This window comes from Marmota flaviventris, chromosome 11 (assembly GCF_047511675.1).
Source record: "Marmota flaviventris isolate mMarFla1 chromosome 11, mMarFla1.hap1, whole genome shotgun sequence".
Lineage (NCBI taxonomy): Eukaryota > Metazoa > Chordata > Mammalia > Rodentia > Sciuridae > Marmota > Marmota flaviventris.
In genome coordinates, this window is record NC_092508.1 from 34,671,361 (window position 1) to 34,793,256 (window position 121,896).

At 42.0% G+C, this 121,896-nt stretch overlaps 1 protein-coding gene across 1 annotated transcript; it reads right to left on the minus strand.

Moving 5' to 3' along the window:
• Positions 1-64,547: 64,547 nt before the first annotated feature.
• Positions 64,548-121,533, minus strand: LOC114083740 (aldehyde oxidase 4-like). The gene is made up of 35 exons (XM_071619369.1): positions 121,480-121,533; positions 120,782-120,857; positions 116,022-116,118; positions 113,380-113,488; positions 111,291-111,417; positions 107,517-107,578; positions 104,650-104,733; positions 103,964-104,044; positions 102,464-102,608; positions 102,129-102,221; positions 100,260-100,411; positions 98,720-98,813; positions 97,568-97,677; positions 95,626-95,810; positions 93,974-94,136; positions 91,333-91,425; positions 90,459-90,628; positions 89,903-90,017; positions 89,000-89,122; positions 86,793-86,889; positions 82,525-82,649; positions 80,520-80,653; positions 79,272-79,359; positions 78,878-78,964; positions 78,507-78,698; positions 77,296-77,523; positions 76,001-76,096; positions 75,342-75,470; positions 71,584-71,658; positions 70,332-70,384; positions 69,838-69,952; positions 69,581-69,646; positions 67,390-67,575; positions 65,391-65,558; positions 64,548-64,601 (listed from the first exon to the last, which is right to left on the minus strand). Exons 1-35 carry the CDS (start codon positions 121,531-121,533, stop codon positions 64,548-64,550), a joined length of 4,026 nt encoding a protein of 1,341 aa, XP_071475470.1.
• Positions 121,534-121,896: the final 363 nt, after the last annotated feature.

A 121,896-nucleotide genomic window follows, 5' to 3' on the forward strand; every position in this document is an offset into this window, starting at 1 on the left:
TTAAATTTCTTTCAGGATTTTCCTCATTCATGTGAGCTACTTTCATCTTCACTAAAAGGAAAAATTACTATTAAAATATATATGATATTATTTTCCCTCAGTTTATAATTAGAGTCTAATGAAAGAACATTGACAGATACACTCTGACTTTGTGTAGGTGACCAGGATCCAAAGCCCCAAACACAAAAGTGGATCATTGAATGTTTTCTTTACTATGAAAAACATTTGCCTTCAGGATAATCTCATACATCCCCAGATCCATAGGGAGTAGAATAATACTGCTTTCTCCTTTTTTTCCCTCTTTCTGTCACTTTTCTTGCTTTTTTAATCCCTCTCACATCTCCTCCTTTTCTACTGACTAAAAATGCTCTTTCTCCTTTTTTGAAGGCAGTTCCTGATTATCATAGGTCTGGAGAATATGCCAACACATAACCCTTGACTTATTAGCAGATTGGGGAATGAGTATCTTTCCAGATATTACCTCTTTTGCCTTCTTTTCATGGTTCAACTCTTTGAAGGTTTATTCAGATAAGGTAAATTTCTCTCAGAAACTCAATTGTCCAAAATTTAGCTGATGATGACTAAGAATGAAATCCATACCTGAAGGAAAAAAAATGGAGTGATGCTATGTGTTCTCTAAATCTCTGTACTGAGCAGAGCCCAACAAAATAACAGGATTGTTATGAGATCACCTATCACTAAGGCCTCAACAATGTATTGTGACCTATTGATGACATCACACAGTCCAAGAACCCAGTCAGTATTCAGCATTGATAAAGCTCATCAGCTAATGTGATACATTTTATATAGTGGAAACCCTATCATTAACTTGAGTTTTCATACTTTGCACTTGATAACAAAAATAAAAGTGACATGAATTAAACAAGATAAGTACAATCTTTAGAAACCTAGGTGACAGGCATGCTGAAATGTGGGTGTGGGTCTAAGGATATCTCATCTGTCCATACACCCCCAGATCCATAGGAAATGGTTATTCTAATTGTATCAGTTTCCTACTGCTTTCATAGAAATTTATCAAAATTTTATCACTTAAAATATAAACATATCATCTTCTAGTCCTGAGGTCAAAGTCCAGTATGGCACTTGAGGTCTAAAATCAAGGTTTGAGGAGGGCTGCTCCTATCTGGTGTCTCAACTTGAAAAGCTTTCATCCCCCCTCCCACAACAGGTTTCAAAGCTGCTGCAATACTTAGCTGTTGTTCTTGTTCTTCAACAGGCATTAGTCTAATATCTGCTTCCATGGTTACAGGTCCACTCTGATTGTACCTCCTTAGCTGCCTTTCATAAAGGACATTGTGATGGCCTTGGCTGTACCCAGATGATCTAGGAAAATCTTCTCTTTTAAAATTCATGACTTCATCTCATCTGTAAAGTCTCTTTTACCATTCAAGGTCACATAGGTTTCATGGATTAGGAGGTGGAAATTTTTCAGGGGAACTGTTGAAAGAGAACATATACCAAAATATAAACCTGCTATACCAAAATATATACCTGCTATACCAAAATAAAAATCACAACGTTTCAGAGAGAATTTACCTACATTCAAAATATAGTAGTATGAAAATGGAAACTGGAAATTTAATAAAAGTTTGTAATGAGTGACACAGCAATGATATAAGCATGTTGAATAAAACAAAGCAGAATAAAAAGAAACAAAATGCATTTGAAAATTGAAAATTAACAAGAGGAATAAAATGACAATTACAAATTTTTTTTCATGCTATAAACTTAGGCAAACGTATTTAATAAAAAATTCCAAGACAGATGACAGGTCAATGTGAATAAAAGAATATAGAGAGTTTTGAGCTCTGGAAAATAGAGATGCTAAACAAGTCCCTAACTGAATATAAAACCTAATTAGAATCTGAAAGAAAGAAAGGAGCAAAAAATCTAATATTTGGTAAATAAACTTACATAAAGTAAGGTGAGAAAAAGAAACAAAAATATAATTAATTTAAAGAAAACTCTCTTTTTTTTGTATTAAGAATTGAACTCAAGGGAACTTAAACACGAGCCACATCCTCAACACTTTTTATATTTTATTTAGAGATAGAGTCTTGATAAATTGCTTAGGGCCTTGATAAATTGCTGAGTCTGGATTTGAACTTGTGATTCTCCTCCCTTTGCCTTCTGGACTCCTAGGATTACCGACATACACCATTTTGTCTGACCAAAAAAAAAAAAAAAAAAAAAAAAAATTAAAAACACAAGTCAAAAGATGGAATAAAGTAATAATTATTGTTTCTGAAAAACTTAACTGTTTAATATAACCAACTCAAAAATAAATGGAAATGTCAAGAAAGAACATGAGTTCAACTTTCAGTGCTAGAAGAGAACTTGCACTAAAATTATCAAGGAATGCAGACAGAAGTGGGACAGGGTGGGAATTGATGGATCCAATTATATTATACAGTTTTCTAGGAATAGTGTCCCAGCTTCAGGTCCTTTAAGCCCTGGTCAGAAATGACCCCTGCAGACTCTTCTTCCAGGTCCTTTAAGCCCTGGTTGCCTAGCATGTGTGAGGAACTGGGTTCGATCCTCAGCACCCCATAAAAATGAATAAATAAAATAAAGGTATTGTGTCCATCTACAACTAAAAAACAGTATTAAAAAAGAAATAAGTACATTGTTGTTGGTTCATGGATATAGATTCATTGAAGTAGATGCATTGATATTGATTCATCAATATTGATTGGTATTGATTTATCAAGATATATTCTTTGAGATCTATTATTCAATACAGTTTCATTGATATCAATTTATCATATAATATTTTATATAGATTCATCAGCATAATATAATTTCTTAATATTGATTCATCAATATAGACAAATCAATGTAGATTCAATGAGATCTATTCATTGATTTTGATTCATCAATAAGGATTCATCATATCAATTCATCAATGTAGATTGATATCAATTGGTCTATATAGATTCATTGATATAAATATATTTTAGAGATATAAATACACTGATATTGATGTATTGGTTTAGATTCATCAATATAGGTTTATTGTTATAGATACATTGATGTCGATTTATCAATACTCTTTTTTAAAAATATTTTTTGTTTAGTTGTTGATGAACCTTTATTTTATTTATTTGTATATGGTGCTGAGAATCGAACCCAGTGCTTGACACATGGTAGGCAAGTGCTCTTCCTCTGAGCTACAACCCCAGCCCAATACTCTTTGAGATCAATGAATTGATAATGATTCATTCATAACAATTCATCATATAATATTTTATATTGATATTTTAATATCAATATCATTGACACAGATTCATCAGTATTGATTCAGTGATATAGATTCCCTGATGGAGATTCATTGATATCATTTCATTGATATAGATTCATTCATGGATGTTGATAAATCAATATAAATTCATTAATATTGATTCATTGATATGATACATCATTACACATTCAGTGATATTGATTCATTGATATATATCATTCATGTAGATTAATTAATATCAATTCTTCAATATCTCATTTCATTGATATGGATTCATTGATAACCATGCATTGATATAAATTCATCAAAGTCAAATCTTCAACTTAGATTCATCAATATAGAATCATGGATGTAGATGCCACACGGTCTGCATGGTGACTGCTGTAAAGAGATGTTCCACCAATGGCAGCTCATCATAATCTTGGGAGTGCTGTATGAATGCAATGAATAAATCTTTGAAAAGCAACACAGAAGGGGGCCTGGCACTTAGGTGGCACTCTCCTGGTGGCTGTTATACCAGTATTGAGTTCCAACTTCTTTCTGTTAAACTCATTTGTTTAACCCTCTGCAGCCATGTTGATTCCATTTGATGGACTGTGGCCCTGCACCTCCATTTGGGTAAGTGACCCTGTGCTGAGCAGTGAGATGCTCTTTGGAAAGCAGACAGATGTCCTCTCTGACAAGGGTAGGCTCATGGAACCAGGCCCCTTACTTTCCTGGCTTTCATTCATGGCCAAGCACCACCTGCTCTCATGGAGCAGGCTTGGAGGTCAGATATTATGTCTCTTGGGTTAGACTGTATTTTCACTCATGATGTTCTTTTATGGTGCATTAGGATCAACACCTTGTGTGCCCACCTCACCCAGGCGTTACAGAGCCACTAGCATGTCCATTGCTGACTGGCATCAGGCTTTGAGCCCACCCAGTTTCCCCATGGTAACAGGTCTCTCAAGTAGCCCTGGCTCCATATAAGACTGTTTTGCCCCAGCGTTGAAAATGCTCCATTTGTGAGAATAAAGTTCCCCAGGATGTGGAGCTGGCTTCTGTTACATTTCCCCAAACCTAGGTTCCCACCCTAAGATTGACATACCCCACCGGTAAGCCTGCTAATCAATGAAGGCCAGATCCCCTGGAGCTCTTCCCAGGAAATGCTTCCTGCAGATTTTCATCCAACAAATAATTTGCTTGCTCTTGCTGAAAGCAAGGCTGGATGCTGGATGCTCATTTGGGGTATATTCATGTTTTCCTGTTGGGAATCAGTGTGGCCAGAAAAGGCCAGCTGTGAACATCCATAGTCCTTGGCACTTTCCATTCTGGGCATGTTTTTCAATTGCAGCTCCCCACCTCAGAGAAAAACCTTTATCTGAAAGATTTTCTGGCCACCAGGCCCCTTCTTCCCATCAGTGAGGCATGTTGGAAGTGTCAGGAAATCAGCATCTCCCTGGAGCATCCCTCAGCCCATGGCTGAAAGTGTTGGTGTATAAATACCCAGCTCCCTCGCACCTCAGGTGAGCAAGCTCTGAAATGTGCATGCTTTGCACAGCCCCTCAGGGGTCCCCAAGAAGATTAGGCACAGTTTCCCCTCATGGAAACATCTTGGTAATAGCCCTCTATTCTTGATCTTTACTACCCTATCTCACTTGACCTCCCTGATACCCATGCTTCTTAGGAGTACCTCCCAAATTATCAACTTACACTTGGGTCCTTATCTGAGGAAATCCTGAAGAAGCAGTGTCTTCTGCTTCTCCACCTTAGCATTGCTGCTGTGATGGCTGGAAGCATCTTTCATAGGATGGGGTTGTCCTGTGCATGGGAGGATGCCTGAGCAGTGTACCAGGGCTCTACCCGTTGTGGCAAGTAGCAAAGCTTTCATGTTCCTCCAAGTTGTGACAACAAGAAATGTCTTCAAACATTGCCATGAGTCCTTTTGGTGGGAAGAGGGTTTGCAAAATTCCACCTACTTGAGAACCAGTGGTTTAAACATAAAACCATCACTATATTCTGTTCTGCCACTGCAGGGCACCCCCATGATCCTTCCTGTTCAGGTCTCCTTATCTCATCTGGAGAACAGGGTAACAACACTCCCTACCCATGTCAAATTCTGAGGGGCCGAGCAATGATTTGTGAAACACCTTTCACCAGGTGTAGGCCCTATCTTTGGAAGATGCTCAGGTCACAGTCGCAGGTTTCCTGTATCAAGTACCACACGTGCCAGGCCCACTTCTGCATTCTCTGTCTTAATTCATTTAATCCTCACCACAGCCTCCAAGACAGGATGTCATCACCATCCCCTGTTATGCAGAGGAGAAAAGTGAGGCATGGAAATGTAAAGCAACTGATCCAAGGTCACACAGCTGGTTTTTGTCACGGCTGGGCTTTGAACACAAGTGGTCTGGCTCCTGAGCCTGTGCCTCTAACCACCAGTCCAATGCACAATGGTTTGATGGTGAGGGAGACAGCAAAGTGGTTTCACCCACTTCATCCTCAAGTCAGAAGCAGCCCTCAAAAATGGTGATTCCATCCCTATCCTTGTTTGAAATTTTCAGAGGCCTGAGCCACACAGGATTTGCCAATGATGATGATGATGATGATGATGATGATAATTTTAAAAAGGAGAAGAAAAGGAAAAAAAAAGAAAAAAAAGCCAGAAGTCAACAAACCCCTTCTCATGGGCCACATTTTGCAAATAAAAATTTATTGGATCCCAGCCACATCCATTCATTTATATATTGATTGTGGCTACTTTCATGCCTTAATAGCAGAATTCAATAACTGTGATAGTGATCATATGGCCCCCAAACCAAATAATATTTATTATCTAGTCCTTTGTCAAGAAAACATATAGATGCTTGCCTTAAATGAGAAGATGATTATTTCACTGTGAACCATGGCCCTGTAAAGTTACCCTTCAAGAAAATCAAGCCCCTTGTTATTCTACCCATAATATCACTTTAAATATTACTGCAATGATAATTTTAAAACAACAAACTCATGGATGGATTCCAGGTCATCTTACCTGTCCATAGCATAATGTCTTATCTATACTCAATGATGAATAATATTATATAGTCACAAATGTTTTCTTGCTACTCTCGTAGCCACTATTATTGCTATCACTATTGCAGCAGCAATTGTTCCTACAGCTGCCAGTGTGTTAGCCACTTCCTTGCAAGAGCTCATAAATTGAATACTTATATGCAACACAATACATCAATCACAATTATGAGAACAGATGCATATTGATCAAAAAATATTAAAAAGATTATTAGCAAGGCAAGTTAAGATAAAGAAAGCAAGGAAGGAAGGTAGGATGGAAGAAATAGTTTTATTTTGAAAAATATGGCAACAATATGAGGGAATAAAATCTTCAATATTTGTGGCAAATACTTGGTATCATTAATGTATAAAGAGTTCTTAAAGACCTTTAAAAAAGAAGACAAATACCACAATAAAAACTTGGGCAAAGAAAATAAACAGGCAATTCAAAAAGGGGGAAAATTCAAGTGACCGATTATCAGCTAACCCTGAGTCTTTGCGCTCCAGTCCCCAGGCCTGGCCGCTAGCCTGAGCCCCTGACTGGGTTCCTTGTGTAGCGGGGTGTGGTGTGGAGTCGCTTCCTGTCAGGTCTGACCTGGGGGCCCCTTGCTTGGGCCCCATAGTGCGCTCCCCTCAGTGCCCCTTGTGCCTCCCTCTATCTCCTGGTCCTCGCACAGCCCCTCTCTCCCCTTCCCCTCATGCTTTCCCCTGGTGCTCTCGGGTCTCCTGCTCCTTGGGTCCCTCATCCTCGGTCAGTCACAGAACAGTCCCTTACCTGGGCTCCTGGCTTGGGTCCTGGCTTTAGCCTCTCTCGACACCCACTGCGACCCCCAGCCGTGCTTTCCCCTGGCTCTCCTCCTGGCCCCCTCCCTTTCCAGGCCCCATTTGCCAGGTCCCTGGTTCTGGATTCTCATCTGGAAAAGGGCGCCTTATGGGAAACAGAGCCCTGCCCCTCACCTGGGCCCCTTGCTCTTCCTGGTCCCCTGTTGCTGCACCCGGAACCCTGACACCTGGCAGTGGCCCTGGGCCTGGAGCTTAGCTCCACACTGCCAAATCCTCTACCTTCCCTCCCCAGCCTTGTCCACTTTCCTGAGCCCCCTGCCCCAATCCTGGCCCTTGGCTCTTTATTCCCTGACCTGGCTCCTCAACTGAGACTCTGGTTGCCCTTATTGCTCAGTGAGTCCCTGGGCTTGACTGTGGGCCCCTCCACAGGGCTGCTTCCCTACTCTCCTTGGATTCCCTGTACTGCAGTACCCTGGTGCCGCCCCGCCTTCTCTGCCCTCCCTTACTCATTTAGGTCCCAGCCTGGGCTCCTTTCTGAGATCCTGGCCCCCACCCCACCCACACCCACTTTCCAGCCATATAGGCTGTGCTTTCCTTAGGCCCTCCTATTGTCCCTGTCCCTGCCAGGCCCCATTTCCCCATTCTCTTCCCAGGATGCTTACCGGGGCCAGGGGATTGGACCTGGTGTCTTGGCCCTGTGGGCTCCATTTGGGAAAATGAAGCCCTACCCCTTGCCTGGGTCCTTTGGCCTCCCTCAGCCCTGGACCTGCTCTGGAACCATGACACCCAGCAGTGGACCTGGGCCTTGAGGCTTCCTCCTCCTGCGCCACCTGCCCCCCTTTCTCTCCTCCCCCTTCTCCCCTGACCTGTCCCTTTACATGCACCATGCCCCCACACTCTCAGAAGGCTCTCCGTTCCTGGCCCTGGCTCCTGGCCGCCCTTCTCGGAGACCCTGATCCTGTCTCTTGATTTTAGGCTTCTTTTTCCAGCCCCCTCCTGTGCCTCCATTTTGTTCCCCTTGTGCTGTGATATTTGCCAGGACCCTCCACTTCCCCTGATTTTCTCGACCCTGTGCTCATCGAATGGGTCCTGGCTTTCCACCGACCACCCCTCCCCCAACTCCGCATGCCAGGTATCCCCTCACAGTGCCCTCTTTTGGCCCTCCTTTGGTTCAGGTCCCTCTCTGAGGATCTACTCACCTGGGACAGAGGAGTGGAATGGGCTGGCCTCTGCGCCCTGAATGGTCCCTATAGGAAACACAGCCCTACCCCTCCCCTGGGTCCCCATCTATGCCCGAACCTTGACACATGGCAGTGGGCTTGAAGCATGCGCCAACCTAGCCCTGAGCAATCCCATCCCTTGTCTCCCCTGCCCTCTCACCTTGCATGCTGTTGTAACCCCAATCCAGCCCTCCCTAACCCTGCGCCTTTGTGCTCCAGTCCCCAGGCCTGGCCACTAGCCTGAGTCCCAATCTGGGTTCCTTGTGTTGCTTGGCAAGGTGTGGAGTTTCTTCTTGTCAGGTCCTGGGGGCCCCTTGCCTGGGCACCCTAGTGTGCTCCCCTCAGTACCCCTTGCATCTCTCTTTGTCTCCTGGTCCTCGCGCAGCCCCTCCCTCCCATTCCCCTCGAGCTTTCCACTGGTGCTCTCAGGTCTCCTGCTCCTTGGGTCCCTCATCACAATCGGTCAGGTGGGTCCCTTGCCTGGGTGCCTGGCTTGGGTCCTGGCTCTCGCACACACACTGCGACCTCCCTACCTCCCACCATGCCCTCCCGTCGCCATCCTCCTGGACCCCTTACCTTGTCAGGCCTCCATTGCCAGGTCCCTGGCCCTGGATTCTCCTCTGAGCCAGTGTGCCTTATGGGAAACAGAAGTGTCAGGAAATCAGCATCTCCCTGGAGCATCCCTCAGCCCATGGCTGACAGTGTTGGTGTATAAATACCCAGCTCCCTCGCACCTCAGGTGAGCAAGCTCTGAAATGTGCATGCTTTGCACAGCCCCTCAGGGGTCCCCAAGAAGATTAGGCCCAGTTTCCCCTCATGGAAACATGCTTGGTAATAGCCCTCTACTCTTGATCTTTACTACCCTATCTCACTTGACCTCCCTAATACCCATGCTTCTTAGAAGCACTCCTAAATTATCAACTTACGCTGCGGCCCTTATCTGAGGAAATTCTGATGAAGGCAGTGTATTTAGGACAGGGCTTCTCCACCTTAGCATTGCTGCTGTGATGGCTGGAAGCATCTTTCATAGGATGAGGTTGTCCTGTGTATGGGAGGATGCCTGAGCAGTGTACCCGGGCTCTACCCTTTGTGGCCAAGTAGCAAAGCTTTCATGTTCCTCCAAGTTGTGACAACAAGAAATGTCTGCCACAGTCTGGCTGGGCACAATCAGGAGCCACTTGTCAAAAGAAACTAACTTTATTTTTAGAACCACACACCAAACCACACAGCTCCTCAGGAAAAACCCTCAGAGCCCAACTGCCACCACCGGCTTTCCACAAGCCTCTCTCTCCCACACAAGCTTCTCTCCACCTCCCCCAATCCTCCTGCTCTTGAGGCTGATTGGCTGGGTCACGTGGGCAGAGCCAAAAAAGTCCCCCAATGAGCAGCTCCGTGGTCTGAAAGGGCAGGGAAACAGCCCAATGAGCATCACCGCAGAGGAGCCAATCAGCTAGATGTTGCTGGGGCCGCTGTGAGCCAATCATCAGCCGGCAGCTGGAAGTTTGCTGGGGCCCCTTCGGCTGTGGCTCTCAACATCTCCCCCTCTCTGTTTAAACAACAAGCATGTGGCTTAGGGACCGTGCCTGCCTTAGGTTGTCCAATAGTACATATGGTCCTTTGGTACCATTGCAATTGGATCTTACCCGTCGCTGACTACCGGTCCAGTATACAGCCACACCTGTGGAGAGGTCTTTGTACCAGCGGGGGGGGGGGGTGAGGTTCTTTGCCTCACCTCTGTTGGCCCCCAAATTTTAGCTGGACAATTATGACAAGCAGAAGGGAGGAAGATACACCAAGCCAATTGACGGCTCCTTTTGGAAAAATTGTACCACCGATGACATCATCAGCAAAAATACCCCAACACTACCACAAGTCGCTGCACCAAGAGATAGTTCACAATGCATACAGGTGAGTTCACAATGTGTCTAGGCAAGTTCTGCAAGCAGTTCAGTGATGGCTATTGCAGAAGCTGTAGATTGGTTTTATCTTTGACTTCACCAGCACTGGGATGAAGATAGGAATTCTGGCAATAATGGCTAAAGAAAAAATTATGTAACATTCCAGAAGGCACTAAAAGAAAACAATTTTCTTAACAATTTACATTATCTTTAAGAGAATTATTAAATATAATGAAAAGGAAAGGTGAAAGTAAACAAACAGATCTGTTAACCTTCTTTTTTGTTTACATATTAAAACAATCCTCAACAGTTGTTTACCCAATTTAAATTAAACCATATAAATCACGTGAAAAAAAATATTTGGATCCATTTTATCATGAGCGCTCATCATATATGATATATGGACATACATACATTCAAACATGACACAAACACAAGTGTGCACACATAATATAATACATACAACACATAACATTATAGTAAAGGCCTTATAACTTTTTACAGGTGAAATCTCCATTGCAATGTTTAAAAACTCTATAGTCAAAAAATAGAACTGATCAGCAAAACATTAACCTAGGTCTGTATGAGCTGAAAAAACAAAATAGAACTTCATGATATGGCAAAGGGCAATAATAAAATAGATATTGAAAAAAGCATCCTGGTTCTGTTGCAGACGTAAGAATAGCCAAACTGGAGTTTTGGATATCAGTTGTTATGGATTTGAGCCAAATCATCTTCTTTTTGGTCTGTAGAAATCGCTTTAGTTAATCTTTCTGGAATCCAAATCGGCTGCTGTTCTCCCTGTGGAAACACATAAACAGACCCCCGACTCCAGACAATCACTGGGTCAGGACCTTGGTTAATCTCTCTGGAATCCAAATCGGCTGCTGTTCTCCCTGTGGAAACACACAAACAGACCCTCGACTCCAGACAATTACTGGGTCAGGACCTTTCCATTGTCCTGTTAGAATATCCTTCCAAAGTACCTTGGGCTTATGTACATTTTTTGGACACATATGCCTTTCCGCAGCACTAAGTCCTGATGAATCCAAATTTAAAAAGTTTAGAGTAAAAAGGGTTATTTTAAGTTTATCTTTGGGGAATATATACCCCTTCCCAATTCCTTCTTTTTGCTTTAATAAGTACATTTTAATAGTTTGATGAGCTCTTTCAACTATGCCTTGTCACTGTGGATTGTATGGGATTCCTGTTATATGAGTAATGCCAAATGTTGAGCAAAATTGTTTAAAAGAGGTAGAAGTATAACCAGGGGCATTATCTGTTTTTAACTGTTTTGGAACACCCACAGTGGCAAAATTTTGTAAGCAATGAGCTATAACATCTTTAGTTTTTTCTCCGGCATGAAGGGAGCCCATCAAAAATCCAGAAAAAGTATCAGCTGTAACATGCAAATATTTTAATTTTCCAAATTCTGGCAAGTGTGTGATGTCCATCTGCCAAATATGGTTAGGTATCAGTCCTCTAGGATTGACTCCAAGATTAACTTGTGGTAAAAAGGTCACACAATTTTGACATTGTTTTATTATTTGTCTAGCTTGTTCCTTAGTTATTTTAAAACGCTTTTGTAAAGTATTAGCATTGACATGGAACTTTTTATGAAAATTTATAGCTTCTTCTAGTGTAGAGAAAATATGTATGTCATGTGTAGTTTTATCTGCTAAATCATTGCCCAAACTAAGGGCTCCAGGCAATCCTGTATGTGCCCTGATATGTCCTATAAAGAATGGATCTTTTCTGTCCCAGATTAGACTTTGTATAGTGGAAAGCAAAGAGAAAACAGTAGAAGAAGGGGAAATCCTACCAGCATCTTCAAGAGATACTATAGCATTAACTACATACTGACTATCAGAAAATAAATTAAATACAGAATCTTTAAACATCACAAAAGCTTGTAAAACTGCATTAAGCTCTACCTTTTGAGCTGATTGTTTGGGTACTAAAAATGTAAAAGTTTGATCAGGGGTAATGACTGCTGCTGTACCATTATTTGACCCATCAGTGAATATATTTGGAGCATTCATTATAGGTGTTTTTCTTGTCATTTTTGGAAAAATTACAGGATGCAATGACCAAAAAGACAATAAAGGATTAGATGGTAAGTGGTTATCAAATGAAACATTAGATTTGCACATGATTATTGCCCAAGTATTTAATTCATTAGCTAACCCATCAATTTGATTCATAGTATATGGAGTAATAATTTTATTGGGAGAAATTCCAAACACTCCCTTTGCTGCTTTTATTCCTTTGAGTATTAATTGTCCTACAGCCTCAGGATACCTAGTAAGAATAGTGTTAGGAGAATAAGATAAATGTATCCATAATAATGGACCTTCTTGCCAAAATACTCCTGTAGGAATATTTTTTGTTGGTAGTACAATAAATAATAAAGGCAAACTTATATCAATTCTATCCAAATGCATATTTTCCATATATGTTTCAATGATTTTTAATGCCTTTCTTGCTTCAGGCGTTAACATTCGGGGTGAATTTGGATCTGATGGACCTTTTAGGATATCAAATAAAGGTCCCAACTCTCCTGTTGGTATCCCTAAATAAGGCCTTATTAACTTTTGAAAGTCATTAAGTGATTTGAGTTGATCTACTCGTATTTGAATTTTTGGTGGACGGACCATGGTTGAGGATAATAGAACTCCGAAATAATTAATTGGAAAATTTAATTGTACTTTATCTATTGCTATCTCTAGATTATAATTTTTTAATAAGTTTGTAAGTGTGGCATAACATTCTAGCAATGTGTTTTTATCTTTGTGTGCTAATAATACATCATCCATATAGTGAAATATTTGTAGTTCAGGATTTTGATTTCTACGTGGCTGGATTACTTTGTTAACATAAATTTGACACATAGTTGGGCTGTTAGCCATCCCTTGAGGGAGTACTTTCCATTCATATCTCTGATCAGGACCTTCATGATTCAGTGCAGGGATAGTAAATGCAAAACGTGGACTATCCTCAGGATGAATTGGAATTGAAAAAAAACAATCTTTAATATCTATAACTAAAACATACCAGGTTTTTGGCAAAGCAGACAACTGAGGAATCCCTGATTGAGCAGGTCCCATAATAACCATCTCATTATTAATGGCTCTTAAATCTTGCAATAATCTCCATTTACCAGATTTATTTTTGATGACAAAAATGGGAGTATTATGGGGAGATACAGAAGGTTGTATATGTCCTTCTGCTAATTGTTGTTTGACCAGGTCATGGGCTGCTTGTATCTTTTCTTTAGTCAGGGGCCACTGAGGAACCCATACTGGTCTTTCTGATTTCCAAGTAATTTTCATTGTCTCAGTGGCCCTTTCTGAAAATCCAACCCATGTCTGTCTGTTCCTTGATCTATTTGTATTGGTGCTGCTATACCTTGTTCTTGTTTTTCTAATCTTTTTCCTTTCCTAAAACCTTGTCTAGTCATAATAGTGGGTGCATTTTGGTTGATGTTATTTGTTAATGTCAAACCTAATTGATCTAGGACATCTCGTCCCCATAAATTTACGGGAAGATGATCCAATACGTATGGCTGTATAGTTCCTTCACATCCTTCAGGATCCTTCCAATCTAATACCATTGCACTTCTATGGGGATTAGTTGCCACTCCTAGGCCTCGAAGCGTTTGAGTGGCTTGTTGTAATGGCCAGTGTTTTGGCCATTCTTGACAAGAGATGATGCTAAGGTCTGCACCTGTATCCAGTAGCCCATTAAATTCATGTCCTTGAATATTTAGTTTTAGCATGGGGCGAGAATCTAAATTTAAAGAAAGCATAGCCCAATCTACACCTGTGGAGCCTAATCCCTTGGAACCTCTTTCTACAGTACGACTGGAAAATTTATCATGTAGGCTGGGTATTATTAGTAACTGTGCTATTCTATCTCCTGGTGAAATTACTGATATACCCTTTGGAGAACTGGCTATAATTTTTATTTCACCTTCATAATCGGGATCAATTACCCCAGGACTTATCATAAGTCCTTTTAGAGTAGAAGAGCTGCGTCCCAATAATAAGCCTACTGTTCCTTTGGGAAGAGGTCCTTTCACCCCTGTGGGAATGATTTGAACTCCCATCTCTGGAGTTAGTACTGCTCTGGCGGAGGCGCAGATGTCCAACCCTGCGCTCCCTCTGGTTTGTCTGATGAGGGATCTGATGGACAATGTGTCCTGGGCACTACCCTGATGGGGTTGCTGGGTTCCTCCAGTGCTCCGTATATTTGTGGTTTTGGGCCCCGGAGCATTGGGCCCCCCTGTCCATTTTTTGGCAATGGAGCCTGATGCCTTTCTCCACGATATCATGGATAAACACCTGGTCCTTGTTAGTTTTTTGATAATGGAGTACCCTCTATGGTGGTTTGAGAACGGCATTCATTAGCCCAATGTCTCCCTCTACGGCATCGTGGGCAAATACCTGGTATTCTACTCCTTTGATACCTAGTTTTGTTAAACCCTCCTCCAATGGGGCAATTCCTTTTAAAATGCCCTGTTTGTTCACAATTGTAGCATGTTCTTGGCCTGGCATCTAAAGCCTGTTTTACTGCAGCTGCCACAATTTGCCCTTGTTCATTAATGTCTCTGGCATCTAAAGCCTGTTTTACTGCAGCTGCCACGACTTGCTCGTGTTCGTTAATGTCTCTACATAATTTAATATATGTGTTTAAATCTTCATGTTTCCATGGTCTAATGATATCTCTGCACCAACGATTCGCTTGCTCATAAGCCAGGTGTTTTATTAATGGCATTGCTTGTTCTGTATTCCCAAAAACTCTGGTAGCTGTTTGAATAAGCCTATCTACAAATTCAGCATAAGGTTCATTAGCTCCTTGTATTACCTTAGATAATTGACCTTGTAAACCTCCATGTCCTTGTAAAGTCTTCCATGCCTTAATTGCATCTACAGCAATTTGTGCATATACACCAGGATCATATGCAATTTGTTGCTGCTGATCCTCATAAGGTCCCTTTCCTAACAACATATCTAGATTTCTCTGAGGATAACCAGCTGCTGCATTTCGCCTAGCTGTCTCCTTGCAAAATTCCTCATTGGCAACCTTCCATAACAGGTATTGTCCTCCATTTAGCACAGTTTTACACATATTAGCCCAATCTGCTGGCGTCATGTTCAAGTTGTTAATGGATTCGACCATGCTTACAGTGAAGGGTGCTTGAGGACCATAGGTTGTTACAGCCTCTTTTAGCTGCTTCACTGTTTTGAAATTTAAAACTTGGTAAAATCGCTGCCCTCCTGCCTCAAATACAGGGCATGTTAATATTTGAGATCTTGTCTCAGGATCCCAACTATCAACTGCGGGGGTTGGGGACCTCTCAGCATATGGAGGTGGCCTTGTTAGTTGGACACTTACGTCCTCTGGTGATAGAAAGGTGTTAGTAGCAGTCTCCTGTAGAGGTGGTGCTGTTGGTTGGACACTTACACCCTCTGGTGATAGAAAGGTGTTAGTAGCAGTCTCCTGTTGTAACTTTCCCCCTGATGGCTTTTTCTGTTTTACACTTTCTTTCTCTGTCTGACTAGCTTGAGAGGCCTTCTCTTTTACTTGAATCATTATGTCTTCTCCTTCCTCTACCATTGTCTGAACTGAAGGCTTTGGACTAAGCAAACAAGATACGAACGTCCACAATGGCAATGTGCCAACTGGCAGAGTCCCTGGGCTTTTCTTTTCTATTCTTTTTAAATCTTCACCATGATGGTTCCATTGTGATATATTTAACAACTCCTCCTTAAAAAGCCATGGGCTACATTTTTGTATTGTATCAACGTATGCCCTGACTGTTCTTGATTTTACTGAGATGCCTCCTTCCTCTAACAATTTACTTAACACTCTTTCAGTTTGTTTTTTGCTAATTTCTGATCCCGTATTTCTACTATAATACAACCCAACAAGATGACGCCAAACAAAACCGAGACAGAATGAAATAAAAAGGGAACAACAAAAAGTCATTATAGCCTTTCTATCCTCCTGACATGTGCATCCGTCCTTTCTCCCTATCTGTTCCTCAGACGTAAATAGTTTTTCCTCAGATGTGAGCGGTTTTTCTTCCGTCTCACTCATCTCCAGGGACAGGCAACTTAAAACAAAAGTGAAGCACAGCCCCTCAGGGGTCCCCAAGAAGATTAGGCACAGTTTCCCCTCATGGAAACATGCTTGGTAATAGCCCTCTACTCTTGATCTTTACTACCCTATCTCACTTGACCTCCCTAATACCCATGCTTCTTAGAAGCACTCCTAAATTATCAACTTACGCTGCGGCCCTTATCTGAGGAAATTCTGATGAAGGCAGTGTATTTAGGACAGGGCTTCTCCACCTTAGCATTGCTGCTGTGATGGCTGGAAGCATCTTTCATAGGATGAGGTTGTCCTGTGTATGGGAGGATGCCTGAGCAGTGTACCCGGGCTCTACCCTTTGTGGCCAAGTAGCAAAGCTTTCATGTTCCTCCAAGTTATGACAACAAGAAATGTCTTCAAACATTTCCATGAGTTCTTTTGGTGGGCAGAGGGTTTGCAAAATTCCACCTACTTGAGGACCAGTGGTTTAAAAATAAAACCATCACTAATTATGTTCTGCCACTGCAGGGCACCCCCATGATCCTTCCTGTTCAGGTCTCCTTATCTTATCTGGAGAACAGGGTAACAACACTCCCTACCCATGTCAAATTCTGAGGGGCCGAGCGATGATTTGTGAAACACCTTTCACCAGGTGTAGGCCCTATCTTTGGAAGATGCTCAGGTCACAGTCGCAGGTTTCCTGTACCAAGTACTACATGTGCCAGGCCCACTTCTGCATTCTCTGTCTTAATTCATTTAATCACCACCACAGCCTCCAAGGCAGGATGTCATCACCATCCCCTGTTGTGCACAGGAGAAAAGTGAGGCATGGAAATGTAAAGCAACTGATCCAAGGTCACACAGCTGGTTTTTGTCATGGCTGGGCTTTGAACACAGGTGGTCTCCTTTCTCCTGTGCCTCTAACCACCAATTCAATGCACAATGGTTTGATGGTGAGGGAGATGACAAAGTGGTTTCACCCACTTCATCCTCAAGTCAGAGGCAGCCCTCAAAAATGGCGACCCCATCGCCATCCTTGTTTGAAATTTTCAGGGGCCTGAGCCATACAGGATTTCCCAATAATGATGATGATGATGATGATAATAATAATAATAATAATAATTTAAAAAGGAGAAGAAGAAAAAGAAAAAAAAGCTAGAAGTCAACAGACCTCTTCTCATGGGCCATATTTTGCAAATAAAAATTTATTGGATTCCAGCCACATCCATTCATTTACATATTGACTGTGGCTACTTTCATGCCTTAATAGCAGAATTCAATAATTGTGACAGAGATCATATGGCCCACAAAGCTAACAATATTTATTATCTGGCTCTCTGTTGAGAAAACATGTAGATGCTTGCCTTAAATGAGAAGATGATTATTTCTCTGTGAACCACGGCCCTGTAAAGTTACCCTTCAAGGAAATCAAGCCCCTTGTTATTCTACCCATAATATCATTTTAAATATTACTGCAACCATAATTTTAAAACAACTCATGGATGGATTCCAGGTCATCTTACCTGTCCTTAGCATAATGTTGTATCTATACCCAATGATGAAGAATATTACATAGTCACAAATGTTTTCTTGCTACTGTCATAGCCACTGTTATTGCTATCACTATTGCAGAAGCAATTGCTCCTACAGCTGCCAGTGTGTTAGCCACTTCCTTGCAAGAGCTTATAAATTGAATACTAATTTGCAATACAATACATCAATCACAATTACGAGAACAGATGCATACTGATCAAAAAATATTAAAAAGATTATTAGCAAGGCAAGTTAAGATAAAGAAAGCAAGGAAGGAAGGTAGGATGGAAGAAATAGTTTTATTTTGAAAAATATGGCAACAATATGAAGGAATAAAATCTTCAATATTTGTGGCAAATACTTGGTATCATTAATGTATAAAGAGTTCTTAAAGACCTTTAAAAAAGAAGACAAATACCACAATAAAAACTTGGGCAAAGAAAATAAACAGGCAATTCAAAAAGGGGGAAAATTCAAGTGACTGATTATCAGCTAACCCTGAGCCTTTGGGCTCCAGTCCCCAGGCCTGGCTGCTAGCCTGAGCCCCTGACTGGGTTCCTTGTGTCTCGTGGCAAGGTGTGGAGTCGCTTCCTGTCGGGTCTGACCTGGGGACCCCTTGCTTGGGCCCCCTAGTGCGCTCCCCTCGGTGCCCCTTGCGCCTCTGTCTCCTGGTCCTCCCGAAGCCCCTTTCTCCCCTTCCCCTCGCCCTTTCCCCTGGTGCTCTCAGGTCTCCTGCTCCTTGGGTCCCTCATCCTTGGTCGGTCATAGGATGGTCTCTTGCCGGGGGCTCCTGGCTTGGGTCCTGGCTCGCGCCCCTCTCAACGCCCACTGTGACCCCCAGCCGTGCTTTCCCATGGCCCTCCTCCTGGTTCCCTTCCCTTTCCAGGCCCCATTTGCCAGGTCCCTGGTTCTGAATTCTCACTGGGCCAGGGCGTCTTATAGGAAACAGAGTCCTGCCCCTCACCTGGGTCGCTTGCTCTCCCTGATCCCTTGTTGCTGCACCTGGAACCCTGACAACTGGCAGTGGCCCTGGGACTGAAGCCTAGCTCCACCCTACCAGATCCCCTACCTTTCCTCCCCAGCCTTGTCCACCTTCATGAGCCTCCTGCCCCAATCCTGGCTCTTGGCTCTTTATTCCCTGGCCTGGCTCCTCAATTGAGCCTCTGGTAGCCCTTATTACTCAGTGAGTCCCTGGGCTTGACTTTGGGCCCCTCATCAGGGCTGCTTCCTTACTCCCCTTTGATTCCCTGTACTGCAGTACCCTGGTGCCGCCCTGCCTTCCCTGCTCCGCACTTCCCTGCTCTCCCCTGGCCTGGGCCCTCCTCTAGGTCCCTAACCTGGACTCTTTACTGAGATCCTGCCCCCACCACACACCCCCACACCCATTTTCCTGCCCTTCAGGCTGTGCCTTCCTTAGGCCCTACTATTGTTTCTGTCCCTGCCAGGCCCATTTTCCCATCTCCTTCCCAGGATGCTCACTGGGGCCAGGAAATTGGATCTATTCTTTTGGCCCTGTGGGCTCCCCTGGGAAAACGTAGCCCTACCCCTTGCCTGGGCCCTTTGGCCTCCCTCAGCCCGGAACATGCTCCCGAACCCTGACATCCCACAGTGGACCTGGGCCTTGAGCCCTCCTTCCCCTGTGCCACCCACTCCCCTTTCTCTCCTCCCTCTTCTCCCAAGACCTGTCCCTTTACAAGCACCATGCCCCAGCACTTGCAGATGGCTCTCCATTCCTGGCCCTGGCTCCTTGCTAGAGCCCCTGACAGCACTTCTCATGGACCCTGTCTCTGTCTCTTGATTCCAACCTTTTTTTTCCGGCCCCCTCCTTTGCCTCCCCTTTGGTCCCCTTGTGCTGTGGTATTCTGGCACCACTGGGACCCTCCGCTTCCCCTGCTTCTCTCTAGCCTAGGCTCATCGAATGGGTCCTGGCTTTCCACCGAGCACCCCTCCCCCAACTCCTCACGCCAGGTATCACCTCACAGTGCCCTCTTTTGGCCCTCCTTTGGTTCAGGTCCCTTTCTGAGGATCTACTCACCTGAGACAGAGGAGTGGAATGGGCTGGCCTCTGTGCCCTGAATGCTCCCTATAGGAAACAGCCTGCCCCTCCTCTGGGTCCCCATCTATGCCCGAACCTTGACACATGGCAGTGGGCTTGAAATATGTGCTGACCTACCCCTGAGCAATCCCCTCCCTTGCCTCCCCTGCCCTCTCGCCTTGCATGCTGTTGTAACCCCAATCCAGCCCTCCCTAACCCTGCGCCTTTGTGCTCCAGTCCCCAGGCCTGGCCTCTAGCCTGAGCCCCTGACTGAGTACCTCGTGAGGCTTGGCGTGGTGTGGAGTCGCTTTGTGTTGGATCTGACCAGGGGGGCCTCTTGCTTGGGCCTCCTAGTGAGCTCCCCTCAGGGTCCCTTGTGTCTCCCTCTGTCTCCTGGTCCTTGTGCAGCCCCTCTCTCCTTTCCCCTCGCGCTTTCCACTGGCGCTCTTGGATCTCTGCTCCTTGGGTCCCTCATCACAATGGGTCAAGTGGGTCTCTTGCCTGGGCACTTAGCTTGGGTCCTGGCTCTTGCCCCTCTGCGCACCCACCCCGAGCCCCCTCCGTGCCCTCCCGTTGCCCTCCTCCTGGCCCCATTACCTTGCCAGGCCTCCTTTGCCAGGTCCCTGGCCCTGGATTCTCAATCTGAGCCAGAGCGCCTTATGGGAAACGGAGCCCTGCCCCTCGCTTGGGCCCCTTGCTCTCCCTGGGTGCTTCCTCCTGTACCAGGAACACAGAAACCTGGAGATGGCTCTGGGCCTGGAGCCTGACTGCCCCCTGCTGGATCCCCTGCCTTCCCTCTCAAGTCTTGTCCACTGTCCTGAGCCCCCTGTCCAAGCCCTGGCCTTTGGCTCTCCGTTCCCTGGCCTGGCTCCTTGCTTGAGCCTCTGGTGACCCTTCTTGCTCCATGCTTTTATGGGCTGTGTCTGAGGGCCTCTCGCTAGGGTCTCATCCATGCTCCCCTTGGTTTCCCTGTAGTGCAGTACCCTAGTGCAGCCTAACCTTCCCGGCCTCGCCCTTCCCTGCTCTCCCTGGCTTTGGGCCCTCCTCTAGGTCCGTTGCCTGGTCTCCTTGCTGGGGTCCTGGCCCCCACCCCACACACCCTCCCTGCAGCCCTTTAGGCTATGCCCTCCTTTGGCCCACCTGTCCTTTCTGTCTCTGCCAGGCCCGCTTTCCTGATCCCCTTCCCAGGATGCTCACTAGGGCCAGGGGAGTGGACCTGGCCTCTTGGCCCTGTGGGCTCCCTTTGGGAAAACATAGCCCTGTCCCTTACCTGGGCCCTTTGGCCTGCCTTAGCCCAGGCCCTGCTCCGGAACCCTGACACCCTGCAATGGACCTGGGCCTTGAGGTCTCCTCCCACTGGGCCACCTGCTTCCCTTTCTCCCCTCACTCCCCCCATCCATATCCCTTTTCATTCACCCAGGCCCAGGTACTAGCACTTGTCTCTCCATTACTGGGCCCTGCTCCTTGCTTGAGCCCCTGGCCGCCCTTCTCAAGAACCCAGTCCCTTTCCCTTGGTTTCAGTCACATTTTGCCGGCCCCCTCCTGTGCCTCCCCTCTGTCCCCCTCAAGCTGTGGTATCCTGGCACTGCCGGGACCCTCCGCTCCCCCTGCTTCTCCCTACCCTGTGCTGCTGGAATGGGTCCTACAGCCCACCCATCCCTACATCTGCACACCAGGTATCCCCTCACAGTACCCTCTTTGGCCCCTCCTTTGCTCCATTTCCCTCTCTGAGGATCTACTCACCTCACGCAAAAGAGTGGAATTGGCTGGCCTGTGCGCACTAAAGCCTCCTTATGGGAAACACAGCCCTGCCACTCACCTGAGTCCCCTTCACAGCCTGAACTTTGAGGCCTGGCATTTAACATGGGACTTGCTCCAAACCAGCCCTGAGCAATGCCCTCCCTTCCCTCCCCTGACCTCTTGTCTTGCATGCTGCCCCTACCCCAACCCAGCTATCCCTAACCCTAACCCTTTGCGCTCCATTCCCTGTGCCTGGGTGTTTGCCTGAGCCCCTGACTGCGTTCTTCATGTCCCTTGGCATAGCATGGAGTCTCTTCATGTTGGGTCTGACCTGGGGATCCTTGCTTGGTCCTGCCAGTGGGCTGCCCTACATGCCCCTTGTGCTTCCCTCTGTCTCCTGGTCCTCATGCAGCCCCTTCCTCCCCTTCCTTTTGTCTTTCCCCTGGTGTTCACAGGTCTCCTGCTCCTTGGTCCCTAATCATCATTGGTTGGGTGAGTCCCTTGACTGGATGCCTGGCTTGGGTCCTGGCTCTCACCCCTCTGCGCACCCACCCGGACCCTCTGGCGTGCCTTCCCGTCGCTCTCCTCCTGGCCCCCTTCCCTTGCCAGGCCTTTTTTGCCAGGTCCCTGGCCCTGGATTCTCATCTGAGCCAGGTCACCTTATGGGAAACAGAGCCCTGCCCCTCGCCTGGGCCCCTTGCTTTCCTTGGGTGCTTCATCCTGCACCAGGAACCCTGAAACCTGGAGGTGGCCTGGGCCTGGAGCCTGACTGCCCCCTGATGGATCCCCTGCCTTCCCTGCCAAGTCTTGAACACTGTCCTGAGCCCCCTTCCCAAGCCCTTGCCCTTGGCTCTTCATTCCCTGGCCTGGCTCCTCGCTTGAGCCTCTGGTGGCCCTTGTTGCTCCGCTTGTCCTTCGCCTTGACTGTGGGCCCCTTGCTAGGACCGCTTCCCTGCTCCCCTTGGTTTTCTGCACTGCAGTCCACTGGTGCCTCCTGCCTGCCCAACCCTGCCCTTCCCTGCTCTCCCTTGGCATGGACCCTCCTCCTGGGCTCCTTTCTGGGTTCCTGGCCCCCACGCCACCAGCACCATTCTCCGGCCCTTCACACTGTGCCCTCCTTTTGCCCTCCTTTTGTCCCTGCCCCTGCCAGGCCCCCTTTCCTGATCTCTTTCCCAGGATGCTCACCTGGACCAGGGGAGTGGACCTGGCCTCTTGGCCCTGTGGGCTCCCTTTGGGAAAACATAGCCCTGCCCTTTGCCTGGGCCCTTTGTCCTCCTTCAGCGCAGGCCCTGCTCCCAAACTCTGACACCCTGCAGTGGACCTGGGCCTTGAGCCTTCCTCCCCCTGAGCCACTTGCTCCCCTCTCTCCACTCCCTCCCCTCCGAAGCCCTGCAGGGTCCCTGGCACTTGGCTCTGCATTCCTGGGCCTGGCTCCTTGCTTGAGCCCCTGGCCGCCCTTCTCGAGGACGCTGTCCCTGTCTATGTCCCTTGATTTCAGGTCCCTTGCTCAGGCCCCCTCCTATGCCTTTCCTCAGTTCCCCTTGTGCTGTGGTATCTGGCACTGCCCGGACCCTCCACTCACCCTGCTTCTCCCTAGCCTGGGCTCCTCTAATGGGTCTTAGCTCCCCACCCACATAGCCATCCCTGCCCCTGCTCCAGGACACAGGTATCCCCTCACAGTGCCCTCCTTTGCCCCTCCTTTGGTCCCTGTTCCTCTCTAAGGATCTACTCACTGGGGCAGAGGAGTGGAATTGGCTGGATTCTGTGTCTTGAAGGCTCCCTATGGGAAACACAGCCCTGCCCCTCACCTGGGCCCCCTTTGATGCCAAAACCCTGATACCTGGCAGTGGAGTGGGTGCTGGACTTGGCCTTGGAGATCCCCTCCCCTGCCCTCTGGCTCTGCATGCTGCACCTACCCCAACCCAGCCTTCCCCAACCCTGACCCTTTGGGCTCCAGTCCTCATGCCTGAATCCTCACCTGGGTCCCTGACCATGTTTGTCTTGTCCCTGCTCCTTGGGTCCCTCATCGTCCTAGATCGGTGGGTCCCCTTGCCTGGGCTCCTTACTTGAGTCCTGGCTCTCACCCCTCTCTGCACCCACCGCAACCCCGAGCCGAGCCCACCCGTCCCCTCCTCCTGGCCGCCTTTGCCAGGTCCCTGGCCCTGGATTCTCATCTGGGCCAAAGCACCTTATAGGAAACAGAGCCCTGCCCCTCACCTGGGCCCCTTGCTCTCCCTGGGTCCTTGGTCCTGCACCTGGAACCCTGATACCTGGCAGTGGTCCTCAGCCTGGAGCCTGCCACCCCCCTACCGGATCACCTGCCTTCCCTCCCAAGTTCTTGTCCATTGTCCTAAGCCCCCTTCCCTAGCTCCTCACTTGAGCCTCTGGTGGCCTTTTTATTCCCTGCATCCCTGGGCTTTGATTGTGGGCCCCTTCCTGGGGCAGCTTCCCTGCTCCCCTTGGCTTCCCTGTACTACAGTACCCTAGTGCAGCCCCGCCTTCCTGGCCCTGCCCTTCCCTGCTCTCCCCTGGACTGGGCCCTCCTCTAGATCCTTAATCTGGGCTTCTTGCTGGGGTCCTGGCCCCCACCCCACCCACACCCATCCACAGTCCCCTCAGGCTGTGCCCTCATCCCTGACCCTGCCAGACCTGCTTTCCTGATCCCCTTCCCAGGATGGTCACCCAGGCCAGGGGACAGGACTGGCCTCTTGGCCCTGTGGGCTTCCTTCAGGAAAACATGGCCCTGCCCCTTGCCTGGGCCCTTTGGCCTCCCTCAGCCTGGGCCCTGCTCCTGAACCCTGACACCCTGCAGTGGACCTGGGCTTTAAGCCTTCCTCCCCCTGCGCCACCAGCTCCCCTTTCTCCCTTCCCTCCCCTCCCCATCCCTGTCCCTTTTTATGCACCCAGGCCCAAGTGCTCACACTCACTTGAGCCTGGCTCCTTGCTTGAGCCCCTGATCACCCTTCTCGAAGACCCTGTTCCTTTCCCTTGGTTTCAGGCCCCTTTTTCTGGCCCCCAGCTGTGCCTCCCCTCTGTTCCCCTTGTGCTCTGGTATCCTGGCACTGCCTGGACCCTCTGATCCCCCTGCTTCTCCCTACTCTGGGCTCCTCGAATGGGTCCTCGCTCCTCACTGCCCCCCTCCTCTGCAGGCCAGGTATCCCCTTACAGTGCCCTCTTTTGCCCCTCCTTTGGTTCGGGTCCCCCTCTGAGGATCTACTCACCTGGAGAAGAGGAGCAGAATTGGCTGGCCTCTGCGCCCTGAAGGCTCCCTGTGGGAAACACAGCCCTGCCCCTTGCTTGGGTCCCCTTTGCCGCCTGAACCTTGCGGCCTGGCAGTGGACGTGGGACTTGTGCCCACCTAGCTCTGAGCTATTCCCTCCCTTCCCTTTGGCCTTGCATGCTGCCGCTACCCCAATCCAGCCCTCTGTACCCCTGACCCTGTGGGCTCTGATCCCTGGGCTTGGCCACTTGCCTGAGCCCCTGACAGTGTTCCTTGTGTCCCTTGGCATAGCGTGGTGTCTCTTAGTGTCAGGTCTGACCTGGGGACCCCTTGCTTGGGTCCCCAAGTTCTCTCCCATCAGTGCCCCTTGTGCCTCCCTCTGTCTCCTGGTTCTCGCACAGCTCCTTCCTCCCTTTCCCCTTGTGTTTTCCCCTGGCACTTGAGAGTCTCCTCTTCCTTGTTCAGTAGGATCAGTCCCTTGCCTGGGCTCCTGGCTTGCGTCCTGGCTCTTGCCCCTCTCTGCACCCACTGCAACCCCCCACCGTGCCCTCCCTTCACCCTCCTCCTGGTCCCCCCATCCCTTGCCAGGCCTCCTTTGCCAGGTCCTTAGCCCTGGATTCTCATGTGGTCCAGGATGCTTTATGGGAAACAGAGCCCTGCCGCTTGCCTGGGCCCCTTGCTCTCCCTGAACTCTGCACCCAATACCCTGACACCTGGCAGTGGCCCTCAGCCTGGATCCTGCTGGCCCCCTGCAGGAACCCCTGCCTTCCTTCCCAAGTCTTGTCCACTGTCTTGAGCCCCCTGCCCCAGCCCTGGCTCTCCATTCCCTAGCCTGGCTTCTAGCTCAAGCCTCTGGTGTCCCTTCTTGCTCTGTGCTTCCCAGGGCTTTGCCTGCGGGCCCCTCCCTGGAGCTGCTTTCCTGCTCCCCTTGGCTTCCCTGTACTGCAGTACCCTAGTGCAGCCCCGCCTCCCCCCGCCCCGCACTTCCCTGCTCTCCCCTGGCTTGGGCCCTCCTCTAGGTCCCTAACCTGGGCTCCTTACTTGGGTCCAGGCCCTCACCCCACCCACACCCATCCTGCAGCCCTTCAGGCTGTGCCCTCTTTTGGCCCTCCTGCCATTTCTGTCTCTGCCAGGCCCTCTTTCCTGATCCCCTTCCCAGGATGCTTACCCAGGCCAGGGGACAGGACCTGGCTTCTTGGCCCTGAGGGCTCCCTTTGGGAAAACGTAGCCCTGCCCCTTGCCTGGGCCCTTTGTTCTCCCTCAGCTGGGCCCTGCTCCTGAACCCTGACACCCTGCAGTGGACCTGGGCCTTGAGCCTTCCTCCCCCTGTGCCACCTGCTCCCCATTCCCCCTCCCTCCCCTCGCCATCCCTGTCCCTTTTCATGCACCCAGGCCCAGGTGTTTGCACTTGGCTCTCCATTCCTGGGCCTGGCTTCTTGCTTGAGCCCCAGGCCACCCTTCTCGAGGACCATATCCAGGTCCCTTGATTTCAGGCCCCTTTTTCTGGCCCCCTCTTATGCCTCCCCTCTGTTTCCCTTGTGCTGTGGTGCTGGGAGCCATTAGCCAAGTAGGTATGACAATTTCCTTGACAGCGTACCCCATGTTGCAGTGACATTGCATGTAGGTGACCTTGCTCAAGGACCAGGGCGGATTAGGGTGTTCCCGGTTTAGGATAATTGGGTTTAGGGCTTTCCAGTTTAGGGCGTTCCAGGTTTAAGATTATTCCTGCTGGGAATAGGGCGTATCCTGCTGCCTGAGTTCCCCTTGAGTTCTCACGGGATTCAGACAGTATTTTTTGGGAGATAGAAGCCCAGTGGAGGTGGATTTGGGCAGAGAATGTGGATTTCCCCAGAACGTGTTTGTAGACGGCTGGTGTGAGTTTGGGAATAAAGAATTGCTGTTTGAATCTACAAGCTGTGTGGTGGCTCATGATTGTGTGCCCAGCCAGACTGCGGCACTGTGGTATCCTGGCACTTCCCAGACCCCCCACCCCCTTTATTCTTCCTAGCCTGGGCTTCTCGAATGGGTCCTGGTTCACCACTGACCCTCCCCCACCTCTGGATGCCAGGTATCCCCTCGCAGTGCCCTCCTTTGTCCCTTGTTTGGTCCAGGTCCTTCAGTCTGCTTTTGTTGAAAGCACAAAAGCTTCACATGGGTCTGTGTAGGTGCCCAGTGAGTGACCTGTTGATCTCAGAAGGCTGGAAGCTCCACCCTCAGATCATGCTAATGCTGCCATTTTCTGAACACACAGCTCATGAGGAACCATGAGGTTTGACTATGCATGTGGGGACCACTGATCACTTCACCTCCAATCACCTCTCGCCACACCTTAAATCACCCTGCTTCTTTATCTCGTTATATCCTTAAACCTATCCTCAGGGAGGTGAATTGGAAACTTCAGAAACCTTCGTGCTTGTTCGCCTTGTGAGTAAGCTCTAAGTCTTTTGAAAAACTCATTATATAGTGATTGGCATTGTGTGTGTGGGGGGGGGGGCGGTGGCAGGCAAAATGGGCCTGGCTCGATGACATTCAATTCATAAGGTCATTGTCTAAAATCAGTGATGCTTTGACTTCAGATTTTGTCCCTCTACAGGTATCTGATGCTCAAAATCTTTGATAATGAGCTCTGTGAGGGGCATCAGCCAGGTCCCATGAACACAGCTTAAGCAAACAGCTGCCCTAGGTTTTAGGTTGGGTGGTGTTGGGTGTGGAGAAGGTGGGGCTCCCTGGGGAGGGGACAGGGAAGCAATGGGACAGCATCCAAGAGAACTGAATGCGCTACTTGCTAACTGTCCAGGAAGTAATTCAACATTTGATAACTGTTGCCACAGTACTTATGAGGATTGGTAGGATATTAGTTCCAAACTGCAGGGTTTCTCTTCATTTGGGATAAGGGGCTCAAATCAAGGCTCATTATATGCATATACGAATATTCAACAAAAAAATCTCCTACTATATATAACGATAGCATACCAATAATAAGGAAATAAGGAAAATCTGGTATATATAATGACAACAACAAAAAGTGAAGTGGTCACTTCAGGAGATGACTTATCCAATCTTTTTAAAATGAATCCTTCACTCCCCTGGGATTTGCAGCATGAAACACTCACATCTAGACATCACTTGTAGGGTTGACATCACTGGTGGGCTTGACATCACTGGCAGGATTGGGAAGTATTAATCTGTTTTTGTCAGATTTCAGGTTGGGCTTAGATTTTTTTTCTTGGTTAATTTTTGAGTACATCTTAACCTTCCACATAGCTCTGTTTTATCAATATTAAAAATGTTCTGGGCATGATCCTTCCTCCACCTCTGCCAACATCTACCCACAACACCCCCATTGCCTCACTAATCGGAGCTAATTCAATCAATTAGGGAGACCACCAGCTGCTCCTTAATATCCTTATTCTAAGTGATTCTTGCTTAAAAGTAACTAAATTATCCCTCCTCCCTGGAATGTCTCAGCCTGGAGTCTCTGCCCTCTTCCTGTTTCTGCATCTCATGAAAGGCAGTCTCATGGATCTGTTCCCACCCAGACCCATCAGTGATGGTCTGTGCCTCCTTGTCACCACAGGTTCTGTGGGGGTTGATTTTTAACTTCTGCAAAAACCCTGGCCTTATCTTTGCAGGATCTCAGGAAAACTGTGTTTGCTCCCAGTCATATAATTCCTTCTCCCCAAAGAGAAGACTTGAGCTTTACTAGTAAGGAAAAAACATGCAAAAAGTTTTGTTAGTGTTATTAAGGTCCGAGGCTTCATGCAGACCAGCATCACCACCTCTATTTTGACATAAGTAAAAATTGGCAGTCCAGCCTCAAGAGGAAGTGAAAGGCCAGCTGTCTGTCCTATCTTCAGAGTCCTCAAAAGATTCCAAGCTCAGTTTGAGGCCAGATCATCCATTTTGGGGCTTTTGCTTGGCTGTGTCCACTGCCGACATGGCCGCCTCACTGTGGGAGAGGCTCTCCTGTTCTCTATAATTGTGTTTATAGTTGACTTCCTCTCCAGTCACAGAACCTAGCTTGCATTCCAATGTAGTTGAAAATGGCTTAGACTTTGATTCTCAGAAAGGGGGCTTCACTTGAACTCCACCCATCTCAGAGTCCATGGGCCTGTGCAGTGGTTTCTTGGAGCACTTACTAGATGAAAGATTTTCAGGGTGAAGGAAAGGACACTGAGCCAGAGGTGTCTTGTATATAGATAAAAATAAAAAAATTTGAATAAATATTTAAGTTAAAATAACTACAGTAACATAAATTTATTTCCTGAGGGGTGCTGGTGGGAGCACATCCGACTCCAGTTTACTCCAGAATATCTTTCATTCTTCCTGGGTCATAAGAAAAGTTTGAGAAGCAGGGAAATGTTCCTAGACGCCACTAGAGGACACTCATGCTCTTTGTTGTCTTAGATTTCAGACTGGCTCAACTTCAACCTGAGACCAAACTGAGCAGTCAAAATAGATGGCCATTGAATAGGTTGTGGGGTAGGATTGGGAGACAAAATCTGGGGACCACAGACAATCTGGAGACCTTGGGCAAGTCCACTTTCTTTTTTGCATCTCTTTCTCCATCTATAAAATTAAGGATTTGGATTATACTGAGGATTTTGAGTTGTTACTTGAGAGGCCCTCTTGGAACAGATTTGAGGGACTTTGGATAGGAAGGGATGGGGGAAAGTCTTCCCCTTTCTTTAAGCAGAGTGGCCTATTTAATTTACTTATATTATTTAAGACTTGAGTATAGAGTCACAGTGTTAAAGAGAAGTTTGAAAGCAGGAGAGCTAAATAATTCCTAAATGATCCAGGGCCTCCTGCCTTAACCTTCTGTTTGAACTTACTGTCTATACCCCCAGTTCACTCACTCTTTCATTCCTTTCCTTCTGCTCACACCAGCAATGTTACCTGAATTGTCCAAAGACTGAAGCTGGGCAAAACCCAAGAAGGGGTCCTTTCTTTTGGAAATGGATGGGGTCAGGCCAAGGAAGAACAGGCTTGCTGGTCCAGAGACAAGAGAGTCCAGAGAGAGCGGATTCCTGGACAGCAGTGATTCAGGTGTGGTGGCCCCCTCCCCTGCTCATGACTGGTCCCACCAACACAGGACGAGCTAGAATCATTCCTAATTAAAGCTTCCAGCTCTGTCAACCTTCCTGTTGTCCAAGTTAAGAAGGTCATCATTCTACTGCATTCCATTTACATTCAAGTTCCTGACCCACTCATGGGTTTATATTTTCCATTAATTCATTTGTCAGCTATTGACTGAGCATTTATATACATGCACAGGACTAGGAGTTCCGGAGGATGAAGAAAAGTGTAAAATAATGTTTTTTGTGCTAAAGGCTTTGTTGTGCATCTTGAATGTGAATCTTGTATGCTTTCTTCCTACTTCCTCCCCTAATAGAGCGTGCCACACTAGTGTGCCCTTAGGGGTGTAGTAAGTGACTAGGGGTGCTTGCCTATAGAATTTTCTTTGTCCCACTTGGTCTTTTGCCACTGTTCTCTCAAAATGGGTAGCATGAGAGTGCCGGACAATTTTCCCCCTGCATTCACTCCCTTTCCATCTGTTTGTTCTTACTACCTCCATCAAAGTGACCTGTAAATTTTGTCTCTGAGACACCATGGAATTTTGTAGGTAATACTCCTGTAGTGAGCACAAGGTCTTGAATGACATTCAGATACCTCATATTCCCTGCAAAGCTTTTGACAGTGAAGATGCCAAATGGAGATGTACTATCACAGCAGAGAAACAAAGAGGTAGAAATAGGCCAGACAATACAACCGGATGAGGAGGCTCTGAATTACTTGGCAGTTGTAAGCTTAGGAACTGTTTCATTGACATCTACTAAGAACAACGTGACTTGTTTTCGTCACTACACTCAGCTCAGAAATTCTAGCAGGAGAAAGGAGAATCGGGTGGAAGTGGCCTTGAGATTTCATTGCAGGTCCTGAGGGGTGAATGTATTTTAGAGGCAGGAAAGAAAAACTATCTCTTTCTTTGCATTGAAATAGTCTCACAAAAAATATGAATTTTAAAAATTGACAATAAATGTGCATAGAAGTGAAGGCAATGACCATGCTTCCTTACCAAGTAAATTTATAGATGCCCTCCCAATATATACATTTATTTATTTAGATACTCACTACATTTATATCAAAATAGGAAATAACACTCTTGTACATAGGTATCAGGAGACATAAATTAGAATATTTGTAATAGCACAAATTGGAAAACAGCTGGAACTATTTCAACAGATGTCCTTCAGTAATAGAATGGAGGGGCAATTGTTCCATGTTCATACAATAGAATACAGCACAGTTACATGCAACAATAGGGGTGAATTTTAGGTCAAGAACATTGAATGAATAAAGCAAATTGCAAAAGAATAAGAGTGTTGGGCTATTAGTGTGAAGTTTGGAAATATGCAAAACTAAATGACATTGTTTACAGATTCAAATATGCATGGTAAAATCATAAAAACAAGGAAAATATTGACCAAAATGCCATGTAGACAAAGGATTGTCTTCAAGAAGGGAAGGAAAGGAAGGGAATGTGGTTTGGCACATGGGAGCCTTCAAGTTTCTGGTAAATTCAAAATCTTAAAGATGGGTGTGGGTGGTCCCTGGGTGTGCATTGTATTGTTAATATATTCATGAATATTTTTATAAAATTGTATGATGTCTACTCAATATTTTAAAAAAACAAAGCAAGATTGGATAAAGAAGAGGTGGTATATATACACAATGGAGCTTTACTCAGGCATAAAGAAGAATGAGATTATGTCATTGGCTGGTCAACGGATGGAACTGGAGAACATCATGCTGAGTGAAATAAACCAGACACAGAAAGTCAAGGGTTGAATGTTTTCTTTTCCATGCAGAAGGTAGAGAGAAGTAAGGAACAAAAAAGGGGGGATCTGGGGCTGGGTGGTGGCTCCATGGTAGAGCACTTGCCCAGCATGTGTGAAGCACTGGGTTCCATTCTTAGCACCACATATAAATAAATAAAATAAAGGTCCATTGACAACTAAAAAAATTTGTTTTTAAAAAGGGGGGATCTGAAAACAGAAGGGAGAACAGTGGAATGGAGGAAGGGAGATGAGGGGGAGGGAGAAGGGATGGGAGAGGGGAGGAACCTCAGAATGGAAATTAACCAAACTATGTCATGTGCAGGTAAGAACATATCACACCGGATTTCAATTTTATGTATAACTATATTGCACCCATTAAAAATAGATTAAAATTAAAAACTAAAAATATAATGCAATAATAGCACAAAGGCTGATGGGGGGAGGAATTGAAAATATATTGCTGTAAGGTTCTTACATTATAAATGAAATGATATAATATTATTTGAAGGTAGGCTTAATAAAAGGTGTTACAAAAAAGGATAGATAAATTAAATGATTTTTTTAAAACCCTGCTAATTCTTACACCCTCCCTCATGGAGTAACCTTGCATACTATCAGGGTATGTGTACCTCCAACTTTGGAGACCACTGGGTTTTTTTATACAGAATGAGATTTTTTTATTCCTAAAACATGGAGTAAGAACAGAGTAATAGACAGCAGGTTCAGTTCAGTCCTGATGGTGGGATGAGACCCACTGCAGTTACTCACCCAGTGAGGTATTGCCCAGGACCAGAGGGGCTTCTGGGTGTTTCGCTTTCAGCTCCAGGAGATCCTGGAGGGTCCCAGGGGAGATCCAGGTAACTTGCTCTCCATAGAAGGTCAGGGTTCCCTTTTCTGGGTTCTCGGCCATCCTCTAAGGGCAAATGCAACTGTGTGTGTTTGTGTGCACACCAGTCCTCCTGGGTTATAACAAGGATCCAGGTGGACTAGAAAGATTTTGGGGGTTCTGGGCTCCACTTGCCCAGAAAGATGCTCACTACACCTATTGGCTAATATCCAAATTCCTGAAATTAGATTTTTTTTGGGGGGGGGGGGGAGACAAGTGACAAAATAAGCTGGTACCTGTCATCCATTCAGAGTGGATTAATTTAGCATAATTTAGTCTCATGCTCTTAAAAATCACAACAACACTAATGCTCCTAAATTAACATCTTCATCCTGGACTTATCCTCTGAAATACAAACTCACATCTGAATGGGCACTAATGTTGCCTCTTAGGTATGTAACAGACCTCTCAAATTTAACCTGTCTGAAACAGAGCTCCTGCCAGCCAATCCTTTTCCAAGCCCCTGATAAGGAACCCCAAAAGGAAAAATGACCCCTTTCTTTAAAGTTTTTTCCCTTTGCTCTAAATTGCTGTACTCTCTCAATAAATTGCTGTATTCTCTCAGCTGTCCAAAGCTCTTGGCCTTGCCACCTCTGTCTCCCACACCCACATCACATCCATCAATAAGCTGGTTAGCTTTTCTTGCAAAATGATCCCGAATCCACTCATTTTTAACTGTCTACTCTGCCAGCCTGTCCCAGCCACCACCCCTCAAGAAGACATTCGGGGTGGGCCCTTTGCAGACTACTCTCAGCACAGCAGCTGGGATGATCCCATTGCAACATCTGCAGGGGCATGTCCCTCCTCTGTCAGGCCTTCCTAATAGCTCCTTGTCTTTTGCAGAGTAAAAGTTGAGTGGCATTCAGTCCAGTAGAGGCTGCCTCTTACTTGGCTCAGCCCTGCCAGCTTCCACTCTGTCCCTTGACCAGCTGTTCTCTCACCCTTGGGGACTTTGCACTTGGTGTTCCCACAGCCTGGATGGCTCTTGTCCCGCACATCTTTGTACATCTTTGCACATCTTTGGCTCCCTCACTTCCTCCCAGACTTTGTTCCTATGGTACCTTCTCAGACAAGTCTTCTCTGGCAACTACCTGCATCCTATTCTTCTCTTCTGTTTTATTTAATTTTTCTCCTTCACACTTCTCACTGGTTGACACATTGTATTTCTTATCTATTGTTTTTCTTATTTCTTACCAGACTGCAAGCTCTCTTGGGCAGGGCTTTTTGTTAGCTTGGTTTCCTGCTTCATGTCAGTACCTAGAACAGTGCTGGCTTGTTGGACAAACATTTTTGAATGAATGAATGAACACCTTCAGAAAAAGGTGTTTTACAGAATGAGACACAAAATACTTGGGAATGAAGACTGTGATTCTGACAAAGGGGAGGGTAAGGAATAGGGGTGCTTTTGGGGGCCAATACACTGGAATGGCCAGAAAAACCAAGCAGGATCTTACAATGCTTTATCACCTGGACGTTTGACAGGGGCAAATTCCAGATAACAATGATGAAAGCAATGGTGTAATCTTTTTTTAACAAAACCTCAGATGGGGCTTCAGGGTGCATTTGGGGGGTGGCTCAGGAGTGGTGAGCTGGGGAGGGAACAGACATCTCCATCCTATCAACCACTTCCACAATTTGCCAGTGTCACAGGAAGGAAATGGGTGGATTTATAAAACTGAGTTCATAACCGGTTATATTTAAATAAGCACATAAAATACCCAACTCATTTTACCAAGAGTTCTGGGGAAAATATGAGCTCCTGGGTTGGATCCAATGGCTGGAACTCCTCTTTAGCAAATAACTCTGTGCAAATCTTTTTAGAAAGAAGAAGCAGATGGCCCTGTCAGCCCCACTCAATTGGCAACAATGCTGTAGTTCTTTACAGGAATTAGGCAAGATTAACTAATACTAATTCACCTACTCTCCTTATACAGGGAAATGGTTCAAACTAAATAACTTAAATAAGAACCTTGTAAGAGAGATACAGATTTTCCAGTAGCATGATATTAGAGGAAAGAGTAGTCTATGATCTGCTCCAAAAAGTACTCTGGGAAATGCTAAGACATTGTATGAAAAATTATTAGACATTAAATAAGTCCTCTACGTTGTGCTAACCACTGTCTTTCCCCCGGCCAAGTCAGGATTCAAAATGTTACAAGCTCTGAGAAGTCCTGTATTTAGCATGCTCACACACACACACTTAATCACGGAGCCTGACTTTCATAATAATAGTTAATATTTATTGAGTGCTTTTTTTCCTCCCTGTACTGGGTATTGAACCCAGGGCCTCATACATGCTGGGCAAGTGCTTTACCACTGAGCTACACCCCCAACCCAAGTGTTTTTACATCTATTAATAATTTATTCAATTCTCATGATAATTGTATAAAGGAAGCCAATGATCATCTCGATTTTACACTTAAGGAAACCAAAGCATAGTGAACCATCTCCTGAACTGTCATCCTGCCTGACTCAGAGCTGCTTTAGCTTTGGAAAACACTTGTTGCCAGAAAACATTCCTAAAGAAGTAAGGAAAATTGGGAGAGAACCTTGGGATGCAGGGGTGGCAGCAGGTGCCATGGGGAGGGTACTTAGATGTGGGATGCATACAGGTCTAGTTGACTCTCAGCTCCGCTCTCTGACCTTTCCATTGGAAGGTACTTAACCTTTCTAAAGATTAAGGGGGAAGTAATGCTTATTTTGAAGGGTAATTGTGATGATTAGGTGAAATGGTCTGACATTTGTCCAACCCCCGTGCCCTTTTTTTTTATGTCTCTGAGGTCTTCCCAGCTTCCAGGAGGAAAATTTTCCTTATAAAGTTTCTTTGTAGGGCCACAGATTGAGGCATTATGGGCCAACATCAGAATGACTAGTTTTTATGTTAGATTAAATATGGGCAGTACTTGGAAGGTGATGATGGGGTGTATCTCTAAAACTTAGAAATGAGAGTATGCCTGAGAATGAAAATGTCAGATAAGCATAATGATTCAAGGCTGAGAAATGAAGAGTTCCTCTAAACAGGTTCTAGGCCAAGACTTGCCCAAACAGAAGATGTTAACAGAGCTTAAAGATGAGTCAGAGTTGCAGGGCAGACACCTGGCCAGGTAGAATGGCCACCTCCATGGAACAGGGGTCTTTCAGAACAGTACCTGTTAAGATGGTGCAACTGCTCTGTGTCCTTGCTTGGCACACAGCCTTTGCAATATAATTTGGTTTCCTATACAAGATTTCCTGTAGAAAAAGGACTTGTGGTTCACTGATCCCAAGACCCACTTAATAATCGTGTGTTTCTTTATGAACATATTGGAGCACATTCCAGATTAAATATCATATTCTTTTAAGTTTGGTTAATGTAAATCATGTGGCCCCTAGAGACCAATCATTGCCCAAATTGAATTCTCAAGAAATTGAGATTGACTTTAGAAGTATTAACTGCACCAAGGTATTGATCCTCTGGATAGTAATCATGGGGGATGTAGCCCACATCCATTGGGAAACATCCTCTGTTCCATTGCACACTTTCTTTAGACCAATAAGTGACAGGGGCAAACATAGAGAAAAGGTAGGTTTGAAGAGCAGAGATGGAGGAGGGGATAATAGGCACAGTGTTGGCTAAGACTTGCTCTGGACTCAGGTTTTCTTGTATAACAGGAGCCAGTTCTCTATTTTATCCTGCATTTTAACTTCTCCAAGTAATTTCTTTGAGAACTTGGCAGTGGCTCCTTTTTGGAAATGAGTATCTCTTGATACTCAGAGGCTGGACTGTTTAGGGCTGGATGTCCTAGGGATGGGGGCCATGAACTTGCCATGTGACTTTGGAGGGCTCTCAGACTTCCTGAGGTTACTGTGCCCTCTTTGAAGAGGAGGAGGTGCAGTGACAAGTACGGGCTCTGTGTGAGCAGGGGCAGCTTCTGAAATCCATTCCCACCTGATGATCACCCTCAGGAGGGGTGGATGTTTTTTCTATTGTGGAAGTAGTTTTTGTTCTAGCCCTTTAGGCTTTGAGGGGAAAATCGGAGTCTTTGCTTCAGATGGCCATTTTACCCACTTCCAAATGCCAAGTGCCATGTTTGAGCATACACTTAGGACGGTTCTAAGTAAAGCAGAGAGTGACCATTGAAACTAGCAAGTCCAGTTTCAAAACTGGGCCAGGCAATACTCACAGCCAGAGACCTAAACTAACAAAGACATTCACATCACTTTTCCTGTCCAGTGAGGAGGAATGGTTTTCTCTCTGATTCACACAGCATTTTTCTGTTCCTTTCTGCTGACAGTCAGCTGACCCCTAAGAAGGAGGAATGCCTTATATTAAACACTTTTTAAAAAATAGGTAAGTATATATGTGTCCTGAAGGATTTGGCGATTTTCACTTTTTAACACTGTTGGTAGTTTCTGTTGGAACATGGATAATCATAAGGCCTTTCTTCTTTTGCTGTATTTCTCTATTTATATAAGATGATATATATAGAACATATATATATATATATATATATATATATATATATATATAAAATATATAAAAGATATATACTAATATAAAATGACACAGAATATACCAAAGTATAAAAGAGACTATCATCACCCTATTCTATGTCATTAATGATATTTGACATAAAATATATTTGGGATCATACTACATTTATATATTACATATTTACACACTACATAGTACATGAACATTTTTGTATAGCTTGTGTATATCTGTGAATTTTTAAGATTAATTCTTAGCAGTAAAATTAATTTATAAAATGTTTTTTGGGACAATAGCAATATACTCTATACAAGATTCAACAACATTGTTCATTATAATCATATTTCATATAAGGTACTTGAGAAAAATTTGAAAGAAGCAAAAGAAGAAATCAGATCTCCCAGACATTTGGGCTATACATGGGTTGACTGGGAATGAGTTGATAATGAATTTTAAAGCAGGTTTTCATTTGAATCTCTTTCATTTCTGTTTCCTCCAAACTTACCTCTACTATATTCTTCCTCAGATAATTTCTCCTAAGTGTCTATTAAAATACCTTTTCCCAGACACTTCAGCAGTTCTCTAACTCTGCCCAAGTGTCTGAAGCTGCATCTTACTAATTGTGTTCAAGAAACTGAAATAGCTGGGCCAAGAAAGTAGAAAGCTTCCTTTTCTACTGAAGTCTCTGAGAGCTGCCAGGATGGACCTTGAGTCAACAATAATGGAAAGAAGCCCGGGTTCCCTTGGCCTAGGAGATATCAATCTTTTACAACCCTTCTGGGGCTGGGTTGCTGTCATCCATTAAAGTCCCATGGGACCTGCTGGCTGTAGGATGCAGTGTCTGACCACATTTCACCTTATCCCCAGAATCTGTTTGTCTGGAAAGGTGAATAACACCACATCCATAGGGAAAGGGCTTTCCTCTAACTTTCTTTCTTTGTATTTCACAAGAGCTTTTCCATTTACACCAGCAATTGGTTGAGTTCATGGCTATTCATTTTACTTCTTGGCTTGTTCACTTTGGCTTCCCCAATGTGGCAATAGAAGTCTGGAACACATGGACATGGAACATCTGTGGTTAGTTGGACATACTTGCTTGTCCACCTCTAGGCTCACCTCTATTATTTGTGGAGTTGAGGAAAGAATACAAATGGTGGCCTCAGCCTATAGCCTGCTCCCTTGCTCTTTCAGCCCTGGCTCTGTTCTCCACTATGAGGGGCCTCACCCATGTGAACACTCCTACCAGAGACTCCAAGTTCTGTCCATTCCCCCAGCTCCCACTCCTGCTGTATCAATGTACACAAGTTGTTCGTCACACCCCGGTTATTTTGCCCAGCCAGCCAGACTGCGGCACTTTCCCTTTGACCTAGGGTGCAGGGTGTAGATGAGCATATCAGGAAAGAGGCTTATATTGGTCTAAAAGTGGAGTCAAAAACCATACATGGAGAATGACCTAGAAAAGGGGTGAAGACTCCAGGTAGGCAAGTCAGTTGGCCCCATTGACTCCTGAGAATAGCTGGAGAAAGGTCAGAGGGGGGCCTTCTAAACTGTGGGGTCCCCTTTGCTTTGGATCTAAGGATTTTGTTGCCCATATCCATCTTACCCTCAGTAGAGGGTCATCAGATGTGTCTGTCTCCTATCCCTGTCAAATGCTAATTCAGAGTGTCAACAACATTATCAACAACAGTAGTAACTATTTCTTAAACTCTTACTCATTGCCAAGCAAGACTCACGAGATTTTCAGAATAGCCCATTGAAGTTCCCCCATTTTGTAGAGGAAGCTCCATGTGCTGTTGCACTTGGAGTGAATTTTGGATTCCACTCTACTTATTCAACTTTTTTTTTTTAAATCTGTTCATATCTTCCCAGCTGGTTAGATTCTGGAATAAACTTTACCTCACCACAGCAAACTTTATCCCCTTGTGTGTCTACTTGGGTTTCCCTTAGCCCTCTTGCTTGTCCTATCTAGATACTTCACTTAACTGATAAAAAATATCTGGATGTCTGGTTAGATCATTTGACTTCTGTCTGTGATTTTGGACAACATCAAAGGTGGTACAGAACTTACCCAATCCCCAGGAAATAGCTTAAACTTCAGAGAGTCAGTTGGAGCTAACTTACTTTATCTCCCTTATTGACTTTTGAGATGGTCTGGGAAAACTTATTCCTGCATCCCTGTCATTCTTGCTCTGTATGGTGTCCCTATAGTCACCTACTCACCATGCAGAAGGTCTTGCCACTCTCAAGAATTGACCGATACCCAGTGCAGGGCAGAGATTACCTAATTGGAGGAGAAGCATGACTGTCAGGAGGACTTATATTTACTGGCTTCTTGTGAAATTTTAAATAGCTCTAGATACTTATTTATTTATTTTTACCTTTTTTTTTTGCTGATGCTGAGGATTGAACCCAGGGCCCAGGCGAGCACTCTACCACTGAGCTCCATCTCCATCTCCATTGTGTATTTATTGACAACAACTATATTTCAGATTGTAAGATATTGGTGATCCTATAGCAGAAAGTATAAATAATTCCCAAGGTGAGAAAAGTATCATGCTTCGGGCAGTTTGTCATTGGTCTCCTCAAGGGCTTTAAGGTCATGCAGCAGAATTTCCTGAAGGCAATTGTTAAAAATACAGATCCCTGGCTCTGCTCAGATTCTCTAGAATCAGAATGTCTTGGGGTGGGCCTAGGAATATGCATTTAAGAGGTTTGCAGTTCATTCTATTGCAAGGTAAAGCTTACAAACCTCAGGTTTCCAAGGATATAGGGAGTGGGAGGGTCAGTGTGGACTAGAGCTCATCTGGGGATACCTTGCTAAGAAGCTCAGGCTTGAAAGATGACCAAGCTATGGACTGGTGTGGAGCAGTCTGAGTTCTCAGAGCAACACGAGCAAGGTGCAGAAGAGGAAATGTGCAGAGGCAGAGAGGAGAAAGGCCTAAAGGGAGTCACATGGAGGAGGAGGAAGCCTTAGGTAATGGGACCAGTTGCCAGTCTTCTCTGAATGCCTGGTGAGGGAGATTGGGCTTGGCCATGCTTTAAACTGAGAATCTGCTGAAGGGACCCAAAGAAGGTAGGGATTCTACATGACTTAAACTGATATTCTGCACTGGAGCAGAGAGAAAAGAGAGGACAGGAGAGAGGAGGCATTTCATCAGCAGCTGGCTGAATACGGCATGTGCTTGCTTGAGGGTCCTCAATTTAAGAATCTGTGTGTCTAGGGGCTGTGGCTGTGGCTCAGTGGTGCATGAGAACCTGAGTTCAATCCTCAGCACTACATAAAAATAAAGATATTATGTCTACCTAAAAGTAAAAAAAATAAATATTAAAAAAAATCTCAATTAAAAAAAAGAATCTGTGTGTCTAACAGATGACTTGTTTAGGGAGTGTTGACACCTGAAAATGAAGTTTATTGATCCAATAAAAAGGATATATTGATGAACTCCTTTTTATTAAGTTACACCCATTAAAAATTTTAAAGGATTCTCTCAATTTGTAAGAGTTCTGTTGAGGGTTGAATTGCATCTTTAAAAAGATGTGTTAAAGATATAACCCCTAAAATCTGTGGCTAAGACCTCATTTTGAATAGGATCTCTGTAGATGTAATTGAGTTAAGATGAGGTTATACTTGATTATGGTAGGCCCTATGGACTGGTGTTCTTGTAAAAAAAAGCAGGGGAGGGGTGGTGGTACGGATTTGGATGTACCGGCACAGGAAAAGGCCATGTGAAGATGGAGTCACAGATTGAAGTGATTCATCTATAAGCCAAAAAAATGCCAGGGACTATTGTCAAAGACAAGAAGCTAGGAAGAGGCAAGGAATGGTCCTCCTTACAGCCAACCTGTTTGTGGTGCTTTGTTAGGGCAGCCCAGTACTAACACAGTCCCCTAATGAAGGCAGCCACAAAAATCACTGGACAGGTAAGTGGTGTGGTCCATATGCTGTGCATTAGTTCTTTGCAGAACATACCATGTTTGTACCATATAAGCAGGGAACTGCTTAACATCTTTCTCTGCTCTTGGGTAAATTGTAGCTATTTTAGAAATGACCTATGTGGAGATATCAGTAGGGCAGGAATAATGTGGAGTGTGACATATAATAGCCTGAAGAAAACTTCCCACCTGGCTGTGGGTAGCTGGTGGTTTTCCCTGTGTTAGACCTACCTCCCAGGGCCTCCATGAGCTGCTCCTCTGAGGGATGCAGGTGATTCCTGAGCAGTGCATACATAGACATCACCATCCCAGGAGTGCAGAATCCACACTGGGTGCCATGGCTCTTGGCAGTTCTTTCCTAGAAGGACATAGCATGGGTACAGTCATACTTTCCTGCTGCAATTAAATCAATTAATTAAGGTAAGAGAGGTGGAATCCTCCCTCTGAGCAAATGTACCCTAGCCCCTTTGTCAGGGTCTGTGTGTCCCTTTTCCTAGGATGCTCTAGGAGGAAGTCACTCAGAAGCCGTAGACTATCATTATAGGCACTTCTCAAGGTCAAGTGCTCAATCCTTCAAGTTGAGATACTGTGCACCTTCAACTCCCAGAGAAGAACTCTTCAGCATCAATAATTATAATGAGTGTGCATAAATTTCAAAAATAGTTTTCTTGAACACCCCATCAAGGGAGGATGATCAGGAGGCTACCTCTTCTTGATTAATTTGAATACTATCTACTGTCAATCTCATTTTGCTTTCTTTCTTTTTTTTTTTTATTTTTTATTGTGGGTTGTTCAAAACATTACAAATTTCTTGACATATCATATTCCACACTTTGATTCAAGTGGGTTATGAACTCCCACCTTCACCCCATACACAGATTGCAGAATCACGTCAGTTACACATCCATTGATTTACATATTGCCATACTAGTGTCTGTTGTGCTCCGCTGCCTTTCCCATCCTCCACCCTCCCCCCTCCCCACCTCTCCCCTCCCCTCCCCTCCTCTCTCTCTACCCCCTCCACTGTATAACCCTGAGGGTCTCCTTCCATTACCATGCAATTTCCCTTCTCTATCCCTTTCCCTCCCACCTCTCATCCCTGTTAAATGTTAATCTTCTTCTCCTGCTCTTCGTCTCTACTCTGATCTTAGTTACTCTCCTTATATCAAGGAAGACATTTGGCATTTGTTTTTTAGGGATTGGCTAGCTTCACTTAGCATAATCTGCTCTAATGCCATCCATTTCCCTGTAAATTCTATGATTTTGTCATTTTTTAATGCAGAGTAATACTCCATTGTGTATAAATGCCACATTTTTTTTATCCATTCGTCTATTGAAGGGCATCTAGGTTGGTTCCACAGTCTTGCTATTGTGAACTGTGCTGCTATGAACATCGATGTAGCAGTGTCCCTGTAGCATGCTCTTTTTAGGTCTTTAGGGAATAGACCAAGAAGGGGAATAGCTGGGTCAAATGGTGGCTCCATTCCCAGCTTTCCAAGAAATCTCCATACTGCTTTCCAAATAGGCTGCACCAATCTGCAGTCCCACCAGCAATGTACAAGTGTACCCTTTTCCCCACATCCTCGCCAGCACTTGTTGTTGTTTGACTTCCTAATGGCTGCCAATCTTACTGGAGTGAGATGGTATCTTAGGGTGGTTTTGATTTGCATTTCTCTGACAGCTAGAGATGTTGAGCATTTTTTCATGTACTTGTTGATTGACTGTATGTCCTCCTCTGAGAAGTGTCTGTTCAGGTCCTTGGCCCATTTGTTGATTGGGTTGTTTGTTCTCTTATTGTCTAATTTTTTGAGTTCTTTGTATACTCTGGATATTAGGGCTCTATCTGAAGTGTGAGGAGTAAAGATTTGTTCCCAGGGTGTAGGCTCCCTATTTACCTCTCTTATTGTTTCTTTTGCTGAGAAAAAACTTTTTAGTTTGAGTAAGTCCCATTTGTTGATTCTAGTTATTAACTTTTGTGCTATGGGTGTCCTATTGAGGAATTTGGAGCCCGACCCCACAGTATGTAGATCGTAGCCAACTTTTTCTTCTATCAGACGGCGTGTCTCTGATTTGATATCAAGCTCCTTGATCCACTTTGAATTCACTTTTGTGCATGGCGAGAGAAAGGGATTCAGTTTCATTTTGTTGCATATGGATTTCCAGTTTTCCCAGCACCATTTGTTGAAGATGCTATCCTTCCTCCATTGCATGCTTTTAGCCCCTTTATCAAATATAAGATAGTTGTAGTTTTGTGGATTGGTTTCTGTGTCCTCTATTCTGTACCATTGGTCCACCCGCCTGTTTTGGTACCAGTACCATGCTGTTTTTGTTACTATTGCTCTGTAGTATAGTTTGAAGTCTGGTATCGCTATACCGCCTGATTCACACTTCCTGCTTAGCATTGTTTTTGCTATTCTGGGTCTTTTATTTTTCCATATGAATTTCATGATTGCTTTCTCTATTTCTACAAGAAATGCCGTTGGGATTTTGATTGGCATTGCATTAAACCTATAGAGAACTTTTGGTAATATCACCATTTTGATGATGTTAGTTCTGCCTATCCATGAACAGGGTATATTTTTCCATCTTCTAAGATCTTCTTCTATTTCTCTCTTTAGGGTTCTGTAGTTTTCATTGTATAAGTCTTTCACCTCTTTTGTTAGGTTGATTCCCAAGTATTTTATTTTTTTTGAAGATATTTTGAATGGAGTGGTTGTCCTCATTTCCATTTCAGAGGATTTGTCGCTGATATACAGGAATGCCTTTGATTTATGCGTGTTGATTTTATATCCTGCCACTTTGCTGAATTCATTTATTAGCTCTAATAGTTTCTTTGTAGAGCCTGTTGGGTCTGCTAGGTATAGAATCATATCATCTGCAAATAGTGATAATTTAAGTTCTTCTTTTCCTATTTTTATGCCTTTAATTTCTTTCGTCTGTCTAATTGCTCTGGCCAGTGTTTCGAGAACTATGTTGAACAGAAGTGGAGAGAGAGGGCATCCCTGTCTTGTTCCAGATTTTAGAGGGAATGCCATCAGTTTTTCTCCATTCAGAATGATGCTAGCCTGAGGCTTAGCATAGATTGCTTTTACAATATTGAGGTATGTTCCTGTTATCCCTAGTTTCTCTAGAGTTTTGAACATAAAGGGATGCTGTACTTTGTCGAATGCTTTTTCCGCATCTATCGAGATGATCATATGGTTCTTATTTTTAAGTCTATTGATGTGGTGAATAACGTTTATTGATTTCCGTATATTGAACCAGCCTTGCATCCCAGGGATGAATCCTACTTGATCATGGTGTACAATTTTTTTGATATGTTTTTGTATCCGATTCGCCAGAATTTTATTGAGGATTTTTGCATCTAGGTTCATTAGAGATATTGGTCTGTAGTTTTCTTTCTTTGAAGTGTCTTTGTCTGGTTTAGGTATCAGGGTGATGTTGGCCTCATAGAATGAATTTGGAAGTTCTCCCTCCTTTTCTATTTCCTGAAGTAGCTTGAAAAGTATTGGTATTAGTTCTTCTTTAAAGGTTTTGTAAAATTCTGCTGTATACCCATCTGGTCCTGGGCTTTTCTTAGTTGGTAGTCTTTTTATGGTTTCTTCTATTTCCTCAATTGATATTGGTCTGTTTAGGTTTTCTATATCCTCCTGACTCAATCTGGGCAGATCATATGACTTAAGAAATTTATCTATGCCTTCACTATCTTCTAATTTATTGGAGTATAAGGATTCAAAATAGTTTTTGATTATCTTCTGTATTTCTGAAGTGTCTGTTGTGATATTGCCTTTTTCATCCCGTATGCTAGTAATTTGAGTTCTCTCTCTTCTTCTCTTTGCTAGCATCGCTAAGGGTCTGTCGATTTTGTTTATTTTTTCAAAGAACCAACTTTTAGTTTTGTCAATTTTTTCAATTGTTTCTTTTGTTTCGATTTCATTAATTTCAGCTCTGATTTTCATTATTTCTTGCCTTCTACTTCTTTTGCTGTTGTTTTGCTCTTCTTTTTCAAGGATTTTGAGATGAAGTATGAGATCATTTATTTGTTGGTTTTTTCTTTTTTTAAGGAATGAACTCCAAGCAATGAATTTTCCTCTTAGAACTGCTTTCAATGTGTCCCATAGATTCCGATATGTTGTGTCTGTGTTTTCATTAATCTCTAAGAATTTTTTAATTTCCTCCTTGATGTCTTCTATAACCCATTGATCATTCAGTAACCTATTGGTCATTCTCCAAGTGATGTATGCTTTTTCCTTCCTTCTTTTATCGTTGATTTTCAGTTTCATTCCATTATGATCAGATAAGATGCATGGTATTATCTCTACTCCTTTATATTGTCTAAGAGTTTCCCTGTGACATAATATATGATCTATTTTTGAGAAGGATCCATGTGCTGCTGAGAAAAAAGTGTAACTGCTTGATGTTGGGTGGTATACTCTATATATGTCAATTAGGTCTAGGTTATTAATAGTGTTATTGAGTTCTATAGTTTCCTTATTCAACTTTTGTTTGGAAGATCTGTCCAGTGGCGAGAGAGGTGTGTTGAAGTCTCCCATGATTGTGGTATGGTGGTCTATTAGACTCTTGAACTTGAGAAGAGTTTGTTTGACGAACATAGCTGAACCATTGTTTGGGGCATAAATATTTATGATTGTTATGTCTTGTTGGTGTATGATTCCCTTAAGCAGTATGTAGTGTCCCTCTTTATCCCTTTTGATTAACTTTGGCTTGAAATCTATTTTATTTGATATGAGTATGGACACTCCTGCTTGTTTCCGAAGTCCATGTGAGTGATATGATTTTTCCCAACCTTTCACCTTCAGCCTATGTATGTCTTTTCCTATCAAATGCATCTCCTGTAGGCAGCATATTGTTGGGTCTTGTTTTGTGATCCATTCTACTAGCCTGTGTCTCTTAATTGGTGAGTTTAAGCCATTAATATTTAGGGTTATTATTGAGATATGGGTTGTTCTTCCAGCCATATTTGTTTATTTCTGTTACTAAACATGGTTTGTTTTCCTCTTTGATTATTTTCCCCCCCTTTACTGTCCTACCTCCCACTGTTGGTTTTCATTGTTATTTTCCATTTCCTCTTCCTGTGATGCTTTGGCGAGGATGTTTTGAAGAGATGGTTTTCTAGCTGCGAATTCTTTAAACTTTTGTTTATCGTGGAAGGTTTTAATTTCATCTTCCATCCTGAAGCTTAATTTCGCTGGATACACAATTCTTGGTTGGAACCCATTTTCTTTCAGTGTTTGAAATATGTTATTCCAGGATCTTCTAGCTTTCAGAGTCTGTGTTGAAAGATCAGCTGTTATCCTGATTGGCTTACCCCTAAATGTAATCTGCTTCCTTTCTCTTGTAGCTTTTAAAATTCTCTCCTTATTCTGTATGTTGGGCATCTTCATTATAATGTGTCTAGGTGTGGATCTCTTATGATTTTGCACATTCGGCGTCCTGTAGGCTTCTAGGATTTGGGATTCTGTCTCATTCTTCAAGTCTGGGAAGTTTTCTCGTATTATTTCATTGAATAGACTGCTCATTCCTTTGGTTTGGAGCTCTGTACCTTCCTGTATCCCAATGACTCTTAAGTTTGGTCTCTTAATGTTATCCCATATTTCTTGGATGTTCTGCTCATGGTTTCTTAACAGTCTTGCTGAGCTGTCTATGTTCTTTTCCAGTTGAAATACTTTGTCTTCATTGTCTGATGTTCTATCTTCTAAGTGTTCTACTCTGCTGGTAGTATTCTCCATTGAGTTTTTAAGTTGGTTTATTGCTTCCTGCATTTCTAGGATTTCTGTTTGTTTGTTTTTTATAACCTCTATCTCCCTGTATAGTTGATCCTTTGCTTCCTGGATTTGTTTGCATAATTCATTGTCGAAGTGATCTTTCATTGTCTGATTTTGCTGTTTAATGTCTTCCTTGATACTCCAGATCATCTGAAGCATGTATATCCTGAATTCTTTATCTGACATTCCATCTGCTGCAGCTGTTACCTCTTCTAAAGTTGCGTTGACCTGCATTGCTTGTGGTCCTTTCTTTCCTTGTCTTTTCATACTGCTTGCGTATCTTTCCTGCAGGCGCGGGCGGCGGCTCTGCTCTCTCCTTATTCCAATTGGGGTGTCGTGGCTACCACGCCGGCAGGTCACTGGGCCTGTTCTGGGCGCTGGCGGCGGCTCTGTTCTGCCCCTACTCCAATTGGGGTGACGAGTGTACCACGCCAGCAGGCCACCGGGCCTGATCCGCCGGTCGGTTGCAGGTTTGCCTACCCTGCAGGCGCGGGCGGCGGCTCTACTCTGCCCCTACTCCAAATGGGGTGACGTGTCTGTCGTACCGGCAGGCCACTGGGCCTGTCCCGCTGGTCGGTCGCAGATCTGCCCACCTTTCGGGCACGGGTGGAGGCTCTGCTCTGCCCCTACTCCAATTGGGGTGTCGTGACTGCCCCGCCTGCAGGACGCTGGGCCTGTTCCTGGCACGGGCGGCGACTCTGCTCTGCCCCTACTCCAATTAGGGTGGTGTGTGTACCACGCCGGCAGGCTCCTGGGCCTGATCTGCCGGTCTGTTGCAGGTCTGCCTACCTTGGAGGCGCGGGCGGCGGATCTGCCCTGCCCCTCCTACCATGCCTGCGGACCCCTGGGCCTGATCTGCAGGTTGGTCACAGGTCTGCTCACCCTGCGGGCACTTGTGGCGGTTCCGCTCCGCCCCCACTCCAATTGGGGTCACGTGACCACCACACCGGCCGGGCCTGATCCGGGCATGGGAGAAGGATCTCCTCTGCCCCTACTCCAGTTGGGGTGACGTGTGTACCACACTGGCAGGCCACTGGGCCTGACCCGCCAGGCTGTCACAGGTCTGTTTACCTTGCAAGCGCGAACGGCGGCTCTGCCCTGCCCCTCCTACCACGCCCATGTACCACTGGGTCGCGGGTCTGCCCACCTTGCGGGTGCGGGTGGCGGCTCCGCTCCGCCCCCTCTCCAATTGGGGTCACGCGGTCACCACGCTGGCGAGCCGCTGGGCCTGCTCTGGGCGCTGGCGGCGGCCCGGCTCCTCCCCTCTGGCTCGACGACAAATTGAGGAGACTCGGGTGTCTGTGCCTCACCCCCCCTACCAGGAGACCAACTGTTTATGTCGCCGCTGGTATTGATGAAGTTCTCTCCTCTGCCGCTTTCTGATGACATCAGATCTCTGCCATGTTGGTATCCTATGCGAATGGCAGCATTTCGTTCCCCTTGCCGGGCAACCAAAGCAACGGGTGAGTCCTGACCAGCCCTCAGCAGGACCCGGACCGAGAAGCAGTTTCCGCGGGCTCCTAGCCCCGGGCCAGGGAAGTTCCGGGAGCCGGAACTCGGCCGCTCCGTGCTCGGTGTAAGCTCCTATAAGTGTAGGCTCCAAGAAGCAGTCCCCGTGGGCTCAGTTCCTGGAGCCGGAATTCGGCCGCTTAGTGCTTGGTGTATGCTCTGATAGGAGCAGGGTCCAAGAAGCAGCCTCCGCAGGCTCCGCAGCCCTGGGCCAGGGCGGTTCCGGGACGGTTCCGGGAGCCGGATCTCGGCCGCCCCACGCTCGGTGTTCGCTCCGATAAGATCAGGTTCTAAGAAGCACCCAGGCACTGAACCCTAGCAATCTGTCTGCAAGCCACAGGCGAATTGCAGCCTGAAATTACCTGTTCTATGGCTGAATGAGCTGCGGTCAGTCGAAAACAGGGATGGTGACGTCAGCTTTCCAACATGGTGGCTGCTGGCCTCCTCTGTGTTCTGACCGGTGTGGAGAACCGAGATGGACCGCTTCCTTCCCCCGTCTCAAACCCAGAATTCAGCCCTGAGTACGGTGCTTGCACGGCTGGCAGAAACTGCAGCGCTGTATCCCTGCGTCTCTATCTCCTCGTTTCCCAGCGCGCGCTGCAGACTCTAGCCGCGGGGCGATTTGCTGAATAAGCAGTGTTACCCTCCGTGCGACAAACCTCTCGCGTTTGAGTCCCCGTAGCCGATCCTCGTGCGATGGAAATCCTTCCTCCAGGTTCCGGAGCACCCCACTATTGCTGGAAATTCCTAACAAGATATCCTTTAGCCGTCCTGACTTGTCATACTCCCACACAGTGAAGCAGCACACGGGGGCAATGCACTCCCCTCGCCGCCATCTTCTCTCATTTTGCTTTCTTCTTTGAATTCTTCTGGGTTGGCCCAGACGAAATTACACTTTTAAGGATTTTGGTCTGTGGCTAAGATCCTTGTTAATTAAAGGATGGTTTGTGGTCCAATAGTATTGGTTTCCCCTGGGAGCTGGTAGGAAGTGCAGAACTTGGGGTCCCTGCTCCCAACCTCTTGACCCAGGATCTGCATCTTGAACAACCATCCAGGTGATTTTTAGGAACAGTAAACTTGGGAAGCCCTATTCTAGATCTCAGGATATAGTGTAATCCTAGGATTGGGGTTTATGGACCTGATGTGAGCATCTTGCCTAATCTAGTAGACTCTAACAGACTCTTTGGATCCTTTACCTTTGCTGATTTTGTAAATGATTCTCATGTGGTTAAACTCAGAGATCCTTGTGGCTCCTTCTGCCTCAAAGGACTCAGTTGATTTGGTCCTGTGATCCCCCAAACCTCTAGGACACTGACAGAGGAACTGATGTGTTCTCTGCCAATGCATGTCATTACTCTTGGATCCAAACTCTTTTTCTGGTTTCAGGTTAGGATTTGGAAAAATGATTGTACTCCTAATCTAGCAAAGCTATTTTTAGACCCTACTCATCCTCAATTCTGATTGTACTCCTGAGACCTCTGTGTCACATGGAACAATATTGAGTTTTATCCTCTTATCTACAGAGGTATTTATTCTACAAATAAAAGCCAGTGTGTAGTATCTATTCTAGATCATAGTCCAATAGTCATTAATTGGTATTTTGATGATCCTGCTTATCATTCAGGTAGAAAAAGTAACAAGAAGGATAACCATCTAATAGAACATGGATGTATTTCCAGTTTTCTTTTAAATCAAGGGACAGATGTTGTTACCCTGATCAACGCACATCCCAACCTTCTACTTACTTGATCATAATCTAGAATCAGTACAGTCAAGAAACATTTGGTAAAGCAATAAAGATAAAAAGTGAGAAAATTGAGATGCATATTTACCTGCACGGGGTGAAGCCTGGTTTTGATGCTTCCAATGCCTTCCACGGTGGTGACAGCGGTTCCATACAGAGAGCAGATGGGCACCAGACATGCAGTGATGGAGAAGTGTCTTTGTATGAGAAACACAAGAAAAAAACCAGGAGGAGAAACACAGTCCTGCCTCATGGGGAACACTGGAGCCAGAAGGGAAGCAGAAAACCTCCAAAGCCCATCAATCAGCTCTGACAGGCTGGGGAACTGGAGAGGTGACAGCAAGGAGAAGTTAGAGTCAGTCCTCTCTTTGCCTCTGTGCTATCTGCAAGGATTGAGGATCCTTAAGGTGGAGATGGGCATTCTGAACTTCAGAAAAACTTCCTAGGCCTAGAATGGACTCACCTGGGAACAACAGGAATGGACTAAGGTCTCTAGGAGAGTGATTGAACTTCAACAGATATCCATTGAGACACTGACCTCATAAAAAGCAAAGGCAAGCAAAAGATATGGGTCTTTTACCCACAGCTACACATTTGGGTATTTTTTTGCTTGTTAATTTAAATGATATTGAATGACCTATGTTCTAAACCATCTCTTAATTTCTTGGGCCAATGGGATTTGGAAAAACTCAAGTTCTATAATGTGGCCCAGATGCCTATTCTACAGGGTTGGGGCATCCCAAAAGTAGAGAGAATTAGCTTTAGACTTCCTGGGCTCAAGTTCTTGTTCTACAGGCTACTATTTGTTCTACCCTGAACAAGTCACTTCATTTTTTTGAGTCTCAATTTCCTCATCTGTTAAATATGTTATTGGCCTAAGTTGGGATTTCTTAACCTAGGGCATGTAGATGAGCCTTGGGAGGTTTATGATCTTCCTGAAATTATATGTAAAATTAATCATCTTTGCATTATCTGAGTGGATGCCTCCCAGCATTTATGGGATTTCTCAGAGGGGTCTGAGACAAGAATCCAAAAATCTTTCTTAGTTGTGAGATTAGAACACAAGCCAGGCAGATAAACAAGGCCCTCCTCTGGCTTCTGAGTGTCTGGTGGGTACCTTATCTTCTTGCATACTGGATCATGCTTAGACACAATCATGGTGCAGGCTCCACAGCTTCCTGTCCCACAGGCATATTTGCTTCCTGTGAGGCCTACTGGAGGTCGGGGTGATCAAGGAAAAGTTGCCAAGGCAAACATTTTGCATCTAGCCATAGCTAACTGCTTCCCTAGGGTCTTTGTGGGGTGAGCTGCAGGTCTGTGAAGTCATCCTCTTACTTCCAGATCTTATTAAAGGCCACTCCATACCTTATTAGCTATGTGACATGGGAATACTTAATTTTTCCTTGCCTATTTTCTAATTTTACACAGAAGGAGGCATAATATTTACTTTATTGTCACAGGTTTATCACAAGCATCTCATGGTATAATGATGTAAAAACTTTGAAAAATCCTATTTCATTATAGGGTATTCTTATATGTCTTCCTCTGGGCTCCAATCATGTAATTGGAGGAGAAGAACTTTATTTTTAGTAAATGTATTATGAGTTTTGCTCAGTAGCTTGTATTTAAAAACAAGGAATCTTCAGAGGAAACTCCTATCTTTACTTTTTTATTTTTTCCTTGAGCATCCCTGGATTGGTCCAGGTCTGATCCTGAATCTAGGCCCAGCCTCATTCATCCTTTTCCCTGTGGTCTGTTTCACACACTTAATGGAACTGGATGTAATCGACTAGACTGGTTAAAAACACTTCAGAATCATTGACTCTTTATTGTTATTATCTATTTTTTCCTAATGATAGGGTTTATTAATCTGAATTAAAACATAGCCTCAAATGCTTAACCAGAGATGTCACACAAATAAATACAGTGGCAAGGGTGTGACTGGAGAGCCTGAACTCAAAGGGAACTAGGCACAGTCCCTACTGAGCTCTAAGCAATACTATTGCCACACAGGACTGGCCAGTTTCCCAGTCACAATGAGAAGCTGAAAAATCTTGATTTTGTTTTAAAACATGGAATTCCCTAATTTTCAAATATTGACAACTAATTATAAACCATGTGAGCTTGTGAGCTTATAAACAAAATTGTAGAGGCCAATTTCATCAATTTGAAATTTCTCTCAATTATTTTTATTTTTCTGGCAACTCCAAGAGATCAATTAGATTTGCCAATTAAAATATGTTGGCCATTGTGAAGATGTAGATTCCAGAATATAAAATGGGGCTGGAGGAGTCTGGTGTCAGAAAGCAGGTATAGGGAAAGAAAATCTTTTCCTCTGACACTGTCTCACTGATTCTGGAGAATTTGGTTTCATGAAGGGGCAGGTAACAGGAGCTCTTATTACATGACACTCTGCTGGGGACCTGCAAAGCCCTCTAGGGACTACTTCGTGAGGAAATGAAGAGCTTAGTTTCTATTTCATGCTATTAAATCAAATATAAGCACCTCTGGGAAAATTCTTCCTCTCCAAACTAGCCTCCTTCACCTGAGATCCAACTTAAAACCATGGCCAAAAACAAATAGCAAGGGCCAAGGGCCAACTGAATGGAGGAAGTGATCAGTTCCCATGGTCACATGGCTAAATTTTTAAGGAACAGACACAGCCAGGACTTAGCTAAAAAGGGTTCAGTTCTGGGCTGGGGATGTGGCTCAAGTGGTAGCGCACTCACCTGGCATGCGTGTGGCCCGGGTTTGATCCTCAGCACCACATACAAACAAAGATGTTGTGTCCGCCGATAACTAAAAATAAATAAATAAATAAATATTAAAATTCTCTCTCTCTCTCTCTCTCTCTCTCTCTCTCTCTCTCTCTCTCTCTCTCTCTCTCTCCCCCTCCCTGTCTCACTCTCTTTAAAAAAAAAAAAGGGTTCAGTTCTTTCATACGAAGGTCAGCAGAGTCACTTCTAGGTCTGCATTCCTTTCTGTCACCTGTGTTAAAACAGAAGAGATATTATTATGGGGTTGAATCAGTGACCCAGTGGAATGTCTGTTACAGTCTGTTTGATTTAGGGCTTCGGCTATAATATTAGACATGCACTTTTTTTTTTTTTTTTTTTGATGGTCTGAAGGCAGACACCTTTCATGCACATTTTCTTATCTTCATGATAAAAACTGAGACCCACTTCTGTCTACAAATGTCCCTGGACTTGTATTCTTCACATTTGCTCCACTGTCTACCTTAGTGGAATCTTCAATTCAACCTACTGTACTCAACAGCAGGGTGGCCCCACAGTGAGCCTTGACACCTTGCTCAGGGCCCAGGGTGTTTCTGGTGGGACACTAGACTTCCTCTATCCCTCCCCTTGGGAAGTGGAAGTGTTGGCACTCAGAAGTCATGAGGGTCCTTTTTGGTGCCTCTTTCCCACTTGTGTATCTTGGGATATTCCTTTTGACTTTGTCTTGGGGTGTCCAGAAAACGGCCATTCTGTTGTATAGAGAAAGAGAAGATCCAGTGGGTGTCAGTGTTAGATTCTTCCTTTTTCCCCAAAAGGAAGACATATACTTTTTTAGACCTCAAAGAATAAGGAACTATAGAAAGGTGCTTCCAAGTTGAGGTATTAAAATTCAGCTGCTTTCTGGATTCCAGGGGCACCTATCCAAGGGAAGAAGTCCCCCTCTGCCTGCCCCTATACCACCCTAAGTCCTTTAAAACACTTATTGAGAATGTGGTGGGATCCTATTTTTTATCACCTAACACTCTCACCCCCACCACCTCTAACCCTGGACTTATTCTGTTCTGACTGCAGCTATTTTACTCTGAAAGGACACAGAGCAGCATGAGGAGGAAGGAGCTGCCTCTGGCTTTTGAGTCTCCAAAGCCAAGGCCAGTGGCAGAGCAGGTAGGGCTCAGCTTGTGGATTGTTTTGGAAGTACACGGTGGTTGCTGATTGGGAAGATTTGATACAGGAGAGAGAGTTCTTAGGCAAACGATGAGACGTTAGGGGCTCCATATTCTATTTCCTTTCTTGGGCCAAGCCCAGAGGTGTGTGTGTAGGTGGGGGAGACACACCAATCCCCAGTGAAGAATGTGGGATTGGAGGTCAGAGAGGCCCTGGAGGAGAGGGGACAAGGCCCGAGAGAAGCTGTGGGCCCTCGAGAGATACAGACTCATGACAGGGCCTGGCAGAGGGCGCTGAGGGCAGGTAGTGGTCTGTGTGGATGGATTGTGAGGACAGGAGGGGAGGATGTTAGGGAAAAGTGGCAACCAGGAGACCCTGCCTTTGTCACATAGGTTCCCTCTGGAACTCGGCTACACCCAGGGAGAGAGGGGGACACTAAACTGATGGAGATTACACTTTGACCGATTCTGTTTAAAGGGGACTCAACTGAAAAATGAAGTTGGTAAATAGAAAGATAAAGCAAGCTCCATTTCTTATCCTCCTGAGTCTGAAGATGAAGATGTGTTATTGGAGAAAGTCCTTCGTGTCTCAGACTCAGTTATATAAGCACTTTGTGGGATCCTAAGCAATGAAGGAGTGGCTCTCTTTTCATCTTTACAAAAGCCCCAAGAAACAGATTCCACAAGTGAGGACTCAGGGAGGCAAAGCTCCTTGGGTAAGGTCATGCAGTAAATGGCAGAGCCCACGGAACTGCTAGAGCCAAGCCCTGACTGAGAGGGGAACAGGCGGTTTCAGGCCCTGTAGCAGGCTTACCTCTGCAAGCCAGGGAGTAACACCCAACACTCACCTTCCTCCCGTTCACAAAGAAAACCAACGCATCCGATCTCGATGGGTAAGGCATGGCACCTGCTGATGCTCCGCTCACAGTTCTATGGGGAGTGCTCTCTGGCACCAGCCACAGAAGTGAGTGGAAAGGATTTAGGACCAGCAACTGGCATCTCTCCCTGCATGGAAGCAGGCTGGCTGGAGCCTCAGAGGGGAGGGCAGGAGGTGGAGACTTCCTTGCTTTGGGGTTTTTATGTTGAGGGCTTGGCCTCTAATCCTGTGCCTCACTCCTACTAACCCTGGCTTCGAAGCTGGCTCGGCACACAGCCCACACCTTTTCTAGCTTTTCCTGAAGTTTGAGGGCATTAGTTTGAAAACCATCAATGTGAAAAACAATATTCTAGGCCCAACCTCCCTCTGCAATGTCACCTCTAGCCTAGGAACATATCCTGGATGGATTTCATTCTTCTCGGAGTGTGGGGTGCGCTTCCTGAGACCTCACACTTGCTCAACTTGTTCCTTATTCTACCCTGGGAAATGTCCCCTCAGAGGAAAACATATGAACAAGTACAGCCTGTGCCCTAGTGGAAGGGGAGGGGTGGGGTGCTGCATCCACCCAGCCCCTCTGCACTCCTTCTCCCCACCCCTGTGATCATTCTGCTGGAAAACAGTGGTCTAGTCAGCCACTGTACATGAATAAACTAAGGCCCATGGGCCAGAGTGGTCACCTCAGGGTCATGCAGGAGTAAGAGGTAAAGCAGGAACCAAAACCAAGATCTCCTGGGTTGAAATACCTCTAAGTATACATAGAGACCCTTTATCAGAAGAACATACCAGGCTAACCTCTCTGAACATCTCCAATGAGCTGTCTACAGATAAAATCCAGCAGTCCTTGTTCTTTTAGCTGAAGTCATGCCCAAGACTTGGCATTGCAGGTTATGAAGCAAGTAGATGCTCAGGAGAGGTGGCAAGACCTCTCTTCCCCACACTTCCTTCATGAGGTCATGGAACCCTCATTGGAGCAATCCCTTTATGCTAAGAACACTCATTACATGATAGCGTGTCAGGCTAGAAACCACAGGCATCTGGCATCCCTCTGCCCTGGCTAATGGGGAAGATCTCTTTCTCAGATGGCCCGGGTAGGGTTTTAGCATCTTTCTCACCACAGAGGTGTTCCAGAAAACACTCCTAATCAAATGAGCTGAAGCTTTCAAATTTCTTTATAATTCTAATGCCAGGTCCTCAGGCATACCACGCCTAGTGTACCTATTGTACAAGTGTGTATTTCACATGTATTAAGTGTTTCACATGTATTAACAAGTGGCTGAATAAATTAACAATAGGTTTATGAGAAGTTGTAGATCATGTTGTGAGTGAGTCAAGACCTTTGAGTTAGCCTTTTTGATCATTTTCCTCCTGCTCAAAAAACCCCCAGTAGCTCTCTGTGGCTTGGAACATAAGGTCCAAACTCAGACCTAAGTCCTCTACAGTTTGTCCCTGTTTCTGGCCTCAGAATGCTCTTGCTCTGCAAAGCAAAGCAAAAACCAAAACAACTACACATACACACATAAAAACCAAATAAATCAAAGCAAAACACAACAACAAAAATCACAATCTAGCCAAACTATTTTTCTAATTGTCTTTCCACTTTAACTTGGTATTTCTCTACTTAGAACCTTAGTGTATACAATAGCTACTTGTATCCCCCACAGTGGCCAGGGTGAATGATAACATATTCATTGCAGGGGTGAATAAGTACTTGACTGATGACCCAAGATACTTTGAAAGAAGGAGAAATTAGTGATGAACTAATTTGCTAGACATTGTGTATCTGCCTTGCACCAGACTTTGCTAAGTGGCAGAGGTACAGAGGACAGCAGATCCACCCATTTCCTTTCTCTGAAGGGTTTCACAAGACCATAGCAGATAATTCAACATTTAAGCCTTTGACAAACACAAAATAGAGAAACTAGCCTTGTTTTGGGGATAAGGACCAGGGAATCCATCTGAGAAAGGCACATTTAGGCCTGAAAGATGAACAGGAGTTAATTCCCTGTGAATTGAGCCCAGAAGGGAAGCAGGATGAGGAGAGAGAGAAAGGAGCACGTGGTGACACAGTATGCGGTCACTTCGATTTAAGGGCATTAGTTTGAGGGCATTAGTCTGAATGCCCTCAACCCCACAGTGGCTGTTTTTAAGGGTTCACAATCTGTTCACCACTTCATGCTTCCCTCTAAAAGAGAGCAGCTTTTACACACAAAGGGCCCATAGTCACCATTGATGGGAGCTGAATGCTGACAGAGACCAGAAAGCATGAACCATGGTGTTCCCAAAGCAGCCACAGGAAAATATCTCTCATCATCGACATAAAATACAAGCATTTAGAGTAGAAAAACAGTTTTGGAGTACTAACGTTGGCTAATGGTATTAGATTTAGGTTATATAAAAGTACTTTGGATTAGGGAACCAATTGCATTAATTGCTGTGAAACTGAAAACTGATCCTGCATTGCCTTTGAAAAAATGTTTTTCAAACTTATTTGGTCCAGGAAACCTTTGTTTGAGTGAAATCTTGTGAAGTGTAAACAGATGAAACAAAAAGGTGGCTGTTCTAGCTGAGGAGATGGGGAGTGAGGTCTCAAGCCTCTGGCTTTCTTTCCCTTAAGAAACCCCCAGGGCTCTGGGGAGCTTAGCTTGGAAAACATCCACTTCAGAGTGAACAAAGGCTGTGGGAAGTAAAGCAGGAGGGTGAGCTGCAGTTTCTGCCATGACCTCTGACTCTCAGATCTTACTCAAGACAATGGCAAAAAGCAATCACTTTTGTTTTCTTTCTTTTCTTTTTTTCCTTTAATGAAGAAGGAAGAACAAGTTTCTTCACTTTTAAATGGATTATTCCAGTGGGCAAGAGAAACTCCACATGTTAACAGGTGCTCAGATGTTTGTTATAAAAGAGGACTTATGATTTACATCCAAGATCCCTGTTAGCTAATAAAAGAATTAATATTGGAAATGACACTTACCCTCCCCTCCAATTCAAACAGGCCTTCTTCCTGGGGTGTGGGGGAAGAAGTAACACATTCTGCTCACTGATATAAATGGAAAAGTACTGGTAGTAGTCTTTGGTGTCACTGGGTATGGCCTTCTGTGTTGAGTTATTTGAAATCCAAAGATGGAACAAAGGCAAGCAGACAGTGAGCACTTTTTAGGACCTTGAGGGTTTGGGTTGATCATTAAATACCCATATTCCAGGCCTTTCCCTCTCCACTCTTCTGACCATGAGATCCCTTCTCTGCCCTTCCAGGCTCTAACCTTTCTACCTCTACTGAGTCTATGTGAAGCTGGGTGCCAGTGAGGCTCTAGGCTTTGTGGGAGAGGATTCTTCTCCATAGGCTGAGGGAGTACCTGGAGATCAGCAGCCTGAGAACAGTGAATCTGGAGAGAGCTTGGTCCTTGGATGGGGGTGAAACATGGAGAGAAATCTTGACATTGGTGTAAGTAGGTCAGTAGTGCCAAAAGCGGTGCCTGAGCCCTTCTTGACCCTGAGACTTGTTGAGTGTGAGGAGTGGGAGAGTCCCAAGGCTAGGGGGATTCCTCTATTTGCCTCACAGGGCCCTGGCAGCCTTCCAGCTTCTACTCTGCTGAGGATGAGGATGGATTAGGAGCATTTTTTATTCTACAGCCTGTGGTTGTGGTTCTTAGGGTACTCTAATCTAAGCTGAAGCCCAGTGAGCTGACAGATGAAAACAAATTTAATGGGCCTTTTAGGGAGCCTTGTGTTCTCCATGCAATCTTATTTGGTAATTGGGTCTTTATTGATGTCATCAAGTTAAGATGAAGTTATACTGGATTGGGGCGACCCCTGAATCCAATGATGGGTATCATACAAGAGAGATGGAAATTTGGAGACAGATGGATACACAGGAAGGAAGATGGTGAGATAGAGGCAGAGATGGAGTGATGTGTCTGCAGGCCATAATGTGGCAAGGATTGCTGGCAACTACCACAAGCCAGGAAGATGCACAAAGGTTCTTTCCTAGAGCCTTTTAAAGAAGCTTGATACCTTGATTCCAGGCTTCTAAGCCTGGGAGAGAATACATTTCTGTGGTGTTAAGTTATACTAGCTGCTAGGGCAGCCCTGGGAAAATAATACAGGTCCAAGAGCAGAGGGAGGATCAGTCAAAATAGGTGGGACACACACCTAGCACAAGAGAACTGTGGGAGGAGACAACTGTCAATCTGAATTTTAAAAAGAATATTAAACTGCAGTTCCTGGAGTAAAATATTTCTGGAGTAAAATAGACCAGCCAAAGAACAATTCAGTAGATGAGATGATCATGTTTGAAATCCCAATTAGTGACCTGGAAAACAAAGTGCAGGAAATATATCTCTGTACAGAGCAAGACAGCAGAATAAGAAATCATGAAGGGCAGGATGAAAGATTTAAATCCTATTGTTCAACAAAGAAGCAGGAACAAATGATTTATAGATGAATTTTGTATAATCAATCATTAAGTTAATGACAAGGGTATTTAAACTCTCCCTGGCATATATAAAGGGAAATTCTGCCTAATTCATTTTATAAACTTAATAATTTTAATACAACTCAAGATATTAGAAAACACTGTAGAAGAATCCCACTTATATTTTAAGTAAAATACTAGAAAATCAGGTCCAGTAATATATCAAGGGATAATATATTCAGTAAAAAATTATTTCTGGGACACAAGAGTGATTCAATATCAGTGATTCAATATCAAGTTAAATATCAGAATTATTAAATCTGGCTTGGTATATTACATTAAAAACAGAGAAGAAGAACTGTGGTCAAATAAATAGATTATGTTAAATTACTGGATAAGATTTAGAAGCTATTCTCAAGAAAAACTCCAAATCACAGAGAAGAGGAAGAAATTAATGAAATCAGATTACTTAGAAAAACCAATAAATAATACTATCCTTAAAGGCAAAGCAAAAAACCAATTCTGTTCTGATTAAAATTTGAGATTAGACAGAAAAAGTGAGGAGAAGAGGAAGTCTAAACAGATAAGAGCAGGTTAATTGGGAAGGTACAATATAAATTGTAGAAAGTCAAGTGGGAATGATAAAGTTCCTTTTCTCTCGTATTGTGTAACATATCCTTGGAGGTTGCAATGGATAAAACAAAATAATGAAAAAGTGAAATAACATATAAATTCATATAAACATCAGTGGAGAAAGAAACAATCTAGTGAATGGTTATAACATAAATATTGGAAAATTTATAGCTCCAAAACATAGATCATGTAAAAACAAATTTAGTTCTCCTCTTCCAAAAAATTAATAGGATCTACTCACGAGACAAAATCTACATAAATGGAAAGACAAAATTTTCTTTAATGAAAAGTTAATATAAAAAGGCAATTTTTGGGCTGGGAATATAGCTCAGTTTGTTGAGTGCTTGCCTCACATGCACAAGGCCCTGGGTTCAATTCCTAGCACCACACACACACACACACACACACACACACACACACACGGCTATTCTCTTAAAGTTAATATTTAAATTCAATACAATTCTAATTAGAATTCTACCTACCTAAGTTTTTAGAGGTAATTGGATAAAATGATTTTTGGGCGGGGGGTATGAGACCAAATAATGAAGATGAATTTGAAAAACAAGAAGATCAAGGGAGCACTTACTATGGTATTCACTAATATAGTATTAGTATAAGGACAGATAACTAGATCAATTAAACTAAAGAAGGACCTAAAAATATAGTCTACTGTGTATATGAATTTAATATATGGCAAGCAGTAAGTGTCATAGAATATTCCTTAGCAAGTGAATCAAATGATTGGCCTGATGACCAAAGTTCTTTGACTATATATTTTTTATTTTTTTTTGAGAGAGAGAGAGAGAGAGAGAGAATTTTAATATTTATTTAGTTAGTTAGTTATTGGCGGACACAACATCTTTATTTGTATGTGGTGCTGAGAATCGAACCCAGGTCGCATGCATGCCAGGTGAGCGCGCTACCGCTTGAGCCACATCCCCAGCCCCGACTATAATTTTTGAGAAATATTTGATATTAAACATCTATTAACATTGGAAGTACCCTTGGGTATTCCTGTGATCTTTTAGAATAAATTTTTGCTTTCTTACAATGCTGATTTCAGGCCATCTTTGTTAACTCAGGGCTTGGGTGTGTAGAGCTCTGCAGATAGTCATCATCTTTAACATTTCCACTTGGTCACTTTTTTATACGGACAGAGTCAATTTTTTAATTAGTGTCAATTTCAGATAATGAATCTCAAGAAGAACTACTTGCTCTGTAGTTTTATTTGTAATAAATAACAGCACCCTACACAGTGTGCTGTAATGAATTTAATAGAATACTTTTGAATGAGTAAGGAAAGAATATAGTAAATTTAGGACATAGAATTTCTGGGGCAAGTACTGACTTAAGGTAGAAAAATATATTCAATAGAAAAACATATTCAAAAAACAATACATATTCATATGTATTGTGCATTTCTTTGAATGTAAAATTAATCTTTTCTATAAAAGTAATTCATCCAAAGTATAACTGCGATTTGATACTTATATGCATGTAAATAATAAACTGGCAAATCAGGAAGAATAACTGATAGGTCTGGGTGGTAGATGTGGAGGTGAGCCAACCAGATCCCTGAAGGAACACTTGGGCCCAGCTGGGGAGTGGGGTCAGCATGGGCCTCCAGCTCCTGAAGGTGGAGAGCCTCCTTCCTCAAGGTTGTGCCCTTCCTGAGGGAGCCCTGCCAGTGAGTGATGTGGAGGTACATTGCAGTCTGTAACTCAGTGGAGCACTACTTGCTCCAGCGCTCCCTGCTGGGTTCATGGTATTTTGGGGGACTGCACTGCAATTCAATCTCTTTCTCTGCCCAATTCTGCATTTTCAACTTTTCTTTACTGGGTATCAATTTCTAGGAAAAGTCCTGCTTCCCAAACTCTTTCTCAGTGTCTGGAGAACTCAACCTGCAATACTGTGTGTCCTGGTAGTGTAAAGAATATTGGCCAATTTACATCACTGAACATATCAAGTGCAGAGGATTTAAGATTTTTCCTTAAAGGAAACAACAGAGATCTCTGTGGAGCCATGCTCCAGCCTTCTTCTTGACCATTCCCCAAATCTGAGCATCTGCAGGTTCGCGGTGCTAAACTGAAATCAAATCCATCCTTACCAGTATTCACTCAACTCCATTTTCCTTGTTTCCATAAGGTGATACAAAACTGTTTAATTGTGAACTTTTGTCCAGGAGAAGTAAGACATCCTTGGGCCCACGAATATGAAAAGAGAAGCACTGTACATGTAGCAAGTGCCATGTAGAATTTCTCTTTTGACAAAATTTTACTGGCTCCAAAATGAAGCAGTAGGAATGATAATTTTCTACAAGTAATAAGCATTAAGAGTTTGCCCAGAGTTAGGATTATATGCTTTTATCTCTGGGAGTCCTTGATCATTTGCTGAGTCCACTGGTTAAAAAATTACATCTTAAATTTAAAGTCAACTATCAATGCAATAACTTTAAAATTAGACAATGACATATATTTATGTCAATCAATAATATGGATTAATTATGTAACATAATAGATATTATTAATTAGTAATTTAATTTTAAGGCATAAGAATATTAATCCTGTGTTTGAAACTTGTTATTGTTTAAAAACATACCAGTATTGTAACTACTTCTCATCTCAATTCTTCCAGTTAATTCTATACTGTTGGAATGATCAGACTTATTTTATAAAAACTCAATTTCTGAGTTACCAGGGTCCTAGCCCCTTTAGTCTATGAAATATAATAGTTTTATAGTTAATTTTTTTGTGACAAACATGTCTTCCAATTTTATTACAGAAAATATATTTCCAGTGAACTTTTATTTTTTATTATTTTCTCATGTGTTTTTGTGTATTAAGTTCTAGGCAATCTAGATTATTGCATGAATTCAAGTACACACTTAAGTTTGTACAAGGGTGCATATGAGCATGCACATACACACTTCTCTTGGAAGAAGAGACACTTGCCTTTGTTCCTTTTTTTTTTGGAAAAAAACTTTATTTCTGGGCTGGGGATGTGGCTTAAGCGGTAGTGTGCTCGCCTGGCATGCGTGCGGCCCGGGTTTGATCCTCAGCACCACATACAAACAAAGATGTTGTGTCCACCAATAACTAAAAAATAAATATTAAAATTCTTTCTCTCTCTCTCTCCTCTCTCTCTCTCTTTAAAAAAAAAACAAACCTTTATTTCTACTATCAGCCCTTTCTTCTTCTGATTTGATCTCATGCACATATAAGCAATTGCTACTCATTTACCCTCCCACTGCAAAATTACATTAATAAGTTAATGTATACAGAGCTTGAATAAATGCAGAGCTTTAATACTTATTGCACAGATCCCTCAGAAGTGATTTAGTTTGTTTATTTGTGTTTTCAAACCTCACAGTAAACTAAAAATCCATAACTGGCATGAGACTGCGTTTCTGCAGGAAAATGCAATGTAAAATAGCTAGGGAATAACCAAAAAAGACTCTTGAGGACTTTGTGCCCCTTTGATGGCAAAAGGAAAGTGGTTCTGATTTCACCTTTCAGACACTAATCTAAAACAAGGGACTCAAGAGTGATTTGAGATCATTTTCTTTTACTCAGTGTGACCTTCCAGGTAGGAAGATACAGTACCATGTACATGGCTCATGGTGGGTACACACCAGTTGGAGGCTTTGAATAGTGCCTTAGTCTTAGTATTTTGTTGCAATAAAAAATACCCAAGGCTGGGTTCTTTATAAAGAAAAGAGGTTTTTATTTTGGCTCACGGTTCTGGATGATTGCATCTTGTAAGGGTCTCTGCTATGTCACAACATGGCAGATGGCATCACATATTGGTAGCTTGTGCAAAGGATCACATGGCCAGAGAGGAATCAAGAAGTGAGGAGGGGCAAAGCTCACTGTTTCTTAGGAAACTGCTCTTGTGGAAACTCGTCCACTTCTATGAGACCCAATCCATTCCTTGAGGTCAGCATTAATCCCTTCACACTAGTGGTCTTGACCCAATAACCTTCTGCTAGGCCTTTTCTTTTAAAGGTTCTACTACCTCAACACCACCACACTGGGGACTAAATTTCCAGCACATGAACTGGTGACAAACTTCATCCAAACCAGGGTAGCTTCTTCTTCCTAAAGCCCCTTCTAAATAGATCACATGGGACTGACAGGAGCCTTGGGACTGTGGTGGACATGCAGTGTTGGAAACAGCCTTTAGCTACTCACAAGAGCTGATTATGAGCATTTCTTTCCAACTCCACATTTAGATTCCTAAAGTGGTGGCTTGGAATTTGCCATTGTGGGAATATTTATACCATGGGAAGTGGCAAGCACTGCAAACCAGGGTTTTTTTAACATGTGAGCTGGCTATTTTTAGGAGACATTGGGGGAATCCAGTCCTGATAGTTTTTGGTGTGAATGATTTTACAGATTTTAATCTGCTTTGAGCAGATTTCTGAAGAATAAAGCATGAGTAGTCTCTCTTGGGTTGTTCCAGGTTAATGAAAACTCTACCATGTTTTAAAATCATGGTGATATAGATATTTAGGATAATAAAAACTAAAATTAGAATTTATATTTCTGAGTTTCATTATACTTTTGGTGAAAATTCGCATCCTAAAACATAATCATGCAGGTACCTAAGCCACAGATAATATTTTTAAAATGCTAAAATTATCTTTGACAGTCAGAAGTGAAGGTATATTTTGCTTTGATTTGAGACTTTTTAAAAAAGATTAATCACATATTATTTCATTTTCTTGAAAACACAAGATTAAGACACATGGATGGACCAAGGTGTAAATGTTGAAGGGTCATCTCTGGGAATCTAAAAAAGATCAAAAGAAGGAAGATAGTTTTTAATACAGTTTTATTACATGGAAAATGTTATAATTTAAAAGTAATATATTTTTTTAAAAGGGAAAAATCAATGTATATTTTATCATTATCAAAATTATGTAATTTTCCTATTTGTTTCAATTCTTGAATCATAAACCTCCTTATCCTCCTAGACTTATGTTTGGGACAAGATGCATCTTATTCAAAGCCCCTGTAATTTCCAAAGCATGACGTGCAATCTAATTTTATATGATAGACTCATGCTGCAGTAAGCAGTTCAATAGAGAAATGCTTTCTGATGATAATTTGAGATATATTTTTAGCAAATGGCAAATGAAATTGTGTTTTATTACTGTGTGATTATAAGGCAAATCAAGTTGTGTCCAGGGACCTGATATTTTTCATTTAAATTATTTTTCTTAGTTTACTTAACAAATACATTCTGTGTAATAGACCAGATCTGATATCTAGTAAATATGATTTGGTTACTGAATTAATCAAAATGCTACTCCAACTGCATTTTGATAAAGTGTTTAAAGATGCAACCTACCACATCCATCTTCTATTAGCACTGGCTCAGTGTGTTTATCTTTTGGGTCTGAAATAATTCAATCGTTATTTGAAGAGATTTGCTCACTTTGCAATTGCTTTGAAGCATATTGGAAGTGGTACGTGGAAGTAAAAATTTTTTTTCATTTAATTTTGTCGTTGTTATCAAATCCAAACCAAGGACCTGAAAACCCTTGTAAGGAGCAATTCCTACAGGAACCTCCCTTACCGTGTCAGTAAACTGATCCACACAAGTCATCCGAATCAATTCAGGAGTTGCTGGGCTATTTATGGCAAAGGTCTTGCTCAGCCCCCTCTCTCCACGGGCAGCAGTCACTGCATCATATATGGCAAACAATACAGAGGATCCCAAGAACATTCCGGCCTCACCCAATCCCTGAGAGAGGTACAACTGGCAGTTAGAAATGTACAGTTCTTTTAGGACTAATTTGTGTAGACACACACACACACACACACACACACACACAGGCCATGCACGCATGTTCTCCCTTTCTGGCTTTAATGCCCCCTATAGTGGAGTGCATCTGGATTATTGGGTTGAACTCCCCCACAGCAATTCTTTGTGTGTAGGTGCTCCTGAGAGTAGCTGATAAAAATGTTCCAGGACACCAGGATATCTAGCAGTTAAAATCTCCTGTTCTCCTTCTCAGGTAAAGTCCTGAAGACCAAAGTCCCTGGTTGCCCTCTAGGATTCTCTAATCCTGCCTCTGGGTCATCTTGTTTTAACTCAAAGCCAAAACAAAATGACCAAAATCTTTGTAGATGGGCTTGGGGACAGTGACACGGTTGCTCCTTTTCACTTGGGCTTTCTTGGTGTGTTTTAGATGGATGTGAATTAACATTATATTTTGAATGATTCACCAAAGCTTTTTGTACTGATATTTCTTCTTTCTTCCCTTAGGGTAGTCTGGTCTGTGGTTTCTTGGCCAGGACCTTGGTGGAGGAATGGGACAAAGGCTGGGAGCAGACAAGAGTGTTTCCTTGCTTTGGTTTTCAAAAACCAGGTTACTCTCAGAAAATATGGAGGGAGAAGTGGGGCCAGTGAGAGAGGGTCCTCTGAGATGATGAGGAGGTCTGGTAGCAAGGTGGCTAGACCTTGAGCAGCAGAAAAGCCCATATTACATCTGGGCTGATGTAATTTGCCTGCAAGGTCAGTTTGTCTTCTGGTGGCACTTAGCCTAAGGAGCCAAGACGTTCTGCTCTCCTTGACCTTTCTTATTTGATTTAGATTTCTTTCATATCTCAAGAATGAAGAGGACTCAGGATTCTGAAGATGTTGAGCATTACTCTGAGAGAGCTTGTTTTCTTTTTGGGGGATTTGCAATTCAAAGGAACAAACAAATTCAAAATAGTTCTGGGAATCCTTTCAAAAGTTCTTCTAAGAGGAGGTTTTTCAAGGGGTTGAATTTATCTTTCCTCAAATTCATATGTTGAAGTCCTTCTTATAATTTGGATGTGAGGTGTCTTCCAAAAGCTCACACAATGCAAGAATGAAGGCTCAGAGGAAAAATGATTGGGTTGTAAGACTCTTAACTCAATCAGTGAGTTAATCCCCTGACTGAGTGGTACCTGAAGTGGTAGGATGTGGCTTCAGGAGGAATTGGGCCATGGCTCGGGGCTATATATTTGTATCTGGCTAGTGGAGTTTCTCTTTGCTTCCTGATCATCATGTGAGCTGTTTCCCTCCGTCACACTCTTCCACCATGATGTTCTGTCTCACCTTGAGCCCCGTGGAATGGAGTTGCCTTCTATGGACTAAGACCTCTGAAACTGTGAGCCCTAAATAAACTTTCTACCTTTAAAATTGTTCTGGTCAGATCTCCTAGTTACAGCAATGAAAAAGCTGACTAAAACAGTTCTCATCCCCAGTTGGTAAGAATGTGACTGTTTTTTGCAGATAGGGTCTTTAAAGAGATGATTAAATGAGGTCATTTGGGGTGGCTCTAGTCCAAAGGTGTCCCTATAAGATAGGAAAACTAGGACCCATAGGGGCATAGAGGGAACGCAATGTGAAGAAATAGGAAGGAGGAGAAAAGCTATTTACAAGCTGAGTAGAGAGGATTCAGAAGAAACCAACCCTGCCAACATCCCAATCTCAACTGTCCAGATTCCAGAAGCGTGAGAAAGTCAATTTGTTGTTTTAGCCACCCAGCCTGTGGCATTTGGTTATGGTGGACCTGGCCAACACAGAGGTCTCAAGTTCTTACCTTGGATGAATAGATGGCAATGGGATTTTGGGAATGCACAAAAGTGACATAAAATTCTTCTGGTATCTCAGTGACAGTAGGGATTTTGTAGTCATCTGGACCCCGAGAATGAAGCACACCTTCTGGGGAGTATTTCAGCTCCTCTGTGGTATAAAATCCCATGCCCTGGATAAATGCTCCCTCAACCTACAGTCAGAAATTTCATATGTGAGATTTGGATGATATTGGTTGAAAAAATATCCCAGTATGAAAGGAAGTCGAGTTCCTCACCACAGTGAGCCTTTCTTGAACATATTGCAATGGACTTTACAAAGGGTCCTCAGAAAGGTGCCTCCACCTTGCCTGGCCTCATCCTCAGGTACCCCATGTAACCTGATGCTTGCCCAAGTTCCAGGTAGTTTCTCAAACCCACCCAGTTCTTTCCCACGTCCAAGTCTTTGTAAATGCAGCTTCTCCTGATTCTCTTCACACCTGTCCACCTCAACTTGTCTACCTGGCAAACCCCTATTCACTCCTCCTCACCCTTTAAGTTCCAGGTGAAAATGACCACTCTCAGGATATTCCTCCTCCTCTGGGTGTATCTCCCAGGCTCACTGCACCTTGAATACTTGTTATCCACCTCCCCCTCACTTTTAAGCAATCTGAGGCCGGGTCTACTTCTATTCTATTCTCAGCACAGTGCCTGGTACATAGAGTTCTCAATAAATGTCTGTGGATTAGATAGAAAAGAAGCTACCATGAAAGGAGCATGAACTAGAATAAATGGAGCCAGGACACTGTAGTAGATATTAATATCTGGATTCTTTGCTTCCCTTTATAAACTACTATGGTGAGATCAATGTTAAACATGGTGGGTTGGAAGTCATGTTGCTTTCTTTGTAAGTTATTATGCTCTGAGATAAAGGTTTTTTTCAAAGGAAGTACCTGTCTAGAGGTTATAAAACTTGAAGGAGAATTATGGCTTGAGTTTTTACCGAAACTTCAAATTTTGGAATGAGGTAAGCACATTTAAATGTTACTTTAGGAAATGACAGAGTCTCTAAAGGAAAAGATAAAAGCCCAAAGGATTCAGTCTAGCACTTCTGTTTTTCTTTCCTTTTCTGATGGGGCAAATGTAGAATTTTTACTAATTACAGTATCTCCCATTTTCTTTTACAAAAGCAATAAAGAGGCAGGAATTAGCTGGGAGTAGGAAGAAAAAAAAGGAGAGGTGGACCAGGGTCTGGGACTAGCTGTAGTTCTCAAACTTTACAAATTTAAGATCCACATTGTGCGCAAATTTCAATTCCTAGTCTACCAAAGTTATGATGAGCACGACTGAACCTGAAGTGGGCCAGAAACACTATAGTTGCTTTGGGTATAGAGAGACTGAGGACCACAGTTTGAGAAGCACTGATGAGTCAACAAAATTATTCCTTATAAAGTCCATTGGTCATGCTAGGCAAACTAGTTCCTTAGGATTTAGGATGGTAGAATGAGACTGGCAGATGAAAGCTCCACAAAATTCTCGGGGTTGGATGCCAAGATATTCAGTCTCCAAATTGTTACTAAGGTGCACACTAGGGACCAGTCACCTTGGCCTCACCTGGGAGCTGGTGAGCAGGTTTGATGTGGGCTGATGCTTTGGTCTGTTGGCCCCACTTTGAGAAACAAACTTGGAAAAAACAGAGCTTCCCCAACAACTGGAAAGGTTTTTAACTCCAAGTTTAAAAGATTTGGGTGAGTTAATTTTATTTATTTGTGAGATATGAATCAGAATTAAATTCAGCAAAGGGGAAAAACTGTGTTTAAACATTTTTCTATTTTATTTCCCCAAATCGTGCAATGTTTAAATTCAATATTAATATAAGCCCTAACGTAACTTAATTACTATGGACCTGTATAATGTTTTAATTATAAACTTAATATTCCTTGGAGAAAAATTAGAAAGCATGGAGACTTACAAAGCAAAACAAATCATATATATTCCTGAAATGAAGACATCTATTGTTAACTTTTTCTTGAATTTTCTTACAGTATTTTATCTATCTGTATGTGTATGCAAGTGTGTATGATGTGTGTAATAATAATATATGTTGCAGGATATTTGCATGAGGTATGAACAAGGTTTGGATGATTCTGGAGAATTGTATTCTGTATGAATTCCTCTTAAATAGGATTGACTAAAAGTCTCTGTGGGGAAGGTACATACCTGTCCAATATCCAGGGCTGGGTTTATGCTGAAAGCAGCATCCATGAAGATGTCAGTTCTAAGGAGCTACACCAAGAGAAAAGATATAATGGACAGTATAACTTATTTAAAGTAGATTTTTTAAAAAACTAAAGTTATATATCTGTCCCTATTTCTTCCACCTGGAGGATCAAGTTAGTTATTATTTACAGTATAGGAAACATATTACTTTCTGTGTTGACCCTATAAAGATGGCACATATAAATGTTGCTTTTTACCTTATGAGCTCCAGTCAGACAGTCAATTTCAACCTCAGAACAGGATGCTCCATAAACAAAATATGGAAATGCATCACCTTCCTCCTTCTCCCAGTCCATATTTGTCTGGAAGCCTCTGAGAAAAGAAATCAGGAATAGAATTTAAAAAGAAAAGGTACTTTCTTGATTAGTGATCTGGTCACCTGGCTGTGTGGGGTCCTATACTACAGGGCAGAAGGCTGCAGACCCTGTGCCCCATTCTGTGGCTGGAGGTCTGCTTCTCCTTCTCTTGTGAGGGGACTGTGATCAGGGCTATAAGAGAATTGCTGCAGATTCAGGAGGAGATGGACTGGTGTCTGCCCTTCCCCAAGGAGGCTCTGGATTATTCCCCTGCTCCTGGTCCAAACACTCATCTCCTTCCCCATCTCCAGAGATCCCTTGACTATAGGATTAACACCCACACCACATCACCCCTGCCCAAGTATAATATTAGCCAAAGTAATAATGTCCTTTACTTGAAATATCCAGTTGCTGAGAGACTGATGGATTCTTCAAAAGCTTGTGTAATCTGAAAGAGATGATTAGTTAAAAAGAAAGTATAAGTTTAGGGAAAGTAATTTACAACACCCATCCATTCTGGGCTTGTCTCTTGTTTACATGGGGCTCTGTACCTACATTTATCTGTAGTGAGACTCAAGACTGAGTGTGAGCTATGGGTCACAATTTGCTAGGGAAAAATAGCAGACAGCTGTGTTCTGGTATTATCCAAATTGTGTTGCACAGTGTAAAAATTTAATATTTTTCACAGATTAGGGAGAGGGGTAGACTACATTTTTATGTAGTTATGTATTTAGGTATGCACATAGGATATATATATATATATATATATATTTGGATTTTCACCTTGCACTAATTTGACCAACTGACTTACTATAAGATTATGTCATCTTCCCTGCAACTGGATAGGGGTAGGCAACAATATTAATAATGGTAATTGTAGTAACAACTATTAAAAATAGAGCAATTCTTTGATCTTAGCATTGCTGTTTTCTCCATTGCACAGGTGAGAACACCAAAGCCTGAGACCCTGGCCCTGCTGCCATAGCTACGGCACATGGGCAACACCCCTGGGGTTTGACTTCTGAGCTCATGCTGCTATTGTGTTCTATAAGATATTAAGCTCTGAAATAGAACCAGGTGGCAATGAACATGGGTATCTCTTTTACCTGCTCTGTAAGGTAGAAGTAAATGCTAATACATCAGTGCCGCAGTCTGGCTGGGCACAAAATCACGAGTCACCACACAGCTTGTAGATTCAAACAGCAACTCTTTATTCCCGAACTCACACCAGCCGTCTACAATCACGTTCTGGGGAAATCCACGTTCTCTGCCCAAAATCCACATCCACTGGGCTTCTGTCTCCCAAAAAATACTGTCTGAATCCCGTGAGAACTCAAGGGGAACTCAGGCAGCAGGATACACCCTATTCCCAGCAGGAATAATCTTAAACCTGGAACGCCCTAAACCCGATTATCCTAAACCAGGAACACCCTAATCTGCCCTGGTCCTTGAGCAAGGTCACCTACATGCAATGTCACTGCAACATGGGGTACGCTGGCAAGGAAATTGTCATACCTACTTGGCTAATGGCTCCCAGCACATCAGTATTCTTGAATGGTTGCCACCTGTCAGCCCACACATCTATGACTCATTCCCATGTGGATGTCCTTGCCTCTTCCTGGCTGGGATAATAAAAGAAACACTCACCCATTCTTCCCATTTTCCTTTAGGGTTTTTTCTGATGATGGGCTGAAGACGGGCCATGAGAATCTGGCAGGCATTCTAGAAATAAATGTTTGAAATGGTATCAGAAATAAAAGGCAGAGGGAATAGCAAAATGTTGGTTATTTAAATCACTTTTGATGGAGCCTGCCATTTTTTTAAGTATCTTCCTTACTCCTATAGGAGGATTTCTTAAACTTGAGAAAGAAATGTGTTGAATCTTTTCAAGGGAAAAAGATCTTCTTGTAGCTTCTACAGTGTTGACTTATTTTTATTACAATGTTTATATATATGTTAACACAAAGCTAAGCAGAGTCTCCTTAGAGTTAGATTTTTTTATGTAACTATAAAGCAAAACCAAAATGACAGATCATGCACACCAATACATATACTAATAAAGTTCAAAATAACAACATTAATTCAATTGAGAGATGATGCTGTGTTTTGGAAGTTAAAATGCTGCTTGGAGTGTGGAAGTATTGTCTGCTAAGGTGCAGGTGCTTTTAAGTCCAACATGCCTACTCTGCTAGTGTAAAGAATCAGTTTTCTCTCCACTCTTCTTACTCAAATGGCAATGAGATTTTCCCTTGCATTTTATTCCCTGTCATCATCTACTTTATACTGGGCAGGAAAACATCGTTCATTTATGAAGTCCATCTCTGCTGGTTTTTTTGTTTGCTTGTTTGTTTTTGTTGTTGTTGTTGTTGTTGCCTTGACCCAAAGTAGTTTTGCTCCCAAATGTGGGCAAATACAATCATCAATACAAGTATTCCACTCATACTTGAAATGTTTATTTTAATTTTTAAAAGATTTTTATTGAAATGAAAACAGAAATTATTGAGGTAATTTCTTGGACTTCTAAGATTATACTAGATCCCTGGGAGTTAGTGGATCCCAGCTTGGCTTCCACCTTTAATTCAAATGTGAGTCCATTTGTATCTCTACTCTTACTAATCTCAGCCTCAGAACACCCTCCTCTTGGCTTCTGTTCCTACTTTTCTATAATCCTCTCTTTGGAAAATGTTCTATAGCTTCTCATGCATTGGGGAGATTACTGTTTTCATAGATTTGTCTTTGTTGATCCATTCAATTTTCAATCATTGACCTCATTACAAATGGATGCCTTCTAAGAGACAGCCACATACAAGGCAACCTAAGTCCTAGAGTCCCCACATCTTTCCAAATATCAGATCTCCTTCCCATTATGTCACTCTTGTTAGGTGGGTAGTTTAGTTATGAGCAGGTGGGTAGAGGGGGGACACTAAAGGGCAGTAACTTACAGGATGAACATCAGACATAGTCATCAAGGAAAGTCCACAAGTCACGGGACTGAGGATAACATAAAACTTTATCAAAGCAGATAAGCATCAGGAAAATGGGTACTGGCTCATCAAAACTCCTTCAGACATAGTTAATTATAACCCATTAAGGGAACTATTGCTTCAAGACCTTATCTCTTGTGACCAGGTCTTCATGACTCTCCCCTGTGACCAGGTCATTGCTATCCTCACAAAGAAAAATTGCTGAGGGTTATGCAAAGGGGTAATAAACCATGTGGGGGGGGGGGAGGTATGAGAAATTGAGTCAAGAACAAAGGGACCCAAATCCTTTAAAAACTTAGACTCTATAAGAGCTATATTGTTCTCTCTGGAAGTGCCTATATGGTGTGTCCTTACCTCACTCTCTCTAGAAACCTCTGCCTGTTAAAACTTGCCTGAAATCTTCCCTGCTGCTATAGAGCCACATGGTGGCTTCAGCTCAGCAGGTCTCCTCGGCAACACCCTGACCACTAAACTCCTCTGAGTGACTTCAGAGTTCACGCATCTCCTAAGGTAAGTTCACCCTTTAATTTAGTGAGATATTGCAGTGAACCTTTGCCATTCTTTTGTGACTCTGAACTTCTTTTTTTATTATTTCATGAACAATTATTAATTTAATGAAATTAGCATTGTTATGAACACATAAGGTGCAAGCTCTCTCTTTCCAATAGACATTTAAGGTTGAGAGCCATCCTGGATTTTGAAAAGGCATTTCTGTGTGCCTATGTGCTTTCTTTGCCATTTTCTCAGTTATTGATGTAGCTAGATTTTGTGAACCCAGCATAGGTCGCCATCCCAGCTAGCTCTTGATAACTTTCCCCTAAATCATCTCAAGCCTATCAAGAGGGACTCCAAAGTCACTCATAGAGCTTGATAAGGATTCCTAGTGCTTGGGGGCCTGAAGACTAGTACTTACTTTTGAAGACAAGTCTTCTGGTGAGAGGCCAATTCAGCAGAGATGCTTGCTGGGCTAGGTTTGTTTGTTTGTTTTCTAATTAATGCACTTTCTGTATTTAACCACTTTATTTTAAGGATAACTAGAAATTAATGGAAATTTAAAATAGAATTACTTTTCTCCACTTGTTGCATTCTTTGCTTTGCAGTGTTTAATAGTTAGTCATTCTCTATTTCTATAAACATAAGTATACAAATGCTTATTCATTTACCTAAACTGTCTACTGTTGCTCTTACATTAAAATTATTCAGGATTTTTCTATAAGCATTTTTTAATGGCCATTTCCTAGACTCCCATATAAAAGACTTTGGATTTTTAGAGTTTTGGGATTATGAAATGAATGACTTCATCTTCTTGAGTCCTACCTAGCCAAGTGACATTCTCTGTGTATAAAGTGTGGAACCATCAATGCCTTTACAGTTAGCAGAACCTCAGCTTTTGTTACATTTCCTTTGAAAGTCTCATGTGGTTATTAGTTGGTGAAGAATCTAGAACTATTGAAAGCAGTGGGTCTTCATGGGCTTTGAAAGCTCTGCACAGTCAGCCCACCATGGAAGTCCAAGGAAGAAATGCAGAAAGTCTGAAGGGCAAGCAAATGGCTTTCCTACCAAAGAGCACCCTCTGAATATACTGGACAGGTTGCTGACCAAGTCAGATGGTGGTGGCCAGTGTGTGGTGGGACTTCTGCTCTATATAGTTTTCCTACATTTTTGAACTACAGAGGAAGAACTTAAAAATTGTCTCAAAGGTGGTCTGACAATATTTACATGGAGTGGGACGTGGAGTGCAACATCTCTCAAACTCTGTGATTGAAGAGCTTTTATATTTTCACTGAGCATTTCATAGGACCACTATCCAAGGAGTTGGCTTTGGGAAGACCTGGTCCACATGATATAGGGGCACATTTGTCAAGCAGAAAGTTTCCCTTTTCAACCAGGTGTTTGTCATGTTGTGTAGATGGTCTCTGTTGGTGACTAGTGACCAATTGATAGTTTTTTGAGGTTAGGGGTGGGAAGGAAGGTGATGTGGTGGATTTTTATAAGATTTCTTTCCACCCACTTTTATGAGATGGGTGATATCTGAATCTCTAGTGATGCACAAAAGGAAATGGATTCTTAGGGAGGTTAATTTCCAGGCCCAAGCTCTCCAAGGGAGCAAGGCAGGACTGCACCACATTGCTCTGGTGTGCTGGGGTGAGAGAAGGGGGAGATTGTTTTATCTGAGACAGAGGGAGGCTGCTAAAGGGGCAGGTTTGCACATGAAGAAGAATGTGAATTATAAAAGATAGCCTAGTGCAGCTGAAGCACCAAATCGAGCTTTAGAAAACTTGGCTGGGAATCTCTGCTTCACCACAATTAGCTCAGTGACCTAGAACTTGAACTCTCTTGACCTCAGTTTCATCTTCCATAAAGAAAGACAAGGTATCCCAATGCAGACCTTGGGTGACTGAGAGATGAAAGAAGAATCACCTGTACGGCCTTTCCGTTGATGTCTGTCCCCATGGACCCAGCTGTGAAGACAGCATTGGGCACTGTGATGGTGCTGGTTTCAGACAGGTGTATGTATGATGGGGGGATGTTCAGTTCTCGACTAGCCACCTGCCAGGGACAAAAGAGAAATTATTTCATTGGCTTTATGCCCACTTCTAAGTGAGAAAACTTTGCATTCTTTTTAGAACTGAGTATAAAACCCTGGCTGGCTGTCCTGCTAAGATGACAATAGTTAAGCTGGGTATTAAATGGCACCACCAATGATACACTCCTTTTTGGAGATATGTGGCCAACCAACCAGTCTTGCTGTGCTTCTTTTTATACCAGTTTTATGGAAGCCACATGGCAGAGTGATCATTCTGGGACACACATTATTGTTCTGAGCAGTTGCCATGAAGCCTTACAGTATTTTATCTTTGAAACTGGAGCTACAGTTTTCAGAAGATTCATAGTTCTCTCATATGCAGGAGGAATATTATATTTTTCTCAATTCCAACATCTACTTCCCTCACTCTACTGCATTTTTATGTTCCTGAAGTTAGGATGAGTATTAAAATTGACTTGTGCATTTAATGCTTGATCTTAGTCTGTAAGGTGATAAGCTCTCCTACAAGAGAGAACATGAGCACTTGTCTCACCTGGATCATTTTGGTGTTCAGACCTTGTCCTAGTTCACAGCCACCATGAATCAGCAGGACAGAGCCATCTAGATAGATGTGGACCAAAGCAGCTGCCTGGTGGAGATCATTGTAATACAGTTTGGAAACGGATATTGACAAATTTCACAGTCAGTTTAGCTGAGGACATAAAAAGCTGGTTATTCCAAATGAAGAATTCACAGAATTTGCACATGTTCCAGGGCCAGACCATAGGAGGGAGGAGGCTGGGCCACGTAGAGTGGTTCTGCAAATCATAGAATTTTTCTTGAGCTCAATCTCCATTGCACTCTAGCATATGGCCCAGGATCCTGCACTTACCTCATTGGGAACCTACCTTTATATGGATGCCTATGTCCCTGCCACAAAGCATTAAAATACCAACTAATTCATCTCTTCCATCTCCTGGATATGATCCAGACTTTTTGGATCATTAAGTTATCTACAGGAATGTTTAAACTGTGTTTTATATTCCTGACACTCTAACAAGAGTAATGGATGACCACGCATAAGTATTATCATGTGCCTCCAGAAAGTGTGTTATATTTAGTGATGATGACTATGTAAGCATCAAGTAGGATTACTTTAATTGATGGAGCATATTAGAGACAAGAGGTGGGACCGTGAGTCAGCACACCATCTGCAGACATTTAGGATAACACTTCAACATAATTTGTATAATTCACTCACACATGAAGGGGGCCTGTATGCTTTTCTTTGCAAAAGTTTGGTTATGGGGCATTTCAGCAATTAATGGGAATATACACAAAAATAAAAGAACAGAATCAGAAATTGAACCCCATGAAAAATTGATTATGGTTAAACTTAAAAAGAAAGCCCAATAGTCCCTGAGCCTCACAATAGAAAACTTCAAGTTTCTGTGTGACTTGGGCAGCTGTCTATTCTTATACTTTTGGAAGCTCTGCCTTCAAATGACCCTACTGCTCTCCAAGAAACTAGGAAGGTTTCTTTCTCTCACAGACTTGAAATTTGACTCCCTACTCAATACTCATGTTTGGGACCCTGCTACTAAAACCAGGAGCCCCTGAGCTAGACTGTATTGTTGATTGAGGTCCTCATGCCATGTCCTGCTAGGTCAGCCCTAATACCTATAGTCCCCATCCTTGCTTAAGCCTACTCTATCTCCTGCTAAAGGAAACTGCCCCAGTTTCTTCTCTGACCCCAGCAGGGACAACCCCTTGTTGCATATGATTGCCTTTTCCAGAGGCCAGTCATTTGGAACAGGGCTTTCAGGAGGACATCTCTCCTCACCTCACCTGAGTGTGGTAAGCTACGGGGATTCCAATGGTATATTTCATGGGAACAACGGAAAGCCCTCTCTTCTTCCAGTAATTTTTTTGGTTAAATTCCTCTGCAGCTTGTTTCCTAGCATAGAATGAAGATTTCTCCAGACATTCTTTCCAGCATTTTCGCAAGGGTTCAGGGTTAAATGTCTGCTTGTAGGCTGTTTTGCTAGTTCTCTTATACATGTTTATTTCTTTAACCTGAAAGACGATAAAGTAAAATGGATTTTAAGGATGAATGCTTGTTCCATATATAACAGCATTTTTGTTATATGTCTGATAGAGAGAAAATATTTCTAAAAAAGAAACAACTAAATACGTGGATATAAATATGCAAATGCAAATGTCTGGGTATAAAATTGAAATTAACGCAAAACAGAAACTACTATTGAACACTTTATATGCTCCAGGCATGAGTGTTTGTCTAAGTGTGTTTATCTCAATTAACTTCATGATGATCCTGAGAAACAGTAGACATTATTATTAGTCTTGTCACAAGTTTGTTAGTGATAAGTTCAAATTCTGGCTCAAGTCCTTTTACTCCTATATAACATTGCCTTGTGTCCTAATTATTTTCAAATTAGCTTCTCAAAGTCTTGACTGTGGTTAAACGTTTGCACAAATGGCTATAATCTTTCTACTCTATTTCTGCCCTGGGGTAGTTTCACACTGACTCTAGGATTGGTTTTGTGACTTGCTTTGGTTTTGTGACTTGCTTTTGGTTTTGAGACTTGAAAAGTATTGGCACATTGGGGCATGCCACGTTCTTGCTGCTCTTGGGAACTCTGGGAAAACTACCATGAGAATTAATATGGGCTAGCCTACCACAGCCTACTACTATAGAGCACTTTCCAGCCTTCCCAGGTGAGGCATTCCCAGATAAACCCACCAGATAGCTACCAGACAAGTTAATGAAGCCATCTGAGATCAATAGAGCTCCAGTTGAGCTGGCCCATACCAGAAGTTCTCCCCAGTTGACCTACAGATTCATGAAAAAATGCTAATTATTTTAAACCACTTGGTTTTGTGGTTGACTTACTACAAGAGCAAAAGCTAACTGATACATAGATATGCTTCAGTTTTGAGAAACCACACAGAGGCTGACATAATGCTATGTGTAGGTGCACAAGATACATTTGACCCAATGAAGCCAGCGTTTTATTAGGGGGGTTCTGACCGTTTACCTCTTCTGGAAGTAAGTTACATTGAGATGCTACAGCATTTATGTAAGCTTCTACTACCACCGTGGCCTGAGGGAAGCCAAATCCTCGAAAGGCAGTGTTGGATGGCAAATTTGTTTTGCAAACTGTGCCCCGGCATCGGAAATTTGGAATGTCATATGCATTTTCAGATTTCAGCACAATGAACTCCTGAACCTGGATTAAAGGGAAAAAAAAAACTTTACTTCTATCCAATATTCAAAACCATTTCTCTAAATTTTATTTTTAACACAAACCATTTAAGAATTTATCTAATTCATAAAATGAATATTCATGCAAATAAAGCATGGCACATATAGCCCCACTGAAAAGCTATGGAAAAGCTTGTTTCTCACCATCTCAGACTCATCAGGAGTGCATCCACCATTGATGTAATATTTGACATCAACAGCTTTGATCACACCATTGTTCATGAATCCGATCTGCAAAGTGATAGCAAGACAATTTTCTCAATTACACTTCTTTGCAACCTAACTGTGCTGTACACAAACACATCTGATCACAGTCATCCACCCTTACCTAGCTTATACGCATGGTTAGATATGACAGACACAGGAGGAACACTCAGGGAGAGCTCAAGTTGAATTTGATCCAGACAGAAAGTTCTGACTAGCTTTAGGCAGCATCCAAATATCCTATTTAAGAGGTAGGAATTGAGCAACTGTCTTTACTATTGATTGGTTAACACAATGTCTTAGTGGCTTGTTAAACCTGAAGGCTCTCACTCACTTTGTATTTTCCAAGCAGTGGGTGGCGGCCAGCGGTTATCAGCATGTCATCACCTCGCTCTAGGATGAATCTGATTGGGCAGCCAGTCCTATGGGAAATGACTCTGTTAATATGCAGGGGGCTTCACAAAGTTGTATAAGTATAGAGATGGGAAAGGAGACTTGAAGTAATTTAGCTTAGTGGGGTTTTATTTTTCTTCCTGTTATGGTATTGAACCCAGGTGCTTGCACGTGCTCAGCAACTGCTCTACCACAGACGTACATGCCCATCCCTTTTTAAATTTTATCTTGACACAGGATCTAAGTTGCTCAGGATGGCTTCAAATTGTGATCCTCCTGCCTTAATCTCCCAAGTAACTGGGCTTACAGATGTGTGCCATAGTACCTGGCAGCTTAATGGTTTTCAATGGGGGTAGTAATATGCCTTTAACAACATTTTGCAAACTGTAGGAACATTAAAATATATATATATATATATATATATATATATATATATATATATATATATATATATATATATATATATATGTAAAATTCTGGTTTAGTCATTTCTGAATATTTACATCTTGCAGTGATATATTATTTGGTTATAAATGATTCCCCCTTTATTTCTTGTTAATATTTACATTAAAGAGTTGTATGATCATTTTGAAATTATATGTTTAAATAGGTTTTATTATTATGCATTTCACTTGTGATATTAAGAGGGCATTAACACATTGCTGTAGGTGGGCTTTTAAGGCTGAAAGTTTGAGATTCAGCACTCTGTAGAGCTCAACCTCCCTTGCAGACTTCCTTTTCATAAAGTATGTATCAAGGACTCTGGTTTCTTATGGAATGTTTCCAACTCCTATAAACCTGCTACTTAAAGGACAGCCTTTTCTATTGTTGGAAAGTTCCAAGAACTCTTTTTTTTTTTTTTTTGTAGTGGTAGACTGGGATAAGACAAGTTTGTCCTGAGTGTATCTTGGTGAACTCTTGTAGTTACAAGGTTAACAAGTCGTGGCTACTCCAGTGTCTGGTTATTCCAACAGGAAGAGGCAGAGGCTGCGTGAACATCTGCAGGCAGCAGCAGAGCCCGTGGTTTATTCCATGACAAGATGTGTCTCTTGTAGGACTGAGGTTTTGACCTTCCTTCCACACAGCCAATTTCAGTTGAGTTGAAGGCTGAGATGAAAGGTTGGAAGGAATCACGTGCCATCCATGCCACTCAGACTGCTGACATGACACAGTGATCACTGTCACTTACTTATTGGCAGCCACAGCACTAATGGCTCCCAGAAGAGCGGGCTTGGTCACTTTCCCTCCAAATGCTCCTCCAGCTCTTTTCATGTGGCAGGCGATTCTACTTCTTGGGACATTGAGTGCTGCAGCCACATATTCCTATAAGAGGTAAGTCCCCAAGGCCTCATAAGTGCAATTTAATAGTTTACTTTCTTATCCATATGTTTCCTCTCTGTCCAGTAAAAAAAAAATCAGTACTTTCACATATATTTATATTTACAAAGTTGTTAACCATCATCATAGTCTGATTTGAGAACATTTTCAGCATCTCCAAAGAAACCTTGTATTCACTAAGGTGGGTGGCAATGGTGATCTGGACACATGCACCTTATCCCTGGAAGCCCAGAACCCAAACCTCTGGCAAAAAGGGAATTCATCTCTTGCCAACCTCCCAGCCTAGGCAACCACAAATCTATATTCCATCTCTATAGATTTGCCTATTTTGGACATTCCATATAAACAGAATTGTACAATGTGTGGCCTTTTGTGACTGTCTTCCTTCACTTTGCACAATGTTTTTTCAAGGGTCACCCATGTTGTGTCATGTAGGAGTTTTTCATTGCTTTTTATGGTTAAATATTATTCCATTGTATGGATATATCAGATTTTATCTATTTATGAGTTGATAGATATTGGGTTGTTTCTAATTTTGGCTCTTATGAGTAATGCTGCTATGAACATCTATGTTTAAACCTTTGTGTGGACAAAGGTAGATAGTTGGGTAGATAGTTGTGGAGTTGCTGGTTTATATGGTCATTTCATCTTTAACATCCAAAGAAACTGCCTAAGTGTTTTTCACAGTGGCTACACCATTTTTCATGCTCATTAGCAATTTATGGAGGTTCCAGTTTCTCTACATCTTTGTCAACACTTGTTATTATCTCTCTTTTAGATTATAGCCATGTTAGTGGGTGTGGAGTGGTATCTCATTGTGGCTTTGATTTGCCTTTCTCTCGTGGCTGATGATTCAAAGTATCTTATCATGTGATCATTAGTCATTCATATTTCTTCTTTGCAGAAATGTCCACTCAAATGCTTTGCTTTTGATGCTGCCCTAAGTTTTTTAGTAACCCTTGGAAGATGCCTGCTGTGTGGAACTGATGGTGTTGGTGGTGGGTGGCAATGGTGATCTGGACACATGCACCTTATCCCTGGAAGCCCAGAACCCAAACCTCTGGCAAAAAGAGACCTCAGGGATCTTATTACCTCCGTCAATTTACAGAAAAGAATATTGATGCCCAGCAACTTTCAAGAGATCACAAGGCTGCTTAGAGGTAAAACTCATATCCCTCACCCCTCCTCCATCCACTTCAAAACTTGCAACTGTGGAGGTCACAGCCATATCCCTGCTCAGAGCCAGTGACTTCAGCCTTTCATTTTGCCTGAATAGCAACTGGTAACTTCTTCTTCCCATGGAGCCACTACTTCAGGTCCTCAAGGTGTCAGGATTCCCTCCCAGTGACACTTGTCACTATTTTTAAAGTATCCCCTTGTACCTGACAGTGTTATGGAGCAACTCCATTTTTGAAACATGGGAATATCAGGACTGTTTTTTTCACTTCTCTGGGTACAACACTGCTTTATATCTCAAGCCACAGCACAGGACTGGAATTTACTTGCTACTGTGTCAGGCTGAAAATGTCTTGGAAATGCAATTGCTTTACCCACATACCACCGATATATTAGAACATTTATATAGAATAGCAATACCAGTGACATATAAAGGAAAATTAACATACAGTACTAAGGATTTGACCTCCCTGAGATTAAGTTTTACACTGTCAATTCTTAAGAGGGAAAGATGAACCTTGTCCTATGTTTTGGAAGGTAGCAAAATTTCCAAATCATGTTGAAAGTTATTTATTCCATTTTATTCTCACTGGATTTCAGCCAATGTCAGGGATGCACATAGTTCAAGGCACAAGAATGAGAGGTTATTTGGAGTCTCATTTCCAAAAACAGCCTATTACCTGCACATGTGTTGGGAACTGTGTTCCAAGGTGTAACACCATCTCTTTGTCTTCTGCTTTTGGTATAGCCAGGATCGTTTGTGTTTCCATGTAAAAATGTTCCTGTCCTTCCACATGGACCTCACCTGTAAAGCATGAACACAGGACAATGTTAAGTCACAGGTACCAACATGGGCACTATTGGTGGCATTTTGTTTATAAAGACCAAGTTGCTTTATCTTATGGAGAGCTGGACTTATATCATTTGGTTAAAACACTTTTTGTGATACTGTTGTACTCCTTGTCCCTGATGCCAATTCCAGTAAGTAGGACACAGTTTTGAGAAAAAGGAAAAAGAAGTTTTATTATTTTGCTAGCAAAGGAGAATCACAGGGAACTCCTTTTCCAAAGGCTATGATTCTGCCCATCAGCAGGAGCACGGGGCTTTTAAAGAGGTGATACACTTGTTCTCTATTGGAGTTGTAATTCACTTGTTAATTTGGGAGTCATTTCTGAGATCATCTTATGCCATCCCCAAAGTCTGGATTACTTTGTTCCTATGGTGGGTGTGTGCTCAAGGACAGATAAATCTGCTTAAAATGGGGGAAGAAAGGTAATCCTGTTTCCCCTGAGATTAGGGAGGAGCAAGGAGAAAGGAAGAGAAAGAAACATGTTCATTTAAAAAATAAGTTGCAGTGGCAGAGCAGCAAGGGCTATATTCAAAGCATAAAGCAGCCCACTGTCGCAATTTGTTTTGCCCTTCCCGGTGTGAGAGGGGAGGGGAACACCTTCTCAAAAGGAAACACATACCCTGCTTTTGGAGTTAATAGGAAAAAAGTGGCTTTTTTTTTTTTTTTTTTTCTGTTCCGGCTATTTCTCAATTGCCCTCAGCTCAAAATAATCCTAATGCTATCAGGGTATTATTTTAAACTCCAATGTATTTACTTAATATTACATAGTATTGTAGTATGCCAGGTATTTTTCTAAGGCTTAGCACTTCATAGATGATTAATTCATTTAATTCATTTAATCCTCAAATCCATGAAACATGTATTATTATCTACATCTTGCAGATTGAGAAGCCGGGACATAGAAAGGTTAAGGAAATCATCCAAAGTCACAAGAACTGGGATTCACACCTGGGTCACCCAACTCCAGCCAGGGTGCATGCTCTTAGCTACTACACTTCTTCATGTTGGCACGCTCTGTGACTCTTAGTCATTTCTTCTCTTCATGTTTCAAATTTCCCACCTTGTGCCAACATTTTGAAATCCCACAATTGCCCAAATCCCAAATGGCAGCAATTCCAAATGGCACCTTGTCAATCATCTGCCCTTTGAGTGAGAATAAAAATGAAAGACAATCTAGCATGGTGCCCAACAAGCAAGGCCTTTGGGCCAGCCAGAACCAGGCTCTATTCCTGGTCCTACAGCTAACTGGATAGGAGACCTGAGCTAGTGATTTAACTTTTATAAGCCTCAGTTTCTTTCTTAACCTTTAAAATGAAGCTATGGCTATGTTCCTTCTCAAAATTATTTCACTCACATTTCAAATAGTAAGTAGTAAATGCTTAGTTACTTAAGACAGGTTTAGTAAAAATACTGATTTCTTAGGGTTATAAGGATTAAATAATGTTGTACATATAAAATGCTTAGCATGGTATTGACACAGTAAGTACCTGAGGAATGTTAGTTGATGTGACTATTGGGAGGGGGTGGTGAATAACTTTCACATCAAACTTATAGCCTTTGTGAAAATTTCATTTTATTTTAAAAATCAGAATCCTTGAGGAGTATTGGACCTTTGGCATAGTTAGTGGATACTGTCAGATTCCTGAGCATCTCTCACCAGCTTACCAGTTGTGTCCTCTTCTGAAGTAAAGGATTGTTTATATAATTGAGAGGTAGTTTGCAGTTTCTGCTTAAATAGAATGATGTTGCGAAACACGATTTCTAGTCTCTACCAGGTTTTAATAAAAGATAAACATTTATAGCACTTGTGATTTCAATTATTTAGAAGTAGGTCAGAGACCCTGTGCTGTTTTCTCTGACCAAAGACACACAGCAATTTTCTTCAAAATGACAGTTGTGAATACCAGTCTTGGCCATACATTAGAATCTCTGGTGAGTTTTAAAAATATATCTACGCTCTGACTCTATACTCCAAGATTCTGATATCACTGGTCTAGGGTGTGATTCAGGTATTGATATTTAAAAAATCACACTAATGAGATCTTAGTGCACCAGGTCAAAACAAACAATAGTATCAAGATTGAAAAAGATAGATAACAGTCACAGATTAAATACATAGAAAATTCAAGAAATTCTCTAAGACTATTAAAGGAGTAAATGAATTTAATAAAATTGCTAGATAGCCAATCAATACACAAACATTGTTTTCACATACTAGATAGAAGTATTGAAAATTAAATATCACTTATCATAGCATCACAAGGCACTAAATATTGGGAATAAATATTAAGAAGGATGTGCAAGATATCTATAGTGAAAACTGTAAAAATTACTGAGAGAAATTAAAGAAAACCTAAATAAAAGGCAAGGTCTACTATGTTCATGGTTCATGAGACTTATTATTAGTATTTCAATTATGTTAAATTAATACATGTTATAATGCAATCTCAGACAAAATTCCAGCAAATTCTTTATGATGAAATTCAATTTAGGTGACTTTTCTTTATAGTTACTGCTTGCTTTTGTGTCTGCTGAGAAATTTTTGCCTGTCCCAAGGTCATGAAGAAGTTTTCTTATGTTTTTCCTAGAAGCTTGATTGTTTCAGCTTTTACATTTAGGTCTATGATCTGTCTCAAATTAATTTTTCTATATGGTATAAGGGTTCGAGATTCCTTTTGTTTCATATGGACATGCAGTTAATTTGGCACTGTGTATTAAAGACTGGATTTAATTTTAATCATAAAAAATCAGCATAAAGAAAGTGAAAAGATAATTCACAGACTGGAAGAATTATAATTGACCAACAAAGAACTTGTACCAAAAAAATATAAAAATGAGCTGGGCGCAGTGGCACACGCCTGTAATCCCAGTGGCTCTGGAGGCTGAGGCAAGAGGATCGCAAGTTCAAAGCCAGCCTCAGCAAAAGTGAGGCAGGTACTAAGCAACTCAGTGAGATCCTGTCTCTGAGTAAAATACAAAATAGGGCTGGGGATGAGGCTCAGTGGTTGAGTGGCCATGAGTCAATTCCTGGTACCCAAAAAAAACCAACCATATTAAAATCTGTAAACTAGTAAGTAAATAGATTATTTATTATATTATCAATTACATTAATAACAATTACATAATTATAGTAATGTGATATAAATGTATTATTAATTATAATTAATTTTTACTTTTGGATTTAAAAAATTAAGGAAAAATAGGCAAAAGACTAGAATAGATAGTTCAACAAAAAGAATATAAAAAGAGCCCATACACGTATGAAAACAGTTCAACATCATTAGTCAATTAAATAAATCCAGCTAAAACCATAACAAGATACCAGTACCCATCTAACTGATTAGATAAAGCTGCAAAGCCTGGCAATAACAATGGAATTTTCTTAATTGCTAATAGGAATAAAATTGGTATGACTTTCATTGTCATTTAAAAATATTTGGCATTAACTTCTAAAGCTAAACATACAAATATGCTATTACTCAGCCTTTAAGTCCTAGTATATGCCATTAGAAGTAAGTGCTTATGTTCATTAAAAAACAAGTATAATAGTGTTTATAAAAACTTTATTCATAATGGTCCCAAACTGATAAAAATTCAAATGTCTGTCAATAGCAGAATGGGTAAATAAATTGTGGACTATTTGTCTAATGTTGTAACTACTGAAAAATGAAAACAGAACTACAGATCCATACAATAACATGGTAGACTCTTCCATATAAAATGTTAAATAAAAGAAATAAGCACATCAAAAGATTATATTAAAAGATTCCATATATGTGAAGTTCAAAACAGATAAAATGAATCTATAGTGATAAAAGTTAGAATAATACTTTCGAGGGCTACAAGACAGGATGTAGGAAGAATTCTGAGGTACGGGAAATGTTCTGTATCTTGATGGGGTGGTGTTTGCATAGGTTTCTACATATGTAAAAATTCATCAAGCTTTAAACTCATCGTGCATTTTAAATTGTTGTTCAACAACCACAATAGGATAGAAAAGCCCTGCCTTAGCGTTTCAGCTTTTCTCAAACCGGATGACTGAAATTAGTCTTTGACGTTAGAAGTTTCTATTTTCTGGCTCTAGACTATTGTACTTACCTTCAATGATTTGGTCAACATACTTAAAGGCATGCTCTACATCTCCTTGCTCAATTTTTTTCTCAGAAAAAAGAAAAGAATTGTGCTCTAGGGCTTGCTGCGGTGGAGAAACAAACAAACCAAAACAATTTTTTAATTTGCATTCTAATAAACTATTTGTCCCCCGTCAGAATTCCATGCTTCTACTCTATCAGATAGATCTCTTTTTTAAAATATATTTTTTTAGTTGTAGTTTGACACAATACCTTTATTTTATTTATTTATTTTTATGTGGTGCTAAGAATTGAACCAGTGCCTTGCACGTGCTAGGCGAGTGCTCTACCGCTGAGCCACAATCCCAGCCCCTCAGATAGATCTTTACAAACAGAGACAATTGGAGCCAAAACAGTGTGAAGAGTCAGTGGAAATTGGATTAAAGTGAATTACAGGCATCCCTAGGTGACTCACTAATTTTTTCAAGGACTTGGAGAAGAGCTAAGGATACAAAGCTCTATTACCATGGCCCCACCTCTAGATTGTTGAGTGATTATCTGAGGCATTTGGTTTTAAGGTGCCAACTCTGGGGTAAGAGGGGCTCATGATAGAGTAAAGAGAATTTAAGGAGGAGGAGGCTGGGGTGGGTGGAATGCTCAGGAATGGCCTAGTATTGGCTACCTGAATCAGATCCAGTAACATTTGGAGTTAAAGGCTCATCATAAAATAACAGTTTAAGGTTGAGATCAGGTGAGGGATCAAAATGAGGACAAGGACAGACTGGTTAGGCTGCAGGTTTTCTATCAATAAACAGTGGAAGATGAGTGTGGAAAGGTGATTGAGGATGGTGTAGGAAAGACCTTGACACTACATTGAGGAGTTAGACCTATGTAAGGGGACCGTGCTGAATAGGAAAGGTAAACTGCTGAACTCAGGGGCTCAGAAATGTTAATGTGGTGGGAGAGGGGCTGAACTGTAAGACAAGAGCCTCTCTAAGTGGTTATTCAGACAATAAGGTGGTGAGGATGGTGCTGGAGGATGGAGTGAAAGTGAGAATGAGAAGAAAGGAGCAGAAATAAGTGGCAGTTATAGGATCATCGGAAAAATTTGAATTTGATAACTGTTGGGAAGAATGGGAAAATCAATGAAGATGTTCAACCTGATTAGGCATCTACCTGCTCATCTATCCTTCCATCCCACTATCACTCAACACACATTTATTCAGCACCAACTGTGGGTTTAACACTGGTAGGCACTAGAGATATAAAACAAAACACAGCACATCTTTGCTCTCATTAATAACAATAAAACCAAAAACAATAGCCAACATTTATTGACTGCATCCCCAGGTGCTATTCTAAGTAGTTTACTTGGATTCTGTCATTTAAACCTCATAAAGATTTCTATTTTTCCGGGCTTTGTGGCACATGCCTGTATTCCCAGCGACTTGGGAGGCTGAGGCAGGAAAATCACAAGTTCAAAACCAGTCTCAGCAATGGCAAGGCACTAAGCAACTCAGTGAGACCCTGTCTCTAAATAATGTACAAAATAGGGCTTGGGAAGTGGCCCAGTGGTCGAGTGCCCCTGAGTTCAATCCCCAGTACCAAAAAATAAAAAATAAATAAATAAATAAAATAAAAAATAAATGAATTTAAAAAATTCCTATTTTACAGATGAAAAACCAAAGTCTGTGGAGTTTAAGTAACTTGCCAAAGTTTTCATTTCATTTCTATTGAGAAGCTGTTAAATGGCAGAATCAGATTATGGATCCAAGTAGTTTGTCTTCTGAGTTTGTGCTTAAGAACAGTGGGCAGAGAAACAGAGGACCCAGCAGTTGTAATATAACAAATGTTACAATGTTTATGAGTTCCTCAGAGCTCTAGATTTTCCCATTGACTAGCTTTGTTTGTGGGGTCTTGAGGGCAATACTCTGGTGTTGCTGATCTGTATTCTCAGGCAGGCTTTGGTGAGAGGCCACAGGAGAAATGGGCATAGGAAGTTAGTTTCACTGCTGTACTGGCTGCAGAAGTACTTGTGGGGAAGAAGGTGTATGGACAGGAAAGCTCTTGGGATTCTGTCTTGAGGTGCTGATTACTAGAGCCTTTCTCTAGGATAGCACTGAACGAAGTATATAGATGGAGCCCAGCTTATACTATTTTATGACTCCATGACTGAATTCTGCCCCAAAGTATACTGCCCTAATCATGCTACAAGATGCAAAGTGGTCAGACTACCTCTATTGTGATGATCCTTGGTTCTATGTCTTCGTAAGTGATCTTCACTTTTTTAGCTGCCTCTTTGGCATGAGCATAGGTATCGGCAGCCACAGTGCAGACGATCTGACCCACACAAATGACCTGCAGGAAAGCCACATGCTGCTGATTAGCTAAGGGCATAGACTCATCAGAAAGGAATGATCATTCCCACATTTTAACACCTGCTGGATTTTGTGGCCAAAGAGAAAACTATTTTCTACCTATGAGAATAAAATTTAAACCAGTGGCTCCACTGGGACTTAGGGGACACAAAAATTGGTCGCAGAACTTAATTCTCTTGACTTTCATGATCTGCCTTCTGCTGTCTTCCCACTCCTCGTCATTCCTGCAGCACACACAGTGATCTGGTCAACCTGAAATTCTGCTTTCTTTCAATGTCTGTTCGTTCTTAAATTTGTTCTAATTAGTTGCACATGACAGTAGAATTCATTTCATACATCATACATAGATGGAGTATAATTTCTCATTCTTTTGGTTGTACATGATGTAGAATCCCACCGGTTACATAGTTATATATGTACATAGGGTAATAATATCTGCTTCACTCTACTATCCTTCCTAACCCCATACCCCCTCCCCTCCCTTCACTCCCCTCTACCTAATCTAATGTCTCTGTTCCATATTGCTTCTCTTTCACAGCTATTCAGAGATCTTCCTTAAGAAGACTGATGACTTCTCATCAGAATCTCAAAGGGACCCCTGATTTAAGAGAGAAGTGGAGAATCACAGAGGTGGAGGAGTCATTGGTTTCCAGTTTTTGTGGTGTGCATGTAAATCTGTGGATGTTACAGTGGCAACTGATAATCATTTTGGTCTCTCCAGCAAAGTGTTGAAATCATAAACCATGCACAAATCACACACCTCATTCTGTGCATAAAAAATCTCTCCATGATGGTTATTATCCCCTGGAACATCCTCTGCTGTGATTACATCAGCCACACCTGGAAGTGACAGGGCTTCTGAAGTATCAATTGATCTAGCAGGGAAAACATGATGGTAGATATTAAAGATGCAGAAGTAAGTTCATGGCACAATATAAACGATTTCTCAAGTGGAAAAAATATATGTGGACTTCATAACTAAATCATGGACCAATAGTTTATGTTGAAAAATATTATTATCTAGCAGGTGTTCTAACTCTTGGTCATAGATTCTTTAATAACTATGCTTAAAAATGACTTTTCTCAACTGGTCCTAAGCACTTCAATGTCATGAACAGTGTAGCTGTAAATAGGGACTTTTGGCTGGTGTTAACAAATGCCAGAGGGCATCTCTGGGGAAAAAAAAAAGACTTTTTCCAATCCAGAAGAAGAAATGAGTATTCTAAGTTGACTTAAATATGCAATAGCCTCTCAATTTGAATGTAAAACTGTGAATGCATTTTAGTAACACATGGGAACATCTTTTGTTTCCTTACATGATCTTTGCATGAGCTCTGGTGCTGGTGACTACAGCAAGGAAAAGTTCCTGGTCAAGGCGGGGCATGTCATCACAAAATATGGCTTCCCCTGTGGCATGTTTAATGGCCGATTGGTGCATGACTGGGTGGCCAACTGGATCTTGCGGGGATTGGTGGGGATCCACACACTGTTAATGAACAAAGCAAGTAAAATTTACACTGGAAGTTCTCTCATAATCCTGAAAATTGGGTTTGATTTATCTAGCTTACTCACAAGTGAACAAACAAACAAACAAATGAAAACTATAGGTAATTAGATATTCAGATCTGTGAATCAGGTTAATTAGTATCCATGAGTTCTATAGTAAGGGATATATTCTGATTAAAATCCCCATTCCTGCCCCCCCCCCCAAAAAAAAAGAAGACATCATTCCTGTCTTCAAGGATTCTTACAATCTCATTGAGGCATCAGAACACACACAAACACACATTAAAATAAGGTGGTCTATTTCATATGGCAATAAAGAATAATTTACACAATTGATAAAGCGGAACAAAAATATCTAAGTTCCTGGGAGATTCAGGGTGGTTGTCATGAAGCAAGAAGGCTTTCTAGCGGCAGTAAATGTTGAGTCAGGTTTTAAAGGATGGACGGACACTGGTCAAATAAAGGGGGAAATATTTAGGTTACAAAACTGAAAATAATGGAGAAAAGAAATTCAGAACAGAATTACTTGAGTAGCCCTGAATGAAAGCACAGTAGCTAACCAAGTAATTTTTGTATGGGTGACATCAGGTGGCTTTTGTAGACTCTATCAGCAATAAATATATAACAGGCATATGTATCCCAAAAACATACATATATTAAAAAACAAAAACTTTACCAACCCACCTGGAACATCTGGATTCCTTGTGGTGTTTCTATGGGGAAATCTTCTAGAGCACTCAGGAACTTTTCTGGAATATCAGGAAACTTCTGGGGATCCTAAAAAGATTATTTCACATTTAATTTTGCAGTCTGAATGACTAACATGGAAAAACATGTAAAAATGGGGTTATCCAATGGATTCTTCAAGATCTTAGGTTGCAGCTATGTTGACAGAAAGCTCTGAGCCTGGAGTTCTCTAAGCTGGTGGCGAGGTTTGTAGAATGACTTCTGCATCCACTTGGGCACACAGAAAAGTAAGGTTGTTTCCAAGAGCCAAGACTTCACTTCTTGACAAGGTCTCTCTCTTTTCTTTTTAAACTTTAATTTAATTAATTATTTTTTAAAAAACTTTTGAGACAGGCTATCACTAACTTCCTGAAGCTGGCCTTGAACTTGCAGTCCTCCTGCTTCAGCTCCCAAGTTGCTGGTTTTACAGGTGTATGCCACCTGTCAGACTGGACAAGGTCATCTTGAATGAGTGCAAATATGTGCACTTCTAAATGGAGGCTGTGCTTTCAAATCCAGGCCAATTATCTCAGCATGTATCTCCAAGAAGCAACTGAGGAACAAGCAGTGCTTAATTTACAAGAATGTTCAATTTTAGATTATTTGTGATAGTGAAGAAAATGGAATTAAATTAAATATCAAACAAGAGGAAAATGGCTTAACAAATTATGGCACATTCAGATGCAATATTCAGTAATCATGAAAAATGGTTTTGTAAGAGTATTTTTATTGATGATGAAGAAATATACTTCAGGGAATATAGTTAAATGAAAAAAGGGCTACAGAATTTATGTATAGTATGCTTCCAATTTAGTAAAAAGAAATTGAAAAATATCAAAGTGTATATTCTAAAAATGTTAATAGTAATAGTTGATTATTATTGGGTTACAGTTCATTTAAAAAAATTTTGCCCCTCTCTATTTTGAATTCTTCTATAGTGATAGAATATGTAATAGTGTACAATATATAATAATATATAATAATGAATAATGAATAAAATAAAATATTTAATAAATCATATATACATTTGTATATCGAATGTGCTACATAATACATAATAGAATATATAATAGTATATAATTGTATGTAATAAGATATATCAATAATATTTGGTAGAAGAAACACTGCTGTGGAGGTTATTTTAAATGAGGTTGAGTAAGAAAAAACTAGTTAACAGAAAACTTGAAGCAATTTAAACGTTTAAAAATAAGGAATGGATCAAATAATGGCACAGTCATCCATAAACACACATGCAACCATTCTGTCACGATGCCACTGAGAAATATTTAATGACATTGAAAGATGTTCATATTACTAAGTAAAATAAGTAAGCAACTCTCGAGGAGTGGCTAGCACCTCGCCAGGGTCCTTTTGTCTGCTCAGAGGGATAAGCCTCTGAAGAACTTAAAGTCTGAAATAATTAGTAAAGAACAAAAGACAGAATCACAATCACAGTTTTAAAGGATGGAGCACCTGATAGGTTCAGCCACACAGGAGCTGGAGCTGGACAATTAGAAAATGGCTCCCGTGGTTTATTTAAGGGGGTACATCAAAGGCAGGGATAAGGTTTCAGAGGTGGTGTCTTGCTTCGTGATGTCTGGCAGTCAAAGATTGACTGGCGTATTGACAGGTCACACCCATCTCTGAGAGGCTGTGTGACCACAGCAGGTCACTCCATCTCTGGTCCTACATGGGACCTTCCTGAGCAGAGCTCAGGGGGAGTTTACATGTTTGTGGGTGATCTTACCCTGTGAGATTGCCACCGGAAGTTCCCAATACCAGGCTTTCCCACTAACTGGCTACCGTGCTGAAAAGATCCTCATGTATATATAGTTCACGGATGGGTCTCAACAAGCAACGTCTATTGAACAGTTATTAATATGCACACACATATACACACATCCATAAAGAAGGGTTTAGAAGGATGTGCACTAAAATATTAATAGTGGTTGAATAAGGATGATGGGGGTCACAAATCATTTTTTCTTCCTTTTTGCTTTACTCACATCTCCCTTTCTCCCTCCCTCCCTCCCTCCCTTCCTTCCTTCCTTTCCTCCTTTCTTCCCTTCTTCCTTCCTTTGCAGCACTGGGGATTAAAGCCAGTGGTGCTCTACCAGTGAGCTACATTCTCAGACCTTTTTTCATGTTTATTTTGTAAATGGGTCTTGCTAAGTTGCCCGGACTGGCCTTGAACTTGTGATCCTCCTACCTCAGCCTCCCAAATAGCTAGGATTAGATTCTAAGTATTAAAGTATTATTTTTATGCAAATTTGTTTCAAACAAGGAAAAGGTATAATTTACTTACTGAAGGCTTTTCACCATTGTTAGTTAACCTCTTATTACCTTTTAGCACTTGTCACATGGATCATAGGGCAAATAGACTAACAAGGCTGCCCCCTTCAGAGCCTGGGGTTACAGGAGAGAAAAGGGGAGGAGAAACCACTCCAGGCCCAGAGGCAGGGCTGGAGCCTAGGAAGCACCATGGAGGGCACCATGCCAGGTACACTCAGTGTATTATCCAAACCAGGCAGGGGAAGTCTTCCTGTGCAGACCCATGCTTGGAATGACAAGGAACCAGAGACCCAGAGAAATCACTTACCATTTTGTTCAGCCCTTGCCGCACTTTGAGGTAGAATTTGAAGAGTAAGCTGATGATGAGTGTCCGCCGGTATTCCACCATGCCACCCTCAGCTGCCGGGGGAATGTGGATCTCATCCAGGACCCACTGGCACGCGTCACTCAGCATCTCGTCATCCCACTGTCTATCAGTAAGAATGCAAACGTTTCACAGAAGGGGCAAAGACTGTGCTACGATTTATCATCTCTGAAACTCATGTTGAGATTTGATTGCCATTGTGGTGGTGTTGGAAGAGGTGATTTAAATCTTTAAGAGAGATTAATGCAGTTGAGAGACTAGATTAGTCACTGTAACAGCATGCTGCTAAAATGCAAGTATGCCACTGTGTTGTCTCTTCAGCCAACACCGGCTTGCTTGCTCTTCAACTTTTTGCTGTAAGTTGGAATGGAAAGAAGCCTTTGTGGGTGTCATGCTCTTGGACTTCCAGCCTCCAGAACCATGTGCCAAAATAAACCTCTTTCCTTTATAAATCATCCAGTTTCAGGTATTTTGTTATAGCAATAGAAAGTGTACTAAGACAGATAGATACTAAACTGATAGGGCAAGAAAAGATGGAGTGCAACCTGTAACCATTTTGGTGTGTGTGTGTGTGTGTGAGAGAGAGAGAGAGAGAGAGAGAGAGAGAGTTGGGGAGGTACAGGGGATTGAATCTGGGCTCACATGTGCTAGGCAACTGCTCCATCATGGAGCTATAACTCCAGGCATCTGTAATCATCTATGAAGTCTGAACAAAAGATTCTCAAAATATTTCATTAGCTTTTTTTTTAGCACCTAATGCAGGGGCTCCCAAAGTTTCCTTACTGAATTCTCCTTTATTATTTTTTTTAATAAAATGAGTTGGAAATATTGATTTACCTCAAATAGCTCAAGTGAAAAAAAAAAAAACAAAACAAACAACCAAAACACTACTAAAACCAAAGCTTCCTGAGACCTGCAACTCTGTCTTGTGCTCTGCTGTGTCTGCAGGAACTAGATCAGTGTCTGGTACACGAAGTACACTGCATAAACATGGTAAATGACCCAATGATTGAAGAGAGTTGGAAAAATTTCACAAACGAAAATTTGTACAGAGTTGTTTTGGAAGCATGGATTTATTTTCATATCTGAAAAACCTGGCATTAATTGCTAGTTTTCGACAAGGAAGGTTAAATTTTGATGATGGGTTAAATTTATTGTAAAACTGCAAGTTGGAAGAATTTTTAGAACTTACTCTCCAAATGCTAGAGGTCATGAGAGTTACAAGAAAAAGACAATGTGACTTTTAAAAAATATATTTCATGTTATTTAAGTGGAGTAAGAATATTTTCAGATAGCTTAAGTCCCAGTATTAGAGCTATTTACTTATTTTACAGTTGATTCCTTAGAGGTACCACCTACTCAAACCATGTGATTTGTGCATAAACTTTACTTCAGAAACTTGCAATAAAAGAATCATTTTATCTCAAAGGCCTGGCTTTTGGGTGGCTTGTACTTTCTTCATCCAATGCTTAATTTTTTTTAGGGGACTATATGTATGTTTGAAACCAGAAAAAAATTTCCAAAGTACATTTTTTATTAAAACATTCCAAACAGAACGGCCCACATTCCATGTGGCCAGACACGCCATGACATACCTCCCGACAAGCCGTCTGCAGGTTTGGCTTGCAGAGAGCACGGTGGGGCCGACGCTTCCAAAGAACATCTGGAGCTCCCGGACTGTGTTTGTGTTGTCTTCAAACTTCACGCTCATCCCGGCATTGACAATGGCAAAGGCATTCTCTTGCCGTTGGGCCAGACGGAGCCCCGACACAAAGTGCCACTGGAGATAGAGAAATGCTCGGAAGGGTTAGTGCTTATCTCCACTGATCTACTTGCACAAAGTGACACAGTAAGTGGCAGAGCTGGGGTTCCCCAGCTGTCTGGCTCCAGAGTCCCTGCTCATCCCCTGGGCTCTATTTCTTTCAACTCTGGATCGCCACATGTGACCAGGATACTATTTGCATTCTAATTTTCTTTTAAACAAGAAGTTGGGTTGGATCAGCTGGTAATGGGGGGGGGGGCTGCTGTTGGGATGAGGGGACAGTCAGGAGAAAAGGTGCCACTGCCTTGGCCTCCTCACTGCTCCTTCTGCCTTCAGTCCTCCCCCCAACCAATTTATGCTCACTCATTTCTTCTACTGGATCAATATTCTTAAAATATCTCTTTTATTCAAATTTTACCTTGCTTTAGGCTTCAAAGGTGGCCACCTGCTAAAACACATAGGTCCTTGTAGCAGCTGAGATGCTTGGTGATGGACCCGGCCTCCTTCCCTGACTCACCTCGCAGGCTGTCCAGCTGCCCTGTTCCTTACCTCCCAGCTCCATGTGGTTCTCCTGCCCGGATTGGCCACCCCATGGATTCAGGGCTATCATCTGTCCCCCAATAGAAACTACTCTAGCTGCCTGTCATTTCCTGTCCCAGGCAATTGGTCCCCCTTCCCCTACCCTACCTTTCAAGCCCTTCCTGTTAGATTTAGAGACTCTGAGGACAGGACCCCATGCCTTTTAACTCTTGTAGTGTCTTCCAGTTTGAACACCATGCTGTGATACATAGTCGGTAGGTAAAGAATCTTATTAAATGATTTGGTTAATAAATGTTGATTGACTTTGAAATACCTGAAATAACTTTCACTTAGTTAGAAGCTTCCTCTAGCTAATGTTGACTATGTACTCAATCTTGGCTAAGATGCACATTCATTTTGAAATAAAAAATTCTACTCACATAATAGATTTTGCTTTTGCAGGGCCGATGTTCCCTTAGACCTAGAGATAGGGACCAGGATACTATCAGGAGCTCTTTTGGGGTTTTTGGCCCTTTTAATTTAACTTTAATTTAAAATCTTAATCTTAAACATCCAGCAAATCAATATCACAGAGTACTGGGCTTTAATGTCTATCTCTCAATCCTGTAGGTGATAATTTATTATCTTAAATTAACCCAGGTTATGTGTTCTTAAAGCAGTACTTCTGCAAAACATTAACAAGAAAGCTTTAGACCATTTATAAGAAAACTACAAAATAAAATTAACAAGAGTAAAAACATATTTAGTTCATGTAAAGGTATTTTGAACTTTGGCAGAGTTATATACATCAAGCCCACAGAAATGTTTCACTCTTAATTTCTTTTAAGTCAAAAGAAAGAAATGAATATAATAATAATAATATGTATAAATACTGAATGCAGCCAGGGTTATATTTACCTTTATACAAATATATATATATTTGCATTCTAATTTTCTTTAAAACGAGAAGTTGGGTTGGATCAGCTGGTAACGGGGGGCTGATATTTATGGAGGAAGGGAGTCATGAAGAATAAATTGCTGAGGATCTATGAAAGTTATAATGTGACTCTTCTATGAAAGAAAATCAAATGACCATCTGGGAATTGGCCTCCCCCTGTGAGAGGCCCAAACTTTCCCTAAAGCAACTGGTTCTGAATAGGGGGCCATTTCCCCTGGAAGCCTGTTTGCAGCTCAGGCTTTCTGCACAGGGCCAGCAGGGCTTCTGTGGGGCAGGGCAGCAGTTCCAGGAACCTCACCTGTGTAGAGTAGGGGATGAAAATAGACAACACAATCTCTTCAGATTTCAGGCTGGCCTCTGGTGCTCTCTCCAGGAAAGGGCCATTTAATGGAATCTGCCGTTCTCCTTCTGTTAGAGAAAATGGCCTTGATTAGGTTGAGCTTTTTCACTGCAGAACCCACGGCAAGTGGTGGATGTGATGTATCTGTGGGAAAGACAGTGTGTAGGCTGGGAGCCAGAACACAGGGGTCTAGTTCCAGCTCCCAACCTGGCTCGCTGAAGCAAGTCATGGCAGCTTTGGGGTCCCATCTGCACAATGACAGGGATGGACCTGATAAGCTGAGGAGTCTTTTCTGGTTCTTACAGCACATTTATACACCACTCACAAATTTGGGCCTTAAGGAACTTTAAAGTTATTTGGAAACAATCTGCAATGTTTATATTTCACAAATGGTAAAATTGGGATTGGGAAAGATTGAATGACCTTTCCATAGTACTAGAGGTAGGACTTCCGGCAGAGGTGGGATTCCTGATATATCACTTTCTCTTTGATTATTTGCATATATGTGTACACACACACACACACACACACACACACTGTTCTCTTAGTTTATCATACTCTCTTGAGTCACCTTTAAAAAATTAATTTTAATCAGAGAAGAATCTCATACATCAGTAGCCCTATGAATAATATGAGTTTGTTTTTATTTCCTGAAATTTAAATCCTTTTCCCTCCCAAAAGCTCAAAGTATCTGAATAAGGACAGAAGTAATGGGTAAGATGTCCCACAAACTTTATTTAGTTTAAAATGAAATTCTTATAAGAAAAACTGCCATCTTTATGAAACTCTGGATTGAAATATGCCATGGAGAGACCGCTCATTAATATTTTTCTTCAACTACTTTGATACTGTAATTTTAACTGCTCACAAATTGGTCAAATATTTAAGAAAAATTGTCAGGTGCAATAAAAGTATCCAGTTTGTAAGATAAAGGACCTCTGTAGAGCAGACTAACTGATCAAAGTTTCACCCTTAGGTTTGAAGCAATGTCAACATAGCCTTATGAAGTGAAATTAAATATTCTTGGGTCCCCAGCTAATAATTACAGCAGAGGCTACAAAACAAACAGTGGTAAGTCTAAAGTAGAATACCTGAAGCTTGGCCTCTTACCTTTAGATATCAGGTTGATGGTTGCATTTCCTGCTGCTAAAATGGGATTTAGGTCAGAAAAATGAGGCTGGCTTGCCACATGTCCTCCTAAAGTCTAAATAAAAAAGGATGGCATTTGAAAAGATGTACTTAGTTGTTTGTCAAATAATGAATTCTCTATACAGAGGCCTTGTGTTAAGTTTTTAATTCTCTTCTTTGTGTCACAGAAAGATCTGTGAATTTGGAAGCAGCTAAGTAGATTCAGACAACATATCATACAATATTCCCACTCTTGACCCCATCCTGAGAAAACATTCCTCTTCCATGTGCAACAAGGAGGAATGATTTCCTCAAGGACTGACTCAAATATGCATTTGTCTTTGGAAACATTCCTTGATAGGCGTGTTTACCTATGAAGATAGATACAAAGGAAAATGAATGGGAATTTGGGGGCTGGTGAAAGCAGGTTAGGGGGAAGGGAAGGTTTGGCCAAAGGGTAGAAAAAGTGTCAGACAACATGAGGAGGGTGGAGAGACTGTGGCCTGAGCAAATTGAAAAACTGGGATATGGAGCCTGTCTTGCTGCTGTGAAATAGAATGCTTCTCTGTCACCTTGAACCTTCAGTAAAGGCTATTCCACATTGACTCAAACAAGGGCTCTCTGAAGACTTACGGAGTCAAGTTGATAATGAGAGGAGCAATGCCATTTAGAAAAGGGACAAAAGATGCAGAAGGTGAAAATGAAGGGCAGATTTGGAGGATCAGCCAAAGAGCCAGAGCCAAACAGGAGAAATATAGTGACCCATGACCCCACCAAATCCTGCTAATCTACCCACCATGTGTGGAATGGGGAGTAGTCTGAGCCAATTTTTCTTAAGTTCCCCCCCCCCACTGTATTTTTATTGGTACATTACAGTTGTACATAATGGTAGAATTTGTTGTTATATATTTGTACATGTGCATGATATAATATAATTTGGTCAATATAATTTCCCAGTATTTCCCCTTTACCTACCCTCCTCACTCTCCTGGATCCCCTTCTTCTACTCTACTGATCTCCCTTTGATTTTTTTCTCAAATATTAAATAACTAGGAAACCCCAGTAAGCTAGACAACTGGGGGAATCCACGAATGCACATGTGGGAGACACATTTAGAAACTGACCTTAATACAAAGATCTAAGAGGAGAACCAGCCATAAAAGAGCATCTTGGAGGCATATTTCATAGACTGTTAGAGCTGGACAGTACCTTAGAGACAGTCCATTGGGTTGGACCTTAATTTCAAAAATTAAGAGACAGTGGTTTAAAGAGATCAAATAGCTTCTCCAGGATCATACATCATCACAGGTAATTGGGACTAGAATTTGGGAATCTTCTGACTCTTGTATCATAATCTTATTATATCACAGTTCTCTTACTTTGAACACCTCCACCCATCCCCACTCTCATATTGAGGAGACATGTTCAACATTGACTTAGGATTCCTCTTCAGGATAACACTGGTTAAAATGAGCAGAACTGTATGACTGTCCAGAACATTTTTATCTAATAGAGAACGTACAGCCATGTTTCTAATCTGGGCTCCTGCAAGTGTCCTCAGTTGCTTCAGGAGGGCGCGAAATGTCTTAGTCTTCTCCTTTGGTTGCTCCGAAACAATAATTTGTAAGGCATCATTCAACTGGGCCAGGCTGTATCCTGCACCTATTGTCACCCCTAAAAATAAGATAGTGGAATATAAGCTTAACTGAACTTTAACAAGATAGGACTGCATGAAACCAGTCTCTTCAATCTGTCTTCGCTTTCCATATTCACTCAGAACAACAACCAACAAAAACAATAATTAAAAATATTTCTGGCAATCTGCTTTACTCTCAAATACTGAACACCAAACTCCTTTTCTCAGTCATGTGTGCCATAGACTTTAGCACATATCAAGCACGAATAACTGAAATTCAGTATTTCATTTACTTTTCCTAAATAAATTGCTCAAATATGGAAATCTTAGTCAAGGTCTCATAAAGGTTTTTTGTTTTGTTTTTAAGTTTACAAAGCCTAAATAAAAATTAACCTGAAAAATGTCAATTGCCCATTTGTCCTTCTTCAGTTATCTCTTCCTATTGTTCTCAGATCAAAAAGATAAAAAGAATAGACAACTGCCATATCTTGGGTCAATTTTATTTGCAGGTGTGCTTACAGGGTATAGTTTAAGTAGTGATGTCATCTAGCCCATGCATCCTCAATGGGGGTAATATTGCTCCCAAAGGAGTGCAAAACTCTTTTTATGTGTAAAGCACCAATACACATACTGCACATAAAAAAGATATACATTTTATGGGTGGTATTAAAATTTACTAGATGGATGGTTAGGGAAACAGTGCCTATTGCTCCCCGGAGGGACAACAGTAAAGAAAAGGGACAACAGTGAAGACCCAAACACTTATTTGGGTCCCACAGGCTCTACCTCCTCCCCACCTCCTCACCACACCCTAACCAAATACTTCCCACACCTTCTCTCAACCTTCTGCTCTACATGGCTGGCCTCCCTTACTCCATCTCTTCTTGTGAGTCCATTGATATACACTTTCCAACAGGTTAAAAAGTGGACAGACTGACTTCAGACTGGCAGGTCAGAGGGGCTATCAAGAAATTGTCTACTTGATTTCTGTTTCCTCACTGAGGAGAACCTTGCTCTATAGGATTTTTAGTTTCTACAGTCATTATCATTCCAGTGCTTAGTTTGGGTAGTGGATGGTGGGATGTGTTTTTCAGATTGCCTTCTTTAGTGCATTAGGTGGAGCAAGAAGACCTGGGTTGGAGCCTTGACCTGGATATGCTAGCTGTGTGATGTTGATGAAGTTACTTAAGCCCTTTGATTCTGTACCTTCTGTAGGGTAATAGAGATACCATGGCTGCCTTCTATGTCTATCTATCTCTCAGGGTTGTTGTGAAAGCATGTGAAGATAAAAAAATTGTTGTTCATAGTTACATTTCAAACAAATTTGTTGTTCATAGTTACATTTCTTGTGGTCAAGATATATGTGTATGTGTGTGTGCATATGTTTGTGTATGTATATATGGAATAAACCTTGAGAAAATTTGTGAATCGGAGAGTAATGTGTGACAAGAACCTTTCCTACTGGACAGCACATGTCTTCAGTTTCTTGTTTGGTCAATCCCTGAATACCTGGTGAGGTATGTGACATCTTTCTGTTATTATGGCTCCTACGATGATGTAGAACTCAGTGATGTAGCTGAGTAAATTCATTTGAAAATGCTCATAAAAGACACAGGGTAGGTGCTCAGTAAATATATGAATAAATAAGTGAGGTGAGTTATTCTGTGAAATCTCAAAATCACTCAGCACCTGTGGTTGCTTCCCAACAGCCCAACAGCCAACAATTATATCTTATTTGTGAAAGAAGGTACTTACCATCATCTGTGGTGGTCACAAAGTGTAGTTCTGGAAGCCCAAGTGGAGATATAAAAACTGGATGGAATTCATCTTTGAACTTAATGGCGGGTCCTTAAGGCGAACAGCATTTCAAGCAATCAGAAAAAGAAGAAAATGGATGCTAATACATGTCAGTTACTGATGAGCCAGAATGAAAATTGTGACACTCATAACTTATATTTAAAAGAAAGCAACAAGTCATTCTAAAGGACCATGAGTATCATTAACAAAAATGAATTGCACTTAGGAGGAGTTTCAGAAGAGACACAGAGTTTAGGCTACCCACTCTAAAGAATAGGGAAGCAAACACTTACCCACTGTAGTGTTCCCCATGACAAGCGGGGCTTTCGGGAAATTGGCTTTCAGCTCCAGAAGGTCGTCCAGGGTCACAGGGGTGATCCAGGTAGTCCTCTCCCCTTGGAACATCAGTCTTCTCTTATTTGGATCTTCTGCCATTCTCTGCAGAGAAGCAAATGTAACACACTTTCAAGCAGGGCTCTTGAACACAAGCCACGAGTGTATCCACAGCTCTGGGTGTTGGGAGTCAGCCCGGCTCCAAAGACTAACTTCCCCATATCCCAAGAAGAGCCGTCCAATGGTGAGCCCTGCTGGCTCACATGATCCTTACCCACCAATCAGAGCCCTGCTGGCTCACCTGATCCTACCCACCAATCAGACTAGCCCTGATGGCTCACCTGATCCTTACCCTCCAATCAAAAAGCACCCCTTGTCAACTGTCAAACTACCCCTGGCTCTATAAATATGCAGAGCTGTTCCTCAATAAAGGGGCATTTGCTCTGTCGACAAGCCTTGTTCGTTCTTTCACTGGGTGTCCAGGTGGGCTGCATTTTAGCTTTCTGGAGAGATCCAGCTTCTAGGGATCACCAATGAGTCATCTGTTGATAAGATCCATATGGCACTGCTAAAGAATCATCATGGAGAGTGGCCTAAACTCCATTTGTATTTGTGAAGTGAGTGTGTGAAGAGGAAATAGCACAATGTAGTGAAGGTGGCTTGGCCTGGAACTAAGATGCCAGGCTTCCTGCTCTAGTTCTGCCCAACAGTGACTCAGAGGAGACTCATCTTTGGGGATGAGATTTTATGCTGGACAAGAATTGTTTATAGGCAAAATTATCCTTGAAAAGCATCCCTTAAATCACTCAGCAGGAATTGCATAAATGGGTTTTTTGAACAACTGTCTCTATATCTATATTTAGATATGTGTGTACAGACAGCTACACTATGCATGTAATTTTTATTTCTAGATTTGTACTCAGGATGCCCAAGTTCTCACCATTCTGAGAGGTGTGTGGGGACTGAGACCTTCTGAAGCCAGTGGAATCACCTCTCTCGTGTTCTCTCCAGGCACAGAAGAGAGTGGCAGACACACTGCACTATATACGTTATTTTCTCTTTATCTTTCCCCCATTGAGTTGAAATTACAGAAACTAAATGTAAGAATAGTGTGATTCTGCTATTCTAAGTGTCATTGGATTCTTACTTACTGATTTTACAAATGACCTTTAAGATGTCTCACAGAGTACCAATGGCCTTGGGTGTGTCACTGTACTCTGGCCTGAGGCTCTTCAGTTGATGGGATTCAACCAATGCATCCTGGCAGCTGACCCTGGCAGCACCACTCGTCCAAGCTGTCTGTTCCACTTATCTGAATAAAATCCCTAAAAATGGGTTTTTGCTCCATTATCTTGGACACACTTCCCACTTTTAATGTTAAAGCTCAGTAATTTCATAGTGTAATACAAAAAGGCAGATACCATATCATGTTATGAAACAATAGAAGTAAAGTATCTTACTATCAGTTCAGGAGGGAATATAGGCTCCTGGGATGGGTCCAATGGCTGGAATTCATCTTCATCATACAGTTTGGTACATATCTCAATGAAACAAAACAAAACACGGAGTTACTGAGAGAAGTGCAGGAAGATTTAAGTGTGAGACTTCAGAGTCAGGGCCTCTTCCTCTGACACGTCCTGACACAGAATGAGGTGCCAGAACCACAGGGCATCCCTCAGTGGAGTTCTTCCCACTCTCTCAAGAGCACTGGATGATTTCCCAGCTTGCTTACTAGACTCTGGTTTTCTTCCTCTGGTGTCAGAAATTGGGTTTCAGGTTTCTGTTCTGGGTCCCAGGAATCATTTGCAGGTATTTTTTCTGGCAGGAGCATGAGGAGGTACTGCTGCTCAGTCTCTCTTAGTGAGGGACTAACTCACTAAGAGTTAGTGAGTTAACTAACTAATGGGGATGGTTGCTAAACTCAGACTAAGCACAGAAAGCCTTGATGCTTGGGAAGGGAAGCAGCCTGTGCGACCAGCCTTGTGCGAGTCACGAACCTCCTAATTTTTGGAGCTCTTTGAGGCTTTTGATGATCCCAATTCACTTATTTTGCATTTTACTTACTCACACTAACAGAGAACTCCTTTGGGTTTATATGGATGTTTTTCAGCCAATCTCAACTGAAGTGGAAAAGCCAGATACTTACTTTTTCTTGTCTGTTTTCAAGAGCCTGCTCATCTTGATCCATGCAACATTTTCCGGATCCTTTCAGCTGACAAACACTGGATTCCTTAGGAGGTAATGCAGTTGAAGTCAAATTCATTAGTTGGTTCTTTTTTTTTTTTTCACTTAAAAGATTAAATTTTTATTTGGTCACAAATTCCATCATTAATTTCACTTTGAAGTACAAAATTTAGCACATATTTTCTTTTTTTTTCAATTTTTTTATTGGTTGTTCAAAACATTACAAAGCTCTTGACACATCATATTTCATACATTTGATTCAAGTGGGTTATGAACTCCCATTTTTACCCCATATACAGATTGCAGAATCACATTGGTTACACATCCACGTTTTTACATATTGCCGTACTAGTGACTGTTGTATTCTGCTACCTTTCCTATCCTCTACTATCCCCCCTCCCCTCCCTTCCCATCTTCTCTCTCTACCCCATCTACTGTAATTCATTTCATTAGTTGGTTCTTTAGTCACCTATCTTAGCATCTGGCAGGTTAGGTAACCTGCTATCTCTTCACTGAACAATTAAATAAAATAATAGGGAGTGAACGGGACGAAGTCAGGATGGAGTCCTGTAAACAGTGTCATTCCAATCTCTGGGGATGGCAAAGGTGTGAGAGGTGGGTGGAATCAGCCAGCAGAGGCCTCTATTGGAACTGAGATACATGAAGTGTAGTTACAATGTAGTAACCAACCCAACAAATTGTTTTTTGTCATCTTAATGGTGATACAGAATGCATCTTTAATGAAGTCCTAAGAAGACAAGCTGGCTTTAAAACTTTCTATATATCAATATAAATAAAGCCTGAGCTTATTTGTCATTTATTGGGGTCATTTTGAATTATTGGGATGACTCAAACATTTTAAAATCATTTAACTTTAATTTTTAGGACATTTCATGCAGAAATGCAGAATTTGGAGCCGGAATTCATTTATCAGTTACTACAACAATCAGACTTATCATTCCTGTTTTCCCTTTTCAATGTGTAAACACTGCCAAAGGGTTTGTGGCAATCTAGAGATGCTCTTCATACATAAGTCAAGGGGAGGCAGCTGGGATATGGCTCAGCAGTAGAGTGCTTGCCTCCCACGTGTGAGGCACTGGGTTCGATCCTTAGCACCACATAAAAGTAAATAAACAAAACAAAGATACTTTGTCCATGTTTAACTAAAAAATATTAAAAAAAAAATAAGTCAAGGTGAACTGGGTCTAGTGCCTGCTTTAACACATATTAGCAGGGTTAAATTCGGATTATAAAACCCATCCCCAAAAGATTTGATAGATTTAAGTATTAGAAAAGTTTCATACAGTGCCTGACACATAGAACTACTGCCAAAGTAGCAGCTGGTATATCTTACTTGCAAGATCATTTCTACAGAATTAAGAAGGGATTTGGATTTTATGGCAATGCTGTACACAGTAAAGGAACTAACTATAAGTGGCTGAATGTGGGGACCCAGTATGAGAAAGAGTCTAAATATCTAATTTTGTCTCTATCTTTGTACAGATTTTTTTTTTTGTCACCAGAAAAATAATCACACTGTAAGAGGTTGAATCAGACAAAGAAACTGCTGTTTTTGAAGGTCAAAAATGGTAGTATATTGCCCACTCCTATGGTTCCACATAAATAATATCCAACCCAGGAATTAAAATAAAATAGCCTGTAGTGTGTAGAACTTGAAAATATTCAGTACTGGCATTAAAATATGTCTTTTAAAGATTTTTTTTAGTATTTGGCATGAACTTATGTACCTTGAATTGTTTTTAGCCAAACAATTATATAAAAATAATTTTTACTATAAAAAATGGGTCCTGGAAAAACACCCCTACTGAAATTGTTTCAAAAATATATCTTCTCCTGACATTTAACTTTATGAAAACAAGATATTTCAAAACTATCTGCTCCCCCATACACTAAATCATTTTTTTCCCCAGCTTCCTTTGTCTCCTGTGGTTCCTGTTTCTTGACTTGGAAGGTGACCTGGGTTCTTTGCTCTTTACCATCTGGTGGCTATGATTCTGGCAATCCTCTTAAAAGTGATTTCCTTGTCTCCACATTTGTCACACTGGTCTGGGTCGTCATTCTCTCCTGTGTGGGACATGGCACTAGTCCATCCCTTCACTCCCAACATGGCTCCCCAGGCTTATCTATAAGCAAGTGCCAAGAATTTTTCTTCCAAAATTCTGTTCTCATTGTGTTATTTCTGGCTTGAGAACAATGACTACACATTGGTTATCAGCTTTACATCTACATTCTTTAGCCCCAAACACGATCTTATGAATTTTTAATACTTTAGTCTCATCATTTAGTCATTCTAACCTGAATTTTGGACATCTCTCTTTTTCCTACTTCCATCCATTTTCTTACTTGGAATTTTCCTAGACCTCTCTCTAGCCTTCATTTCTAGCGTTTTCTTTAGGACCTAGCTCAAAACTCCCCTTCTCTCCTCTGTCTCTTTTCTTCCCATTTATTAATTCTCTTAAGTTCATGTTCCTTCAAAATTTATATGCATATATTGGATATGTTGAGTTTTTAATATCTTGCTTTTCAATTATGGTTTTATTGTTTCCATGCTTTATTTTTTTCAGTAGACCACACATTTCTTGAAGTCATAAACTAAATTCTGTCCTCCTCAGGAAAATGACCAATTTAAGGATAAAAACAAGACAGATGCTAACCATTTATTTTTAAAAAAAAGCTGTAGGTATTTAACAACTTTCAGTGATTAGAAAAGGCAACATGGGGTTATTTTAGAGATTAGTGAATGCAATACATTATTTTAATGCAAAAGATCATTAATGTAACAGAATGGGTAGTCTTTTTTTAACTCACCACACAGAAAGTTTTCCCACTTTCTATAATTGGTCGGTATCCAGTACATCGGCACAAATTACCTGATTAACAAGGGGTAAAGTTTTAGAAAATAATATAGAAATACATTGCATATCTGTACTTCATGTTTTCAGTGGAATAGTTGTATTAGTATTGAGATTCTTTTTTTTTTTTTTTTTTGCTCCCTAAAGCCAGCAAGATTTTTTTAGAAAAAAAATGTTTCCCTTGGAGATGTTCTTCAAAAAATAAATTTTGTGGTTACATTTTCTTCCTGAAATACCATAGAAATCTCCAAAGTTTTTCTCAATCCTTTCTTCTTTATTTCCTGCCCCTATCCTAAGTTGTATATCTGCATCTCCATATCATCTATGTGTCTCTCCGTCATACCTTTCTCCTGCAGTCTCCCAGGGGAAGAGGAATTGGGACTGCTATAGTCTGGATAAGTGTCCCCAAAGGCTCATGTGTTAATGTCTTGGTCTGGGTGGCGCTACTAGTGGCAGAATTATTGATGAGTTTTTCTATATCTTTAAATTTGGGGACCTTTTCACAATAGAATGTATTATTTTTATACTAAAAGTATGTTTCAAATTATTATGTTCAATTATAGTTTAACAATTTCAGAGGGAGTGTGTATATGTGGATCCGGCAAGTTAAAACTACTAGAAGAAAAGTGTTGCTTCCAGTGAGTCACAAGGGAAGTTGGGCTGTGGGTTCCCTCCTTTCTTTTTAGAAGAAGCTGAATACACAAGAATGGCTGCAGACTCCATAGTCTCTTTCTTTTTGCTAAAGAAGAAAAAACATGGAAGGATGTGAATTTAGAATTCCTTAGAGTAGAAGGAAGAAGCTGAAATTTCTAGAACATAACTACGTGTTATGAAATACAAGTAGTGGGAAGGCCATGGACATCTTCTCTCTGATAAGCTGTAAGCTAGCAGTAAAGGCTGGGGTGAGCCAGTATCAGGACTTTTTGTTTCATTTTGTTCAGGGTTACATAATCAATGTTAACTCCATAGACTGTATTAAAGACTGCTGAAGAAAAGATAACTGCCCATTACAGACATTTTTCTAATTCTAAGAAGAAAAAAAAAGATGAAAATTCAAAAATGTTATTCCTTTAGTCTTGAAAGGAAAAGCCTAGATTAAATTAAGCAGCGATTTTTATGTTGGTTGCCCATTTTAGAACTTATAAGCCTATACTAATTACATTTATTTGAACTTTATTTTATATTATTGTTTTTCTTTCTTTGTGGGGGGGCGTGAACCAGGACTTGGTGCATATAAGGCAGGCTTTCTACCAACTGCGCTATATTCCCAGCCCCTGTATTATTGTTTTTCTTAGAATATGACCATGAGGGCTGGAGATATCCCTCATTTGGTAGAGTGCTTGCCTCACATGCACAAGGCTCTGGGTTTGAACCCCAGCACCACACACATTAAAAAAAAGACCCACAAAGGTTATCAGTGTGACTAATATTTATAATTCTAGAAAGAGAGCAAATAAATATACTCTTCAAGTTATCTACAGAGAGCAAAAATATACCCTTCAAGTTATCTACAGAGAGCATAAATATACCCTTCAAGTTATCTACACCTAGAACAAAGTTGTCTGCCTCATCCACTTAGCCAAACTTGACAGTACCATCTCTTTCTTGGTGGTTTCTATGTTAATCACAGGCACAGAATCATGAAAGGTATAATTTGTCTCTGTAAGATTGCCTCATAATCAAATAAACTGACAAAAAGGGCAAATCACAAGACCTATGCTTTTCAAAGTTCTTGATACCTCATTAGTTGCTCATTATTTCACTGAGCAAAAATTATCAATTGCTCAATCCATTCAGGTTATAATTGAAATTATTGACCCATATTTTAATAGTGTTTAACTAGAAACCAAAAAAGTTGTTGTTAAGTGATAAGGGAAAATATTAGGGAATACTAATATGCCACTTCCTATAACATTTAAATTTAACATCTATTTAGTTGTATTCTGCATCTTTTCATCATAAAACTCAGTTTCTATCCAGGTCTGTTTATAGAAAAGAACAAAGAACTTTCCTATAATACCTAGAAATTTACCTTAATAGCTTTCTTCTAAGAATTAGTGACCAGTCACCATGAAATTAGAGTTGTTACAGAAAACTGCATTTGTTCCATCAACAAATATATTAAAAAATGTTCAACATCTCTAGTAATAAGAGAAATGCAAATCAAAACTACTCTAAAATTTCATCTCACTCCAGTCCGAATAGCCATGAATATAAGCAACAATAACTGTTGGTGAGGATGTGGGGGGACAACTCGTACACTTCTGGTGGGACTGCAAATTGGTGCAACCAAAATGGAAAGCAGTATGGAGACTCCTTAGAAAACTTGGAATGGAACTACCATTTGATCCAGCTATTCCACTCCTCGGTTTATTCCCAAAGGACTTAAAAAACAGCATATTACAGGGACACTGCCACATCATGATAGCTAAATTGTGGAGCCAACATAGATGCCCTTCAATAGATGAATGGATAAAGAAACTGTGGTACATACACACAATGGAAAATTACTCAGCATTAAAAGAGAATAAAATTGTGGCATTTTCAAGTAAATGGATGGAGTTGGAAAATATCATGCTAAATGAAATAAGTCCATCTCAAAAAACCAGGGACTGAATGTTTTCTCTGATAGGTGGATGCTAATCTATATGGGGGGGCATGGGATAAATGGAGGAATTTTGGATGAGATAAAAGGGAGGGGTAAGAAAGACAGTGGAATGAGATGGACATCATTACCCTAGGTACATGTATGGTTGCACTAATGGTGTGACTCTACTTCACATACAACCAGAGAAGTGAAAAATTCTGCTCCATTTGTGTACAATGAATTGAAGAGCTTTCTACTGTCATGTATAACTGATTAGAATGAATGAATGAATGAATGAATAAATAAATAAATAAAGTAGATAAGTAATTGCCATGGTAGGAGGTTGGGAGGGAGAGAATGGCGGGGTACTGATTACTAAGTAGTTGTGGCATTTCTTTCCTGGGTGATGAATATTTTCTTAAACTGATTGTGGGGATGATTATTCAACTCTGAACAGACTAAAAACACTGGACTGTACACTTTAATAGGTGAATTTTATGATAAGTGAATTTCTTCTCAATAAAATTTTAAAAAAAAGAAGAACACTGCATTTGTCAACATAGCTTTTTCAGGTATATAATTGTTTTTGTTCATTTAAATTTGATAGCTCTTTTGCCTCAGGAGATCGAATTGCTAAGTTTATTTGATAACTAATTGTTTTTATGATTTCCTTGATTATCTTATTATAATGAACCAACTAGGGCATAAAGATACAAAGTATCTAAAAAAGTCTTTCCTTTTTGCAAAATTAATTTTAGTAAGTGATGTTAATGAACTATTCAGACAGATTAATTAAAAAGGAAACAGCACAATCTTGTTCTTCCAGCTTACCTAAATTTCTACATTTAGAAAAGATAGTGTTAGAAAGAGCCCATCTGTGTGTCTTTGCAGAGTGACAAATGGCTCCACCAAAAGAAAAGTATTAGTCAGGAATCCAGCAGCATGCCCATTTCTGGCATCATTGCTGCCAAACAAAGACAGCCCTTTCTAGAAATACTTCGGTCAGGACAGGTACTAAGGAAGCCAGGAGCCTGGAACCACGAAGCTGTGCCACTATTTCTCCCATGAGCCAGGGTCTCTGTGTCTAACTTTCTGAGCACTTTTTACTCTGACTCCTGCCTACGCAGGGCCAAGATGACTCACCTCCAAGTGCTTCCATTATCTGCTCAGGTGTTGGCTCTGGGTGGTTCCTGAGCAGCGTGTAGATAGACATCACCATTCCTGGGCTGCAGAATCCACACTGTGTACCATGACACTTGGCAAGTCTTTCCTGGGAAGCAATGGTACACCCATCATTTATGCTTTAGACCTCTTGTTTCCCTACCTTTGTGCCCCAGTCAGCAGCAGAAGTTGTAGATTCCACTTCTTAGAAATAACTGCAGGGTAAAAGATAACCCCTGGAAGGAAAGCACTTTATTTTTTAAAATCAGATGCGTATTTTTGCCCTTAAGAAAAGCCTAGTAGCAAGTTAATTAAGAAACTTTTATATTTGGAGCCTGTGAAACAGAAAGTGTGGCTTAGAAGAACAACTAACGTGCTTTGGTGTCATTTTCATGTGAGTTTTGGTCCCTCTGGCACCTCCTTTGTTGTGTGAGTTCGGCTGATTTACTTGACTTCTTCATCTATAAAATGAAGATAATGGTATCTATTTTACAGGATCATTATAAATAGTTAAATATGAGCAAATAATTTGCATCCTCTTCTCCAACTATATTACAGAATTTTTGATGAATTTAAGGATATTATCTATATGAATGTTTTGAAAATTGTACAGTGTTGTTCAGTAGTGCTGTGCTATTCATGTACTTAATTTACACAATTCAACCTTTTACGCTCAAATACAACAGAACAACAGAAAAAGAGAAATGACAATTTACTTTGCTCCTTTCAAGAACCCTACGCCATGATGACATAAATGGGAGACAGGACCATGCATCTGTCCTGTGCACCTCACAACAACTGCTCAATGGGCCAGCTTGAGTGTGATGCAAATATTTTCAAATAAATATTTTTTCAAAGAGTGCGCCTCTTGAAATGAAAGCCAAACACTTCATCTGTGGCTCAACATAAAGGACAGACATTGTTCTAATGCTAGAAGACAAAATGGTTGTGTTAGATTTATTGCTATGAGGCAATTTGTTTCAGATGTGTCATATAAATCCGGTTTGTAAATGTGCTTGTAAATGTTTAACAACTGGCTCTCTGGGGGAAAACAAGCCCTGATTTATATCTTCTGCCAATTTTCATAGTCTAACTACTTCCACCTCCATAATCCATATTATTTTATAAATTAGGTAATTGTGAGTGTATATAGTTTGATTTATTAATAGGTATGTTTTAAGACTGGCTTGTGAAATTCCTGCACACTGACAATTCATGCTCACAAGTCAGTACAAGCCTGCTCCGGGGCATTGCTGAACAAATCCTACCTTTGTACTATGAAGAGCTTCAGAGAAAGAAATCCAACAAGTATAGCAGAAAGTGTTTGCATAATTAAGGTGATGAGCCAAGCATGGTACAAGATCTTAAATAGAACACAAAGCCATTAAGTTTATGGCTGAAAGACATGCATTATTAGCAAGTGTCCATCAAAGGTAACCAGCTGTCAGCCAAGCTTGGGAGTTCCAAGCACAGCCTTCCAAGAGAAGGAATCTCAGGGGAAGATACTCTTTTATAATTTCTTTTTTCTTCATAGTGCTTTTAAAACTCATCCCAGGCAGAAGTTCCTCTTCTAGTATATAAAACTAACATTGCCATATCTTTAGATAGTCCTCTGAATTTTAGTCAACATCTTGTTATTCTAGTTTTGTTTTATTGTGGTATGGTGTACTGTTACTTGTCAGATGTTTGGAAAGCATTTGTGCAGTATTCTTACATATGGTTGGGCTCCCTATTCGAGTTCAGTAAATCTGAAAAGTGAGGGGAAAACTAGAACTTTTATAATAAATCTCTGGTTTCTTCTTTCATTTTCTTCTCCTTTCAGATTGGACTTTTCTTTTGGTTTAGGGCAAAGATGGGGCTGAGAAAGTTTCTTGGGGTTAAGATCTATTACAATCAATGAAAGAATTTTTAAAAGATCCCTGAAAAGAGCACTAGCAAATGAAGCACTGAATGTCACAAAATAAGAATTTAAAAGCCCAAAGGATGTCAAAGTTGGTGACCAAATGGGAGGTCACTAGACTCGGTTGGGGATTCCCATACCATCAGCTGGTCCCAATCATTGTGCTCTTACCTGCACGGGATGAATCCTGGTTTTGATGCTCCCTACACCTTCCACAGTGGTGACAGCGGCCCCGTACAGAGAGCAGATGGGCACCAGGCATGCTGTCACGGGATAATGGCTGCAATGAATGATGTAAAGAGAACACACTGGAATTGCAGGAGTGGGTGACATTTGGGGGATGACAATTCAGTCCAGGAAGAGTCACAATATTGTTTTTCCCTGGGAACACAGAGCAGACTAGCTATAGGGACATGCACTCCTGGATATGTCAAGAAAGGACCTACATATAGCTGGTAGAATGCTAGAGAGGAAAGGAAAAGAAAGTAAAGGCTTTCAAGGACTTCTCAGAGACTTCCATTCTCCAGTTCTATTTTATTTTTTTCTCGTTCTAGAGAAAGGAATTCAGAAGTTAATATGTTGATTTCTGAGAACTACCATGGGAAAGTTTAGCCAAGTGATTCTCAACCATGAGAAGTTTTACAAAATACAGATACTCTTGGTGTATTAAATTAAATCAGATCAACTAGTGACGTTTAACTGATGACTTCAATGTGTGGCTGAGTTTGAAAGGCACTGTTTCCTGCCCTTGTCTTGGCCACCTGTCCCACACTAGTGTCTATTTTAATGGCATGGTAGGTGCGGTGAGTACTGGAGTCTCATCTCATTGGTTGGGAATGGGATCCAGACATCATTAGCTAAATTTAGCTTGTTGAGTCCCACTCAGGCTAAGTCCCATCGTCTTTTCAGGTGTGGGGAGTGTTCCTTTCTCAGGGAATGATTCTTCTACCTGGGCTGAGGGTATGACTGCCGTTCTTCTGAACAAAAACCAAGTTCCGCTCTTGGTTCCACCCTCCTTGAGAATCATCAAAGCTGTGTGGAAGTCACTCAGCTGACTAGTGAGGGACCCAGGAAGAGAGCTTGGTGTACAGAGCTAGGGCAGACCCCAGGCACATTGGGCAACAGATCCATTTTTGGTTTTTATGTTCTCCAGTTCCTTCGCTCCTAAGATTTGCTTCCTCTTAGTCTTCTCTTCCTATCCCATTTCTCTCTGTGACACTCCCAGTGTTCACTGCTCTCGTCTGTCTTATCCTGAGCCTCATCTAGGGAATAGAGGCATGAGCTCTCTTCACCTGCTGGCCGAGACTGCTCCTCTGATCTGCATCATTCTTACCTCCATTCAAGGATCGGTAGGTGAGAAACTATCAATCCTCCTCCTCCCCTGTGCTCTGGATCCCATTTACTCTTGACCTCTCATGGACTTTCCCTGTCCTCCATTGTTTTACTATCCACTTCCTTTCTAGGGTCTCATTTCCCTAAATTCTTTTGCATTGAGAAATAAAATCAAGTGTTGGCCATGATAAAACAAAAAACAAAACACTCACATCTCTCTCTAGCATTGACCCATCTTTTTTCCCTTTCTTGCTCAAGTTTCTTCAAAATCTCTCCACCATTTCCTTGCCTTCCAATCATGCCTGTAGCAACTGGATTTTACCTTCCGGCTCTATCTTTCTGCCAACCTTGCCCTGGCAGCAATCTAGTGTTCCCGGGTTAGGGTTAGGGTTAGGGTTTGAGGTTAGGGTTAGGGTTTCACAATAGTGATCACCACTATCTTCTTGGAACCTTCTCCATTTGATAGTCTTCCTTCAACTTTGGAGACTCTTTTGGTCTCCTGTGTGGGGGCTTCTTTCTTTGCCCAGTTTCCTTTCTATTGTCCTACAGTGTCTCACACTTCTACTCTCTCCTGTAGTTCCCACTGCCTTTTACATGATGTGGGATGAAAACATGCCTTTGCTACTCACTGACCCAAGAAACCTTGAGAAAGTTATTTGCCTTGGTTTCCTGTTTTCAAAATGTGAGTGAATTTAATGTCTATCTCAAAGTTGTTTGGGGAACTTAATATGATCCTATACGTAAGCTACTCTGAATAGTGTCTGTATGCAATAAGCACTCGATAACTGTTAGTTATTTTTATTAGCATTGTTATTGTTAGTATTGATGATATAACATTAAGTTATAAGCTCTAAATGAGAACTCTTCTTTAAATAACAGAACAATCTAGAGTTCTGCTGGACAGTCCCTCTGAAGTGTCCCATAATTACCCTAAATGCAATGTGTCTCTAGCTAAATTTACCCCTTTCCAAGTTTTCTAATTTAATTTGTAAATGCCCCCTGCCAAGTTTCCTAAGGCAAAAACTTGGCAATCATGCTAGAAAACTCTCCCTTCACCTCTGCATTCAATCAGAGCACAGATTTCATTTCTAGGTCAAGGTAATGTTGGTTCAATTGCATGGCATGATTTGAGGAGTCGTTCAGCACTTCTGAGCAAACAACTCTTCTCATTGAGTTGACCTACATCTTCCAGCAAGACTATCATTTCTTTCCATTAACCATTGTTGCCTGATACACACTCTGAAATCTCTTATTCAAAAACAAAGCAAGTGTTTTTGCAGCAATAGAGAGCAGAGCCCTGAGCGACTGGCACATGGGCCAATACATTCTGCCAGAAAGAACATCCTTGGGAAAGATCTGGAGGCAACATGACTATGCTAGATTCCTGGAAGGAGATGGGAGGGGCTCATGGCCACAGCAAAAGTGAGAGGCTCCACACCCTGCCAGAGGCCAGAGCTGAGCCAGGCTAACACAAAGGATACTGGATCTTCTTGGTCTTGGGGTTGTATCTGGACACCATCACCGTGCAGGCGCCACAGCCTCCTCCCCCACAGCCATATTTTGTGCCTGTGAGACGGACTGGGGGAAGGGAGTTAAGGAAAAGGGGGTACCTGGCTGCTTTGGTTTTCACATTTCTCTCCTTTGGAGACTGATAACAAGCAACATGTTTCCATGAGTCTTGTAACAAATTGGCCAGTTTCCTGCTTATGTATGATCTTTTTGCTTATAAATGAGCTCATTGAGAAAGGTGAGAAGAAATCCCAAACCCACACTGCCTTATCTGAAAACCTCGGGTCCAGATGCATTTCCAGATATAAAAATTTTCAGATTTTCCCAGTGGGCCTAGAGAAGTCTCTTGTGATCAAACATGGATACTTCTGCAGTGACCCATATGGATATTCACACAAGTAGGATACCCAAAGACTACTTGAGCCTCACATTTGTTGGGTCAGAGTTTGCATCTAAATGAGTTGTGAAAAAGTCCACAGTAAAAAGTCCAGAACTGGACAATGGATTCAAAACTCATGTAGTGTTATTGCTACAGAGTGATGGAAGGAGTTTGTGTGCAGAACTTAGAAAAATCCACCCCCAACCCCATGAGGTTTAACTTTCTCAGGTACAGCAATGTAATGCTTTTACTTTCTAATGGGATTAGTTGAGTCAATAATATCAACCATCACTGTATATCTTCTTCCTATAAGACATCTGCATATTTTCACAAATAATATATGCAAATCCCCTACTTTAGGTTCTAGTGGAATTGCATCCAAGAATCTATTGGAATTTGCTTGGGACATTTTCTGGATGAAGTTTAAAAAGGATTTCATGGTGAAATTTATAATTGGCTTGGGTGGAGGCTAAGGCTCATTTTTATCTTGGAAATTGCTGCCCAGGAGAGGTAATGCAGGGTCAGGATAACCCTAGTGGTGGAGTAAGGGGAAGTTCTTTGCAGCAGCCCAGACAGGCTGCACATTTTCTGCTTTGTTCTTTAGTCCCCATCTGAGCCAGCTAAGCCATCTCAGGGTTGCCAAGCCAGGCTTTCCACTTCCAGGCAGAGGGCTGAAAGTGAGTGGCTCACATCTTAGTTGAAGTGCTCCATTGAATGGGGCATGAAAGGCAAGGAAACCTTCTGTTTCTGCTTTTGAAAATTCCTGAAATTTCCAAATAAAGAATCAAGTGCTATCTGGCTCAGAGACGAGGGTCACTTTTCACTTCCTCAGAACTTAAAAACAGTCTGTGACATGCATTTTAAAGTTGCCCTGAGTGGAAAGTGAAAAATTGATTCTGGATGCCCAGTAGCTGGTTTGACGGCCCCTCCCTTCACCCTCGCTAGGAGTTCCTGACAGTTCCTTCCATATTCTTGTAGAGTCATCTCAACACTCATCATCAGGTAAGGTTGCCAGACAGAGCACAGGACCTTCAGTTAAGTTTAACTTTTAGATAAACAATGGGAATATTTAGCATGTCTTACACACTCAGATTCAAATTTAACTGGGTGTGCTATATTTTTTTATATGCCTAACACAGCAACTTCAGTCAAACTGACTTAGGTCAGTTATTGTTTGTTCCTTTACACTGAAGAGCCTTTTTGGTGACCTATTCATAGCCCAACAATATATCCCAAAGTTACTCCAACACTAAGTGGGCAGGTGGTGTGCACAGGGATTGTGACTGAAATGCGAAAGAACCAAAGTAATGCCATTTTGTTCTGACCTAACTCCATTGTATGCTTGCTTAAAATGTTTTCTTTGCAGCCTCCTGACAGTACAGTAGGACCTTCCCGCATCCCTGACTACGGCCCTGATGTATAACAAAATGACTCTAAAATGTATAATCAAAACAATTCTCTCATATGATCAAAATTATCTGTCTCAACAGGGTCTTTCTGACCTACATGTGCCTCAGTTGTTCTTATGGTTTTTTTCTTTGTAAACTCTGTACTTCCAAAATTCAGGTGCTGGGAGTTCTTTGGGGCGTTAGCCTGCTCTCAGCTGTTTGCCTGGCATGCTCATTAAAGAACCTTTTATTCCCTTTCAATTTGGCTTAGTATGTTTGGTGGTCTGTAACTCTCATGCACTCTGTGACAATGACATCAGCCAGACCTGGTCCTTTGCTTCAAGGACCTCATTCCTTATTTCTCCTTCATTTGCCATCATAGCCTCGCACCCCACCTCCAGCTCTTTGCAGCCATCAGGACTCCCTTCTGTTCCTCGCAAGCACTCTATTCTCTGGCCACTGACTGGAATGCCCTTGGTTCCAAGTTCTATTTGCCTTGAAATGGCCTACTCGACCCTGGTCCTTTCCTTCCCTCCCCAAGCCCAGGGTGAGTGCCCCTCCCTATGCGCCATGACATGGGGCTCACCCCACTTCCTCTGTGCAGCCCACAGTTTTTTAGCTTACTTTAGAATACCCCGTGCTTGATAAAATCAGCTGAATAAAATTAAGAAGTGTTTTCAGAACTGCAAGCAATATCAGGGCTCTGGTGAGGGGTGGGTGAAGAACAAATGTTTGGGGGTGCTTCTAGGACCCCTCTCCCCCGAAGTCATTAGTTTGATTCTAGAGTCAGGATTTCATGGGAGATTAAACAACTCTAATGTGCTGCATCTTTCTTGCCCCAAGTAGCTGTGGACCATTCAGCCTGGGGTGCATCATCTTGTTCTGCAGGTTGCTTAAAACCAGGCTGGAAGGTGCTGAATGAGTAGGGATACAGGATCCACTGGCAGGTCTGGGTGGGGCGGTGGGGGTTTTGGGGTGTGTCAATGGGAAGTTGTGGGCATCTGAAGGATCCTCTGACCTTGGGCAGGGAGGGAATGGGACAGTGGAAGAGAGGTGCAGATGCCTCCAAAGTTTGCTCTTTGTGTGACTGTGTTCTACTCTGGGGATGACTGCTAAGCTAAGGCCTGAGTCACTAGTATATTAGGGTTTTATGGGATCCTAAAGTTTTTGCAATATGGATGACATGATTTAAAGGAAAAATTATACACACACACACACACACACACACACGTCTGGGAAGACGTAGGTACAGAGTTTTGGAAGGACTCACAGGAGTCCTGTGAAAGAGAAGTAGGATGATACTGGCAGAAGAGTCTGTGGTTATTCACAAATATTCATTTCTAGAGTAGCTATTCATCATAACAACCCACTTGAGGAACAAGTTTTATAACACCCCTGACCCCATTACAGAACTGTACAAAACTGTTCACTCTAATTATAAAGTTAGGATCTGGTGGTACCAGGCAATTCTTACTGGCCCAGAACTGCTTATTTATATTAGGCACCCTCAAGGAATGAACAGAGGCAGGTGCTGAGGAAAAGCAGGTGGGGGCGCTGTGGGTGATTTTTCCTAGGGCTAGTTCTGGCAATGTTTGCTTGGAAATTTGTGAATTTTCAGTTTTCTCCTAATATAGATCTATTTCCTCATTTTAAGATGCCAGAGAAAGCAGGGGGAAGTGTGATTGGTATTTAGAAATAATATAAAAAGGGAGTGATAGGTCCTGCTGATTTCTAGTATGATTTTGAAGGGAGATAGATGGGAAATGGCAGGAGTGGAGAGGGAGGATTTGGCCCACCTGGAATGTAAGTTGAATAATGATCTTAGGAGGCAGTACTGGGCAGAGTGGTAAAAGATGGGTAGGAGACCAGACAACAAGGTACTAAGTAGAGAGAGATGGAGTCTGAGAGAAAACAAGGGTGAGGTACAGTCTATTTTTTTTTAGCTAAGTGTCATGGTGAGAACAGGGAGTATTGAAATAGTCTTCAGATATGTATGTTGGGGGCAAAAAACACAGAGAAAGAGGATAATATTGGCTTGTTCATCATTGACTAGAGCCTAACACAGTTCCTGGAGCTTTGTATGTGCTCAATGAGTATATATTTTAAATTATTATTTTAAATAATTATAGTTGCACAGGAAGTTTGCAAAGTAGTACTGACAGCCCTGTACATTCATCACCCAGCTTCCCCCAACTGACCCAACTGATGATACTCACATAGTTATAGTACAAATTAGCACCAGCAATTTGACATTGGCACAGTGTTGGCAACTAGAGTGCAGAACTTATCCTGAGCTCACCTCTTATACACACACTCAGGTACATGCATGCATAGTTCTATGCAATTTGTGCTCATATATAGATTTGTATAACCATGGCCACATCTGGTCCTAAGTACCAGCTCTTTATAGTTGCACCCAAATCCAAGGAATTCTCCTTGAATACTGAAGATCTACTGAAAGTCTCAGAGGAGTGTGAAGTTAAGAGCAGAGATGGAAAGCTTGAAGGGCATTAACTATACTTTGGGATTTTGAAATACATTAATAATACTTGTTTTCTCTGATAAGGATGACCCAAGGGCATAGGACCAGTCAGTAATATGTCTTGTGGAACACTCTTGCCTGTGACATGCAACTATGAATATTTAGCTGGCCAGAAATTTGGCTAGACACATTTACATCAATAATATTCCTGAATATGAAACAAGCATCAGAATGACCACTGGGCTCCAAAGTCATAAGTTATTTCCCAAGTGAGCACAGTCATGGTTCTCTGGATGCTTCTTTTGGTTTTGCTCAGGTAAAAAAAAAATGCATCAAACAAAGCACAAATTGATAGATTCATTCTCTGAACTCCGACTAGACTCTGCCAATGGAACATAAGGTCATTATCTAGAACAAATTCAGGTGACTTTCTTGATAGTTCTAACCATGTTCACATCTTACTACCCGATTCAGATGGATTACAGCAAAACACAAGGATATGAACTTTCCTCACGTAAAACAGCAGATTGACTTCAGGATCAGCATTCTTCTCTATTACCTACATTGTGAAATGGGAGAAAGGAGATTAGGAAGACAACATCAACATGTTATGGCAATTCTAGCCATTGCTCTGACGGCACATCTTTGATGTGGGTGACTTTCCAAGAGAAACATAACAAAGAAATCCTTTACTACTTGGAACCAGAATTTTGAAAATATACTGCATTTTCTGATGCCTGAATTTTCCAATATACCTGATGATTATTTGACCCCAACTTACCTGAAAAGGGCTCAGATGGGGAACGGATACACAGATTCCAAAATTGACTCAAATAACTCATGGCCACAGAAAGTCATTAAATTGGTTAGGCAGAGATGATTTCCTAAAACCAGGGCTATTGTTTCCCTACTTCTGCATCTAGTTCTCTGTGTCTCCCAGTGAAACAGGGAGGCTAAGGTGTGAGGGAAGGCAGAGGAAAAACGAAAAGCAAGTAGGAGCCCCATGTTTTAAAAATTGGGCAACATTTCAACTACTGACCCAAGTTTATACCACTATATGACTTCAAACAGAAGAAGACAGAAGTTAAGGAAATATTAAATGAATGGCATCACAGATGGGGTAAAAGCTTGATTTTATCCCTGGTATATGAAAATTCATGTTAATCATGTCATGAACTTACCTTTCTTCCATTCACAAAAAAGATCAGCTCATCAGAATTGGAAAGGGAAGGCATTATGCCAAAAAATAAAAAATTGCTTCTACCAGGATAAAGAACGTCTTTTTTTTTCTTTTTTATTCCTTTTTTTTTTTTTTTAGCAGATATGTTAGAGCAGGATCCCAGATACCTATAGGCCTTGGGGAAGCTCAAGTGGGCAGCGCAGACTGACACAGGGCGATTTATAGTCTCGCTGGCAGTCCAGACGCACCAACCAGGGCTCTCACCTGCCTGCCCACATGCACTTCCAGCAGCTCTTGGCTGTTCTCCGTTCCCTTCAGGGCTATGAGTGAGTCAGCTCACTGCCTTTGCGTTTCTAAGACTCTTTTCCCCTGTGAAATGGATTTGAAGTCAGGGACTGATAAACAAAAAATGAGTTTT

Bases quoted from the DNA above. Each gene is read 5' to 3' on its own strand.
- LOC114083740 (XM_071619369.1), bottom strand. From the start codon at position 121,533: ATGCCTTCCCTTTCCAATTCTGATGAGCTGATCTTTTTTGTGAATGGA. The intron at 69,953-70,331 runs GTAAAGGACATT...TTCTTTTCTCAG, and splicing joins TCAGCAACTGGATATTTCAA to AGGCTTCCAGACAAATATGG. The intron at 69,647-69,837 runs GTAAAAAGCAAC...CTCTTGGTGTAG, and splicing joins GTCTGACTGGAGCTCATAAG to CTCCTTAGAACTGACATCTT.